Source organism: Schistosoma haematobium, chromosome 3, assembly GCF_000699445.3.
Source record: "Schistosoma haematobium chromosome 3, whole genome shotgun sequence".
NCBI classification, from domain to species: domain Eukaryota; kingdom Metazoa; phylum Platyhelminthes; class Trematoda; order Strigeidida; family Schistosomatidae; genus Schistosoma; species Schistosoma haematobium.
The window spans coordinates 35,452,449-35,596,627 of record NC_067198.1 but is presented as its reverse complement, the minus strand read 5'-3'; the positions used below and the strand labels follow the sequence as shown (position 1 = coordinate 35,596,627).

The 144,179-nt window shown below is 38.1% G+C and overlaps 3 protein-coding genes across 6 annotated transcripts; 2 read left to right on the top strand and 1 right to left on the bottom strand.

Annotated features, from left to right (window-relative positions):
- The first annotated feature begins 53,841 nt into the window (after positions 1-53,841).
- RMND1_1 (Required for meiotic nuclear division protein 1) lies at positions 53,842-95,095 on the top strand. Of its 3 annotated transcripts, none has more exons than XM_051213734.1 (12): positions 53,842-55,926; positions 63,325-66,976; positions 69,625-69,845; positions 73,164-73,203; positions 76,614-76,708; positions 79,318-79,408; positions 79,459-79,564; positions 81,528-81,592; positions 84,943-85,019; positions 89,601-89,721; positions 90,895-90,987; positions 94,596-95,095. In XM_051213734.1, the coding sequence occupies exons 2-12, from the start codon at positions 66,665-66,667 to the stop codon at positions 94,641-94,643; spliced, it is 1,269 nt and encodes a 422-aa protein (XP_051069738.1). In that variant the 5' UTR covers positions 53,842-55,926; positions 63,325-66,664; the 3' UTR covers positions 94,644-95,095. The 3 variants fall into 3 exon arrangements, with proteins under 3 accessions (XP_051069738.1, XP_051069739.1, XP_051069740.1); XM_051213735.1 differs by lacking the exon at positions 94,596-95,095 and having other exon boundaries at positions 53,842-54,484; positions 55,317-55,926; positions 90,895-91,432; XM_051213736.1 differs by lacking the exons at positions 53,842-55,926; positions 63,325-66,976; positions 89,601-89,721; positions 90,895-90,987; positions 94,596-95,095 and having other exon boundaries at positions 69,366-69,845; positions 79,318-86,252.
- Positions 95,096-111,037: 15,942 nt separating this feature from the next.
- On the top strand, positions 111,038-123,132 carry PCF11_1 (mRNA 3' end processing factor; the record flags this gene model as incomplete). 2 transcript variants are annotated; one of them, XM_012942279.3, is made up of 5 exons in its annotated part: positions 111,038-111,275; positions 111,562-111,687; positions 111,728-113,872; positions 121,626-121,772; positions 122,590-122,922. In XM_012942279.3, exons 1-5 carry the CDS (start codon positions 111,108-111,110, stop codon positions 122,920-122,922), a joined length of 2,919 nt encoding a protein of 972 aa, XP_012797733.1. In that variant the 5' UTR covers positions 111,038-111,107. The 2 variants fall into 2 exon arrangements, with proteins under 2 accessions (XP_012797733.1, XP_051069737.1); XM_051213733.1 differs by lacking the exon at positions 111,562-111,687 and having other exon boundaries at positions 122,590-123,132.
- Positions 122,489-129,514, bottom strand: MS3_00005643 (uncharacterized protein; the record flags this gene model as incomplete). The annotated part of the gene is made up of 4 exons (XM_035730292.1): positions 122,489-122,614; positions 122,691-122,866; positions 125,794-125,830; positions 129,509-129,514. 4 exons carry the CDS (start codon positions 129,512-129,514, stop codon positions 122,489-122,491), a joined length of 345 nt encoding a protein of 114 aa, XP_035586366.1.
- Between the last annotated feature and the right edge of the window lie 14,665 nt (positions 129,515-144,179).

The following is a 144,179-nucleotide window of genomic DNA, read 5'->3' as shown; positions in this document are numbered from 1 at the left end:
CTGATGATGGTGGTGTACAACAACAGCATCATCAGATGACATTGTAGTGGTCTCCAATTAACCCATATTCCAACCTATCTGTTAACACACATTTCATGTTGATGAATGCACACAGATTAAGACCGTTTGTGTTCGGTTGTAATGTGTGTTTCAATGAAGACGTTTGAATGAGAATGAGTGAAACTTCGTGTTAATTGTCGTTGTGTTTTGTCTCTGGTGTTATTGTCGTGTGTGATAGCATGGTTTGTTTGCCAATTCGGTTTGCCATAATCACATGTTAGTTGTCGAATCGGGTCTTCCTGATTACCGACATTCGTGTCTGCCTACAAATCAGTGAGAAACCGAGAATACCGTTTCCTTTCCATGTTACACACTAACATGAGTTGAGATGAGGTGGGGGTTTGGAGAACAGTGTGGAGTGTGATGTGATGATACTCGACATAGTTGATAGTGTGAGTGTGGGTGTGTGGATGTGGACTTGATTTCGGTATGCTTTTCAACTGTCTTTCATCCAACGTGGTCTACCATACAAGCAACATTGACAATGATCTGATGAATACAGCACACATTATACATCGGACAGTGGTCCTGACGCTTACACCAGATATTGTGATGAATTGAAATGAGTTGTGCTTGCAGCACACAGCACAGACGGCCATCTGCAAATGAGCATACAGGGGGTGGCATTCAAGTAGAAGCACACAGTTACTGCCACAACTACAGATAAACACACAGACGAACGGAACGACAGAAGCATATTCTACATTCGGTTGTCGATGAGATATTCATGTGAATGTACATGTTCAGTGTATAAGTGGTCTAGATGTATTGTTGTCAATCTCATCCACCTTGTTTTACAAGGAGGGATAGCTCATAATGAATTGGTTTGGATTGTTTTCCAAATCTATTTATTCAATGTACCTGTGTGTGTGTGTGTACATATATATATGTGTGTGAAGAAATATATATACATTATATACATATATATATATATATATTATTTATTTATGCGTATGTGCGTTTGCTTGTTGAAAATGGGTTGTTTATCAATATACTACTGAATAGAGTTGAACAATTCAGTGTTGGTTGTGATGCTGATTTTGTGTTGATTTGGTGGATTGGGTGTTGTATTTGTGTTGAAATAATGCATAGTGATGTGTGTGCATGTTGACTGGATCTATTGAAGAGAGGTTTGTGTGAGGTGTTCAAATGAGTGAATGAGCGAGATAAACAAGTTGTATGTTATGAGAGTGAGTTAGTGATGGCCAATTATCGTACTCGCTTCGGCGGTACATATACTAAAATTGGAACGATACAGAGAAGATTAGCATGGCCCCTGCGCAAGGATGACACGCAAAATCGTGAAGCGTTCCATATTTTCCACACTCCATCCTCACCTCCTAAATCCACACTACTTGTCATCACAACCACTCGGTGTGGTGGATGATGCCACGGAGTTCACTCACTCTCCATCCTCCCTGATTCACCAACAGTGGGCTACACGGTCGGTCCTCAGAGTGACCGCAGACTGACGAGTGGTGATCAGTCAGTGGGTGGTGACATGTGACTGAGCGTTTGTTTCACTTCATCACTAACTAACTAACTAACTAACTAACTAACTAACTGATTCCCATTCACATCACTCACTCAACAACAATCAACAGAAGATCGTGTTGTGACGACCGAATACATCATGACTGGTGGTCATTGCAAGATAATTCGGTCAAGTCGAACAGGACGTATTGATGTGAGTGGAGACAAGAAGGAAGCAGTGGCGATGTACACAGTCACCAAAATCTGTTGCAACTGATGATGGTGGTGTACAACAACAGCATCATCAGATGACATTGTAGTGGTCTCCAATTAACCCATATTCCAACCTATCTGTTAACACACATTTCATGTTGATGAATGCACACAGATTAAGACCGTTTGTGTTCGGTTGTAATGTGTGTTTCAATGAAGACGTTTGAATGAGAATGAGTGAAACTTCGTGTTAATTGTCGTTGTGTTTTGTCTCTGGTGTTATTGTCGTGTGTGATAGCATGGTTTGTTTGCCAATTCGGTTTGCCATAATCACATGTTAGTTGTCGAATCGGGTCTTCCTGATTACCGACATTCGTGTCTGCCTACAAATCAGTGAGAAACCGAGAATACCGTTTCCTTTCCATGTTACACACTAACATGAGTTGAGATGAGGTGGGGTTTGGAGAACAGTGTGGAGTGTGATGTGATGATACTCGACATAGTTGATAGTGTGTGAGTGTGGGTGTGTGGATGTGGACTTGATTTCGGTATGCTTTTCAACTGTCTTTCATCCAACGTGGTCTACCATACAAGCAACATTGACAATGATCTGATGAATACAGCACACATTATACATCGGACAGTGGTCCTGACGCTTACACCAGATATTGTGATGAATTGAAATGAGTTGTGCTTGCAGCACACAGCACAGACGGCCATCTGCAAATGAGCATACAGGGGGTGGCATTCAAGTAGAAGCACACAGTTACTGCCACAACTACAGATAAACACACAGACGAACGGAACGACAGAAGCATATTCTACATTCGGTTGTCGATGAGATATTCATGTGAATGTACATGTTCAGTGTATAAGTGGTCTAGATGTATTGTTGTCAATCTCAACCACCTTGTTTTACAAGGAGGGATAGCTCATAATGAATTGGTTTGGATTGTTTTCCAAATCTATTTATTCAATGTACCTGTGTGTGTGTGTGTGTACATATATATATGTGTGTGAATAAATATATATACATTATATACATATATATATATATATATATATATTATATTAATTTTTATTTATGCGTATGTGCGTTTGCTTGTTGAAAATGGGTTGTTTATCAATATACTACTGAATAGAGTTGAACAATTCAGTGTTGGTTGTGATGCTGATTTTGTGTTGATTTGGTGGATTGGGTGTTGTATTTGTGTTGAAATAAGGCATAGTGATGTGTGTGCATGTTGACTGGATCTATTGAAGAGAGGTTTGTGTGAGGTGTTCAAATGAGTGAATGAGCGAGATAAACAAGTTGTATGTTATGAGAGTGAGTTAGTGATGGCCAATTATCGTACTCGCTTCGGCGGTACATATACTAAAATTGGAACGATACAGAGAAGATTAGCATGGCCCCTGCGCAAGGATGACACGCAAAATCGTGAAGCGTTCCATATTTTCCACACTCCATCCTCACCTCCTAAATCCACACTACTTGTCATCACAACCACTCGGTGTGGTGGATGATGCCACGGAGTTCACTCACTCTCCATCCTCCCTGATTCACCAACAGTGGGCTACACGGTCGGTCCTCAGAGTGACCGCAGACTGACGAGTGGTGATCAGTCAGTGGGTGGTGACATGTGACTGAGCGTTTGTTTCACTTCATCACTAACTAACTAACTAACTAACTAACTAACTAACTGATTCCCATTCACATCACTCACTCAACAACAATCAACAGAAGATCGTGTTGTGACGACCGAATACATCATGACTGGTGGTCATTGCAAGATAATTCGGTCAAGTCGAACAGGACGTATTGATGTGAGTGGAGACAAGAAGGAAGCAGTGGCGATGTACACAGTCACCAAAATCTGTTGCAACTGATGATGGTGGTGTACAACAACAGCATCATCAGATGACATTGTAGTGGTCTCCAATTAACCCATATTCCAACCTATCTGTTAACACACATTTCATGTTGATGAATGCACACAGATTAAGACCGTTTGTGTTCGGTTGTAATGTGTGTTTCAATGAAGACGTTTGAATGAGAATGAGTGAAACTTCGTGTTAATTGTCGTTGTGTTTTGTCTCTGGTGTTATTGTCGTGTGTGACAGCATGGTTTGTTTGCCAATTCGGTTTGCCATAATCACATGTTAGTTGTCGAATCGGGTCTTCCTGATTACCGACATTCGTGTCTGCCTACAAATCAGTGAGAAACCGAGAATACCGTTTCCTTTCCATGTTACACACTAACATGAGTTGAGATGAGGTGGGGGTTTGGAGAACAGTGTGGAGTGTGATGTGATGATACTCGACATAGTTGATAGTGTGTGAGTGTGGGTGTGTGGATGTGGACTTGATTTCGGTATGCTTTTCAACTGTCTTTCATCCAACGTGGTCTACCATACAAGCAACATTGACAATGATCTGATGAATACAGCACACATTATACATCGGACAGTGGTCCTGACGCTTACACCAGATATTGTGATGAATTGAAATGAGTTGTGCTTGCAGCACACAGCACAGACGGCCATCTGCAAATGAGCATACAGGGGGTGGCATTCAAGTAGAAGCACACAGTTACTGCCACAACTACAGATAAACACACAGACGAACGGAACGACAGAAGCATATTCTACATTCGGTTGTCGATGAGATATTCATGTGAATGTACATGTTCAGTGTATAAGTGGTCTAGATGTATTGTTGTCAATCTCAACCACCTTGTTTTACAAGGAGGGATAGCTCATAATGAATTGGTTTGGATTGTTTTCCAAATCTATTTATTCAATGTACCTGTGTGTGTGTGTGTACATATATATATGTGTGTGAATAAATATATATACATTATATACATATATATATATATATATTTATTAATTTATTTATGCGTATGTGCGTTTGCTTGTTGAAAATGGGTTGTTTATCAATATACTACTGAATAGAGTTGAACAATTCAGTGTTGGTTGTGATGCTGATTTTGTGTTGATTTGGTGGATTGGGTGTTGTATTTGTGTTGAAATAAGGCATAGTGATGTGTGTGCATGTTGACTGGATCTATTGAAGAGAGGTTTGTGTGAGGTGTTCAAATGAGTGAATGAGCGAGATAAACAAGTTGTATGTTATGAGAGTGAGTTAGTGATGGCCAATTATCGTACTCGCTTCGGCGGTACATATACTAAAATTGGAACGATACAGAGAAGATTAGCATGGCCCCTGCGCAAGGATGACACGCAAAATCGTGAAGCGTTCCATATTTTCCACACTCCATCCTCACCTCCTAAATCCACACTACTTGTCATCACAACCACTCGGTGTGGTGGATGATGCCACGGAGTTCACTCACTCTCCATCCTCCCTGATTCACCAACAGTGGGCTACACGGTCGGTCCTCAGAGTGACCGCAGACTGACGAGTGGTGATCAGTCAGTGGGTGGTGACATGTGACTGAGCGTTTGTTTCACTTCATCACTAACTAACTAACTAACTAACTAACTGATTCCCATTCACATCACTCACTCAACAACAATCAACAGAAGATCGTGTTGTGACGACCGAATACATCATGACTGGTGGTCATTGCAAGATAATTCGGTCAAGTCGAACAGGACGTATTGATGTGAGTGGAGACAAGAAGGAAGCAGTGGCGATGTACACAGTCACCAAAATCTGTTGCAACTGATGATGGTGGTGTACAACAACAGCATCATCAGATGACATTGTAGTGGTCTCCAATTAACCCATATTCCAACCTATCTGTTAACACACATTTCATGTTGATGAATGCACACAGATTAAGACCGTTTGTGTTCGGTTGTAATGTGTGTTTCAATGAAGACGTTTGAATGAGAATGAGTGAAACTTCGTGTTAATTGTCGTTGTGTTTTGTCTCTGGTGTTATTGTCGTGTGTGACAGCATGGTTTGTTTGCCAATTCGGTTTGCCATAATCACATGTTAGTTGTCGAATCGGGTCTTCCTGATTACCGACATTCGTGTCTGCCTACAAATCAGTGAGAAACCGAGAATACCGTTTCCTTTCCATGTTACACACTAACATGAGTTGAGATGAGGTGGGGGTTTGGAGAACAGTGTGGAGTGTGATGTGATGATACTCGACATAGTTGATAGTGTGTGAGTGTGGGTGTGTGGATGTGGACTTGATTTCGGTATGCTTTTCAACTGTCTTTCATCCAACGTGGTCTACCATACAAGCAACATTGACAATGATCTGATGAATACAGCACACATTATACATCGGACAGTGGTCCTGACGCTTACACCAGATATTGTGATGAATTGAAATGAGTTGTGCTTGCAGCACACAGCACAGACGGCCATCTGCAAATGAGCATACAGGGGGTGGCATTCAAGTAGAAGCACACAGTTACTGCCACAACTACAGATAAACACACAGACGAACGGAACGACAGAAGCATATTCTACATTCGGTTGTCGATGAGATATTCATGTGAATGTACATGTTCAGTGTATAAGTGGTCTAGATGTATTGTTGTCAATCTCAACCACCTTGTTTTACAAGGAGGGATAGCTCATAATGAATTGGTTTGGATTGTTTTCCAAATCTATTTATTCAATGTACCTGTGTGTGTGTGTGTACATATATATATTTGTGTGAAGAAATATATATACATTATATACATATATATATATATATATATATTTTTATTTATGCGTATGTGCGTTTGCTTGTTGAAAATGGGTTGTTTATCAATATACTACTGAATAGAGTTGAACAATTCAGTGTTGGTTGTGATGCTGATTTTGTGTTGATTTGGTGGATTGGGTGTTGTATTTGTGTTGAAATAATGCATAGTGATGTGTGTGCATGTTGACTGGATCTATTGAAGAGAGGTTTGTGTGAGGTGTTCAAATGAGTGAATGAGCGAGATAAACAAGTTGTATGTTATGAGAGTGAGTTAGTGATGTCCAATTATCGTACTCGCTTCGGCGGTACATATACTAAAATTGGAACGATACAGAGAAGATTAGCATGGCCCCTGCGCAAGGATGACACGCAAAATCGTGAAGCGTTCCATATTTTCCACACTCCATCCTCACCTCCTAAATCCACACTACTTGTCATCACAACCACTCGGTGTGGTGGATGATGCCACGGAGTTCACTCACTCTCCATCCTCCCTGATTCACCAACAGTGGGCTACACGGTCGGTCCTCAGAGTGACCGCAGACTGACGAGTGGTGATCAGTCAGTGGGTGGTGACATGTGACTGAGCGTTTGTTTCACTTCATCACTAACTAACTAACTAACTAACTAACTAACTGATTCCCATTCACATCACTCACTCAACAACAATCAACAGAAGATCGTGTTGTGACGACCGAATACATCATGACTGGTGGTCATTGCAAGATAATTCGGTCAAGTCGAACAGGACGTATTGATGTGAGTGGAGACAAGAAGGAAGCAGTGGCGATGTACACAGTCACCAAAATCTGTTGCAACTGATGATGGTGGTGTACAACAACAGCATCATCAGATGACATTGTAGTGGTCTCCAATTAACCCATATTCCAACCTATCTGTTAACACACATTTCATGTTGATGAATGCACACAGATTAAGACCGTTTGTGTTCGGTTGTAATGTGTGTTTCAATGAAGACGTTTGAATGAGAATGAGTGAAACTTCGTGTTAATTGTCGTTGTGTTTTGTCTCTGGTGTTATTGTCGTGTGTGATAGCATGGTTTGTTTGCCAATTCGGTTTGCCATAATCACATGTTAGTTGTCGAATCGGGTCTTCCTGATTACCGACATTCGTGTCTGCCTACAAATCAGTGAGAAACCGAGAATACCGTTTCCTTTCCATGTTACACACTAACATGAGTTGAGATGAGGTGGGGGTTTGGAGAACAGTGTGGAGTGTGATGTGATGATACTCGACATAGTTGATAGTGTGTGAGTGTGGGTGTGTGGATGTGGACTTGATTTCGGTATGCTTTTCAACTGTCTTTCATCCAACGTGGTCTACCATACAAGCAACATTGACAATGATCTGATGAATACAGCACACATTATACATCGGACAGTGGTCCTGACGCTTACACCAGATATTGTGATGAATTGAAATGAGTTGTGCTTGCAGCACACAGCACAGACGGCCATCTGCAAATGAGCATACAGGGGGTGGCATTCAAGTAGAAGCACACAGTTACTGCCACAACTACAGATAAACACACAGACGAACGGAACGACAGAAGCATATTCTACATTCGGTTGTCGATGAGATATTCATGTGAATGTACATGTTCAGTGTATAAGTGGTCTAGATGTATTGTTGTCAATCTCAACCACCTTGTTTTACAAGGAGGGATAGCTCATAATGAATTGGTTTGGATTGTTTTCCAAATCTATTTATTCAATGTACCTGTGTGTGTGTGTGTGTACATATATATATGTGTGTGAATAAATATATATACATTATATACATATATATATATATATATATATTATTTATTTATTTATGCGTATGTGCGTTTGCTTGTTGAAAATGGGTTGTTTATCAATATACTACTGAATAGAGTTGAACAATTCAGTGTTGGTTGTGATGCTGATTTTGTGTTGATTTGGTGGATTGGGTATTGTATTTGTGTTGAAATAAGGCATAGTGATGTGTGTGCATGTTGACTGGATCTATTGAAGAGAGGTTTGTGTGAGGTGTTCAAATGAGTGAATGAGCGAGATAAACAAGTTGTATGTTATGAGAGTGAGTTAGTGATGGCCAATTATCGTACTCGCTTCGGCGGTACATATACTAAAATTGGAACGATACAGAGAAGATTAGCATGGCCCCTGCGCAAGGATGACACGCAAAATCGTGAAGCGTTCCATATTTTCCACACTCCATCCTCACCTCCTAAATCCACACTACTTGTCATCACAACCACTCGGTGTGGTGGATGATGCCACGGAGTTCACTCACTCTCCATCCTCCCTGATTCACCAACAGTGGGCTACACGGTCGGTCCTCAGAGTGACCGCAGACTGACGAGTGGTGATCAGTCAGTGGGTGGTGACATGTGACTGAGCGTTTGTTTCACTTCATCACTAACTAACTAACTAACTAACTAACTAACTAACTGATTCCCATTCACATCACTCACTCAACAACAATCAACAGAAGATCGTGTTGTGACGACCGAATACATCATGACTGGTGGTCATTGCAAGATAATTCGGTCAAGTCGAACAGGACGTATTGATGTGAGTGGAGACAAGAAGGAAGCAGTGGCGATGTACACAGTCACCAAAATCTGTTGCAACTGATGATGGTGGTGTACAACAACAGCATCATCAGATGACATTGTAGTGGTCTCCAATTAACCCATATTCCAACCTATCTGTTAACACACATTTCATGTTGATGAATGCACACAGATTAAGACCGTTTGTGTTCGGTTGTAATGTGTGTTTCAATGAAGACGTTTGAATGAGAATGAGTGAAACTTCGTGTTAATTGTCGTTGTGTTTTGTCTCTGGTGTTATTGTCGTGTGTGACAGCATGGTTTGTTTGCCAATTCGGTTTGCCATAATCACATGTTAGTTGTCGAATCGGGTCTTCCTGATTACCGACATTCGTGTCTGCCTACAAATCAGTGAGAAACCGAGAATACCGTTTCCTTTCCATGTTACACACTAACATGAGTTGAGATGAGGTGGGGGTTTGGAGAACAGTGTGGAGTGTGATGTGATGATACTCGACATAGTTGATAGTGTGTGAGTGTGGGTGTGTGGATGTGGACTTGATTTCGGTATGCTTTTCAACTGTCTTTCATCCAACGTGGTCTACCATACAAGCAACATTGACAATGATCTGATGAATACAGCACACATTATACATCGGACAGTGGTCCTGACGCTTACACCAGATATTGTGATGAATTGAAATGAGTTGTGCTTGCAGCACACAGCACAGACGGCCATCTGCAAATGAGCATACAGGGGGTGGCATTCAAGTAGAAGCACACAGTTACTGCCACAACTACAGATAAACACACAGACGAACGGAACGACAGAAGCATATTCTACATTCGGTTGTCGATGAGATATTCATGTGAATGTACATGTTCAGTGTATAAGTGGTCTAGATGTATTGTTGTCAATCTCAACCACCTTGTTTTACAAGGAGGGATAGCTCATAATGAATTGGTTTGGATTGTTTTCCAAATCTATTTATTCAATGTACCTGTGTGTGTGTGTACATATATATATATGTGTGTGAAGAAATATATATACATTATATACATATATATATATATATATATTTATTAATTTATTTATGCGTATGTGCGTTTGCTTGTTGAAAATGGGTTGTTTATCAATATACTACTGAATAGAGTTGAACAATTCAGTGTTGGTTGTGATGCTGATTTTGTGTTGATTTGGTGGATTGGGTATTGTATTTGTGTTGAAATAAGGCATAGTGATGTGTGTGCATGTTGACTGGATCTATTGAAGAGAGGTTTGTGTGAGGTGTTCAAATGAGTGAATGAGCGAGATAAACAAGTTGTATGTTATGAGAGTGAGTTAGTGATGGCCAATTATCGTACTCGCTTCGGCGGTACATATACTAAAATTGGAACGATACAGAGAAGATTAGCATGGCCCCTGCGCAAGGATGACACGCAAAATCGTGAAGCGTTCCATATTTTCCACACTCCATCCTCACCTCCTAAATCCACACTACTTGTCATCACAACCACTCGGTGTGGTGGATGATGCCACGGAGTTCACTCACTCTCCATCCTCCCTGATTCACCAACAGTGGGCTACACGGTCGGTCCTCAGAGTGACCGCAGACTGACGAGTGGTGATCAGTCAGTGGGTGGTGACATGTGACTGAGCGTTTGTTTCACTTCATCACTAACTAACTAACTAACTAACTAACTGATTCCCATTCACATCACTCACTCAACAACAATCAACAGAAGATCGTGTTGTGACGACCGAATACATCATGACTGGTGGTCATTGCAAGATAATTCGGTCAAGTCGAACAGGACGTATTGATGTGAGTGGAGACAAGAAGGAAGCAGTGGCGATGTACACAGTCACCAAAATCTGTTGCAACTGATGATGGTGGTGTACAACAACAGCATCATCAGATGACATTGTAGTGGTCTCCAATTAACCCATATTCCAACCTATCTGTTAACACACATTTCATGTTGATGAATGCACACAGATTAAGACCGTTTGTGTTCGGTTGTAATGTGTGTTTCAATGAAGACGTTTGAATGAGAATGAGTGAAACTTCGTGTTAATTGTCGTTGTGTTTTGTCTCTGGTGTTATTGTCGTGTGTGATAGCATGGTTTGTTTGCCAATTCGGTTTGCCATAATCACATGTTAGTTGTCGAATCGGGTCTTCCTGATTACCGACATTCGTGTCTGCCTACAAATCAGTGAGAAACCGAGAATACCGTTTCCTTTCCATGTTACACACTAACATGAGTTGAGATGAGGTGGGGGTTTGGAGAACAGTGTGGAGTGTGATGTGATGATACTCGACATAGTTGATAGTGTGTGAGTGTGGGTGTGTGGATGTGGACTTGATTTCGGTATGCTTTTCAACTGTCTTTCATCCAACGTGGTCTACCATACAAGCAACATTGACAATGATCTGATGAATACAGCACACATTATACATCGGACAGTGGTCCTGACGCTTACACCAGATATTGTGATGAATTGAAATGAGTTGTGCTTGCAGCACACAGCACAGACGGCCATCTGCAAATGAGCATACAGGGGGTGGCATTCAAGTAGAAGCACACAGTTACTGCCACAACTACAGATAAACACACAGACGAACGGAACGACAGAAGCATATTCTACATTCGGTTGTCGATGAGATATTCATGTGAATGTACATGTTCAGTGTATAAGTGGTCTAGATGTATTGTTGTCAATCTCAACCACCTTGTTTTACAAGGAGGGATAGCTCATAATGAATTGGTTTGGATTGTTTTCCAAATCTATTTATTCAATGTACCTGTGTGTGTGTGTACATATATATATATGTGTGTGAAGAAATATATATACATTATATACATATATATATATATATTTATATTTATTATATTTATTTATGCGTATGTGCGTTTGCTTGTTGAAAATGGGTTGTTTATCAATATACTACTGAATAGAGTTGAACAATTCAGTGTTGGTTGTGATGCTGATTTTGTGTTGATTTGGTGGATTGGGTGTTGTATTTGTGTTGAAATAATGCATAGTGATGTGTGTGCATGTTGACTGGATCTATTGAAGAGAGGTTTGTGTGAGGTGTTCAAATGAGTGAATGAGCGAGATAAACAAGTTGTATGTTATGAGAGTGAGTTAGTGATGTCCAATTATCGTACTCGCTTCGGCGGTACATATACTAAAATTGGAACGATACAGAGAAGATTAGCATGGCCCCTGCGCAAGGATGACACGCAAAATCGTGAAGCGTTCCATATTTTCCACACTCCATCCTCACCTCCTAAATCCACACTACTTGTCATCACAACCACTCGGTGTGGTGGATGATGCCACGGAGTTCACTCACTCTCCATCCTCCCTGATTCACCAACAGTGGGCTACACGGTCGGTCCTCAGAGTGACCGCAGACTGACGAGTGGTGATCAGTCAGTGGGTGGTGACATGTGACTGAGCGTTTGTTTCACTTCATCACTAACTAACTAACTAACTAACTAACTAACTAACTGATTCCCATTCACATCACTCACTCAACAACAATCAACAGAAGATCGTGTTGTGACGACCGAATACATCATGACTGGTGGTCATTGCAAGATAATTCGGTCAAGTCGAACAGGACGTATTGATGTGAGTGGAGACAAGAAGGAAGCAGTGGCGATGTACACAGTCACCAAAATCTGTTGCAACTGATGATGGTGGTGTACAACAACAGCATCATCAGATGACATTGTAGTGGTCTCCAATTAACCCATATTCCAACCTATCTGTTAACACACATTTCATGTTGATGAATGCACACAGATTAAGACCGTTTGTGTTCGGTTGTAATGTGTGTTTCAATGAAGACGTTTGAATGAGAATGAGTGAAACTTCGTGTTAATTGTCGTTGTGTTTTGTCTCTGGTGTTATTGTCGTGTGTGACAGCATGGTTTGTTTGCCAATTCGGTTTGCCATAATCACATGTTAGTTGTCGAATCGGGTCTTCCTGATTACCGACATTCGTGTCTGCCTACAAATCAGTGAGAAACCGAGAATACCGTTTCCTTTCCATGTTACACACTAACATGAGTTGAGATGAGGTGGGGGTTTGGAGAACAGTGTGGAGTGTGATGTGATGATACTCGACATAGTTGATAGTGTGTGAGTGTGGGTGTGTGGATGTGGACTTGATTTCGGTATGCTTTTCAACTGTCTTTCATCCAACGTGGTCTACCATACAAGCAACATTGACAATGATCTGATGAATACAGCACACATTATACATCGGACAGTGGTCCTGACGCTTACACCAGATATTGTGATGAATTGAAATGAGTTGTGCTTGCAGCACACAGCACAGACGGCCATCTGCAAATGAGCATACAGGGGGTGGCATTCAAGTAGAAGCACACAGTTACTGCCACAACTACAGATAAACACACAGACGAACGGAACGACAGAAGCATATTCTACATTCGGTTGTCGATGAGATATTCATGTGAATGTACATGTTCAGTGTATAAGTGGTCTAGATGTATTGTTGTCAATCTCAACCACCTTGTTTTACAAGGAGGGATAGCTCATAATGAATTGGTTTGGATTGTTTTCCAAATCTATTTATTCAATGTACCTGTGTGTGTGTGTGTGTGTACATATATATATTTGTGTGAAGAAATATATATACATTATATACATATATATATATATATATATTTATTAATTTATTTATGCGTATGTGCGTTTGCTTGTTGAAAATGGGTTGTTTATCAATATACTACTGAATAGAGTTGAACAATTCAGTGTTGGTTGTGATGCTGATTTTGTGTTGATTTGGTGGATTGGGTGTTGTATTTGTGTTGAAATAATGCATAGTGATGTGTGTGCATGTTGACTGGATCTATTGAAGAGAGGTTTGTGTGAGGTGTTCAAATGAGTGAATGAGCGAGATAAACAAGTTGTATGTTATGAGAGTGAGTTAGTGATGTCCAATTATCGTACTCGCTTCGGCGGTACATATACTAAAATTGGAACGATACAGAGAAGATTAGCATGGCCCCTGCGCAAGGATGACACGCAAAATCGTGAAGCGTTCCATATTTTCCACACTCCATCCTCACCTCCTAAATCCACACTACTTGTCATCACAACCACTCGGTGTGGTGGATGATGCCACGGAGTTCACTCACTCTCCATCCTCCCTGATTCACCAACAGTGGGCTACACGGTCGGTCCTCAGAGTGACCGCAGACTGACGAGTGGTGATCAGTCAGTGGGTGGTGACATGTGACTGAGCGTTTGTTTCACTTCATCACTAACTAACTAACTAACTAACTAACTGATTCCCATTCACATCACTCACTCAACAACAATCAACAGAAGATCGTGTTGTGACGACCGAATACATCATGACTGGTGGTCATTGCAAGATAATTCGGTCAAGTCGAACAGGACGTATTGATGTGAGTGGAGACAAGAAGGAAGCAGTGGCGATGTACACAGTCACCAAAATCTGTTGCAACTGATGATGGTGGTGTACAACAACAGCATCATCAGATGACATTGTAGTGGTCTCCAATTAACCCATATTCCAACCTATCTGTTAACACACATTTCATGTTGATGAATGCACACAGATTAAGACCGTTTGTGTTCGGTTGTAATGTGTGTTTCAATGAAGACGTTTGAATGAGAATGAGTGAAACTTCGTGTTAATTGTCGTTGTGTTTTGTCTCTGGTGTTATTGTCGTGTGTGATAGCATGGTTTGTTTGCCAATTCGGTTTGCCATAATCACATGTTAGTTGTCGAATCGGGTCTTCCTGATTACCGACATTCGTGTCTGCCTACAAATCAGTGAGAAACCGAGAATACCGTTTCCTTTCCATGTTACACACTAACATGAGTTGAGATGAGGTGGGGGTTTGGAGAACAGTGTGGAGTGTGATGTGATGATACTCGACATAGTTGATAGTGTGTGAGTGTGGGTGTGTGGATGTGGACTTGATTTCGGTATGCTTTTCAACTGTCTTTCATCCAACGTGGTCTACCATACAAGCAACATTGACAATGATCTGATGAATACAGCACACATTATACATCGGACAGTGGTCCTGACGCTTACACCAGATATTGTGATGAATTGAAATGAGTTGTGCTTGCAGCACACAGCACAGACGGCCATCTGCAAATGAGCATACAGGGGGTGGCATTCAAGTAGAAGCACACAGTTACTGCCACAACTACAGATAAACACACAGACGAACGGAACGACAGAAGCATATTCTACATTCGGTTGTCGATGAGATATTCATGTGAATGTACATGTTCAGTGTATAAGTGGTCTAGATGTATTGTTGTCAATCTCATCCACCTTGTTTTACAAGGAGGGATAGCTCATAATGAATTGGTTTGGATTGTTTTCCAAATCTATTTATTCAATGTACCTGTGTGTGTGTGTGTGTACATATATATATGTGTGTGAAGAAATATATATACATTATATACATATATATATATATATATATTTATTAATTTATTTATGCGTATGTGCGTTTGCTTGTTGAAAATGGGTTGTTTATCAATATACTACTGAATAGAGTTGAACAATTCAGTGTTGGTTGTGATGCTGATTTTGTGTTGATTTGGTGGATTGGGTGTTGTATTTGTGTTGAAATAATGCATAGTGATGTGTGTGCATGTTGACTGGATCTATTGAAGAGAGGTTTGTGTGAGGTGTTCAAATGAGTGAATGAGCGAGATAAACAAGTTGTATGTTATGAGAGTGAGTTAGTGATGGCCAATTATCGTACTCGCTTCGGCGGTACATATACTAAAATTGGAACGATACAGAGAAGATTAGCATGGCCCCTGCGCAAGGATGACACGCAAAATCGTGAAGCGTTCCATATTTTCCACACTCCATCCTCACCTCCTAAATCCACACTACTTGTCATCACAACCACTCGGTGTGGTGGATGATGCCACGGAGTTCACTCACTCTCCATCCTCCCTGATTCACCAACAGTGGGCTACACGGTCGGTCCTCAGAGTGACCGCAGACTGACGAGTGGTGATCAGTCAGTGGGTGGTGACATGTGACTGAGCGTTTGTTTCACTTCATCACTAACTAACTAACTAACTAACTAACTAACTAACTGATTCCCATTCACATCACTCACTCAACAACAATCAACAGAAGATCGTGTTGTGACGACCGAATACATCATGACTGGTGGTCATTGCAAGATAATTCGGTCAAGTCGAACAGGACGTATTGATGTGAGTGGAGACAAGAAGGAAGCAGTGGCGATGTACACAGTCACCAAAATCTGTTGCAACTGATGATGGTGGTGTACAACAACAGCATCATCAGATGACATTGTAGTGGTCTCCAATTAACCCATATTCCAACCTATCTGTTAACACACATTTCATGTTGATGAATGCACACAGATTAAGACCGTTTGTGTTCGGTTGTAATGTGTGTTTCAATGAAGACGTTTGAATGAGAATGAGTGAAACTTCGTGTTAATTGTCGTTGTGTTTTGTCTCTGGTGTTATTGTCGTGTGTGACAGCATGGTTTGTTTGCCAATTCGGTTTGCCATAATCACATGTTAGTTGTCGAATCGGGTCTTCCTGATTACCGACATTCGTGTCTGCCTACAAATCAGTGAGAAACCGAGAATACCGTTTCCTTTCCATGTTACACACTAACATGAGTTGAGATGAGGTGGGGGTTTGGAGAACAGTGTGGAGTGTGATGTGATGATACTCGACATAGTTGATAGTGTGTGAGTGTGGGTGTGTGGATGTGGACTTGATTTCGGTATGCTTTTCAACTGTCTTTCATCCAACGTGGTCTACCATACAAGCAACATTGACAATGATCTGATGAATACAGCACACATTATACATCGGACAGTGGTCCTGACGCTTACACCAGATATTGTGATGAATTGAAATGAGTTGTGCTTGCAGCACACAGCACAGACGGCCATCTGCAAATGAGCATACAGGGGGTGGCATTCAAGTAGAAGCACACAGTTACTGCCACAACTACAGATAAACACACAGACGAACGGAACGACAGAAGCATATTCTACATTCGGTTGTCGATGAGATATTCATGTGAATGTACATGTTCAGTGTATAAGTGGTCTAGATGTATTGTTGTCAATCTCATCCACCTTGTTTTACAAGGAGGGATAGCTCATAATGAATTGGTTTGGATTGTTTTCCAAATCTATTTATTCAATGTACCTGTGTGTGTGTGTGTACATATATATATGTGTGTGAAGAAATATATATACATTATATACATATATATATATATTTTTATTTATTTATTTAATTATTTATTTATTTATGCGTATGTGCGTTTGCTTGTTGAAAATGGGTTGTTTATCAATATACTACTGAATAGAGTTGAACAATTCAGTGTTGGTTGTGATGCTGATTTTGTGTTGATTTGGTGGATTGGGTGTTGTATTTGTGTTGAAATAATGCATAGTGATGTGTGTGCATGTTGACTGGATCTATTGAAGAGAGGTTTGTGTGAGGTGTTCAAATGAGTGAATGAGCGAGATAAACAAGTTGTATGTTATGAGAGTGAGTTAGTGATGGCCAATTATCGTACTCGCTTCGGCGGTACATATACTAAAATTGGAACGATACAGAGAAGATTAGCATGGCCCCTGCGCAAGGATGACACGCAAAATCGTGAAGCGTTCCATATTTTCCACACTCCATCCTCACCTCCTAAATCCACACTACTTGTCATCACAACCACTCGGTGTGGTGGATGATGCCACGGAGTTCACTCACTCTCCATCCTCCCTGATTCACCAACAGTGGGCTACACGGTCGGTCCTCAGAGTGACCGCAGACTGACGAGTGGTGATCAGTCAGTGGGTGGTGACATGTGACTGAGCGTTTGTTTCACTTCATCACTAACTAACTAACTAACTAACTAACTGATTCCCATTCACATCACTCACTCAACAACAATCAACAGAAGATCGTGTTGTGACGACCGAATACATCATGACTGGTGGTCATTGCAAGATAATTCGGTCAAGTCGAACAGGACGTATTGATGTGAGTGGAGACAAGAAGGAAGCAGTGGCGATGTACACAGTCACCAAAATCTGTTGCAACTGATGATGGTGGTGTACAACAACAGCATCATCAGATGACATTGTAGTGGTCTCCAATTAACCCATATTCCAACCTATCTGTTAACACACATTTCATGTTGATGAATGCACACAGATTAAGACCGTTTGTGTTCGGTTGTAATGTGTGTTTCAATGAAGACGTTTGAATGAGAATGAGTGAAACTTCGTGTTAATTGTCGTTGTGTTTTGTCTCTGGTGTTATTGTCGTGTGTGATAGCATGGTTTGTTTGCCAATTCGGTTTGCCATAATCACATGTTAGTTGTCGAATCGGGTCTTCCTGATTACCGACATTCGTGTCTGCCTACAAATCAGTGAGAAACCGAGAATACCGTTTCCTTTCCATGTTACACACTAACATGAGTTGAGATGAGGTGGGGGTTTGGAGAACAGTGTGGAGTGTGATGTGATGATACTCGACATAGTTGATAGTGTGTGAGTGTGGGTGTGTGGATGTGGACTTGATTTCGGTATGCTTTTCAACTGTCTTTCATCCAACGTGGTCTACCATACAAGCAACATTGACAATGATCTGATGAATACAGCACACATTATACATCGGACAGTGGTCCTGACGCTTACACCAGATATTGTGATGAATTGAAATGAGTTGTGCTTGCAGCACACAGCACAGACGGCCATCTGCAAATGAGCATACAGGGGGTGGCATTCAAGTAGAAGCACACAGTTACTGCCACAACTACAGATAAACACACAGACGAACGGAACGACAGAAGCATATTCTACATTCGGTTGTCGATGAGATATTCATGTGAATGTACATGTTCAGTGTATAAGTGGTCTAGATGTATTGTTGTCAATCTCAACCACCTTGTTTTACAAGGAGGGATAGCTCATAATGAATTGGTTTGGATTGTTTTCCAAATCTATTTATTCAATGTACCTGTGTGTGTGTGTGTGTACATATATATATGTGTGTGAAGAAATATATATACATTATATACATATATATATATTTATTTATTTATTTATTTAATTATTTATTTATTTATGCGTATGTGCGTTTGCTTGTTGAAAATGGGTTGTTTATCAATATACTACTGAATAGAGTTGAACAATTCAGTGTTGGTTGTGATGCTGATTTTGTGTTGATTTGGTGGATTGGGTGTTGTATTTGTGTTGAAATAATGCATAGTGATGTGTGTGCATGTTGACTGGATCTATTGAAGAGAGGTTTGTGTGAGGTGTTCAAATGAGTGAATGAGCGAGATAAACAAGTTGTATGTTATGAGAGTGAGTTAGTGATGGCCAATTATCGTACTCGCTTCGGCGGTACATATACTAAAATTGGAACGATACAGAGAAGATTAGCATGGCCCCTGCGCAAGGATGACACGCAAAATCGTGAAGCGTTCCATATTTTCCACACTCCATCCTCACCTCCTAAATCCACACTACTTGTCATCACAACCACTCGGTGTGGTGGATGATGCCACGGAGTTCACTCACTCTCCATCCTCCCTGATTCACCAACAGTGGGCTACACGGTCGGTCCTCAGAGTGACCGCAGACTGACGAGTGGTGATCAGTCAGTGGGTGGTGACATGTGACTGAGCGTTTGTTTCACTTCATCACTAACTAACTAACTAACTAACTAACTGATTCCCATTCACATCACTCACTCAACAACAATCAACAGAAGATCGTGTTGTGACGACCGAATACATCATGACTGGTGGTCATTGCAAGATAATTCGGTCAAGTCGAACAGGACGTATTGATGTGAGTGGAGACAAGAAGGAAGCAGTGGCGATGTACACAGTCACCAAAATCTGTTGCAACTGATGATGGTGGTGTACAACAACAGCATCATCAGATGACATTGTAGTGGTCTCCAATTAACCCATATTCCAACCTATCTGTTAACACACATTTCATGTTGATGAATGCACACAGATTAAGACCGTTTGTGTTCGGTTGTAATGTGTGTTTCAATGAAGACGTTTGAATGAGAATGAGTGAAACTTCGTGTTAATTGTCGTTGTGTTTTGTCTCTGGTGTTATTGTCGTGTGTGATAGCATGGTTTGTTTGCCAATTCGGTTTGCCATAATCACATGTTAGTTGTCGAATCGGGTCTTCCTGATTACCGACATTCGTGTCTGCCTACAAATCAGTGAGAAACCGAGAATACCGTTTCCTTTCCATGTTACACACTAACATGAGTTGAGATGAGGTGGGGGTTTGGAGAACAGTGTGGAGTGTGATGTGATGATACTCGACATAGTTGATAGTGTGTGAGTGTGGGTGTGTGGATGTGGACTTGATTTCGGTATGCTTTTCAACTGTCTTTCATCCAACGTGGTCTACCATACAAGCAACATTGACAATGATCTGATGAATACAGCACACATTATACATCGGACAGTGGTCCTGACGCTTACACCAGATATTGTGATGAATTGAAATGAGTTGTGCTTGCAGCACACAGCACAGACGGCCATCTGCAAATGAGCATACAGGGGGTGGCATTCAAGTAGAAGCACACAGTTACTGCCACAACTACAGATAAACACACAGACGAACGGAACGACAGAAGCATATTCTACATTCGGTTGTCGATGAGATATTCATGTGAATGTACATGTTCAGTGTATAAGTGGTCTAGATGTATTGTTGTCAATCTCAACCACCTTGTTTTACAAGGAGGGATAGCTCATAATGAATTGGTTTGGATTGTTTTCCAAATCTATTTATTCAATGTACCTGTGTGTGTGTGTACATATATATATATATGTGTGTGAAGAAATATATATACATTATATACATATATATATATTTATTTATTTATTTATTTAATTATTTATTTATTTATGCGTATGTGCGTTTGCTTGTTGAAAATGGGTTGTTTATCAATATACTACTGAATAGAGTTGAACAATTCAGTGTTGGTTGTGATGCTGATTTTGTGTTGATTTGGTGGATTGGGTGTTGTATTTGTGTTGAAATAATGCATAGTGATGTGTGTGCATGTTGACTGGATCTATTGAAGAGAGGTTTGTGTGAGGTGTTCAAATGAGTGAATGAGCGAGATAAACAAGTTGTATGTTATGAGAGTGAGTTAGTGATGGCCAATTATCGTACTCGCTTCGGCGGTACATATACTAAAATTGGAACGATACAGAGAAGATTAGCATGGCCCCTGCGCAAGGATGACACGCAAAATCGTGAAGCGTTCCATATTTTCCACACTCCATCCTCACCTCCTAAATCCACACTACTTGTCATCACAACCACTCGGTGTGGTGGATGATGCCACGGAGTTCACTCACTCTCCATCCTCCCTGATTCACCAACAGTGGGCTACACGGTCGGTCCTCAGAGTGACCGCAGACTGACGAGTGGTGATCAGTCAGTGGGTGGTGACATGTGACTGAGCGTTTGTTTCACTTCATCACTAACTAACTAACTAACTAACTAACTAACTAACTGATTCCCATTCACATCACTCACTCAACAACAATCAACAGAAGATCGTGTTGTGACGACCGAATACATCATGACTGGTGGTCATTGCAAGATAATTCGGTCAAGTCGAACAGGACGTATTGATGTGAGTGGAGACAAGAAGGAAGCAGTGGCGATGTACACAGTCACCAAAATCTGTTGCAACTGATGATGGTGGTGTACAACAACAGCATCATCAGATGACATTGTAGTGGTCTCCAATTAACCCATATTCCAACCTATCTGTTAACACACATTTCATGTTGATGAATGCACACAGATTAAGACCGTTTGTGTTCGGTTGTAATGTGTGTTTCAATGAAGACGTTTGAATGAGAATGAGTGAAACTTCGTGTTAATTGTCGTTGTGTTTTGTCTCTGGTGTTATTGTCGTGTGTGACATTGTAGCGGTAAATAAATCCCCAAAATAAATAGCATTAATTTTTCGACATTGGATGCTGACCATATGTTTTAGTGGACTCATCTAGCTGAAGGCGCTCGGTCAGGCATCCGCACCAGATCACGTGTGGTAACGCCGTGCTCAACATCAACCGCAATCGCTAGCCAGATTAGATCAGAGAATTCCGATATATTGGTCATCGCCAAATATACACTTCCGATCTCCTCGACTCTGTCTTTTGATTTCTCTTGGTGGGAACGAAATATATTAGAAGGTGTTACTGGTAGAAGCGTTGTCAAACACTAAATACCTGTGACATCATCATTGGTGAACCCAACGTGATCTGGTACACCTAATTGTAACTGTGAGTCTGTTCCTTTTTGGGATTTTTTATATATCATTGCCTTATTTTTTATTTTTTTTTGAACATTGTGATTTTTTTTCGTGTTTTTTCTTGGATATATATATTTTTTCCCCTCGTTCATTATCGTACTTCATACTTCATCATGACTGAACAGACACCTAAAGTACTCAAGTTTAAGACTTTGTCCCCACCTTCGTTTCAACTGATGCCTTTCTGGCCCGACAACATCGAAGCCTGGTTTTGCTACGCAGAAGCCGACTTCCACGAGCACGGCGTGATCGACACACGTGCACAATTCCTCGCAGTAGTCAAGGCACTACCGCGCGAATTCAACAGGTACGTAACACCTAGTATGTTTACTAGTGATGTTTCCGATCCTTACGAAATCTTAAAACGCTCGATTCTTAAACGAGGAGATCTAACCGATCGACAAAGGTTAGATCAACTCTTCAATAACATCGACCTGCAACACGGTTCTGCGACAGACATGTTGCAACGGATGAGAGAGGTTATAGGCCTAAGAACTTTCGACGAAGGTCTATTCAAACAACTCTTCTTGTCAAAACTTCCCCAACAGGTGCAAGCAGTTCTGGTCTCGTTCCAGAACAACAGCTTAGACGAGCTAGCTGCATCTGCCGACCGCATTCTAGAAATTACGAAACCTTCTACTACCGAGGTATTTTCAGTCAAAGAAAGGCCTCACACGACTCAGAATGATATAACCGACTTATGTCACACACTCACGCGTTATCTTAGTCTTCGTACCGACCGTAAGAGATCGCGCACACCACGTAGAAGCATTTCTCGTAAGCGATCTGTCTCTAGACCACGAGAGACAGATAACCCCGACTGGTGCTGGTATCATAACCAGTATGGAAAGCTTTCCAGAAATTGCAGAAAACCCTGCAATTTTCCCAACACGAAACCGACTGATTCGAAAAACAATTCGGGAAACTTCCAAGCCGGCACGCGTTAACGGCAACCGTAGCCGGCGAACAAAGCCGTCTGTTATTCGTCACAGATGTGACAACGAGAGTTCGCTACCTCGTCGACACTGGCGCAGAAGTTAGCGTTCTCCCAGCAAATCCTAACGACCGACTACACGAATCGACCCTAAACTTACAGGCGGCAAACGGAAAACCGATCGCTACATATGGCAAAAGGTACGTTTACCTTAACGTGGGTTTACGCAAACCCATACACTGGATTTTCGTTGTTGCAGATGTTTCTATGCCAATCATTGGTATGGACCTTCTACAACACCACAATCTGATCATCGATACGCGCAAACGGAGGCTAGTAGACGGGAACACTAATTTGTCCGTTTGCGTAACTTCTTTTACTGGTTGTAGAGTATCCCCAGTCACAGTTAAACATATGATAGACCCACTCTATCAACCATTACTCGATAAGTACCCTGGGATACAACAAACTCAACCGAGATTACCGTGTGTAACCAGCAATGTTACACATCACATCACGACTACAGGACCACCTGTATTCTCTAAAGCACGACGACTAGCTCCTGAAAAGCTAAGGTTAGCGAAAAACGAATTCGATCACATGATGGACTTAGGAATCATACGACCGTCAAGTAGCCCATATGCATCTCCGTTGCACATGGTCCCTAAAAAGGACAGCAACGATTGGCGTCCAACTGGTGACTATCGGCGATTGAACGCGAAAACCATTCCCGATCGTTACCCGTTGCCTCACATTCACGATTTGACAGCTACCTTGGAAGGTACAACTGTCTTTTCGAAAATCGACTTGGTTAAAGCGTATAACCAAATCCCTATGGCTACTGACGACATACCGAAAACAGCTATCATAACTCCTTTCGGACTCTATGAATTTTTGCGAATGCCTTTCGGTCTAAGGAATGCTGCTCAAACATTCCAAAGATTCATAGACGACGTTTTTCGAGGTCTCAACTTCGTACACGCGTATGTTGATGACTGTCTAATCGCAAGTCCGGACAGAGAAACACATCTCAAGCATCTGGATCTTGTTTTCGAACGACTTCAAAAACATGGCATTACTGTAAACGTTCAGAAATGCCAATTCGGAACCGACTCGTTAGACTTTCTGGGACACACTATCGATGCTCAAGGTATCCGACCCCTTAGAACCAAAGTGGCGGCCATTCTGGATTACCCAGAACCGACCACCGTCAAGCAATTACGCACGTTCAACGGCCTGGTAAGTTTCTATAGACGTTTCATACCCAAATGCGCATTACTTATGAAACCTCTGACCGACCAACTTCGTGGAAATGCGAAATCCATTAATTTGGACGACACCGCACGAAAAGCATTCTCCACAGTTAAGGAACTGATTGCTAAAGCAACAATGCTCGCACATCAGGACACCCGAGCACCCATTAGCATCGCAGTAGACGCATCCGACTCAGCAATCGGAGGAGTCTTACAACAATGGGTTAACAACTCCTGGCAACCCTTGGCATTTTTCTCTAGAAGGTTGCTAGACACCGAATCGAGGTACAGCACATTCGGTAGGGAACTCCTAGCTATGTATTGTGCTGTACGGCATTTCCAACACTACATCGAAGGTCGTGAATTCACTCTTTTCACGGACCATAAACCGCTCACTTTCTCGTTAAGCTCTCCTTCTGACAAGTACTCTCCTCGTGAGTCTCGACAACTGGACTACATTTCGCAGTTTACTTCAGATATTCAACACATCTCTGGAGCAAACAATGTAGTTGCAGACGCTTTATCTCGTATAACTTCCTTGAACAGTTTCCAAGGAATTGACCTTCTTAAACTCGCCGAGCTTCAAAAAGAAGACAGTGATCTTCAGCACGAGTTATCGTCCACAACACTTAAACTACGCATCAAACAGATGGGAACAGGTAAGGAAACTCTACTTTGTGACACATCTACAGGTAGGGATCGCCCAATCGTGCCGAAACATTATCGACGCAATGTCTTCAACACATTGCACAAACTTTCGCATCCAGGTGTTCGTGCAACCATCAAGCTTATAGCAGAAAGGTTTTGCTGGCCTGGAATGAATAAAGACGTGAGGGAGTGGGCACGCTCCTGTGTAAGCTGCCAAAAATCTAAGGTTATCAGACACAATAAATGTCCCTTAGGCTCGTTTAAAACTCCCGATGCCCGTTTCGACCATGTTCATCTGGATTTGGTAGGACCTTTACCAGATTCAAATGGATACTCTTATCTCTTAACCTGCGTTGACCGTTTCACTCGATGGCCAGAAGCAGTACCTATCAAGGACAGCACTGCTGAAACAGTGGCCCGCACCTTCGTCGAACGATGGGTAGCAAACTTCGGTTGCCCTTCAACCATCACTACAGACCGCGGACGTCAGTTTGAATCTGATCTTTTCCGTCGTCTGACCACACTTTTAGGAATCACTCGCTTCCGAACGACCGCCTACCATCCACAAGCAAACGGGTTGGTAGAACGTTTTCACCGACAACTGAAAGCTTCGCTATCAGCAGCAAACGTTTCACAGTGGACCGACGCTCTTCCACTCGTCTTACTAGGTATCCGCAATGCAGTGAAAGCTGACATTGGATACACTGCGTCTCAACTCGTTTATGGAACGACACTTCGACTTCCAGGAGAATTCGTGGATCCTTCATCCTCTTCAATGAACATGGATCTAACCTCCTACACGAACAGGCTTACAAACGCAATGCGTTCAGTTAAACCTGCTTTCACTCGACCTCAATCAACTGATGTTTTCGTTCAACCTGGCTTACGATATAGTACACACGTTTTCATTCGTCGAGACTCGCATCGACGACCATTCGAATCAGCATACGAAGGACCCTTCAAAGTTCTTCAACGTGAATCTAAGTACTATATAGTCGATAAGAACGGAACAAACGATAGCATCAGCATCGATCGCTTAAAAGCAGCGTATTTAGAAGGAAATCCTATCCACGTCGATTTTCCTTCGGTACAATCGAACGACACGACTCCAACACTTACAATACCTCATCCGACAACCAACACACACGATGATACTTCGACAGTATCCGAAAATAAACTTAAAACGACGCGTTCTGGAAGAAGGGTGAGATTTCCAGAACATTTAAACGACTATTGCACGTAAGGCACTTCTCGACATTTTATATTATTTTTAAAAAAAACAATTTTAATATGCTTATATATTTTTATTTCTATTTAAAAAAAACAAAACAAAAAAAAACAATTTTTTTAATGCTATTACGTGTTCATGAGTTTATTTTCCATTTTTTCCGCCGACATTGTGTTTTTACGCACATACGAGTGTATTTCGACATGCACTTACATTTTCTTTTTTCTTTTCCAGGACGGCTGGAAAAGAACGATGACGTTTATGAGGATCCGAAATTTTCATTGTACATTTTCTTTTTTTACTATGTTGTACCTCCGTCCCATATAGTAAGGAAAGACGACCAGACGCTGCTAAATTTAGTAAGCTATCAGAAGAGTGTTTACCAACGACAAACTCGTTGGGTTTAAACTTCTGGCTGGCCACGTCTTAGGGTCGTCACTGCCCCACTAGGGGGGGAGTGATCTGTAGCGGTAAATAAATCCCCAAAATAAATAGCATTAAGTTTTCGACATTGGATGCTGACCATATGTTTTAGTGGACTCATCTAGCTGAAGGCGCTCGGTCAGGCATCCGCACCAGATCACGTGTGGTAACGCCGTGCTCAACATCAACCGCAATCGCTAGCCAGATTAGATCAGAGAATTCCGATATATTGGTCATCGCCAAATATACACTTCCGATCTCCTCGACTCTGTCTTTTGATTTCTCTTGGTGGGAACGAAATATATTAGAAGGTGTTACTGGTAGAAGCGTTGTCAAACACTGAATACCTGTGACATCATCAACAGCATGGTTTGTTTGCCAATTCGGTTTGCCATAATCACATGTTAGTTGTCGAATCGGGTCTTCCTGATTACCGACATTCGTGTCTGCCTACAAATCAGTGAGAAACCGAGAATACCGTTTCCTTTCCATGTTACACACTAACATGAGTTGAGATGAGGTGGGGGTTTGGAGAACAGTGTGGAGTGTGATGTGATGATACTCGACATAGTTGATAGTGTGTGAGTGTGGGTGTGTGGATGTGGACTTGATTTCGGTATGCTTTTCAACTGTCTTTCATCCAACGTGGTCTACCATACAAGCAACATTGACAATGATCTGATGAATACAGCACACATTATACATCGGACAGTGGTCCTGACGCTTACACCAGATATTGTGATGAATTGAAATGAGTTGTGCTTGCAGCACACAGCACAGACGGCCATCTGCAAATGAGCATACAGGGGGTGGCATTCAAGTAGAAGCACACAGTTACTGCCACAACTACAGATAAACACACAGACGAACGGAACGACAGAAGCATATTCTACATTCGGTTGTCGATGAGATATTCATGTGAATGTACATGTTCAGTGTATAAGTGGTCTAGATGTATTGTTGTCAATCTCATCCACCTTGTTTTACAAGGAGGGATAGCTCATAATGAATTGGTTTGGATTGTTTTCCAAATCTATTTATTCAATGTACCTGTGTGTGTGTGTACATATATAAATATGTGTGTGAAGAAATATATATACATTATATACATATATGTATATATATTTATTTATTTATGCGTATGTGAGTTTGCTTGTTGAAAATGGGTTGTTTATCAATATACTACTGAATAGAGTTGAACGATTCAGTGTTGGTTGTGATGCTGATTTTGTGTTGATTTGGTGGATTGGGTGTTGTATTTGTGTTGAAATAATGCATAGTGATGTGTGTGCATGTTGACTGGATCTATTGAAGAGAGGTTTGTGTGAGGTGTTCAAATGAGTGAATGAGCGAGATAAACAAGTTGTATGTTATGAGAGTGAGTTAGTGATGGCCAATTATCGTACTCGCTTCGGCGGTACATATACTAAAATTGGAACGATACAGAGAAGATTAGCATGGCCCCTGCGCAAGGATGACACGCAAAATCGTGAAGCGTTCCATATTTTCCACACTCCATCCTCACCTCCTAAATCCACACTACTTGTCATCACAACCACTCGGTGTGGTGGATGATGCCACGGAGTTCACTCACTCTCCATCCTCCCTGATTCACCAACAGTGGGCTACACGGTCGGTCCTCAGAGTGACCGCAGACTGACGAGTGGTGATCAGTCAGTGGGTGGTGACATGTGACTGAGCGTTTGTTTCACTTCATCACTAACTAACTAACTAACTAACTAACTAACTAACTGATTCCCATTCACATCACTCACTCAACAACAATCAACAGAAGATCGTGTTGTGACGACCGAATACATCATGACTGGTGGTCATTGCAAGATAATTCGGTCAAGTCGAACAGGACGTATTGATGTGAGTGGAGACAAGAAGGAAGCAGTGGCGATGTACACAGTCACCAAAATCTGTTGCAACTGATGATGGTGGTGTACAACAACAGCATCATCAGATGACATTGTAGTGGTCTCCAATTAACCCATATTCCAACCTATCTGTTAACACACATTTCATGTTGATGAATGCACACAGATTAAGACCGTTTGTGTTCGGTTGTAATGTGTGTTTCAATGAAGACGTTTGAATGAGAATGAGTGAAACTTCGTGTTAATTGTCGTTGTGTTTTGTCTCTGGTGTTATTGTCGTGTGTGATAGCATGGTTTGTTTGCCAATTCGGTTTGCCATAATCACATGTTAGTTGTCGAATCGGGTCTTCCTGATTACCGACATTCGTGTCTGCCTACAAATCAGTGAGAAACCGAGAATACCGTTTCCTTTCCATGTTACACACTAACATGAGTTGAGATGAGGTGGGGGTTTGGAGAACAGTGTGGAGTGTGATGTGATGATACTCGACATAGTTGATAGTGTGTGAGTGTGGGTGTGTGGATGTGGACTTGATTTCGGTATGCTTTTCAACTGTCTTTCATCCAACGTGGTCTACCATACAAGCAACATTGACAATGATCTGATGAATACAGCACACATTATACATCGGACAGTGGTCCTGACGCTTACACCAGATATTGTGATGAATTGAAATGAGTTGTGCTTGCAGCACACAGCACAGACGGCCATCTGCAAATGAGCATACAGGGGGTGGCATTCAAGTAGAAGCACACAGTTACTGCCACAACTACAGATAAACACACAGACGAACGGAACGACAGAAGCATATTCTACATTCGGTTGTCGATGAGATATTCATGTGAATGTACATGTTCAGTGTATAAGTGGTCTAGATGTATTGTTGTCAATCTCATCCACCTTGTTTTACAAGGAGGGATAGCTCATAATGAATTGGTTTGGATTGTTTTCCAAATCTATTTATTCAATGTACCTGTGTGTGTGTGTACATATATATATATGTGTGTGAAGAAATATATATACATTATATACATATATGTATATATATTTATTTATTTATGCGTATGTGAGTTTGCTTGTTGAAAATGGGTTGTTTATCAATATACTACTGAATAGAGTTGAACGATTCAGTGTTGGTTGTGATGCTGATTTTGTGTTGATTTGGTGGATTGGGTGTTGTATTTGTGTTGAAATAATGCATAGTGATGTGTGTGCATGTTGACTGGATCTATTGAAGAGAGGTTTGTGTGAGGTGTGCAAATGAGTGAATGAGCGAGATAAACAAGTTGTATGTTATGAGAGTGAGTTAGTGATGGCCAATTATCGTACTCGCTTCGGCGGTACATATACTAAAATTGGAACGATACAGAGAAGATTAGCATGGCCCCTGCGCAAGGATGACACGCAAAATCGTGAAGCGTTCCATATTTTCCACACTCCATCCTCACCTCCTAAATCCACACTACTTGTCATCACAACCACTCGGTGTGGTGGATGATGCCACGGAGTTCACTCACTCTCCATCCTCCCTGATTCACCAACAGTGGGCTACACGGTCGGTCCTCAGAGTGACCGCAGACTGACGAGTGGTGATCAGTCAGTGGGTGGTGACATGTGACTGAGCGTTTGTTTCACTTCATCACTAACTAACTAACTAACTAACTAACTAACTAACTAACTAACTAACTAACTAACTAACTGATTCCCATTCACATCACTCACTCAACAACAATCAACAGAAGATCGTGTTGTGACGACCGAATACATCATGACTGGTGGTCATTGCAAGATAATTCGGTCAAGTCGAACAGGACGTATTGATGTGAGTGGAGACAAGAAGGAAGCAGTGGCGATGTACACAGTCACCAAAATCTGTTGCAACTGATGATGGTGGTGTACAACAACAGCATCATCAGATGACATTGTAGTGGTCTCCAATTAACCCATATTCCAACCTATCTGTTAACACACATTTCATGTTGATGAATGCACACAGATTAAGACCGTTTGTGTTCGGTTGTAATGTGTGTTTCAATGAAGACGTTTGAATGAGAATGAGTGAAACTTCGTGTTAATTGTCGTTGTGTTTTGTCTCTGGTGTTATTGTCGTGTGTGACAGCATGGTTTGTTTGCCAATTCGGTTTGCCATAATCACATGTTAGTTGTCGAATCGGGTCTTCCTGATTACCGACATTCGTGTCTGCCTACAAATCAGTGAGAAACCGAGAATACCGTTTCCTTTCCATGTTACACACTAACATGAGTTGAGATGAGGTGGGGGTTTGGAGAACAGTGTGGAGTGTGATGTGATGATACTCGACATAGTTGATAGTGTGTGAGTGTGGGTGTGTGGATGTGGACTTGATTTCGGTATGCTTTTCAACTGTCTTTCATCCAACGTGGTCTACCATACAAGCAACATTGACAATGATCTGATGAATACAGCACACATTATACATCGGACAGTGGTCCTGACGCTTACACCAGATATTGTGATGAATTGAAATGAGTTGTGCTTGCAACACACAGCACAGACGGCCATCTGCAAATGAGCATACAGGGGGTGGCATTCAAGTAGAAGCACACAGTTACTGCCACAACTACAGATAAACACACAGACGAACGGAACGACAGAAGCATATTCTACATTCGGTTGTCGATGAGATATTCATGTGAATGTACATGTTCAGTGTATAAGTGGTCTAGATGTATTGTTGTCAATCTCATCCACCTTGTTTTACAAGGAGGGATAGCTCATAATGAATTGGTTTGGATTGTTTTCCAAATCTATTTATTCAATGTACCTGTGTGTGTGTGTACATATATAAATATGTGTGTGAAGAAATATATATACATTATATACATATATGTATATATATTTATTTATTTATGCGTATGTGAGTTTGCTTGTTGAAAATGGGTTGTTTATCAATATACTACTGAATAGAGTTGAACGATTCAGTGTTGGTTGTGATGCTGATTTTGTGTTGATTTGGTGGATTGGGTGTTGTATTTGTGTTGAAATAATGCATAGTGATGTGTGTGCATGTTGACTGGATCTATTGAAGAGAGGTTTGTGTGAGGTGTTCAAATGAGTGAATGAGCGAGATAAACAAGTTGTATGTTATGAGAGTGAGTTAGTGATGGCCAATTATCGTACTCGCTTCGGCGGTACATATACTAAAATTGGAACGATACAGAGAAGATTAGCATGGCCCCTGCGCAAGGATGACACGCAAAATCGTGAAGCGTTCCATATTTTCCACACTCCATCCTCACCTCCTAAATCCACACTACTTGTCATCACAACCACTCGGTGTGGTGGATGATGCCACGGAGTTCACTCACTCTCCATCCTCCCTGATTCACCAACAGTGGGCTACACGGTCGGTCCTCAGAGTGACCGCAGACTGACGAGTGGTGATCAGTCAGTGGGTGGTGACATGTGACTGAGCGTTTGTTTCACTTCATCACTAACTAACTAACTAACTAACTAACTAACTAACTAACTAACTAACTAACTAACTAACTAACTAACTAACTAACTAACTAACTAACTAACTAACTAACTAACTAACTAACTGATTCCCATTCACATCACTCACTCAACAACAATCAACAGAAGATCGTGTTGTGACGACCGAATACATCATGACTGGTGGTCATTGCAAGATAATTCGGTCAAGTCGAACAGGACGTATTGATGTGAGTGGAGACAAGAAGGAAGCAGTGGCGATGTACACAGTCACCAAAATCTGTTGCAACTGATGATGGTGGTGTACAACAACAGCATCATCAGATGACATTGTAGTGGTCTCCAATTAACCCATATTCCAACCTATCTGTTAACACACATTTCATGTTGATGAATGCACACAGATTAAGACCGTTTGTGTTCGGTTGTAATGTGTGTTTCAATGAAGACGTTTGAATGAGAATGAGTGAAACTTCGTGTTAATTGTCGTTGTGTTTTGTCTCTGGTGTTATTGTCGTGTGTGACAGCATGGTTTGTTTGCCAATTCGGTTTGCCATAATCACATGTTAGTTGTCGAATCGGGTCTTCCTGATTACCGACATTCGTGTCTGCCTACAAATCAGTGAGAAACCGAGAATACCGTTTCCTTTCCATGTTACACACTAACATGAGTTGAGATGAGGTGGGGGTTTGGAGAACAGTGTGGAGTGTGATGTGATGATACTCGACATAGTTGATAGTGTGTGAGTGTGGGTGTGTGGATGTGGACTTGATTTCGGTATGCTTTTCAACTGTCTTTCATCCAACGTGGTCTACCATACAAGCAACATTGACAATGATCTGATGAATACAGCACACATTATACATCGGACAGTGGTCCTGACGCTTACACCAGATATTGTGATGAATTGAAATGAGTTGTGCTTGCAACACACAGCACAGACGGCCATCTGCAAATGAGCATACAGGGGGTGGCATTCAAGTAGAAGCACACAGTTACTGCCACAACTACAGATAAACACACAGACGAACGGAACGACAGAAGCATATTCTACATTCGGTTGTCGATGAGATATTCATGTGAATGTACATGTTCAGTGTATAAGTGGTCTAGATGTATTGTTGTCAATCTCATCCACCTTGTTTTACAAGGAGGGATAGCTCATAATGAATTGGTTTGGATTGTTTTCCAAATCTATTTATTCAATGTACCTGTGTGTGTGTGTACATATATAAATATGTGTGTGAAGAAATATATATACATTATATACATATATGTATATATATTTATTTATTTATGCGTATGTGAGTTTGCTTGTTGAAAATGGGTTGTTTATCAATATACTACTGAATAGAGTTGAACGATTCAGTGTTGGTTGTGATGCTGATTTTGTGTTGATTTGGTGGATTGGGTGTTGTATTTGTGTTGAAATAATGCATAGTGATGTGTGTGCATGTTGACTGGATCTATTGAAGAGAGGTTTGTGTGAGGTGTTCAAATGAGTGAATGAGCGAGATAAACAAGTTGTATGTTATGAGAGTGAGTTAGTGATGGCCAATTATCGTACTCGCTTCGGCGGTACATATACTAAAATTGGAACGATACAGAGAAGATTAGCATGGCCCCTGCGCAAGGATGACACGCAAAATCGTGAAGCGTTCCATATTTTCCACACTCCATCCTCACCTCCTAAATCCACACTACTTGTCATCACAACCACTCGGTGTGGTGGATGATGCCACGGAGTTCACTCACTCTCCATCCTCCCTGATTCACCAACAGTGGGCTACACGGTCGGTCCTCAGAGTGACCGCAGACTGACGAGTGGTGATCAGTCAGTGGGTGGTGACATGTGACTGAGCGTTTGTTTCACTTCATCACTAACTAACTAACTAACTAACTAACTAACTAACTAACTAACTAACTAACTAACTAACTAACTAACTGATTCCCATTCACATCACTCACTCAACAACAATCAACAGAAGATCGTGTTGTGACGACCGAATACATCATGACTGGTGGTCATTGCAAGATAATTCGGTCAAGTCGAACAGGACGTATTGATGTGAGTGGAGACAAGAAGGAAGCAGTGGCGATGTACACAGTCACCAAAATCTGTTGCAACTGATGATGGTGGTGTACAACAACAGCATCATCAGATGACATTGTAGTGGTCTCCAATTAACCCATATTCCAACCTATCTGTTAACACACATTTCATGTTGATGAATGCACACAGATTAAGACCGTTTGTGTTCGGTTGTAATGTGTGTTTCAATGAAGACGTTTGAATGAGAATGAGTGAAACTTCGTGTTAATTGTCGTTGTGTTTTGTCTCTGGTGTTATTGTCGTGTGTGATAGCATGGTTTGTTTGCCAATTCGGTTTGCCATAATCACATGTTAGTTGTCGAATCGGGTCTTCCTGATTACCGACATTCGTGTCTGCCTACAAATCAGTGAGAAACCGAGAATACCGTTTCCTTTCCATGTTACACACTAACATGAGTTGAGATGAGGTGGGGGTTTGGAGAACAGTGTGGAGTGTGATGTGATGATACTCGACATAGTTGATAGTGTGTGAGTGTGGGTGTGTGGATGTGGACTTGATTTCGGTATGCTTTTCAACTGTCTTTCATCCAACGTGGTCTACCATACAAGCAACATTGACAATGATCTGATGAATACAGCACACATTATACATCGGACAGTGGTCCTGACGCTTACACCAGATATTGTGATGAATTGAATTGAGTTGTGCTTGCAACACACAGCACAGACGGCCATCTGCAAATGAGCATACAGGGGGTGGCATTCAAGTAGAAGCACACAGTTACTGCCACAACTACAGATAAACACACAGACGAACGGAACGACAGAAGCATATTCTACATTCGGTTGTCGATGAGATATTCATGTGAATGTACATGTTCAGTGTATAAGTGGTCTAGATGTATTGTTGTCAATCTCATCCACCTTGTTTTACAAGGAGGGATAGCTCATAATGAATTGGTTTGGATTGTTTTCCAAATCTATTTATTCAATGTACCTGTGTGTGTGTGTACATATATATATGTGTGTGAAGAAATATATATACATTATATACATATATGTATATATATTTATTTATTTATGCGTATGTGCGTTTGCTTGTTGAAAATGGGTTGTTTATCAATATACTACTGAATAGAGTTGAACGATTCAGTGTTGGTTGTGATGCTGATTTTGTGTTGATTTGGTGGATTGGGTGTTGTATTTGTGTTGAAATAATGCATAGTGATGTGTGTGCATGTTGACTGGATCTATTGAAGAGAGGTTTGTGTGAGGTGTTCAAATGAGTGAATGAGCGAGATAAACAAGTTGTATGTTATGAGAGTGAGTTAGTGATGGCCAATTATCGTACTCGCTTCGGCGGTACATATACTAAAATTGGAACGATACAGAGAAGATTAGCATGGCCCCTGCGCAAGGATGACACGCAAAATCGTGAAGCGTTCCATATTTTCCACACTCCATCCTCACCTCCTAAATCCACACTACTTGTCATCACAACCACTCGGTGTGGTGGATGATGCCACGGAGTTCACTCACTCTCCATCCTCCCTGATTCACCAACAGTGGGCTACACGGTCGGTCCTCAGAGTGACCGCAGACTGACGAGTGGTGATCAGTCAGTGGGTGGTGACATGTGACTGAGCGTTTGTTTCACTTCATCACACTAACTAACTAACTAACTAACTAACTAACTAACTAACTAACTGATTCCCATTCACATCACTCACTCAACAACAATCAACAGAAGATCGTGTTGTGACGACCGAATACATCATGACTGGTGGTCATTGCAAGATAATTCGGTCAAGTCGAACAGGACGTATTGATGTGAGTGGAGACAAGAAGGAAGCAGTGGCGATGTACACAGTCACCAAAATCTGTTGCAACTGATGATGGTGGTGTACAACAACAGCATCATCAGATGACATTGTAGTGGTCTCCAATTAACCCATATTCCAACCTATCTGTTAACACACATTTCATGTTGATGAATGCACACAGATTAAGACCGTTTGTGTTCGGTTGTAATGTGTGTTTCAATGAAGACGTTTGAATGAGAATGAGTGAAACTTCGTGTTAATTGTCGTTGTGTTTTGTCTCTGGTGTTATTGTCGTGTGTGACAGCATGGTTTGTTTGCCAATTCGGTTTGCCATAATCACATGTTAGTTGTCGAATCGGGTCTTCCTGATTACCGACATTCGTGTCTGCCTACAAATCAGTGAGAAACCGAGAATACCGTTTCCTTTCCATGTTACACACTAACATGAGTTGAGATGAGGTGGGGGTTTGGAGAACAGTGTGGAGTGTGATGTGATGATACTCGACATAGTTGATAGTGTGTGAGTGTGGGTGTGTGGATGTGGACTTGATTTCGGTATGCTTTTCAACTGTCTTTCATCCAACGTGGTCTACCATACAAGCAACATTGACAATGATCTGATGAATACAGCACACATTATACATCGGACAGTGGTCCTGACGCTTACACCAGATATTGTGATGAATTGAAATGAGTTGTGCTTGCAGCACACAGCACAGACGGCCATCTGCAAATGAGCATACAGGGGGTGGCATTCAAGTAGAAGCACACAGTTACTGCCACAACTACAGATAAACACACAGACGAACGGAACGACAGAAGCATATTCTACATTCGGTTGTCGATGAGATATTCATGTGAATGTACATGTTCAGTGTATAAGTGGTCTAGATGTATTGTTGTCAATCTCATCCACCTTGTTTTACAAGGAGGGATAGCTCATAATGAATTGGTTTGGATTGTTTTCCAAATCTATTTATTCAATGTACCTGTGTGTGTGTGTACATATATAAATATGTGTGTGAAGAAATATATATACATTATATACATATATGTATATATATTTATTTATTTATGCGTATGTGAGTTTGCTTGTTGAAAATGGGTTGTTTATCAATATACTACTGAATAGAGTTGAACGATTCAGTGTTGGTTGTGATGCTGATTTTGTGTTGATTTGGTGGATTGGGTGTTGTATTTGTGTTGAAATAATGCATAGTGATGTGTGTGCATGTTGACTGGATCTATTGAAGAGAGGTTTGTGTGAGGTGTTCAAATGAGTGAATGAGCGAGATAAACAAGTTGTATGTTATGAGAGTGAGTTAGTGATGGCCAATTATCGTACTCGCTTCGGCGGTACATATACTAAAATTGGAACGATACAGAGAAGATTAGCATGGCCCCTGCGCAAGGATGACACGCAAAATCGTGAAGCGTTCCATATTTTCCACACTCCATCCTCACCTCCTAAATCCACACTACTTGTCATCACAACCACTCGGTGTGGTGGATGATGCCACGGAGTTCACTCACTCTCCATCCTCCCTGATTCACCAACAGTGGGCTACACGGTCGGTCCTCAGAGTGACCGCAGACTGACGAGTGGTGATCAGTCAGTGGGTGGTGACATGTGACTGAGCGTTTGTTTCACTTCATCACTAACTAACTAACTAACTAACTAACTAACTGATTCCCATTCACATCACTCACTCAACAACAATCAACAGAAGATCGTGTTGTGACGACCGAATACATCATGACTGGTGGTCATTGCAAGATAATTCGGTCAAGTCGAACAGGACGTATTGATGTGAGTGGAGACAAGAAGGAAGCAGTGGCGATGTACACAGTCACCAAAATCTGTTGCAACTGATGATGGTGGTGTACAACAACAGCATCATCAGATGACATTGTAGTGGTCTCCAATTAACCCATATTCCAACCTATCTGTTAACACACATTTCATGTTGATGAATGCACACAGATTAAGACCGTTTGTGTTCGGTTGTAATGTGTGTTTCAATGAAGACGTTTGAATGAGAATGAGTGAAACTTCGTGTTAATTGTCGTTGTGTTTTGTCTCTGGTGTTATTGTCGTGTGTGACAGCATGGTTTGTTTGCCAATTCGGTTTGCCATAATCACATGTTAGTTGTCGAATCGGGTCTTCCTGATTACCGACATTCGTGTCTGCCTACAAATCAGTGAGAAACCGAGAATACCGTTTCCTTTCCATGTTACACACTAACATGAGTTGAGATGAGGTGGGGGTTTGGAGAACAGTGTGGAGTGTGATGTGATGATACTCGACATAGTTGATAGTGTGTGAGTGTGGGTGTGTGGATGTGGACTTGATTTCGGTATGCTTTTCAACTGTCTTTCATCCAACGTGGTCTACCATACAAGCAACATTGACAATGATCTGATGAATACAGCACACATTATACATCGGACAGTGGTCCTGACGCTTACACCAGATATTGTGATGAATTGAAATGAGTTGTGCTTGCAGCACACAGCACAGACGGCCATCTGCAAATGAGCATACAGGGGGTGGCATTCAAGTAGAAGCACACAGTTACTGCCACAACTACAGATAAACACACAGACGAACGGAACGACAGAAGCATATTCTACATTCGGTTGTCGATGAGATATTCATGTGAATGTACATGTTCAGTGTATAAGTGGTCTAGATGTATTGTTGTCAATCTCATCCACCTTGTTTTACAAGGAGGGATAGCTCATAATGAATTGGTTTGGATTGTTTTCCAAATCTATTTATTCAATGTACCTGTGTGTGTGTGTACATATATATATGTGTGTGTGAAGAAATATATATACATTATATACATATATGTATATATATTTATTTATTTATGCGTATGTGCGTTTGCTTGTTGAAAATGGGTTGTTTATCAATATACTACTGAATAGAGTTGAACGATTCAGTGTTGGTTGTGATGCTGATTTTGTGTTGATTTGGTGGATTGGGTGTTGTATTTGTGTTGAAATAATGCATAGTGATGTGTGTGCATGTTGACTGGATCTATTGAAGAGAGGTTTGTGTGAGGTGTTCAAATGAGTGAATGAGCGAGATAAACAAGTTGTATGTTATGAGAGTGAGTTAGTGATGGCCAATTATCGTACTCGCTTCGGCGGTACATATACTAAAATTGGAACGATACAGAGAAGATTAGCATGGCCCCTGCGCAAGGATGACACGCAAAATCGTGAAGCGTTCCATATTTTCCACACTCCATCCTCACCTCCTAAATCCACACTACTTGTCATCACAACCACTCGGTGTGGTGGATGATGCCACGGAGTTCACTCACTCTCCATCCTCCCTGATTCACCAACAGTGGGCTACACGGTCGGTCCTCAGAGTGACCGCAGACTGACGAGTGGTGATCAGTCAGTGGGTGGTGACATGTGACTGAGCGTTTGTTTCACTTCATCACTAACTAACTAACTAACTAACTAACTAACTAACTAACTAACTAACTAACTAACTAACTGATTCCCATTCACATCACTCACTCAACAACAATCAACAGAAGATCGTGTTGTGACGACCGAATACATCATGACTGGTGGTCATTGCAAGATAATTCGGTCAAGTCGAACAGGACGTATTGATGTGAGTGGAGACAAGAAGGAAGCAGTGGCGATGTACACAGTCACCAAAATCTGTTGCAACTGATGATGGTGGTGTACAACAACAGCATCATCAGATGACATTGTAGTGGTCTCCAATTAACCCATATTCCAACCTATCTGTTAACACACATTTCATGTTGATGAATGCACACAGATTAAGACCGTTTGTGTTCGGTTGTAATGTGTGTTTCAATGAAGACGTTTGAATGAGAATGAGTGAAACTTCGTGTTAATTGTCGTTGTGTTTTGTCTCTGGTGTTATTGTCGTGTGTGACAGCATGGTTTGTTTGCCAATTCGGTTTGCCATAATCACATGTTAGTTGTCGAATCGGGTCTTCCTGATTACCGACATTCGTGTCTGCCTACAAATCAGTGAGAAACCGAGAATACCGTTTCCTTTCCATGTTACACACTAACATGAGTTGAGATGAGGTGGGGGTTTGGAGAACAGTGTGGAGTGTGATGTGATGATACTCGACATAGTTGATAGTGTGTGAGTGTGGGTGTGTGGATGTGGACTTGATTTCGGTATGCTTTTCAACTGTCTTTCATCCAACGTGGTCTACCATACAAGCAACATTGACAATGATCTGATGAATACAGCACACATTATACATCGGACAGTGGTCCTGACGCTTACACCAGATATTGTGATGAATTGAATTGAGTTGTGCTTGCAACACACAGCACAGACGGCCATCTGCAAATGAGCATACAGGGGGTGGCATTCAAGTAGAAGCACACAGTTACTGCCACAACTACAGATAAACACACAGACGAACGGAACGACAGAAGCATATTCTACATTCGGTTGTCGATGAGATATTCATGTGAATGTACATGTTCAGTGTATAAGTGGTCTAGATGTATTGTTGTCAATCTCATCCACCTTGTTTTACAAGGAGGGATAGCTCATAATGAATTGGTTTGGATTGTTTTCCAAATCTATTTATTCAATGTACCTGTGTGTGTGTGTACATATATATATATGTGTGTGAAGAAATATATATACATTATATACATATATGTATATATATTTATATATTTATGCGTATGTGAGTTTGCTTGTTGAAAATGGGTTGTTTATCAATATACTACTGAATAGAGTTGAACGATTCAGTGTTGGTTGTGATGCTGATTTTGTGTTGATTTGGTGGATTGGGTGTTGTATTTGTGTTGAAATAATGCATAGTGATGTGTGTGCATGTTGACTGGATCTATTGAAGAGAGGTTTGTGTGAGGTGTTCAAATGAGTGAATGAGCGAGATAAACAAGTTGTATGTTATGAGAGTGAGTTAGTGATGGCCAATTATCGTACTCGCTTCGGCGGTACATATACTAAAATTGGAACGATACAGAGAAGATTAGCATGGCCCCTGCGCAAGGATGACACGCAAAATCGTGAAGCGTTCCATATTTTCCACACTCCATCCTCACCTCCTAAATCCACACTACTTGTCATCACAACCACTCGGTGTGGTGGATGATGCCACGGAGTTCACTCACTCTCCATCCTCCCTGATTCACCAACAGTGGGCTACACGGTCGGTCCTCAGAGTGACCGCAGACTGACGAGTGGTGATCAGTCAGTGGGTGGTGACATGTGACTGAGCGTTTGTTTCACTTCATCACTAACTAACTAACTAACTAACTAACTAACTAACTAACTAACTAACTAACTAACTAACTAACTAACTAACTAACTAACTAACTAACTAACTAACTAACTAACTAACTAACTAACTGATTCCCATTCACATCACTCACTCAACAACAATCAACAGAAGATCGTGTTGTGACGACCGAATACATCATGACTGGTGGTCATTGCAAGATAATTCGGTCAAGTCGAACAGGACGTATTGATGTGAGTGGAGACAAGAAGGAAGCAGTGGCGATGTACACAGTCACCAAAATCTGTTGCAACTGATGATGGTGGTGTACAACAACAGCATCATCAGATGACATTGTAGTGGTCTCCAATTAACCCATATTCCAACCTATCTGTTAACACACATTTCATGTTGATGAATGCACACAGATTAAGACCGTTTGTGTTCGGTTGTAATGTGTGTTTCAATGAAGACGTTTGAATGAGAATGAGTGAAACTTCGTGTTAATTGTCGTTGTGTTTTGTCTCTGGTGTTATTGTCGTGTGTGACAGCATGGTTTGTTTGCCAATTCGGTTTGCCATAATCACATGTTAGTTGTCGAATCGGGTCTTCCTGATTACCGACATTCGTGTCTGCCTACAAATCAGTGAGAAACCGAGAATACCGTTTCCTTTCCATGTTACACACTAACATGAGTTGAGATGAGGTGGGGGTTTGGAGAACAGTGTGGAGTGTGATGTGATGATACTCGACATAGTTGATAGTGTGTGAGTGTGGGTGTGTGGATGTGGACTTGATTTCGGTATGCTTTTCAACTGTCTTTCATCCAACGTGGTCTACCATACAAGCAACATTGACAATGATCTGATGAATACAGCACACATTATACATCGGACAGTGGTCCTGACGCTTACACCAGATATTGTGATGAATTGAATTGAGTTGTGCTTGCAACACACAGCACAGACGGCCATCTGCAAATGAGCATACAGGGGGTGGCATTCAAGTAGAAGCACACAGTTACTGCCACAACTACAGATAAACACACAGACGAACGGAACGACAGAAGCATATTCTACATTCGGTTGTCGATGAGATATTCATGTGAATGTACATGTTCAGTGTATAAGTGGTCTAGATGTATTGTTGTCAATCTCATCCACCTTGTTTTACAAGGAGGGATAGCTCATAATGAATTGGTTTGGATTGTTTTCCAAATCTATTTATTCAATGTACCTGTGTGTGTGTGTACATATATAAATATGTGTGTGAAGAAATATATATACATTATATACATATATGTATATATATTTATTTATTTATGCGTATGTGAGTTTGCTTGTTGAAAATGGGTTGTTTATCAATATACTACTGAATAGAGTTGAACGATTCAGTGTTGGTTGTGATGCTGATTTTGTGTTGATTTGGTGGATTGGGTGTTGTATTTGTGTTGAAATAATGCATAGTGATGTGTGTGCATGTTGACTGGATCTATTGAAGAGAGGTTTGTGTGAGGTGTTCAAATGAGTGAATGAGCGAGATAAACAAGTTGTATGTTATGAGAGTGAGTTAGTGATGGCCAATTATCGTACTCGCTTCGGCGGTACATATACTAAAATTGGAACGATACAGAGAAGATTAGCATGGCCACTGCGCAAGGATGTCAAGGTTGTAAGGAAGAAAATAAATAGCGATATTAAAGTCAATCCTACCTCCGCGAAATTAATCGTAAAATCGAAAGCTGATCATAGCGACGGATCAGCTATTTTTCATAGAATCAAGGAGAGCGAGAGCTCTGAACCTATAGCTCGTTTTGAGCAGGACATTGTGCTGATTAAGCAGCTGCTTAATCAACTCACGCAGTTACAGTAACCTGGCTGACACAGGCTATAGATATTATGGAACTTGATTTCGAGGGTTTTACGTTAGTAAGGGCCGACGGAATACAAAAGTGTAAAGGAGGGGGAGTAGCTCTATTCATTAAGAATGCTATTCCATTTGCCATTATCGAAAGTGTATCCCATGAGAGTGGGACGTGTGAATTAGTTAGCTGCCGCTTGAAATGCAAGTGACAAGAGCTGCTGATTGGTTTGGTCTATCGCAGTCCAAGCTGTGAGGTAAGTGACGTCCTGCTAAGCAGTCTCAATACTTGGTCACAAAGTGGCCGATGTCTAATCCTAGGGGACTTTAATGCACCTATGGTGGACTGGGAAAATCTGCGAACTGAATCGCCGGAAAGTTCCTTCGAGCAGGAACTAGTTGATGCGGTTATCACATGTGCCCTTGTGCAACGTGTGAAAGAAGCGAGAAGATACGACCCGGACACTGAGTCATCCCTACTAGATCTTATACTGACTCACTATGAGGATGACGTTGCGAACCTTCATTGTATGCCACCCCTAGGTAAAAGTGATCACGCAGTTTTAATTTTCGAATTCCATATAACTGTCAGTCACGGGCACGCGTCAGTGCAATCCAGACCAAACGTCTAGAAAGCAAACATACCAGACATCATGCACTCAGCATCGTTAGTAGATTGGACAATAGACTCAGAGTCCTCAATTGAAACGGCCTGGGACGCATTTCGAAATTCATACTTAAAAGTTACCACACCCTACATCCCTTGGACTATACCAACGGTGCCGAGAAAAACTCCCTACCATGGTTCAGTAGGGAGGTCCGCATCCTTCTCTGTAAGAGAAGGAAAATGTGGGATAGATTTAGGTTACTGGGGACTGATTAGACAAAATCTCAGTATCGAAAAGCTCGGAATACTTGTGCCTCGACTCTCCGTAAGTTTAGAAAGTTGTACGAAGAAAAACTTGTTAAGGAATCCATAGAATGTCCTAGACGCTTGTATTCCTTTATAAACCAAAGGATAAAGAGAAGAGGAAATATTCCTGCTCTATGGGGAGACAGTACTGCCGCATCATTAGTGGAGGACGACTTTGGTAAGGCTCAAGTGTTCTCAAACTACTTTAGCAATGTATACACCATAGAAGCACCCTTCCCATCAGTGCACACAGATCCCCACACATACACTGGATAGCGTGACCATTAAAGAACTCGATGTCTTTGGTCTACTAAATAAGCTTGACATAGGTAAATCCACGGGGCCCGACGAATTTCATCCTAGGCTACTGAAGGAATTATCTAACTTCGTTGCAAGCCTTTTAAGTATATGCTTTAACCTATCCGTAACGCAGGATCGTTTACCCAAAGACTGGAAAAACGCCATAGTAAGTCCTGTCTTCAAAACAGGTACGAAAAACAAACCTGAGAATTACCGCCCCGTTAGTCTAACTAGTGTGGTTGTTAAAATCTTAGAAAAGATTATTCGGAAGGAGCTGTTTAAGTATCTCGATAAAAACCGGATCCTTTCGGAGAAGCAGCACGGTTTTAGAATAGGTTATTCTTGTCTCACTAACTTATTAGTGGCTCGTGAAAGCTGGTGCGCTCTTAAGGACCAAAAGTTACCTGTAGACGTAGCCTACATTGATTTCAGCAAAGCTTTTGACAACGTTCCGCACAACCGGCTGTTATATAAGTTAAGAAATGTCGGGATTAGAGGCAATTTATTGATGTGGATAAAAGACTTCTTAGTTGGGCGTCAACAAAGAGTAAGGGTGAACTCGAAGTTATCTAGCTGGGGAACTGCGCTTAGTGGAGTGCCCCAGGGCACAGTTTTGGAGCCAGTGCTATTCCTCTTGTATGTAAATGGCCTTCCTTGTCTCCTATCATCATCGGTCTTGCTATATGCTGACGATGTCAAGATATGGAGAACGACACGGTGTGAGGGTGATAGCTTAGAACTCCAAAATGACCTGAAGAAATTATCTGAATGGTCTCAAACCTGGCAGTTGCCAATAAATACTTCAAAGTGTGTTGTGATGCATATCGGTCATCAAGGTACAGATACATACACGATGAACAACACTGAGCTACCTGTTGTCCAGACATATAATGACTTAGGAGTTATCGTTAGCCAAGACTTAAAGACTACTGCACACTGCCGTGCAATAGCCGCCAAAGGTTTTAGAACCTTATGGTCAATACATAGGGCTTTTAGTCATGTCGACGCTAAAACGTTTTTGACTTTGTATACAGTGTTCGTACGCCCTAAACTTCAGTACTGCATATAAGCGGCCAGCTCCTGCTTAAAAAAAGACAGTGAGCTTCTGGAAAAGGTTCAGAGAACGGCGACTAAGCTGATTCCCGGAATAGCGAAGCTTCCGTATGAAGCTCGACTGGCCAAGCTGAACCTTTTCCCGTTGTCATATCTCAGAACTAGAGGCAACTTGATTACAGTCTTCAAATAGCTTAGTGCCAAATTTGCACCTGATATGCCCTCATTTTTCTTGTCTTCCAAAACAGAGAATTTACGAGAACACTCCAAAATGTTCACAAGCCCAGAACAAATTACTTGTCAGCTGACTATCGACTTTCCCATCGAATCATCAACGAGTGGAACTCATTACCTCAGCACGTGGTTGAGGCTCCATCCGTCGATTCTTTCAAAAGAAAGTTGGATCAACTGAGAGACCACCATTGCCAGGATTAACACAGGCCATCAGGCCTCCTGTCCTTCCCAAACTGAAACTGAAACAGATTCAACGGCCGTTTGAATCAGTACCAAACATGTTGGGAGCAGTCGCGCGCCGGAGAGTGTCAAACGGATGTTATAAATCCTCCAGTTATTGCTTATCTGTAAAACAAATGGAAAGGAGGCGACAGAAACTGATCGGGAAAACAGCGAGTAATAATATGTTGGTACGACGTTGGTTAAACGTAAAGCGATTAACCATAGAAATAATGAAAAGAACAAAACGTTTTATTGTTCTATCAAGTCGCGCTGAAATATATAGCTTTGATAAGTAATTCAGTTCCTCTGATGAGAAACGTTAAGTTTGCCGCAAGAGTAATGATGCTATAGCGATAGTAGGATAAGTGTGCTATCAATCGATGCCGAAGTCTATACTGCCATTGATTTAAATTTGAATGCCGGACAGTGTCGTTGACAGCTTCTAGTTATATCTATATCTAACAGACTAACCGTAAGTACAGAAGTATAACCGTGAAGAGTGGTCGTGATTTCGTTGTGTGAAGCTATTAATCAACTTGTAGTCAGAGTTAGAAAAGTCGATGACTGCCGTCACAGTCAGTAAGGGTCGAAAGCTGCAAATTGACAGCAAAGGTGGCACGGTGAAGTCTCTAAAAGATGATAAACAGTGAGTGCTGTGTGTTTGTTCGGTTAGTGAACAGAAAAATATCTAAAAGAACATAAGAAACCAAGAGTGTCGCTTTGGACTCATGTCAATGATACCAGTGAAAAACACTGTCAGTGTTGGGATAGAGGCGATAATGTAGTTTCCAGTTTGCAGAAGATTCGCTCGACTGCATAAACTGATGATTCGCGCGAATGATAATGTCGTCAGACCACCAATTGGACTGGACAGGTTGTAAATCGTCGGGTAGTTGAACAGCCGATTGATGTACCGGAATCATCTGTTAAATAACAGCCACGAGGAAACAATACTTCGTAAAATAAAGTACGACGTCGAAGTAGAATAACTACAATAGTTCGGATGTGTTATAAAGTCAAATCTAAATAATATCGTTCTTACGTATACTGACAGTTGCACTGAACGTTCGTTTAGGTATTATTTGCGTCACAGTTTAACGTGTGAATAAAAACATATACGAAAACTATGGTTGGGTTCGTGGAGAATTTTTGAGGACGATTAGATATTTTCCAAACCCGTATTGTATACAAATAAACCGAAAATGGAATTAAAATGACTGTCGTGTAATAAGGAAATCGAGCCATGATTTACCGTGTGAAATAATAGCAAATACAAGGAGTATAATAAACATTAATTAAAATGGTAACCACCAATGTAACTAAAGTTTAGAGGGTTCAGGTAACATCCCCATTTCGTAAAAGGCTGATACAAAGGGCTCATTACCCAGCGTTAAGTGACATATTAAGTACGACAACGTGTGTACTTGGGACATGGACTAAGCGTGCTCGTGTACATGCAATATGTTTTACCACAGTATGTCGACTAACGCAGTGAACCTATAAGCTACCGACTAGTGGCTCTCTCTACCTCCAAAAATTATAGAGTCTCTGATATGCGAAGGTATGCACGATTATTTATTATCCATAAACTTCTGTTCACTCCAACAGTATGGTTTCAGGAAGAGGCATTCTAGTATAACCAACCAGATTGGCAACCACGCTTGATCGCAAGGGAAGGTTGATATCATTTAACTTGACTTCTCAAAAGCTTTTCATAGGGTCAACCATATATGTCTAATGAATGAGTTCAAACGATTAGATATCAAATCACCTCTAATTGATTGCCTCACTTCATATCTAAGAAATCACTTTCTCTCAGGCTGTGGAATATCTTAGTTGATCTCAGATTCTAGTCTCATGAAGAAAGCATACCGTCACTCAACCTTTACTCATTAGAGCATAAGCGTCCTAGAGGTGACCTATTAACTAACAACATCCTTTGCACTTCTAGACATCCCGTTGAAAATCTACTTAAGCTTAGTCCTAACACATACCTTAGGGGTAACACCTAGAAACTCTAGACATAACACAGTAGAACGAACTGTAGGCACACTTCTTACTTTCTAAGAATGGTTAAATACTGGAATTTGCCGCCAGCTGAGCCAGTCCAAGCGACTTATCAGGAGTTCTATAAGAGGAAACGTGACCTATTCTTAAGGACCGCGAACAGTATGTCACTATGATTTACTAACATTTTTTCTTTTCCCTCTTTTATTGATAATATACCTAGGTTCCTGCCTGGAGGCATCGGTGATTCACTGCTACCAGATATACTTAAGATATTCCTCTCTAGAAGTATTCCAAGTTGAAGAAGATTTAGGAGTCATGGTACCCTACGTTTTGAAGTCGTACACTAAATGTGACAAAAATGCCTTACGAGCAAACCTTGCACTGGTAACATTGAAGCGCTTTTTGGCCGGTTCTACGGAAGAACTCTCCACATAATTTTCAACAATTTTATTCGCCCCATTTAGAGTACGAAACATAGTATTACCTCCCCCACTCAAAAAGGATAAGGACACTCTGGAGCGTACCCAATGGCGAGCCACGAAATCAGTTAGGAGACGCAAATTCAAGCCTTATGAAGAGCGTTTCAAATCACTAAACCTTTCCCTATTAAAGTATAGGTGTCTTAGAGGCGACCTTCTAATAAATTTCAGCATCCTTAACACTTCTGGACTAAGGATAACATTTTATTAGGATTTACCAATTTCTTTTTTCCCTCTATTACCGTTAATATACCTAGGTTCCTGCCTGGAGGTATCAGTGATCCAGTGCTACTGGACACGGAAGCCCGTGAGCGAAAGCTTCTTCTATTCTGTCCACAACCATTTGAACCATTTAGAACCATTCGAATCATTTGAAGTGCCGTCTGATCGTACATCTATGGTGTTCAAATGGTTCAAATGGTTGTGGACGGAATAGAAGAAGCTTTCGCTTAACAGGCTTCCGTGTCTAGTAGCAGGGGATCACCAAATCCTCCAGGCAGGAACCTAGGTATGTTAACAATAAAAAAGGAAAAGAAATTGGTAAATCATAATGTGATGCTGTCCTTGGTCCTTAAGAATAGGTCAAGTTGCCTCTTGAAGGACTCCTGAGAAGTCGCTTGGACTAGCTCGGCCGGCAGCGAATTCCAGCTTTTGACAACTCTTAAGGAGTAGAAGTTGTGTCTACATTCCGTCTTGCTATGTTGTGTTTCCAGTTTCTGGGTGTTACCCCTTAGATTATTATTCGAACTAAGCTTAAGTAGGTGTTTAAGAGGATGTCCAGAAGTGTTAAGAATACTATAAGCCATTAGTAAATCACCTCTAAGACGCCTATATTCTAATGGGTAAAGGTCTAGTGAACGGAGGCGTTCTTCGTAAGGCTTAGATTTGAGTTCTCGAACTGATTTCGTGGCTCGCCGTTGGATACGCTCCAAAGTGACCTTGTCCTTTTGGAGTGAGGGGGGGAGTACTATGTTTCCGTACTCTAAATGGGGACGGATGAAGCTATTGAAGATTGTGTGGAAAGTTCATCCGTCAAACTGTCCAAAAATGCGCTTCAACGTTACCAGTGCAAGGTTTGCTCGGAAGGCATTTTTGTCACAGTTAGCGTAAGACTTTAAGTCATGGGGCACCAGGACTCCTAAATCTTTTTCGACTTGGGATACTACTAGAGAGGAGTTTCCTAAGTTGTAACTGTAGTTTGCGACATGTCGCAGATGGACTACTTTACACTTTGAAGTGTTAAAGGTAAGTCCGTTATCGTCTGCCCAACTTTGAAGTCGCGTCAGATCCTCCTGAAGTGCCTGTGTATCGTCTTGGTTGCGTATCTCTCTCCAAAGTTTCACGTCGTCGGCAAAAAGTAGTAAGTCTGACGTTACCTGTTGAGGAAGATCATTTATGTAGATCAAGAAGAGAAGGGGCCCTAGTACTGAGCCCTGGGGGACCCCACTAGGACATTCCATAGCCTGAGATAAAGTGAAATTAACCCTAACCTTAAAGTGTCGATTTTTTAGGTATGAAGTAAGCCAATCGATTAGGGGTGGTTTGATACCTAGTCGTTTGAGGTTGTTGATAAGACACAAGTGGTTAACCTTATCAAAAGCTTTTGAGAAATCAAGGTAAATGACATCAACCTTTCCCTTGCAATCGAGGATGCTTGTCCATCTGTCCACCGCAGTCAGCAGGTTGGTTATACAAGAGTAACCCTTCCTGAAACCATGCTGTTGGGGTGAGAAGAAATTTGAGGACAGTAGATAGTCATTTAAACCGTCGCATATCAGGGACTCCATGAGTTTTGAAGGTAATGACAGAAGAGCCACCGACCGATAACTTGAAGGTTCATTGCGTCGACCTCCTTTGAAAATTGGTGTGATGTGAGCCAACTTCCAGTTTTCCGGTAATTTGCCTCGGCTAAGCGAGTGTGAAAACATCACGCTAAGCGGTGTTGCCAGGATTGAGGCTGCCTCTCTCAGTATGGCAGGATGAACCGTATCCGGGCCAGGAGAAGTATCTAGTATTAAGTGCTGCAATTTCCGGAACACCAAGTCAGCGCTTAGGTCCACTTCAGAAAGTCCTGTGGAACTGCAGATGAAACTGTCGTCAATAAAGTTGATGTCAGCCGGTTGAAATGTTTGAGAGTAATGTGCCGCCAGAAGGTTAGCGGCGTCGCCATCGTTGTTGGTCGGGCCGTTAAGATCTAGCAGTTGAGAAACTCCTGTTTTGGCTTGACGAAGAGAGGCTGCATAACGGAATAGGCTTCTAGGGTTAGAGGCGAATTTGTCCATAAGCTTTGTTTGTTACTGAAGCCTGTCTTCTCTTATAGCCTTCGTGCATGTGTTCCTGATATGTTTGTATTGCCTATACGCTCCATCGTTATTAGTTCGTTTGTATTCCGCCCAACAGTGCCGTTTGCGGCTTAGGAGGCGAAGGGTACGGTTCTTGATTACTGTAGGTGGCTTGCAGCTTTTGGGAACCGTTTGAGGAACTGAATGGTCTGTAGCACATAAGAGCGTGTGCAGTAAGAAGTCCCAATGACCATCCACATCGATTTGAGGGTGAACATCCCAAACCACCTGTTGTAGATAGTCATGTAGAGCTGGCACATTCAGCCGTTTAAAATTCCAACGCAAATTATTGTTGGGATACCTTAGCTTAGTTTTGATGACAAAACTGAAGGCTATGACGGCATGATCGCTTTTTCCCAGAGGAGCCAGGATTGAGAGGTTGTCGACTAGGAATTCTTCGTTAGTGAATACACAGTCTAAGCGCGATGGTGTCTGACTGTTTCTCCAACGAGTTGCCGACCTCACATTTTCATATAAGCCCAAGTCATCGATGAGGTTGAAGAACCGAGCTTCAATTGAGTTGTCGCCTCCAGTGTACGTGTGTTCCGCGAAGTTGACTCTAGGGAGATTAAAGTCCCCTAGAATCAGGATGTGTGTGAAACCGAGACGGATAGAGCGGGATAGTCCTTCCAGCATACGACTATCGTACTCGGTGTCGGCAGTTGGCTTCCTGTAAATGACTCCGACTAGACACCTCGAAGTACTAGACAATCTTACAGAGCACCATATGGATTCCTCAAGATTGTTAAACTCGAGGTTGTGAACCTGGTGCACCTCCAAGCAAGAGCTTATGTATATGGCTACTCCGCCCCCAATTCCTGTTTTTCTGTCGTTGCGGAACAAAGTCATCCCAGGCAATGCTAACTCTTGGTCCGAGAACTGAGAAGATATCCATGTTTCAGATATTCCTATCAGATGGGCCTTATTAGCGTTGCTTAGTTCACGTAGTTCATCCAGTTTGTTTGGTAGACTCGCGGCGTTCATATATAAGCAGTTTATGCTTTCAATTTGGAACGCGTGAGCTTCGTCCTGTTTTTCTGTATGAACCTTATGTGAATGGACAGGTAGCCCACCTATGTGAGGTTTGCCGAGGTGGTAGGCCTTGTCCTTTACACGTTTTTTTTATCGTTTAGACAGTCCACAAGTGGAATGGTCAGCTCCAACTTGTCTTTGTTCTTGGTCCTAACTTCGTATGGCCTATCCGGGTGCATGTGGATTCCAGATGGCAATCGACGTCTATTAGCACGAAATGCTTCCAGAACTGCAGCCGCCATGTGGGAAGATGGGAAGGTTATCTTCATTAGACGGGGTCTAAGATCACCGTCCTTCTTGGCTAGTCTCGTCACATGCTGAGTCAGTATGTGTTTGAGCCTCAAGGACTGTTTGATGAATTTCCATTCCCTGATGTCAGAATTTGATTGAGTAGGGTCTGCATTTTCCGGTATACCTTGGACAATTATGTTTCTTCCGCGGAAAAACTTCTCACGAGATTCTTTAGGGACGTTTCGTATGATACTGCGCTCAGAGTACGGTATGTCGGGCAGTATTCTTACGTTACCATCTGATTTCAGCAAGTGGCTTGCTAGCAAGACGTCCTCTACGTCGGTAGCAGCCTTAAGTGTTACTCGGAGAAGCCTCGGGTGATTTAGATGCTTAGAATCCTTTCCTCGAGTGAGCCGGGTGACCGTCAAAGGCTCTATTCTAGGAAGTTCGAGCTTCCTGTTCAATTCACCCCAGAGCATCCTGTCGTTTTTGTCCTGCAGACTGAGAGGAAGATCAGGCTTGTCAACGAGGTTCATGATAATGAGAGAATCGTCACGAACTGTTGTTAATTTACCAGGTTTCACGATGGGTTCAGGTTTAGTAACTTGTTGTTTGGAGGTCAGTGTGCGTTTATGAATCATGGGCTCTTTATTGACCGGACGAACAGTCTTGGGGGTAGACTGTGCGACTAAATTACCAGTTATTTTCCGTGCAGCAACTCTTGGGTTGCTCGGCTTAGGCGGTGATGCCTGGTTCTTTTGGGCTCTCTTAACGTGGGTCGAATCACATGCAGGGTTTTTGGCAACCACTGTTGTGTTCGGGGACCCTGAGCTGGGAGACCCGAGTTTGCCTAGGGAGTTCAGTACCGTCGACGTAATGATGGTACTGAGCCTCGGCACGTCGTCGTTAGTGTGGATGGATGCTCCATCGATGGAATACCTACCGATATCCCTGTTTTTGAGTCCGTTGCACTCTCTTGTTTGTATATCAGTTTTTTTACTATCGTATTCCAAGTTAACTGACAACTTGTTCCGAAGACTTGTCAGTAGGACAATGATGTTACTCAGCAAGACTACGGAGTCTGTGTTGCACGTGACACACACCCACTTTTGCTCTGACTTGCTGAGTCTGTTGTAAGCAGTTGCTGTCAGATCTGTGCATGCTTCGTGGAACCAACCTTTGCAGTTGTCGCACTGCATGCCAGTTGTGACAGCAAAACGGCATCCCGGACGTTTGCATGAGTTTTTCATGACGGTGTTGAAGCAAATTATGTTATAGATGCTTGCAAGAGCCTAGGACCTTTTAAAAAAAAACACTAAAAAGCACACTGAAAACGGACAAAAATGGACAAAACGAGTGATATAAACTGAAACTAGTCTATACGTGAAAAACAAAAAAAACCGAATAGTAAGCTGAGGCAAAACCACAGGTAACTATTAAATATAGTGAAACTCAAAAAAAAGTAATCTGCCGAACGTATAGCTCAGGATAGATTCTTTAGAACTGAAATGGTACTTTTGTTGCGTAAGAACACAGCAAAAGTTTGATAAATGCAAATCACGTTAGGACTAAACTTCCCGTTCGAAAAGCGCGGTCGGCTGTAAGTTTGAAGACAAAAAGATACTTAAAGCTGTTATAGTGTAAACTCATAAGTTCAGTTTACCCTCTATCAGAAGAAATAAACATTATCAAAATGAACGTTATGCTATTCTTTACCTTGTTCAATTGACAATGAGCTAAAGATAAGCGCACTGTTCCTTAGGTGTGTTACTTAATCGCTTTCACACATGTGCCCGGCGTGTAGTTTCGTTCTAGAGAATTCTTACTGAAAATTTTATAGCCTCAAAGTTTACAAGACTGACCTATGTTTAAACTAATTTATTACGACTCATAACTATCTCACTTTTATCTTTTGTTGTCGTTGGATGCTCCTAGTACCACATCATAACTTACCAAGTTATCCGATCTCGTATACTACTCAGCATAACATCGTTATTAAAGTTGGTATTGGCTCCATTCGAAAGCATTATTCTCGTTTCACATATGACAGTAATCTTCACCTGGGATCTGAATAATTCTGTAGTGAATTTTGTTTTGTCATTAGTGAATTTGTCATTACATCTAAATCTCGACATTTGTACATCACAAGTCCGTGATGTACAAGAGTTGATCAATCTCAATCGGTTTATAATAGTAACATGGTTTGTATCAGACCAAATACAGTTCTCATACATGGATTCATACGATAGAATTTCTGCTCCATAATGATGAATCAGTCCCATTAACAGTTCACTGTGTTTTTAGCATGCAATTCAGTTATATCCCTCAATAATATCTCTTAAGCTGTTGTTTCGCGGCCCAAGGTTTAGAACTCGCATTCTCAAACTCAGTTGTGTTGGGAAGGTAGTATATTTTTGCTCATACATATGTACTATAAACATTATAGTGTATCATTTAGCTGTCTATTTGTTTCTATCCGGTCTTCGTTTGAAGCCCTGAGATCGAATGAAGTTATGTATATTACTGACAGATGTAATAGGTTCGATCGAAATTAAAATCTGGGAAGGATGTGATTGAACATGTAAACATCTTTAAACAGAGATTTTTTAAATATTTACTTACGAAAGTAAACGATAAGACTTAGTAATGGTTAGACGCAAGCTGTGGTCAATTCGGCAATCAAAACAGAAAAATACCCTCACATAGCTTACAGTGACACTAAATCTTTTAGAACACTGTTCTAAGTACCCGATAATGTTTCCATACGATTGGAAGCTAAAAGTTTTCTGCAATTCTTAATATTTGTAAAATAATGGGCATTATTCCGTCATATATAATAAAGTAGCTCATATCGTTAATTTCATCTCTCTTAATAAAAGTCCGAATATAATTAGATGTTAGATGTAATGACATGCAGCAAATATTAGTATTAGTCTGGGATCATGTATATCAAATTTGATCTGCTTTAAACCTCGTAGCTTCTCTATCATATGTAGAATTTAACATGTTATCATGTTTTATTTATTGGCAGTAAAATTTGAGTCATTTGAAATCCTCTTGCCGTCTTGAGGAATGTCTATTACCGTGTTTTAAGGCTCTAAAGGTAGATCGAACATTTTCTCCTATCGTTGAACTGACTCTCAGTTTAGAAGAAAAGTTCTACTAAAACACTAAATATCTATCCAAGTTGTTTCATATGCTGTTCTGGTATCTTCTGCTTTTTTCTTTTGTTTAGTTGATTTTCAAATATGGAATCTGTCGATATTCATTGTTCTGCCTTATGCACAGCTAAAAATCGGCACCTGTCACTTCCTACGTCTACAGATGTCTCAACTCCATTTCGTTTTGTAATTATTGCTGACCCACAGCTTGGTTTACTTGAACAGTATGTGGAGAAACGTCCTCGACCCCACCACTGGGATAGGGAAGTGAAGCTTGTTAGTAGGGCAGTAAGTATCATAAATCGTCTTTGTCCGAAGCCAGCTTTTGTTATCATTTGTGGGGATCTTGTTAACGATCATCCAGGTGGTTCTGATAGATGTAAACAAACATCTGATTTGCTGGAAATACTGTCTCATCTCAACAGTGATATCCCTCTTATTGTGCTTCCAGGAAATCATGATGTTGGGAACCGCCCTGATGTAAATGACGTGCAGGACTATATAAGCATGTGGGGAGATGATTACTTTACTTTCATATTTAACCGAACAAGGTTTATTGTACTTAATACTCAATACCTAGTGAATGACTCGAAGTTCCAATCTTCGTCCAGTGAATTTCGTCAGTGGTTCAATGAACAACTCTCTATAAAAAATGAAAATTTTGATATGTCGGTTGTATTCCAGGTAAATATACATATTACTTCAAAATAAGTGATAATCGATAATGCTTTGCCCGCACTTTTTGGTCCTATATTTCCATATTTTTCAAAACATCACGCTTTACATATCTCCGTCATTTTCCATGGTCTGACCACAATCTGTATTATGAAGTTCTTCCTGGCGTTATAGGTTATTTAAGTCAAATAGTGGTTTTTGACTCTATCCTAAAATAGTGGCAAGATATAGTACTCATTTGTGACCACAAATTGCTATAAAAGTCTACGTTGACTAAGGTAAGAACACTGGAGAAACTTTAGCACGTGTAAATTAACACGTCGCACCTATTCGTGGTGCTGTTTATTTCTCAATTCAGCTTTTTTTATTGCTATTTTTCACAGTTGATTGGAAATACTAGCTATCTATAACAAAAAACTCCTGTCACAATTGGCAGTAGGAAGAAAACGAGAGAAATCATACAGACTAACAAAGGTAAAAGTTCTGAAGAGTATAAACTGATATAAAAAGTGCGACGAAGATAAATTCCATACATCGCAAAACGTACACTTCAGTGTTCGTGAAAAATAGCCGAAAACTACCGAAATATTATCAGTAAATAATTTTGGAGCCATTCATGGTAAAATCTTGGCTATTGAGTTACAGTCTCCATGACCTCATCTAGGAGTAGTAGATTATCACACTGACTAATTGCATGTTCTCGTACTTGCCTTCGTCCCGACGGTTGCTGCTGTGTTGACGTGGTGGTTGGGCTTGCCTGTCGCGATAAACCAATCGAGCTATACTGTCTGGAACCATCATTCCTCAAGGTCCTACAATGCCAGGCAGGTCGGTTGAACAGCGGTAAGACTAAAAGCAGTAAACTCAGAGTCTGAGGACGAAGCCGTACTGCTGACTGTACAGAGGTGTGACGGCAGTAAGATGTTTCCTTCAGACAACTGGCATAACAGTGATGCCGCTTTCCCACGAGGTCAGTCAGTCAGTCAGTAACAACGTAGAACTTCGTACGTACGTACATCAGTTCGAGTTGCCACATCACATTAGCACAGAGATGCAGTGGTCGATTCAAATCCCGTAGTGGAAGAGGTAATAAGAGTATAAGCAGTAATCGGGAAGATTAGTGTTTGGAGATGCTACTTAAAGAGTATAATACAGTGAAATAAATTTGAGAAGAGAAAAAAAGAGACAAGGAGGGATAAGGAGATCAAGATTTGGGAGAACACAAAGAGTGTATGCACCTGCGCCGTTGCAAACGATTTTGAGCCATGTCATTCAGGGTCTCTAACCATCGGTTGCTATCATCTCGCGGTCCCCAACCAGGTAGTCTACACCTACCAACATGACTCAGTCCACTTGTCAGTGACTTCATGGACTTGTGCCATGTTTTGGTCTGGCCGCCCATAGCTTTCTTCCAATCTACTCCTATACCACCGAACATCGCACGCCGAGGCAGTCGGCCGTTGGGCATACGTAACACATGTTCGAGCCATCTCAACTGATGAAGTTTCACTACTTCATCTTTAACTAGTACCCGTTTCCTAACAACTGCATTACTTACTCGATGGTCCCAGGATATACGAGCAATATTTCGAAGACACCCATGATCAAATACTAGTAGCCTACGAATATCCTCTACTCTTACCAGCCATGTTTCACTGCCATAAAGTAGGATGGAACGAACTGCTGCACAGTAAACACGTCTTTTGATTGAGAGACGGATATCTCGCCTACGCCATAAATGACGCAAGTTGGCAAAAGCTAGTCGAGCCTTCTGTATCCGTGCTGAGATTTCGTCACACACCAGACCACAAGGGCTGATGAGACTTCCAAGATAAGTGAAGCGATCGACACGCTCAATTACTTCACTCCCTATCATTAGTTTAGGTGTCGATGCAACCCAATCCTGTAGTAACATTTTGCATTTCGAGGGAGAGAATCGCATCCCGAACATGTTAGTATTGTTGCTTAAAGTGGTCATAAGACTCTGCATTTTGTCAGCGTCTTTACCAAATAAAACTATGCCATCAGCATATTCTAAGTCAACAAGTGAACCTCCCGGTAGAAGTTCAACCCCTGGAAATTTAGATGAGGAGAGTGTTATCTCTAAAAGCACATCAACGACAAATTTGAACAAGAATGGAGAGAGTGGGCAGCCCTGACGAACACCATTTGAGGTAATCAAATTTGATGACAGTTCGCCATAAACTCTCACTCTACCAGTTGTGTTCGAGTAGAGAGTCTTTATAAGGTTAATGTACTTCTTTGGTACTCCTTTCAGTGACAAACACTGCCATAGAACGTTACGATCGACAGAGTCAAATGCTGCTTTAAGGTCGAGAAATACTACCATTGTGGGGCGTCTGAACGTGTGTCTGTGTTCTGAAACCTGACGTAGTGTGAATATCGGATCTATACAACCACGTCGAGGTCGAAAACCAGCCTGATTTTCTCTAGTCTGCTCTTCACGAGCTTTGGTTTGGCGTCGAAGTATTATTGAAGCTAATATTTTAGACACTATATTAGTCAAACTGATTCCTCTGTGATTGTCACAAGAGGACTTTTGTCCTTTCTTATAGACTGGCACAATCAGTGATTGAGACCAGTCAGATGGGATTACGTCCAGTTCCCAAATTCTACCTAAGACCTCAGTTAATCTCACTGCTAATACTGAACCACCATCCTTATAAATCTCAGGAGTAAACCTGTCAGGGCCTGCTGCTCTCCCTCGCTTCAAATTTCCTATGGCTTTTTCAACTTCGTAAATAGACGGAGGACCCACATTAACTTGCCATTCAGGTTGACTGGAGATCGTGGGAAACCGAAGTGTGGCTGAAGGCCAGTTGAACTGATCCCTAAAGTGTTCTGCCCATTGATCCAATCTCCTGGATTGAGAATGTATAATATGTCCATCTTTCTCTGGGAGTGTTTCGCTAGCAGTCGGTTTCCTTAACAAGTCTGAACAATTGTCTGCTATTACCTTTTGCCTCTGCCTTTTCCATCCCTCTTGCTTTCGCTACCCACCACTGTTCACGATCATTGCGTAGACTTCTTGTGAGCTTGCGCTTAAGCTGACTCCGCTTTTCATTATGTTCAGAGCCAGGTGGAATGAGTTTCCGAGCATCTATCAGTGCGATAGATGCTGCTGAGATCCAGTGTTGCTCCCTAACCTTACTGGTTACCGTACTAGCAGATATCATTGCTGTTTCCACAGCTTTTCGGATATCATTCCATGCTGCCTCGGGGTGGGCATCACATACATGGCTGCCTAACTGTTTTCCTAGTTGTTCCTGAAATATACTCTTAACTTGACTATCATTAAGTAGGGCCCTAAAGGTTTACTTGCAGCGTCTTTCCTATGTCCAGTAAGACGCAGACAGATACGCGCTCGTACTATAGAGCATGATCTGAATCTAAGCATGTGCTCCAGAATAAGCGACAGTCTTCTATCGAGCCCCTCCATCGGTGGCTGATAGCGATGTGATCTATTTGGGTCCAACGTTGGGACGAATTAGGGGGTCTCTATGTTAAAGGATGTTTTCCCTTATGCTTAAAGTTAGTATTTGCAAGAAAGAGGCGGTTATCTGAGCATAACTGCAACAGACGGTCGCCATTATCTGTTCTTTGAGCCACGACACTATAATATCCACCCAGGTGTCTTTCCCTATCGCTTAGTTTACCTACTTGAGCATTAAAGTCACCGGCCACTATTACTACATCCGAGCGCCTAGCTTTTAGGAGGAAGTCGGAGAGCTTTCTGTAAAACTTATCTTTTACATCATCTGCGCTGCAGTCAGTGGGGGAATAGGCAGAGACGACGAAGAGGCAACGACGAGTGTCCCTATCTTTTCGGATCCTTACTGTTCCGTTCAGTCGGACAGCGCACAAACGACTGTCTACTGGGATCCACTCTAAGAGAGCTAGTTCTGCCCTAGGACTCAATACTATACTTACGCCGGAGAGGCCACGGGAAGCAGAATCAGGGCTTCCAGATACACGAAGTGTGAATCGAGTCGGCAGCAGTACGACTTCGCCCTCAGACCTTGAGCTGCTGCTTTTAGTCTTACCATTCTCCAATCGACCTTCCTGGCATGGTAGAACCTACAGGAACATATGTTCCAGCCAATATAGCTCGGTTGGGTCATCGCGATAGGCAAGCCCGACCACCGCGTAGCAGCTTCGGTCGGGCTTCCTACGAGGAGGGGTGGAGTTTGAAAAGGTCGACCCTAAAGATACACACCTCGCCTTATCCCACGGATATCCGTCTCCGGCGGTAAGGTCTCAGCAAGTACGGAGCTAACACAAGAATTACTCATAAGAAGGTAGTGTGTGACCGACTTCAAGCAGTTGTCCCATGGGCATTGCGACCACGCTCTCAGGTCACTAGAACCATCTGTAACCCAATTTCTTTTTTCAAGTACCTCCAGAAGAACCGTTCCACGGTGTGGGAAATCTGGAAGTAATAACCGCCCTCATCCCCTAATAGCACTCAAGATCATTGTATTCATAACCAATCTCCCTCTTCAATTCCTATTAGTCCTCCTACCTCGACTTCCAACTCTAAACTTGCTTTTTTGACTTCCTCCTCAAGTGTCACCCTGACCAACGATTCTAGTGCGCGAAACACTGTCCAGGGTCTGCTGAAACCTTGCTCCAAATTACACCTTGGAGCCTTCAACCTACCCATCCTATGTCAAATCAGCTAGCAGGCCTCCTTGGCTAAAGCCCTAGAATCTCTTACCATCGATGTATGCCGTGTCTCTGAAACCCACATACGGGGATCCTAGTGTGGTCACTCACTTGATACCTGACGAAATCTCTGCGCGGGTTCAGGAGGCTCGTTTGGCTTCTACCGACTCACGTCACAAGTGGAGATGGCGAGATATCCGTCTATCAATTAAGGGATGATTATACTGTGCGGCAGTCCATTCTGTCCTACTTTACGGCTACGAAACGTGGCCACTAAGGGCAGAAGATACTCGTAAGCTATTAGTATTTGACCACAGATGCCTTAGAAATATTGCTGGCATCTGCTGGAATCACTGGGTAAGTAATAGTGAGGTTAGACGCCGGGTATTAGGGAAGGATGGTGAATCAGTCGATGAGGTTGTGGATCTTCATCGACTGAGATGGTTGGGTCACGTGTTACGTATGCCTGAACACCGATTACCACATCGTGCAATGCTAACGGGTGTTAGAGACGGTTGGAAGAGAATTAGGGGCGGCCAAACCAAAACGTGACATCAGTGCTTGAAGACGCTAACCTTTAGTCTGAGCCATATTTGTAGATGCAGACTACTTGTTTGGGTTCAGTGTGACTATCGTAACCAATGGTTGGAGACTCTTGGTGACATGACCGAGAACCGATCACAATGGCGTTGGTGTATACACTCTATCTTCCCCTAAACTGTGAGATTAAAATCGCTTCATATCTTTCTTTCTTCCTGTACTATATCCTTATATGCAATCTTTTATATATTACCACCACTTAATTAGTTACTTCTATGAATTCGTTGTTCATCTCGTGCTAATGAGGTGTGGCAACTTTTACCGATACACATACGTGCCTGGTCCTACGTTGTAGTTGACTGACTGAATTGCCTTCGAGCTTCATGTACTGAAACGGAGGTAGATAAAGCACAACTCAATTTCGCAGCCCCATCCGTTGTCACGATGTGTTTTAACAGATAAATGTTTCAATACTCTCGATAAAACACCGAATAAGAATGTGTGAACAGTTTCTTACGTCACTTAGAGTTGCTCTAATTTGTGTTGATATTTGTAGGCTTTCATTTTTAATTTAATTAGGACAAATTAATGATTGAAGAAAAAAGTCAAATCATTCACTAGGCACTTGGGTGTGAGCTACATTAAGTCCAAGGACTAATGATACTATCCGGCTGCCAAAATCGAAGTAAGCAAAGCAAGTTTCGAACCAGGGACTTAGTGGTTGAAAGTCGGTGATCTTAACCAACGTCAAATTTTGTGGTTAAAAACCAGTTTTAGAGACAGTTTCATTCATTTCTTAGTGAATACTAATCCCTTGATTTCTTTTTTACCTATATATTGTATTGCCCCAACGAGTATTAGTTTCTTTTTTGTTTCTTAATTGATATGTTAAATCTACGAATTTGATATTTTACTGATTTGTACCTTTCTCTAGTTATGGTGAACTATCATAAAATCTCGTCTGTCACTGAAAAGGATTTAAATTACATGATACAGAGATCATCTTTATTGTCATAATTGTGGCTTAGAATTAGTGTACGTGATAAAAATTCCTTTTAAAACTAGGTTTAATACTCACGATTTCTAAAATTAGCATTTTATCCCCATTTACCTAACAAACCGAATCTTTGAACTAAATAAAATTAGTTTCTTGTTACTCCTATCACTTCGTTGGCTAAAGTTGTTTTATTTTTATCAGAACAGATAGACATAATCAAAATAGAGCCTGGGACAGATGTGCGTGTTGGCTCAAGTTGTCATACCTGATTAACGAGACGAGGCGAACATGTCTAACATTGTTAGTCGTAACCAGCCAGTTAACTATCTAACACTAAAAATCAAGTAACCACTGAGAAATTGGATTTCCACTAAACTGATTACTAGTAATCACTTTGAATCCAAGTAGTTATAATAGTACCATTGAACGATTTGTTGACTGTTCATATACACATAATGCATATTATTTATTATTCCCAAATTCATTATCCTCACTACCGTTGATATTGTTATTATTGGTCTCATTCTTTTGGTTTCTATCTTGTTAATATTCCTCCCTACTGCAATATTATGAGTTTTAGCAAGTTCATACTGTCTATGGATGAATGAATCAGTGTTTTAAAAGCGTAAAACCTAGAAAATTCAAGTAAACTATTTTTGTGTAAATCTCCCTATTTATCTTTTATGTCTCAATAGTACAACTATTGTTTTCGAGGCATAGTGATTAGTGTCATGATTTACTGACCAAAACAATAGACTCCCAATCAGTAGGTCATGGGTTCGAACTCATCCTTACCTAACACAGTTTAGTGCATTATGTATTTTCACTAGCTTATACATAGAAAATGTGGGCTGCAGCTCATCATACAAACTTGTACTTAGTAAGTAATTTTTTTAAAGCGATTTATATTCACATACGTCATTCTAACCGTTGATGTCGATTGCTTCGTATGCCACTAATCTATCGCTGCTACATCTCTTTCTACATAACGTAAGTCTGGTCATCAAATCTATAAAATATCTTGGTATATGGTAGCTTTTCACTTTTGGATTGATTGAGTGAATCAATCAATTTTTCACATCCAATCATATTAGTATCAATAGTCTAGTCAGTCTAATTTATAATTTTTCTCGTTCAACTTTTATTGTCGTTGTTGTTCTTTTCCCCCTATTTTTTCTCTTTAGCATATTCCATTTTTCTTAGAAGATATAAATGAACCAGATAATTATTTCAATATACCAATAAATTATCGTAAAGAATTTGTCAATAAACTTTATCAACATAAAATTTATTATGCATTCGCTGGTCATTTACATAAAAACATTATAGCAAATTATACCCCATTAATAATTAATGAAAATAATGATCACACCAATAACAACAATACTGATAAATCATTTTCAATGATCAGTTCATCATCTGTTTGTGTCCAATTAGGTAATGATCAACCAGGAATTCGTCTTGTGCAAATTGATACTAATAATAATAATGAAAATGATGACTTTCTAAAGCATGTCTATTGGACGCTGGATGAATTAGAGGAAATTTTAAACTCTGGTAAACAACCAGAAATCTAACGGTTCTTAGACATTAGGTTATTTTACAACCTTGTTTTCTTACAATGTGTAACGTCATAATATTTGTTTTTTTTTTGGATGGGGGCATCATGTGAGAGGACTTACGTTTGTTTTTGAGAAAAAGTAGGAAAAAAAATAAGAGAATGTTTCTTGATAATGATCTGTTTTTTCTTGTCTTCTCTCTATTTCTTAGTCATATATGTCATGTTTGTGATTGAATTTTCTACGGTTTGTTTTAATTGCATCATTGCTCTAATCAATTGAATTGCTTGGGGTATTTTTTCGCTCTTAGTGTACTATTAATTTAATCATAGATCCAAAGTTCCAATAATTTGCGTTTAAAAGTTGATATTATTCAACTGATATATCATTTCTTCTAGACATACATATGTACGTTGTTCAAAAGTAATTTGAATAATAAAGTTATATCTTATGTTTTTAGATTCTTATCTTAAATTACACACATTTCTAATGCTTCATGACCAAATCAGTATTGATGATTATATTGAAGCAAAAATAATAAAAACGCAGGGTTCAAATCTGTCATCCGTCTGTTTCTAGGGTATTAATGAATTTATAACACTAAGAATTATACCCAATGTAATTTATTATCGATATACAAGTTAATGTATTTGATTTTAATCCATCCTTTTCGTCAATGAATATTTATCAATCCCTAGTCAAAGTAGATGGGGTAGGATTCGGATATAAAACCTAAGAATTAAAAGTTGAATATCCTAACATTCAAGTCATCATTCTACAGCATTATACTTTGTTAGTTCCAGTGTTAATTCACAACAATAATGTTAAGTTTATTAATAACTAGTGGAGATGAAGTTGATTTATCAGTAGTTACACCTTGTAGCCTAGTTGATAGAAAGAAGTTAATTGGTTAATCCCTAAGGCTAGACTAATCCTAAAAAAATTAATCAATCTGCTTGATAAAGCTGTGTGAATATGAAAAAGTGTATGGAAATCCGAGTCACGTGTTAATTCCCATTAATAGATTGATCAAACAGAAACATCCTCATTCAGACATTCATTAAAAAGGACTAATGGTTTTACATTCTAACTGTACACTAAATATATATGATAACCGAATATTAGCATTATACTAATAAAAGTAATGATTTCCAAGAAAAACATGTTGATCAGTTGTTGCTAGATTGGATATATGGTAAAAGAGTTAACAAGATATTTTGATCGAAAGTAAATTTTATGGTATTTGCGTTAGAACAAACAGTAGAATTTATGAACTATATAGAAACACAAACTGAAAGAAAATTAGATGGTTTTGAATGAGCGTGATGAATCAGTGTTCTGTTGTAATCCACTTTTTTATGCTATATGTCGTCTGCCTAAGTAAGCATTCTACAAACATCCTTTAAGTACAAAGGTTAGGTTTCTAAATGTGAATTCTTATAGTTGTACAGTGTGTAAAAGACGGGCCGTTAGATCATGCCGTAAAATTTAATGCAGTATGTTGGTTAACTTTGAAAGCTTTATTTCAGTTAACTTGGTGTCCCATATCAAGTAAGTGACTGGGAATAGAGCTCTTAATTGCCCTTAACTATTCTTTGCTTAACCAAGGCAGATGATGTTTAGTGTTACGATAAATCTCCATTTCCAGTTCAACAATGAATAAGACGAACAATCTGATTGTGTAGCCATGAAATCGCCACTGGGTATTTTTCTGGCAGAGATTTATCTTACAAAACTAAAGAATAATCAGTCAACAATTAACTGTCGTATTCAGAGTAATATCTTCATAGTATTGAAAGATAAAGATGAAAAAGTTACTTTATTTAACCTTGTAATTAACATTCATTCATCAATGACATTTAATTTTGATGAAAAACATAAAGTAACATCATACCACTGGGTTCTGTCTGGCTTAATTGAGTAAAAGATTGTTAGGGGCGATTAAAAGTTTTATTCTCTATCATTTAACTGGCGAAAGATGTCAAGCTGACTTAAATAAAACTTCTAAAGTTATCCATCATATTCCATGAAATAACTTGATCTCTTTTTGCTGATATATGGTGTAACAATTTGAACTAATTCACATATGTATCAGTAATTACATTGGTTACAACTGATATCTGATAAGTAAATTAGTCAAAATCTACTTTTTATAATAACCAGTTAAGATAGATCTTTTACTATATTTGTTAGTCACGAAACTCACCTCACTAATCATATATTGATCATCTCGTAAATTCGATCTACAAAAGCTTATTTATTATTTTATTTATTTTAACACATAGATATTGGTACAAGGAGGCACCAAATACATATGCGCCACACAAATCTCATTCGATATGTGTGAGGGCTGTGATACTACCCGGGTGCCCGAACTGAAGCAGGTGGTTTTCTTTGGGAGCCACCCTCCAAGCCTTCAACCTGAAGGTCTGATCCACAAGGCAGTAGAGCATCGTAAGGAGATGCAGTCCCATGAAAGCCGGTGACCATTAATTGGTTCATACGCCATTCGTTCCTTCAGGATACTGGAGCCCATGTGCACCATTTGTTTGGAATCCGGTTAAAGGGCCGGACATTCGCTTTTCGTCCTCTCATTTTCGTAAACAACATCCCCGCCACGAGAAGGCAGTGGGTAGGACTTCCCTGTCAGAGACTGTATACGCGTGGCCATGAGAGAGCATTTGGAGAGGGAGAGCTGACTCTCCCCACTCTCGGCCATACCAGGGCATTCGTGGGCAAAAGCTTACAGTTTTTTGTATGATACTGGATACTTTATGGTTGGGTATAACTTAACATCTTATAGAATAAAAATGAGTTAATGAACACTCATTACAATTTTCTTCTGATTTATTTAAAAATAAGATTTATGTATTTTAAATTATTCTATTACCATAATTATTTACTGAGTTTTTCATCTGTTTTAGCAAACTAATTCATTAAAAATATTCGCTTAATCAACATTCTCATGATTAAATGGAATAAATTGATGTTCACTTATAAAGTTTCCAATTTAATGAAAACTTTCGTTACAAATAATTCATCATTAATAATACCTGTTGGATTTGTTCGGTATTATTCAATTTCTTTTAGTATTAGAATGAATAGTACTACTATTCAAACTTATAATAGTAGTCGCTTAATTTATAGAAATTTATCATTTACTACTAATTTATATCAACCATTATCACAATCATCATCGACATCAGTAAAACCGAAAGATCATCAAACCAATTTAAGTTTGGGAATTTTTCATCCGAAGAAGAAACGTGTAGATAAAGTGAGTGTAATATATATGTACATATATGTATACTTGTTTTAATGGAATTATTATGAACTGACTAAAAAGAAAATTATTTATTTCGGTTATTTGAATGATTCACAGGATGTTTATTGTAACTTCATTAAAATTGACGACTAAATCGGATATAAAATTTTAGCTTTGATCAGTAGTCTAAATGAAAACCAGGTTTTCTTTATCATGCCCTTGAAATCAACTAATTAAAATACATGATGTGCTTGTCTATGTTCTACACATAGGTAGGAGAATTTTCTTTAAAAGATAAACATTAATAATTCCCGACCGTTGTTGCCACATTGACGTGGTGGTCGGGCTTGCCTACCGAGCTACACTGGCTGGAACATATGTTCCTGTAGGTTCTACCATGCCAGGCAGGTCGATTGGAGAACGGTAAGACTAAAAGCGGCAGCTCAAGGTCTGAGGGCGAAGTCATACTGCTGTCTGTAGAGGGGTGTGACAGCAGTAAGGTGTTTCCTTCAGACAACCAGCATGACAGCGATGCTGCCTTCCCACAAGGAGGGGCGGGGTTAGAAAAGGTCGACCCTAAAAATGCACACCTCGCCTTATCCCACGGATATCCGTCTCCGGCGGTAAGGTCTCAACAAGTACGGAGCTAACACAAAAATTACCCATAAAAAGGTCGTGTGTGACCGACTTCAAGCAGTTGTCTCTTGGGCATTGCGGTCACGCTCTCAGTTCAGTAGGACCACCTGTAATCCGATTTCCTTTTCAGGCACTTCCGGAAAAACCGTTCCACGGTGTGGGAAATCTGGAAGTGATAACCGTTCTCATACCACTAACAGCACTCAAGACCACTGTATTCATAATGACTGACTGACTGACATTAATAATTCGTCAATCTACTTAGCAGGTTTTTTTTGAATATGAGATGTAACCACGTTTTCATGGTGGAGTTTTATTTTTTGTTACCATTATGCATCGTAATTCTGTAAAGGGCTTTCAACTCTCAGGTTTTATTTTATAATTATTTGTAACAATTCTTAACCTCGTAACGCGAATCCCATTAAAATTACAGATCATTTAATGTATAGTTTGCAGTGTTCTCAACAAAACCATTTTGTTTCGATAACGATATTAAACAATAGAGAATTTGTTAATTCTTATTATTCTCATCAAGGTCAATGTTGAACCCCATTAAAGAATGTCATAAATTTATATAGTTCAGATCCTATGTCATCACACTATTTGTAGTAACGCCGCATTCTCCTACATTTCATTATCGACATGTATGATTAAAACCTAATTTTTATGGAAAAAAATGGACGAAGATGTATACCAGGTACTGGTGTACACAACCTAGTCTTCAACGATGCAAAACCAGGGTAATAAAAGAATAATTTATTGATTCCAAATCTGGAGTAATAAGACATGACAAAGATTTATAAATCAAACGAAAGCTTATAAATACGATTCTATAAAATCGTTGACTAATTATACAATAGAAATATAAGTAGTATAATAGTCTTGAGAGTTATACTTTCGTACTATTCATCCCACTATGTTAGTGTTCGAATGAGAAAGGGGAAAAAGCCAACTGAATATAGAAATAGCGCAATCAATAATTAAATAGGATGTCGAATTATGTTTGGCAATAAGATGATTTCCGATGACGATGATTAAGTAAAAAACATGCAGCAGGTTTGTGTGCACATCAAACTTATGAACAAAATCTGAATACAGCACAAATTTTACTTAGATCCAGTGATTCAGTGACAAGACACTAGCTACTAAAACTGATGGCTCTCTGACTAAATAACTGAAGGACTCGTCTGTATTAAAATTTTGACCAGTTAGTAACTACGATTGTGAATTAATTTTAAAAATCTCTTTTGTTTGTTTTCAAATTCGCCAATTTCTGTGGTACAGTAGATAAACTCTGTTGCTCAGTTTAAAAATGATCATCATACACTTGTGTACAAGATTTACTAGTGTTTTGGTGTCAGTTTAGTTAATTAAATTACCACTTATGGATGAAATTCTATAGTCGCATCAAAATTTGATTTTTGCATCGTCTAAGTGTATTCATATTATATACTGTTTATCAAATGAATAATCATTACATTGGTCAGAGTTATATTTTTCCAATCTTTAGTACTGATCTAGTTTTACCGATCAAGTTCCATTAATCTAAGTGGTTCAACATTGCGTTCACTATATTGTAATGTTCGTATAGCTTAGTAATAGCGTCCTGAAGAAGAGCACTAAGTGATACAGGTTCAGACCACATGGTTACAAGTTTTTTCCAAGCATCACTGACGAGTGACAGATAGCATAGAAGGGCTGGACAAACATGACACTAGTCATTACTCACTAATTGATTAGTCGTAAACCTCTTAGTCGTACAATGGATCGGTCTCAACCCGAATAGCACAATGGTTACGTCCCAGACTGTGGGACTGTGTAACGCGGTTTTGAATCCACTAAGGAAAATCAGATTCTTATAGATTGCAAATATGCCTTACCGAAGAGTGCTGGCTAACATGAAACCTTGATCCAGAGTTTCCTGCTAGCTCCAATCGTCTAATATACTGCTTATTGACACTATACTCTTATCTAATCGTTTCCTATTATTTTATTTGTTTTAAATTATCATCTTGTATATACAGGAAATAGTTGACTTAAAACAATCCGGATTTTACGATATCTCAGGTTATGGTTTTGCACAGTACACTAATTTAAAAATGCTCCACTCTTATCTTTCCAAATTTGATCATCTGTACAAATTCCCTACATTACCATCGGAATTATCATCAGAAGTATTGCTAGTCTCTCAATTATCTAAAATAGATACGGAAAATATTAATCCATGGGATGCATTTATTTTCAAGTAAGTGTGTTTGTGTACGTGTCTTTGTTTATGTGTAGCATCTACTCATGGGTATACTCACCGACCATTGGATAGCAATCGTTAATCTCACTATTGTCTGATTGATCTCTTTGATGTGTGATGTTGTAAATCATCGGAGGTAGTTGGTAGATCGTCTAATATTTAGGGCTTTTTTTACATTGTAAGGGTCCTTATTGTTGATATCTACAACAAAAGACAAAAAGGACAGGCACTAGATTGAGTCACGGTTATTACTAAAAGATGACAATTCTGCTCAAATCAAAGGTATGATTTATGAGCACAACTCATTTGCTAACAGTTGAGTGCTGATATACCACAAATCTATAGTTATTTAGCCAGGTGTTGCATTTGAGTATGTTATGTCTATGTTGAATACTGTAAAATTGCAACGTGACTGAACTGAACGACTCAATTAGAGAAAATGACTGACAAACCTCATTCACAATACCTCTGATTGTTCCTTGATCCTAGACACTAACAATTAAGAGTATAAAATAACTTCTAAAGTAATTCGTTGCTTTTATTGATGATAACATGGTCAAAAGTGTATGTTCTGTTATTGATGTTCAGAACTGAATTTTGACTCATCTTTGTTGGCATACATTCCTTCTATGCGGTTGGCCTCAATTTAACCATTTTGCCTCAAGTTTTCTTTTGAGATGAATAGTTTGTGGCTAGCAGTGAAATTCAGAACGAACTTTTAGTTTTATTTATAACTTGTCAGCCTGATGTGTATGTATCTCACTGTTGATGTTCACACTAGGACTCGAACCACTACCTTTTGATTTGGACTCTAAACCGTTATACAGTGAGCTACTGAGTCTATTGCAAGTTAGGAATATTAAATGGTCGTTTCTCAATGTTTCAAATTCATTGGGGTAGCGTAGGGCGCTTGTGGAACCTAAACTCTCTGAACTGAGGATGTTCGGCTACTCTGTGTTCTATCACTGTTGTTTTGAAAAGATTACTGGGAACCAATGTTAACACTATGTTAGTAATGTCAAGGTCCGGCAATATGTATTCGGGCTCAGTGATAATAATTCAACTAGTATCACCAGCTTGAAATGTATACTTTGATAACTTAGTCGTAGTTCACGAATTTCATCGTAACGACTTCCTCATCATCAGTCAGTCAGTCAGTAACAACGTAGAACTTCGTACGTACGTACATCAGTTCGAGTTACCACACCACATTAGCACAGAGATGCAGTTGTCGATTCAAATCCCGTAGTGGTAAAGGTAATAAGAGTATAAGCAGTAATCGGGAAGATTAGGGTCTAGAGAAGTTATTTAAAGAGTATAATACAGTGAAATAAATTTGGAAAGAGGAAAAAAGGGACATGAAGAATTCAGAATATTAGAATTTGGGGGAACACAGAGAGTGGATGCACCTGCGTCATTGCAAACGATTTTGAGCCATGTCATCCAGGGTCTTTAACCATCGATTGCTATCATCTCACGGTCCCCAACCAGGTAGTCTACACCTACCAACATGACTCAGTCCACGTGTCAGTGACTTCATGGACTTGTGCCATGTTTTGGTCTGGCCGCCCATAGCTTTCTTCCAACCTACTCCTATACCACTGAACATAGCACGTCGAGGCAGTCGGTGGTTGGACATACGTAACACGTCCCAGCCATCTCAACTGATGAAGTTTCACTACGTCATCAATTGATTTGCCATCCTTACCTAGTACCCGTTTCCTAACAACTGCATTACTTACTCGATGGTCCCAGGATATACGAGCAATATTTCGAAGACACCCATGATCAAATACTAGTAGCCTACGAATATCCTCTACTCTTACCAGCCATGTTTCACTGCCATAAAGTAGGATGGAACGAACTGCTGCACAGTAAACACGTCTTTTGATTGAGAGACGGATATCTCGCCTACGCCATAAATGACGCAAGTTGGCAAAAGCTAGTCGAGCCTTCTGTATCCGTGCTGAGATTTCGTCACACACCAGACCACAAGAGCTGATGAGACTTCCAAGATAAGTGAAGCGATCGACACGCTCAATTACTTCACTCCCTATCATTAGTTTAGGTGTCGATGCAACCCAATCCTGTAGTAACATTTTGCATTTCGAGGGAGAGAATCGCATCCCGAACATGTTGGTATTGTTGCTTAGAGTGGTCAGAAGACTCTGCATTTTGTCAGCGTCTTCACCAAATAGAACTATGTCATCGGCATATTCTAAGTCAACAAGTGAACCTCCCGGTAGAAGTTCAACCCCTGGAAATTTAGATGAGGAGAGTGTTATCTCTAAAAGTACGTCGACCACAAATTTGAACAAGAATGGAGAGAGTGGACAGCCCTCATCATACACTGTTTTTCGATGTTGACATGGTGCAAAGAGTTGAGAGGTGGTCAGCTTATGACATGATACTGTTGTGTGAAAGATAGTTATATACGACTATGATTGATTAGCTCATCACGACCCCACTGTTGGGGTCCATGAGATGGTGAGATTCAGTGACCTGAGACACTATCAAATATAGCTAACAGCAATCCTACCATGGTTCTCTATTGCTCTTCATGATAGTCAAATAAGGTTAATTCACCGATTTTTTTTCCTAGCTATATTTTCAACCGAACTGTAAATTATTTTTTTCATTTCTTCATTGATTGTACCATCATGATATTAGAAGATATTCGAATTAATATACTAGCCTGAAACTCCCAGAAGTTTCTGATTCAAGTCAGATAGAACTCGATGAGCACAACTGAATTTACTGTATTTGCAAGTCGTAATAAGTGCGAAACAATCTACAAAAGAATCATTACTACATACAAACATAATAACTATTATTCTCCTACATTTCTTCACATTATTATTTCATTAGTGAGGTGTACATTTTTTTGCATATCTTATTGAACCAATTTTGTGTGACTAGGAATTTTGGGCTGTTTACATTTAAATAATTCGCAGCTGCATTTGTATTTCATCACAGCTAGTTATAACAGCGTTTAAGATTGTTTCAATTACCATAATTGAAATTTGATGTGATAGTATTTGAACAGTAGTATTGAGGGAAATTTAACCCACAATGAGAGTAGCTTGTTTCTCTCAAAAATACTGATATAACTACTGTGATCGAGTTTTGAACGAAAATTGATTCAACAATAGTTACCACATGTTTTCGTTTATTTCGATTAGAAGATTTTTCCTAGCCTCAATGTCAAGATAATGTAACACAGTTTATCATGCGAATTTTCAACCGCATCTTTCTTTTTTCAGTATAACAAAAAGTATATTCAGCTGTTATATCTTCCTTTTTTTATACTTTCAGTAACGGAGTGGCTGTGTTTTGGAATATGCCTGAGGAAAATGTAAGTTCATCGGCGTTTTTTCTCGTCGTACATTTCCTTTCAAGATTTCTTCTCTTTTTTTATCAAAAGACTCATTCATTCACTGTTTGCTGCACATTTTCTTTCTGTTTATCTAAAATTCATAATCGAAGAAATTAACAATTAAATATTGACACTTAATTGCCGAATATTAATTCAACGTTGAATTAATGGTTAATAGTTTTGTTTATGGAATATTTCTAGTTAGATAATCATTAAAAGAATCATATAGCATTGTTTGATACTATTTCTATCCTAGTATACAACTTTTCAACAGTATTCCCACGTGACCTCAACAAGAATCGAACCCAAAACTTTTAGATTTCATTAAAACCACGCTATCTTTAGACCAGTGAATTCTAATGTTAATATTAGAAAAAATCATTTTAGGCTATTGAATAGAGCATGTCTAAGAGTAAAACAATTGTTAAGAAAGGAATTAAATGGGAGATTGTTGTTTAATTTTTGTACCAGTATTTTTTGATAGAGAGCAGTAATTTAAATATAAGTTAATTGACGTTACTAACATTTCATCCATTTAAATTAATTTCAAATAAGCCCATATTTTATCAGAAGGGGTTTTGTGGGGATTTTAGTAATCTCAATAGTTGAAATTATGAGTCAATTGAAGCTAGACCACCATGGAAATCTTGGAAGCACTGGACGGCCGTTTCGTCCTACTGTGGGACTCCTCAGCAGTGAGCATCCACGATCCCGCCCCCAGCGAGATCCGAACCCAGGACCTATCAGTCTTGCGCGCGAGCGCTCAACCATTAAACCATTGAGCCAGCACCCAACGGTGTTACTGTGTAACTTCAACCAATCCACGAAATCACTCCACCGTACACCATTGTCTTCAGTGATGCACAATGCTGAGGAGTCCCACACTGGGACGAAACGGTCGTCCAGTACTTACAGGTTTTCTATGGTGGTCCAGCTTCAATTGATTCATGATTTCAACTATTAAAAGACCATATTTGTCATAATTTTATAGTGTACACTTCAAGTAATAATTCTGTTGTTAATCCGGTCACTGATTAAATAATTCACATTAGTTACTGAATACTAGTAATATCAAGTAATTATCCAATTAGTTCTTTGTTTTTATTGATTACTCGTATGGTGATATCAATTTGAAATAAAAATTGTATTCACACTTGTTGATGACCTATAGTCAATTAGTTTGAGATATATCCTTATTGAACAGCTTGAAAATACTTATCTGTATTTATTTATAGAAAATCTGAATTTCGTTCCCAATTTGGAGTTTTTTAATACTATAAGTGGTATAATTATAGTTATAGCAATACATTAGTTACAGTTCACACGCTTCAACAATGTCCAAAGTTATATGTTGATTACATTTGGCTAGAATTAAATTTGATGACTTGTATTTCAATCAGTTGTTTGAAGCTGATCAGCCGAACATATCTGAGTGTAGATGATTCTTGCTACAAGAGTTGTATCATAGTTTCTACAATAAGATTAAATCAAGACAAGATCATAGGCGACATTAAGTCATTTTTACAAGGAGTTTTTACGTATTAAGAGTTTCAACAAATATCATTTATGACAAACCCTAAATTTTAATAACAGTTGTTAATTGTTAAACCAATAGTGACGAAAATAATTTAATAACGGTAAATTTAACTCATTGATATTGTAACCAATGAATATTAGGCCGAAGATTCACCTGAAGCAATTATACTCACTAGGATCCATGTACATTCGTCCAATAGATCACTATATATAATATTATATATATTTAAATAGTAGAATCTGATAATTTCCGTAGATATCCCGTTTGGTTTACGCCCGATTACGTTATATGGATTGTATATGCAGAGTTACTCTTAGTGTTTCCGGTAAGAGGGCCGAACAGAAACCCACACGTGAACGCTTAGCCTCTGGACCACTAAGACGGCATCCAACAGTTTTAATGTCTAACTTTAATCGATACATGATCTTGCTCAACCCTTCATCCATTGTCTGAGGTGAATAACTGTCTCATATCATTAATTTTTGAATTGTCATTAAATTGTTTGTTTATAAATAGCATTTCTTCAAACATAGGGTGTTTCGTGGATATAAAATCCATTTTAGAATTCATTTTGTAGAGTTAAATAGTTATGTCTAACGCTTACATGTTTATTGTACTATATTCTCTGGCAATACAAACCTATACCTGTCATTACCATTGATTTGCATTTTTATGACAATAAAATTGTGATACAATATCCAAAGATTAATTCTAACAGCCGAAGAATGAATAACCTACAGATTAATTTCCTTCTATTGCTTATAACATTTTATCATGTTTATTTTGTATATAAGCATGTTCTTTTTATTACATGAAGAACTATTCATCTGACTAGTTATCTTGTTTTTGATTTTTAATCATTCTGGGGGCCTAAATGAATTATACAGTCTCGTGTGTAACCATCACTTGGCCACACATCATATCATTGAGTTCATCTATCGTTTAGCATTCTATTCATTGATTTTAACAGTGGTCATTTCGTCTAATCAAAACAGAAAAAACCTCCTCTAACATATTCGTAACTAAAAAACTCTTCTCTGTCATATGTTAAGTAATTGCAAGCTAATTGACAGCATGTTCCAATAATTACTAAGTATGTACAAACCATACATTGATTAGTTTTCTAACGATTTTCTTCAATTATCATATGTCATGCAAAGTATATTATAACGTTGTATTTTGTAACTAACTGAATGACTGTTAAAAAATAAACTTTATCTATAAGATACCAATGACATGGTGTCGTGGCATGAAAGAAAGCTGCAAAGGACTGACTTCTGTTGGTCCTTCACTACTCCCTGGTTGGGATCCGAGAGATGGTGCTACACAGTGGCTAGAGACGTTATCAGATATGGCTCAGAATAGAAGCCAATGGCGACCCTGCTGTAACCTTCTTTTACTTTCTTCATAAAAAGTGGTTGTGTCTTCCTTACCTGAAAAATTTCTTCCGATTGTACCTTTCCGTTCCCTCATTACTACCACACTACCTTACACCAATCTCTTCGTTATTGTTCTCTTTTTTTACGCTCCTTACCTGTTTTTTTCTTTTTTCTCTTCGAATTCTCATTGTTTTGTGTGGCGCATATATATTGGCGCTCTCTTGTACCAATATTGATGTGTTCAAATAAATAAATAACACTATAAATTAAACAATATTTAATAACCTTAAATTTACCAATCTGACATTCTTTCACTCAATATATACATAAAGTATGATCTCATGTAATAATTGAAGTGACCTTGGTATATTTTTCTGAAATCCATGCTTAATATTGTCATAGATTTTGTTACCATTTAACTGAAGAATATATATCGGTATCTTATATATATTCATACTTTACTAAATATTTAGCACCAATTATTGTTAAAAGAATTTCGTCAGTTCAGTGAAGGAATTTTAGAAGAGAATCTAATTGAACGTGAAGATTTAAGATATTGTTTAACCAAGTGAGTATATTGTTATTTTTTTCTTTTAACTCACTTTCCATTTGAAATGTACTTCAATTAACTGTTCAACCTTGATTGGTAATTTTAACAATTAAATAATGTGACTGACTTCAAGAGGCATATCCTGGAGTTCTAGTGAAAAGCCGTGACCAATGAAGTTCGACCAGGTCTGTTGCGAGATATCAGTTCACTGAAAACAATGGTGGACAGTGGAGCGATTTCGTGGGTTGGTTGAAGTTAGACAGTAATACCGTTGGATGCTGGCTCAGTGGTTTAATAGTTAAGCGCTCGCGCGCAAGACTTGATAGGTCCTGAGTTCGGATCTCGCTGGGGGGATCGTGGATGCTCACTGTTGAGGAGTCCCACAGTAAGACGAAACGGCCGTCCAGTGCTTCCAAGATTTCCATGGTGGTCTGGCTTCAATTGACTCATAATTTCAACTATTGAAATTACTAAAATTTCCCCAAAACCCCTTTGAACATATATTTACACAGTTTGTAAAGGTTTGTAATTTTCTTGTCAATGTTGAAGATTGTAATTGATCAATTTCTGTTGTCATTTGTGCATCATGAACAGATTGGGTTGATATTATTATTTAACCATGATTTCCTATTAAAGTTGGATGGTGACTAGCGGTGGCATCCAAAACTCTCTTGTCATCTTATTTGATGATCGGTTAGAGATGAATATACCTTCATCCCAGTGCTGATTTTCACACTGCGACTCCTGATCCAATCCCTTTCGTTCTGAAAACTTATAACGAAATAGAATTATAGAGTTAATCCTTTACAGATGCACATATATAAAAAAAGACTGATCAATTGGAGACCTTAACATCAACAACGATAAAAACATGTTTAGACAATAGGTATCATTACTAAGGTTTAACTTGATAATTTCAAATAAATTGAGCCTTGGATAAATTGTTATTCATAAAAATAATCTATTTGTAATATCCTAATGAGTAGAAAAACTAAATTAACCCAACTTTAAATAGTACAAAGGAACACTGAAAAAAAATATTGAATATGATCAATGAAAAATAAAACAGGTCAATGTTATGTCACTCCAGTCAATTTGATTTATGTGACATTTGTAATATAAAAGAATAGAGTTGAATTTGTATGTATGATAATATTATGTGATATCTGAATAGAATCAGACATGGTGATCCAATTTTGATGGATGATACAGCTTTTTTTTTCTATTGGAGGCCGTTGGATTTAGCAATATATGAAAAGCTTCCGCTACTTGTCTTTCTTCATATCTGGGAAAGCCTTTTTGTATTATTTTGATATTTTTAATATCGACTTGATAGTTACTGAAAATGGCATGGACTGTTGTTGCCGATTTGATTTGGAGTCTTTCCAGTTCTACAGAATTATTAGGCGGTTTCTTTGTGCACCTTAGATGCTATCTGGATCGAGTCAAGATTTCACGAGATGACTCTTTAATATATAGAAGAGATCACAATCAATACATCGCAGTACTGTGTTGACATAAGGAGGATCTCATCCTTCATGTGAATCAAAGCATTCCTAACGGTGTTGGTTGTTTTGTAGTATGATTTAATTCTGTATTGTTTTAAGATTCTTTGGAGTTCTTCTGTTGTGCTGTGGCGGTATGGTGAAACTACACTACCAATTCATGGTATTTCATTCGAATTATTATTTAGCAGTAAATCATATCGTTTTACTGCATTTTTAATAATCTTAGTGGGAAAATTATTAAATTGTAAGATGTTTAGACAATATTTAAAATATCTCTTTTAACGATGTGCAGTTGTATATCGTATTCATTAAATAACTGATGATTGGCTTAATGGCTTAATTGGCTTATTACTTTGAGCATTATAAATATCTTATTGTATATCATTATTTTTATACTTCACAAACTAACCTTTAGACAGATTTGACTTATTCTTGTTAACGGTGTACATAAATGAATTATCTGTGAATAAATCATAATGGTTGATTCTCTTGGATGAACGAAAGGATTGACCTCGATGAACGACTGACTTTTCTAACTCCAGTGAAGGTAACGTGATATATGAATACTGAGTTGGTTATATATTCCAGCTTGTTCTCGAAATCGTTCCTTCAATAAGCTCTCTCCTGCTTGGGTTTGGGCACCCGGGCAGTATCACAGCCCTCGCACAAATCAAATGAGATTTGTGTCGCGCATATGTATTTGGTGCCTGCTTGTACCAATATCTATGTGTTCAAATAAATAAATAAATAAGCTCTCTACAGAGCCAATAAACAAACTACATGAGGTATAATGGCTGTATGAAATGTAAGATGTATATATAAGTGGTCGACATTGAACTACATGAACTATTTAGCTAAAAAATGTCACTATCTACTTATTTGTTATGTGATCAGTTTGTTTAGTTATAAATACACATTAGCTTTAAGCATATTTATTCGATAGTTGATAACGCGAATTCCCACTCAATCATTAATTCCTCTATCTACTTGAGCTTGTCGAGGGTCGAAAGCTCGTTCTAATAACTCAACTAGATAATACATTGTATTCATTCTATAATCGAATTAGTTTATTTAAATTAAGTATTTTCATTTGACCAATATCATTCCTTTTTTTCATAGTGATCATACCCGTGTTGTCAGTGAAGACATTTACTTACATATTCCATCATTCGAAGATGTGTCACATCACACAGAACAACAATCGCACAAAGTGAGGTATAAAAAATGTTGTTTGTATGGTATTAATTTTTAATTTATTAGGATCTAACATTACAAGACCAATATCCAAAGGTAGCATCAACTCCTTTGACTGACGATAATTCACTGTTGGAAAAATTTGCATTTTCTGATGCTTTAGCCTTGTCAGGTAGGCCTTTTTTCCTTTTTTAGATTTTATTTTTAAAAAATATTTCCTTCATTTGAGATCATGAACTGATCAATGTTAGACCACCGTTGGAAACCTGGAAGCACTGGACGGCCATTTCATTTTATTATGGAAATACTCAGCAGTGTGCACCCACGATCTCACAATCGTGGCTCAAACGTAGGACCTTTTGGTCCCGCGCGTGAAATATGAACCTCCAGACCATTCAGCTGGCATCCACTGGTGTTAATGTCTAATTTCAACCAATCCACGATATTGTGTGGCCATCTTCCATTGTGCTCCATAGATAACTGCCTCACATCTGACATTGATCCGTTCATGATCTCAACAGTTCCTTTTATTATTTATTGTTATTGCATGGATAAAACTAAGTGTTGTTATTTTTAATCAATCTATGGTTTCATAAAAGAAATTATTTTATCCTATAATTTACTGAGGTTGTATGCATTATTGGCTGCACTGTTATCGTTATGTGTTGAAATCTTAGTGCTATAAATTGAATAAGTATCACACTAATGACATTGAATGTTAACTGCATTATATCAGGGATTTATTGAAGTTTAAAATGCTGTAGACTATTAAGTTTTTCATTTAAAATAAGTTGAAATTCACTGTCCGTAAATCTTCAACAACTAAAGTTACCTGAATGAGGTTCATACAGTTATCATAACTAACTAGTCGGAGACATTCATTGATATTGTCTAGAATGAATAATAATGAAACAGATTCATTCACTTTTTGTCCTCCATTAGATCTTGAGTTTTTAAATTATCTTATGCTGCTTTTAATTCCTCAAATTTGTACTTTCTTCGCTAACCATCAAATGAATATGACACGTTTCAACTTGATTCATATTGTCTTTGACTATTATTTTCCACTATCACTGGTACCTTTGTTATTCTTCTACTACACTGATATTTATCTTGACATTATGAGTTTCTAATTTAATATTCTTTTTGTGATTTAAATCAAGAATCAATGATTTGATTACAGATTTCTCTTTTTTCGTCTCAATGTTATTACATACTACTTTTTGTTATTTTATAGCCACCTTATAATTTCACATATATACTACACATTGAAATTTGCTCATTACATAATAATGGCACTATCTACCTTCTCAGATCTCAGTAAATATGATGATACATATTTAAAGCTGCAATCTGTTGATTATAAACCATAGTGTTTAGATTCAATTCACTTACTTATTTACTTAGGCCTGTTACCCCTCGTGGAGGAGAATAGGCTTCCACCAGCATTCTCCATCAAACTCTATCCTGGGCAATTCTTTCCTGTTGTTATTCATCCTTTTGATGTCTGCTTCCAATTCTCGACGAAGTTTATTCTTGGATCTTCCTCTTTTTCATTTCCCTTCAGGACTCCAAGTTAGGGCTTGCCTCGTGATATAGTTTGATGATTTCTTCAATGTATGTCCTATCCACTTCCATCGTTTTTCCCTAATTCCCTCTTCAGCTGGAAGTTGGTTTGTCCTCTCCCACAGTAGGCTGTTGCTAATGATATCCGACCAAAGGACATCCAGTATCTTGTGTAGACTATTGTTTATAAATACCTGTAATTTTTTGATGATGGTTGTAGTAGTTCTCTAAGTTTCACTTCAGTACAAAAGGACTGTCTAGATATTCCTATTGAAGATTCTCACTTTGATATTGGTTGATAATTGTTTTAAGTTCCATGTGTTCTTCAACCAATTGTTTAACTATCCAAGTAGAGATTATAATTTTATATGAGTTATAACTACCGTGTTGATCTTCATTGTTTGTTTATATAGAGAATTAAGTCACTGGTTCATTCATAATAGACAATGATTCATAGTGTATTTTTAAAAATTGTATTTGATTGTAGAATAGTGATTTTCTTCTGTGAACATTTAATTATTTTTTATGGTTTTCACATTTTTTTAAACTGCACATCATAATGTGTTTAGTGAAACTCTCTCTATTAGAGAATGGATTCGATACAGCAGTTGTTGAAATTGAACCATGGATCGAAGTAAGTGACTAGTTGATTGTTAATACTTTCTTTTTTTTCATGCTTCTTATTTTGATTTACTCAGCTATCTTTTTTCCCCGACCGAAGCTGCTACCTTGACTCGGTGGTCGGGCTTGCCTATCGTGATGACCCAACCGAGCTATATTGGCTGGAACATATGTTCCTGTAGGTTCTACCATGCCAGGCAGGTCGATTGGAGAACGGTAAGACTAAAAGCAGCAACTCAAGGTCTGAGGGCGAAGTCGTACTGCTGACTGTAGAGAGGTGTGACAGCAGTAAGGTGTTTCCCTCGGACAACCAGCATCTGCAGCGATGCCGCCTTCCCACAAGGAGGGGTGGGGTTAGAAAAGGTCGACCCTAAAAATGTCACACCTCACCTTACCTCACGGATTTCCGTCTCCGGCGGTAAGGCCCTTTGAAGAACGGAGCTAACACGTCAAAAACCTTCCACAAAAAGGCCGTGCGCGACCCGCCTCAAGCAGTTGTCCCTTGGGGTCTGCGGTCACGCTCCCAGGTCGTAAAGACCAACACTAATCCAATTTCCTTTTCAGGTTCCTCAAGAAATACCCTTCCACGGTGTGGGCATCCGAGAAGTGATATCAGCCCTCATACCCGTAACAGCACCCGTAACGGCTATCTTTTTTCTCGATTCGAACTCTTGATTGTTTTATTAATTTGCATTCAATTTATCAGTGAAAATAACTAGGTATTCAGTTTGTAGCTTGAATACATTATAGATCGACCTTAGTTGATGTATCAGTGATGACCAAGGAGATAAATCCCTGGCTATTTCGTCTTTATTTGGAAAGGCCTACGTGTAGTGTGCACTCAACATCTTCAAGGAGTGAACACAATGTGTTCAAGTTTCGTGATGAACGCCTAACTGTTAAACCATTAGGTTAGCATTCAGTTGTTTATCTTTCTAGCTTCAACCAACTCGGGATTATTTAATGACTTTGGTAACAACTGTTTTTGTTTCCGACTTATCTGGACTCTGTCAGTTACAACTTTACATTCAAATTACAAAAAACTCGTCTCGAAGTAAATCGCCAATCAAAATACTATTGTAGTTTTGTCAAACGGAATTTTTACGGAGACTATCACTTATATATGAAAATAATGTTCAAAAAACTTTTAACAAAATTATAGGTATCAGAAGGAGTTTTTTGTGGATATTATAATAATTTTAATAGTTGAGATCATGAGTCAATTGAAGCTAGACCACCATAGAAAACCTGGAAGCACTGGACGACTATTTCGTCCTGTTATGGGATGACTCCTCAGCAGTATATATTCACGATCCCGCCTCGCGAGATTCGAACCCAGGATCTACCGATCTCACGCACGAACGCTTAACTTCCAGACCACTGAGCCGTCCAGTGCCTCCAGGTTTTCCATGGTGGTCTAGCTTCAATAAACTTGTGATCTCAACTATTAAAAAAACTATACGTATTTAACGCTGGTAAAGTTGTTTAAGTAAATAACTATAATCACATTCATGTGACTAGATTGAACTGCATGAATTTCGTCTTCTATTTCAAATTCTTGTCAATAATAAATTTGGTTTCTTAGGCGAATATAAAAAGAGAAAATCACAACTATTTCTTTTTCGAAAGTGAAAGTAATATTTCAGGAATCATTTTGTTAATGATTATCAAAGTTAAATGCAACTGATGTATCTTATCTTAGAACAATAAAACAATGTACTGAACAAAATGAAGAAAAATAAAGTGATAAATTATAATAAAAGTAGTAACGATCTCATCTGGTCAAAAAAAAATTTTGAATGAAGTAATGGAAACTTATTCATGAAACATTCAACCATAACATTTACAGAATAATATAGAGAATCAATGTATAGTTATGACAATCCAATCGATTTTGTGTCATAATATCATTCAATGAGTATTATGTAGGTAGGTAAGTAGGTACGTATCAATTTGATAGTTTATATTTATCAGTGAATATCGACCAAACCAATGAATTCAATCATTTCACTGAAACTAATGTTATATGTTTGTTTAGTAACCGTTAATACTGAACGTAACTTGATCATTATATTGTTTGTTTTTTCAAATCAAAACATGGTTATATTTTTGAATATTTTTAATTAATGTAAAAGTGAATTTTGTTGTGATGGATGGTGTCCAAAATCTGATACTGATACACGTGTTGCTATGCACTAACCTCCAACTGACTACTTGAGCGGGAACTCAAGAGTAAGCGAAAAAGTGCATTGGAATACCGAATAAAATGCACAAATATCCATTCATAAATATATACAACCACACAATTCTTAAGAAATTGACCCATTTCTCAGCCAATGAAATGCATTTGTCCTTTAGGTCACTTCTGATTACCATCAAATTGACCTTCTCAATGAGTTACTTTTGACTGGCTCTCCATATCAAATTTCTTTTGATGTTTTGTAATCTCATTTAACCATTCAGTCAGTTAACATTTGAAATTCTATCTTCACTATTAACATGAACCTGTAAAAGTTGTTTTATTCTCTGAAAATGCAAATTATATAAAATTAAGAAATGCTAGAAAAAAATTTATCTTTCTATTCAGTTGAAATATTCGAAATAATTTATTATCGAAAATATTTTTGAATTTTTGTAATGATGACCATGTTTTTGAGTTGTCAAGACAAATAAATCAACTGACGACTAATCCAGGATGTATAATAATGATTTAATGTTGTCGATTTATTGTTGCTAATACGATCGATCCAAATAAAATGAGTATCGAAAGATAACGTAATTAATCAATGTTATATGCCTTTAAGAATTCCTTGATAATGTCTTTAGAAGCTGAGAAAAAAGCAAAATGTTTTTGTCTATTCATCATTTAATGGAAGCTCCTAAGAAATTTCTAGAAAACTGATAGATTGTGTGTCATAATCTTGTTGAATAATCACCCATTTCGTTACTAAATGTAATCTATTTTTGTAATCCTCCAGAATCTCAAGGCCACACGTAGGCCTATGAATATCCTTGTTTTCTGCAATTAACTTAACCTTGGAAGAAAAGCTCCGTTTTGTACTTCCCTTCAAAGCACATTCAAGTACCGGACGTTTCAATCAGTAGAATGATGTTTAAACACAAGAATAAACATGATTTCAAGTCATTTTGAAAGATAATTTATTAGAAGCTACGAGTTTCGTAGATCATTCAAAGACTATTACGATTAAGACTTAATTTTCAGTTATTACTCTCTCCATTTCGGGATCATTATTTGCTGTAGAAAATTTGTCCAGGGACTAGTTATGCACAGTAACTTGACAATTATTAGTTTAAGTCATTAAAGCGGTAATTATAACTTTTTGTGTTTATCGTCTTTTGTAGAAGATGAAAACAGGTCGTGGTGCTAGATTCCGTCAATCTGCAGTTTTACGAAAAACTGGTGAATTGTACACAATTAAGTAGGTTGCTTCTTATGGTTTAAGGCATCAATGCGGTAGTTGTATGATATGATATTCTCTAGAGGTTTACTATTCAACTGTGAGAGTTTTTAAAATCATCAACCTAGGATGCTTTATCAACATCACTTTCTATGGAACGAACACATAAATATCCTGCGTATATGTACCACCTGTATCCCATAAATAAATATTGGTTTTCCAACCAAGCTTTAAAAATTATATTCATAATGTCCGGTCAAATACCAAGTTATAGCAGAGATATTTTCTCAATAAGTACCAGTTATTTTAAAAAATTTTGGGTTTCATCATATAATGTGAAATAATTTAACTCATATTACCATATTCATGTTAGATATTTAAAGAATCAGTACTTTGTGACAAGAATGTAGAATATCTTAATTGAACAAATAAGTGTTGGAAACTCTAGGGTCTAAAATAATCAGTCCTGATGGACTAGTTTGTTACAAAATCTTGGCATCTATTCAGAAAGCTCAGTTAGTTTTTATCAACTCCCATCACTTATGAGATAAACGATGTCCGTCTTCCAACTAATGGACTTGTACATTTTCCAGAAGCTCTCGCTGTTCTAATTAATGTCCGTGAAAATTGGTCATTAAGAATAAAGGAAATTCGTAGGTTACTAGTATTCGATCATAAGTATCTTTGAAGCATTGTTCGTGTATTTTGGGATCACCGGGTGACCAATGTTTAGGTTAGGGATAGGATACCAAGCAGAGGTGGTAAATTGGTTGACAGGGTTGTGAATCCTCATGGATCTAAGTCAGTCAGTCAGTAACAACGTAGAACTTCGTACGTACGTACATCAGTTCGAGTTACCACACCACATTAGCACAGAGATGCAGTTGTTGATTCAAATCCCGTAGTGGAAGAGGTAATAGGAGTATAAGCAGTAATCGGGAAGATTAGTGTTTGGAGATGCTACTTAAAGAGTATAATACAGTGAAATAAATTTGGGAAGAGAAAAAAAAAGAGACAAGGACGGATAAGTAGATCAAGATTTGGGAGAACACAAAGAGTGTATGCACCTGCGCCGTTGCAAACGATTTTGAGCCATGTCATCCAAGTTCTCTAACCATCGGTTGCTATCATCTCGCGGTCCCCAACCAGGTAGTCTACACCTACCAACATGACTCAGTCCACTTGTCAATGACTTCATGGACTTGTGCCATGTTTTGGTCTGGCCGCCCATAGCTTTCTTCCAACCTACTCCTATACCACTGAACATAGCACGTCGAGGCAGTCGGTGGTTGGACATACGTAACACGTCCCAGCCATCTCAACTGATGAAGTTTCACTACGTCATCAATTGATTTGCCATCCTTACCTAGTACCCGTTTCCTAACAACTGCATTACTTACTCGATGGTCCCAGGATATACGAGCAATATTTCGAAGACACCCATGATCAAATACTAGTAACCTACGAATATCCTCTACTCTTACCAGCCATGTTTCACTGCCATAAAGTAGGACGGAACGAACTGCTACACAGTAAACACGTCCTTTGATTGATAGACGGATAACTCGCCTACGCCATAAATGACGCAAGTTGGCAAAAGCTAGTCGAGCCTTCTGTATCCGTGCTGAGATTTCGTCACACACCAGACCACAAGAGCTGATGAGACTTTCAAGATAAGTGAAGCGATCGACACGCTCAATTACTTCACTCCCTATCATTAGTTCAGGTGTCGATGCAACCCAATCCTGTAGTAACATTTTGCATTTCGAGGGAGAGAATCGCATCCCGAACATGTTGGTATTGTTGCTTAAAGTGGTCAGAAGACTCTGCATTTTGTCAGCGTCTTTACCAAATAAAACTATGCCATCAGCATATTCTAAGTCAACAAGTGAACCTCCCGGTAGAAGTTCAACCCCTGGAAATTTAGATGAGGAGAGTGTTATCTCTAAAAGTACGTCGACCACAAATTTGAACAAGAATGGAGAGAGTGGGCAGCCCTGACGAACACCATTTGAGGTAATCAAATTTGATGACAGTTCGCCATAAACTCTCACTCTACCAGTTGTGTTCGAGTAGAGAGTCTTTATAAGGTTAATGTACTTCTTTGGTACTCCTTTCAGTGACAAACACTGCCATAGAACGTTACGATCGACCGAGTCGAATACTACTTTAAGGTCGAGAAATACTACCATTGTGGGGCGTCTGAACGTGTGTCTGTGTTCTACAACCTGACGTAGTGTGAATATCTGCTCTATACAACCACGTCGAGGTCGAAAACCGGCCTGGTTTTCTCTAGTCTGCTCTTCACGAGCTTTGATTAGGCGTCGAAGTATTATTGAAGCTAATATTTTAGACACTATATTAGTCAAACTGATTCCTCTGTGATTGTCACAAGAGGACTTTTGTCCTTTCTTATAGACTGGCACAATCAGTGATTGAGACCAGTCAGATGGGATTATGTCCAGTTCCCAAATTCTACCTAAGACCTCAGTTAATCTCACTGCTAATACTGAACCACCATCCTTATAAATCTCAGGAGTAAACCTGTCAGGGCCTGCTGCTCTCCCTCGCTTCAAATTTCCTATGGCTTTTTCAACTTCGTAAATAGACGGAGGACCCACATTAACTTGCCATTCAGGTTGACTGGAGATCGTGGGAAACCGAAGTGTGGCTGAAGGCCAGTTGAACTGATCCCTAAAGTGTTCTGCCCATCGATCCAATCTCCTGGATTGAGAATGTATAATATGTCCATCTTTCTCTGAGATTGTTTCGCTAACAGTCGGTTACCTAATACCCGTTTCCTTAACAAGTCTGAACAATGGTCTGCTATTACCTATTGCCGCTGCCTTTTCCGTCTCTCTTGCTTTCGCTACCCACCAGTGTTGCTCCCTAACCTTACGGGTTACCGTACTAGCAGATATCACTGTTGTGTCCACAGCTTTTCGGATATCATTCCTTGCTGCCTCGAGGTGGGCATCACATACATGGCTGCCTAACTGTTTTCCTAGTTGTTCTTGAAATGGATCTAAGTGAGTACGTTAAATGAAAGTTAGACCCAGCCAAACCAGAACGTGACGTCAGTCTCTGAAGTCGTTGACTGTTGGTCTAAGCCATGTTGATTGATGCACACTGTTCGGTTGGAGTCTTCGTGATTATCTTAACCGATGGTTGAAAAAGCCATGTGACATTGCTCAGAATCGATCGTAATGGCTTATTTGCATCTAATCTTTGTCTTCTCGTACGTTTTGAGTACTATTTAAACTTATGTTAGTTTAATTTCGGTTATTTATTCACTCCGAAGAAGTGGCTTACATTAAGTTACGGAACGTCAGAAATATGATTTTTCTACTCATTGGGATATAACAAGAATATATTTATTATAATCCATAATATTAAAAAAATACACTATACAATTCAAAACACTTATATCGCTTGTAAAACTTATGGTAAACAATTGTATTGTCCAAGCTGAATGGTTTAACTGTGAAGCTTTTATTATCTCCATGAATGTTCTTATGATGTTGTCTAGAGGGACAGTGAAATCTTAACGATTAAATTACCCAGTTAATGTAATGCGACCTCAGCAATATCATCATCTTCCTGAGCTAAAAAGTTACCACTTGTAAAGTTTTTTTAATCTTAATAAAGCTACTGAATTGTACTGTTATATATGATATTTTGTAAGTTCTGTTATTCATTATTATATATAACATCATTCTATATCTTGAGATATGCTGGTGAGCGGCCTATGCTCCTCCACGAGGGGTAACAGGCGTAAGTAAGTAAGAATATCTTGCGATGGTGAAGATTTGTAGCTCAGGAAAACTGGAGACATATCGGAAGCTGACCAGCACAAATCAATTTCAGTAGCAACAATCCAATGACTCACAAAATCAACTGTATACAAACTTTATTCGAGCGGATGAGAATTCACTTCAGCACACTTGCAGCGCGTAAAAGATGAAGCGTTCTAATGACTATCCTTCAAAAGAACGGCTACCCACATAACGTTCTCAATAAATATCAATCCGACTCGTCAGTAACAACGAAATAAGGCATAGAAACCAACAAATGGATTATCTTACTATATATAAAAGACGTATCAGAAATTACAACGAGGTTATTAGGGTCATTTTATTATTTACATTTTATCAGATAGTTGTTGGGGATACACAGAAAATTCCTCGAAAAAAAAACCCAAAGGGTCCTTGAATACACTGGGTAACATCTTATGCAACCAGTATTCAACAGAAGTTTACCAAAACCATCTAGAAAGTGAAAATTCACGTCATATCTCTGATTGGACAAAATGCTTATCCTGTTACTATGTTTACAAGGGTTTCAGAAATTTCCAGAAGCCCAAGGTTATCTGAAATGTTATAAATACCCTCGATTTTCTGTACACAAACTAACCTTGGAGTAAAGTGTTCTGTCTATATTTCGCACCCTTTTCTCCTATGTTCAAGTTGTCGGGTAGATTTAACCTGAGGTTATACTAGAAGCGCTTAAAAAAATCCGATTCAAGCGTTTAATTCGAAGATTTATCATCTTTTAAGTCCAATGATCTGTTAAATATCTTTCTTTTTATTTTCTAAATTATAGACATTTATTGAATGTTAGTACTAGCTTAATTGAAACACCTGATTTCTATTGGGAAAGACCAAATGTTGAGAAATTATTTGAAAAATTAAAATGTGTCCTAAGTGTTTCATCTAGAGTAAAGGTATGTTTAATTAATATATATTTATATGTGTTTTCCAATTAATTTAATTACTTAAATTAAGTGTGAGATTATAATTTATGGACGACCTTTGAGTGATGCTACAATGACTTTGAGAATTTCCATCTATTAACTAAAGCTAAATAAGGATTATAAGCCAGTGTGAGGAATTAAGATTATGATTTTTAGTTGATAGTTATAGTTAGGAACTAGATTTAGGATTTTCATCACAAACTGAGATTACTTAAAATGCCAAAACGCTATTTAACTAAATGGATGAATAGATTTCGCGCCGAAATCCAAGACGTGTTACCCTAAATCTATTTGGTTCGTCTATAAATTATAGTCTCACCAAGTGATTAGAGTAAAATTTAAAGTTATTTTAATGCTTCAGATGTAACAATGTCAAGTGTATTTTTCATAAATATTTGGATTATGCTAAATCTATAATAATTCCAGTTAACATATTGGAAAGTTCAATGTTTGTATATGGGGATAACTTATCATTCATGTAAGAAGTTGATTTGATTATAAAGTTAGCTGATAGTAATTAATAATGGATACGAATTGTATGTCTAACGTTTCTTACAAAAATAACATTTGTTTTTTTTTCGTTGTAATTTATTTATTACTACATGCGGATTGTCTTGATATTGCCATTTAGGCACATGCATTACTAGCGGAGATGAATAGCGACTAGCAGTAGAATTCAGAATAAGCGTTTCATCCTAATCAGCGAATATCTGGATCCAGTAGCTATGTGTATAACGTGATGCTGATCGAAGTAAACATCAATTCTAGAATACAGGTAAATCCAGCTAACGAGTTTTATATAGGATGAAACTCACGTCCTGGATTCCACTGCTAAAATCTATTCGTTAAGAATATATACCCAACTTAATAAACCTTGATAATTGTGTAAAAACAAAAGAGTCTTGATAAATTTCATAATTTTTTATTGCATAATTTATTGATTTACATTTACTTCTTTCTAATCGATTTAAACATGTCATAATCTCAAATTCATTCGACAGTATAGTTTAACTTTACTGTTCATGTTTCAATGAATAATGTTAGTTGTTGTTTGTTTTTGTTAAATTTCAAATATCCTACAACTTTATGTAGTTTCACTTAAAATGCTTCTTATTTTATAATGTGTCTCTTTAAACAATATAGGTTTTAAATTCACGTTTGGATATGTGTAATGAATTAACATCAATTCTAACAAATCATTTATCTTCCATACATTCAGTACGTTTGGAATGGATGGTAATTATTTTAATTTTTGTTGAAGTTATCTTTGAAGCAGTAAATTATTATGATAAAACTGGAAAACATTAATAATTAATTATATTATTGTACATGTATTATTCTTTAAGATTTAATATAATCAAATAGAAATTGATCATTTAATGATTAAGTCATTTTGTTTTTCTATTTTCTTCTGATATCTAATGGAATTTAAAATAAATAATCCCTTTGTATTATTTCGCTTGTATCTTCCCATTAAGGTTTAAGACTGCAATTGATCAATCTGTTATCGGCATATGTTCATACTATGCGTATGCTTCGATATTGCCTTAAATAGTCCCTTTTGATAAATTTCAATAATGCAATAAGAAGATGAAGTTTATCAGAATTATGTGATATAATTCACTTGGTATTGTTTTACTTGAATATTCCCATTGATGTTTTTAGGACTGAAATTGATCAGTCTCTTATTGGCATATGTGCATACTGTGTGTATTGCCTCGATATTGCTTTAATTTACATAAGCATTATAAGCAAAGATGGATAATATACTTCTTAAGACATTTTTATAGAAAAATTAAAAGGTCAACTAGACAGATTAAAAGTAAGCCGTAACAAATAATAATGATAAAGTACACAAAACAATGAGATTACCAATCTGGATAATAAATCAATATTACCAGGGTTGGTTAAGGGTAAGGACAGATTGTTTTTGAACGCATAAAGGGGGTTTCAGTTTCCGTATAGCCAAAGCTTCAATAAACCTTAGTATACGTCCTTGAAGGTTTTTGTATAACACTACAGATACTTACTTAATGTCAATCTTATGACGACCCTCAATCAAATGTTTTACAATGGAGGATGATGTCTGTCTATCCTGTGTGATCAGATTGTTCGAAATGTATTGCGCGAATATATCACATAATTCTGATAAACTTCGTCTTCTCATTGCATTATCAAAATCTGATGGAATGACAATATAATAATCCATAGATTACATCCATGTATTTTGAAGAAGAAAAAAGTGGGTAGTACTGGAATTAAATGAATGATACTAAGTAAAAATAACAAATTGGTTAATAAAATTAAATAGTTATAAATTGAAATTACCTTTCTTTATGTTACACATGTCTGATCACACACACTCTGAAGCCCAAAATTGTGTAGTAGGAAATAGGTTGTGAGAAATTCAGGGGATAGTTGGATCAAGATATTGCATGATTCAATAAGGTCATTAGTTTTTGATCTGAGTTATGTTGATAAGTACAAACATAGTTGTTAGGGTCACACTAGTAGTATTTCTCGACCTTAAAGCAGCATTTGACTCTGTTGATCGTGAGGTTCTATGGCAGTGTTTGTCACTGAAAGGAGTACCAAAGAAGTTAATTAACCTTATAAAGACTCTCTACTCGAATACAACTGCTAGAGTGAGAGCTTATGGCGAACTGTCATCAGAATTGATTACCTCAAATGGTGTTCGTCAGGGCTGCCCACTCTCTCCATTCTTGTTTAACTTTGTCGTTGACGTGCTCTTACAGATAACACTTTCCTCATCTAGATTTCCACGGGTTCAACTTCTACCGGGAGGTTCATTTGTTGACTTAGAATATGCCGATGACATAGTTCTATTTGGTGAAGACGCTGACAAAATGCAGAGTCTTATGACCACTTTAAGCAACAATACTAACATGTTCGGGATGCGATTCTCTCCCTCGAAATGCAAAATGTTACTACAGGATTGGGTTGCATCGACACCTGAACTAATGATAGGGAGTGAAGTAATTGAGCGTGTCGATCGCTTCACTTATCTTGGAAGTCTCATCAGCCCTTGTGGTCTGGTGTGACGAAATCTCAGCACGGATACAGAAGGCTCGACTAGCTTTTGCCAACTTGCGTCATTTATGGCGTAGGCGAGTTATCCGTCTATCAATCAAAGGACGTGTTTACTGTGCAGCAGTTCGTTCCATCCTACTTTATGGCAGTGAAACGTGGCTGGTAAGAGTAGAGGATATTCGTAGGTTACTAGTATTTGATCATGGGTGTCTTCGAAATATTGCTCGTATATCCTGGGACCATCGAGTAAGTAATGCAGTTGTTAGGAAACAGGTACTAGTTAAGGAAGAAGTAGTGAAACTTCATCAGTTGAGTTGGCTGGGACATGTGTTACGTATGCATGACCACCGACATGCGATGTTTTATGGTGTAGGAGTAGGTTGGAAGAAAGCCAGACCAAAACATGGCACAAGTCCATGAAGTCACTGACAAGTGGACTGAGTCATGTTGGTAGGTGTAGGCTACCTGGTTGGGGACCGCGAGACGATAGCAACCGATGGTTAGAGACCTTAAATGACATAGCTCAAAATCGTTTGCAATGGCGCAGGTGCATCCACTATTTGTGTTCTCCTAAACTCTAATCTTCTGAATTCTTCATGTCCCTTTTTTCCTCTTTCCAAATTTATTTCACTGGATTATACTCATTAAATAACATCTTCAAACCCGAATGTTTCCGATGACTGCTTTTACTTTTACTACCTCTACCACTATGGGATTTGAATCAACAACTGCATCTCTGTTCTAATGTGGTACTCAACTCGAGCAAACGTACGCATGTACGGAGTTCTACGTTGTTACTGACTGAGTGGTTAGGGTTCAAACAATTAGTCTTCTTATTGCTTAAAGACATCAGTGCAATAACTTGTTTGATTTCATTTTTTACCTCGCTTTAAAAGATATGTCTTAATACTTCATAATATTTTAGTCCTTTATCTCCAAACATGTTGTTCAAATATATTTTTTGTTTTTACTCTGGACACCTTTACTACTTTTAAGTTTTTGCATCCCATTTGATTGATTTCATCTCTGTACTGAAATAAGGTTCGTCAACTTAAGTCGATACATATTCGAGTCTCTTCTTACGTAGCTTATAAGGGACTGGATTTCTTTCTTTTCGGCAAAATCACTATTTCTTCTGCTAGATAAATATTTGTACTACAGCCTTCACTGTAAACCACCTCAAGATTTAACTGAAGATAATAAAATCAGTCTAAAAAATCCATTCTCTCAGAATCTCAGCAGTTGTTTCTTTCATGTAACACTCAGCTTTTGACTGCTTGGAATATTTGGACACGGTGGAAAATAATTTTATGGTTCAGTTTTTACCTACCTTTTTGATGTGTGGGATAGAAAAATAATTACTGGTTGCTTGCGTAGTCAGACTAGTAGATAGTCTAACAGGTATTTAGATGTTTCATATATTTTCCTACCCTTACTACTATTTTGATTGTTGGTGTGAAATATACTTACGTTCTAGTCAGGCCAGTCATGTATTCTTGATCTGAGTTACGTTGGATTTCTGTAAAATAGACACTGGGAGGATATATAGTGTAGATAATCGTCTAAAGTAAATTAAAGTTCAATTTGTGTAAAGAAGGAAATCGAGCGTTATTTCACTTTTTTAGTAGTACCCCTTTTGTACCTGCTTTTGCGTTGGCCACTTCATTTAGACAAAGTTATTGACCACTATCGTCCTTTTGGACTATTTAAACCGAAATGTAGTAACGGGATTTAAATTTCGGAACGATATTTGTCTGATTTTGTAGTCAGTCTTATCTTATTTGTATTGAGAGACTAGAATCCGCCTTAATACCTGTGAACAATGTTGTCGCTCATGTTAACTGGACATCGAGATAAGCATGATTTCACGTTGGAGGTTTCATGATTCTTGAAAGCTCGTCGGGGTAAATTATAAATGCCAATAAATTCTATGCACACGGCTGGAGTTATAGCACATTCAAAGTTAAACTCCTCGATTCAGAAGAGCTGAGTGCTTATGGAGGAATGTGTCATTCCCGACATCTCTGTAAGTCACTTCGAATCGCGTTTCGTTTTGTGTTTTCTTTCCGTGATTTCATAGTTTTGTTACAGTTTTAGGTGCTTCGGTGTGCAGACCATACGCTAGTTATGGACGTTTGACGACAATCGTATTTGATTTTATCTGGTGAATCATCTTTTTGATGTTGGGGTTAATTTTTAGCGTTTCTAGTAATGAATATATTGACATCGTAGTGGACCCGCACGAAAACTTAATCAAGATATAACAATGCGCAAAGCAAATAAAAATATGCCAAAACGAATAATAATAATAATAATAATAATAATAATACGACAAACCGAAGTAGCAGTATCCAAATAAATAAACGGTAAAAGCATAACATCCAAAACAAAGTGGTATGTTGAGTGAGGAAATGTGGTAAGAACAGTTATGTAATTAATACTACTTGGAAGATCGCTCAATCATTAAATATCCATATGGACAGTTCGTACCAACAACATGAAAAGAAATATAAATTCAGTGGCGTTATTGGGAAGTAATCCAAACCAATAGTCCCTTGTGGTGTAGAGTGGCTTCAAAGGGTATTACAACATTATCATATCCCTTAATAACGAGCCGTAGTCAATAGTGCAGAAAAAAGCTATGTAGGTAGTTTTTTAACACTAATGGTAATTTAGGTGTCAATCAGTTACTTAATATTGCCAGTCCATACGACTAAGCAACAGATATTAATTATGAACATGATTACTAGATTTAAATTTCACTACTAAAGTTATCACAAGTTACCTTCAGGTCTCTCAGATTTGTGTCAAACCTTATCGGTATTGATCGTAATTTGTATCCTTGATTCTATCAGTGACCGGCTTAAATTCTGGTTCAATACACTCGGTTTTTTTCCCAACTGATGTGTGCCTATTCCCAAAACGATTTCTTTATTTTAAAAAATGTTGATATACTGTAATATAAATTGCGATTGACTACACGCCAGTCCTCTGATTGCGGTCTCATATGCTTTTGACATAAGGTATGGGAAATGTATAGAAGTAGGACTACTTGTATTACGTTTGAGAACTTGCGGCTCTTGATTCATTCGATGAATTGACTTTACTCTCGAACGTAATTCCGAAAGTTGATATTATGTGGGAGGTGCTCTATGAGCAAAACCTAATTTTTACTAGGATCAATCATAGTCAGTTAAAGTATAACAACACCGAAGTCACTAGGAAGTAGGAGTTTTGTTCAGGATTTAGAGCGATAATTCTTTGGATATTCTGTAGAAATTGTTTGTAAAATTCCCACTGTCAGTCAACACTTTGGTTCTTCGTATATGAAAATGATGGTATTTTTCTAGTCAGAGGAGATTTCTTGGTAAATATGGTATTCAGCTACTTTTTCTTGTTATTCATTATATGTGTAAATGATTAATAACATTCTTGTTACACTATTCTAACAATATATGTATATATACACATGACGCCACAATCCACTTCAATTTATTGTAACAGTGTTGTTATATGACCATGTTACTCACTCCATTGTTCCTGACTATAATTCCTTACCTACCTTATATTAACAGATAGAAATTCACTCCAATAATCAGTTGGTAACCAGTATTTTTTGTTCCACTTTACGAACGATTTATTCGAACCCCTTTAACTTGTAAAAAAATCTCTCGTACAATTTCTTAGTAGAATTTGATTTTTATAAAATTCACTCATGCCATTGACAACTGACGATATGTCATCACACATTTTTTAACATTGGAACTCGTCGATAATAAATCTGAAGATATATTTGTGGCAGAATTATTCTCCATTTCTCTTCACAAAAGTGGTGTAAGGTTAACATGACTGCGCATCGGAGGTTGTTACGTATGTATCGATTTATCACTGTTGTTAAATTTCAGATATGATCAGCCAAGATTTCTTAAATGGAAAATTTTATGATGGCATATGACACGTTTGCTAAGTTATGCCATCTAGACTATAGAAAGCTAGAAAACTAATCAATACATTTCACTTAATATTGATCATCTTTTATTGTGGGATTAAAATGTAGACAATTATTGAGTATAAACCATCGAATAATGCATAAATTCAAGCTAACATACATGACACAGCTAAGCACTACAATACAATTATTCATCATTTTTCTAATTTTCATCACACTCACGTTTTAGATACGAATCCGTGCAATCAATATTTCCAATAATATACAGTTAGTCTGACAACATTCAATTAAAACGTGACATAACATAATGTTTAACTACAGGCAACTAGTTTTTCAATTACGTACAATTATGCAAAGTTAAAGAACATCTCATTAAAGTTAGACTACCTTTTTACCATGCGTAGAGAAGGTTAACTGCAACGAGATTTCTCTGTGATGTTAAACCTGATACAAAGTACTGAAAACAGAGTAAGAAAACTATTCTTGAGAGCATTCATTTCTTTAGGTAATGGTAATTTGCATCTTTCACATGTTTAGCTTCAGCCAACACATGAAAAACGTCAGTTTATGTAAGGAGTGAAAGAAATTAAAAAAGGGTATAATCAAGTATAGTGTTAAAGAAGTTTATAGCATACAAGAACCAAATGTAACTTAAGACATAATAAGCTGCATGGCTTCAATAATTTGAGTGATAGTGGAACAGAAGCATCCAAAACTCAATCTGTTATAACCTGTGGTCTTGTGCCGTACATGATACCTCCAGTTAGACAACAGTGACTTAGATGATCAAACCAATATCCCATAAACCCGTACAAGCAGTCTAGAGTCCTTATCGGTCCTGCTTCCTGCCTAGCCCTGTCCGTTAAGTCTAGAATACTAATGTATTTCAAACATATTGGGTTTATATACAAAACAAACAGACCACATCACACCATAAAATAGAAAATAACATTTGTACAAGATTCACCCAAAAGAGGCTGTGAATATGGGAGCTAGTAATTGATAGAATGAGCATAACTCAGGAATGGTAAATCGTATAATAATTATTCATAGATCAAAATAAAGCTTATAATAAGAGGAACACGGATATGAATGGTTTAGGTACATAATATTTATACAATAAAAATATATCTATAGCATTAGTCCAGAAATATATTCCAACAGTTACCATTCATTATTCCCATCGGGATATAACACAATCTACTTAAGAAAAACAATATGTCACAACTGATTGATCACTGGGTGGTGATCAATGTCATGCTTTTCTAGTCCTTATTAGTGCAGATCGAATGCTATCGATCATGTTGCAATGTGACCACCAGTCTAGGTGACTCGACACTGCGGGCACTATGTATTGAGATTAGATGGTGGTTGGAGGTAGTCAATAGGAAGCCCTGGGCCCGGGTTTCGTGCTACTTGGCACTCGTCAGCAAGGTGTACCTGTAATCTTGAGGGAACTGGTGCTCCCTGGCGGATTCGATCTTGTGTCACCCAGCTTCACAGTCAGAGACGTTACCACTGAGCTGTCCGAGCTACGACTGACCTCCTGTAGGACTGAGATGTAATCACAATTGATTGACCACTGTTGACTACCTTGAACCACCATCTAATCTCAAAGACAATATGTACATATACATGATTTGATGTAGTGAAACCGATCGGCTGAAAGACAGTGCTCACATTTTTGTATGATCAGTAAAGCATTAACCTAAACGGATGTCACTTTATCAGCCTGAAATTTTCGGAACACACGCGTAGTATAAAGCTTATAAATACAAAACGTGAACTTCATTTTCTTATATCAGAATATTAAGTTTAAGTGTTTATTTAATAGAGCATAGGTATGTACCTTCGGCCATGTAGACCCTCGAATTACTTCACCAAGTGAAAGTTCCAGATACAAAGGTCTAAAGTCAATTCGTGATCTCCGATAAAAAATACCCCTGCTCAGTTCAAGGAGGGATTCAACGACTTTTAAATTCCCAGATTCCTCGGCAGCTCAATGTGCACCAGATCACAAGCGGTTAACCTATGCTATGCGTACGTTAGATTTGATTCAGACGTAATAGAAAGCCCCATAGCTGTACGTTGCGAACGTGATGCTGAAAGGAAAGCAGGGGCAGTAAAGTATATGGACATAAACCCTCGACAATATTTAACTACTTGTAGTAGAACAGACAAAGAAATGGCAACCTTGTAGACGAAACTCAAACAAGCAGCTATTACTAGGATGAGTTGTGCATAAAGAGTATTTATATGGAAGGATACATTAATAAGTAACAATAAGTTATGATGTGTAACAAAGTGGAGTGACCTCGAACGATGGAGGGAAATTCGTAGTGAGAACTGGGAAGAGAGAGTGAAGTTTTAAGAGATGCTACCAGCCATATCTTGAATTAACCATTATTTTTTATTATTCTCATATTTTGGTCTGTTAACAGCCAGTTGGTCATGACGTAAAAGCCTGAAATAACAAGTTATAAGTGATCTTAAAGGAATGTCGAATCCAGAATAAAATTGAAACATGATTCTGAGTACACCAAGTTCACAACCTCGAGTTTAACAATCTTGAGGAATCCATATGGTGCTCTGCAAGATTGTCTAGTACTTCCAGGTGTCTAGTCGGAGTCATTTACAGGAAGCCAACTGCCGACATCGAGTACGATAGTCGTATGCTGGAAGGACTATCCCGCTCTATCCGTCTCGGTTTCACACACATCCTGATTCTAGGGGACTTTAATCTCCCTAGAGTCAACTTCGCGGAACACACGTACACTGGAGGCGACAACTCAATTGAAGCTCGGTTCTTCAACCTCATCGATGACTTGGGCTTATATGAAAATGTGAGGTCGGCAACTCGTTGGAGAAACAGTCAGACACCATCGCGCTTAGACTGTGTATTCACTAACGAAGAATTCCTAGTCGACAACCTCTCAATCCTGGCTCCTCTGGGAAAGAGCGATCATGCCGTCATAGCCTTCAGTTTTGTCATCAAAACTAAGCTAAGGTATCCCAACAATAATTTGCGTTGGAATTTTAAACGGCTGAATGTGCCAGCTCTACATGACTATCTACAACAGGTGGTTTGGGATGTTCACCCTCAAATCGATGTGGATGGTCATTGGGACTTCTTACTGCACACGCTCTTATGTGCTACAGACCATTCAGTTCCTCAAACGGTTCCCAAAAGCTGCAAGCCACCTACAGTAATCAAGAACCGTACCCTTCGCCTCCTAAGCCGCAAACGGCACTGTTGGGCGGAATACAAACGAACTAATAACGATGAGGCGTATAGGCAATATAAACATATCAGGAACATATGCACGAAGGCTATAAGAGAAGACAGGCTTCAGTAACAAACAAAGCTTATGGACAAATTCGCCTCTAACCCTAGAAGCCTATTCCGTTATGCAGCCTCTCTTCGTCAAGCCAAAACAGGAGTTTCTCAACTGCTAGATCTTAACGGCCCGACCAACAACGATGGCGACGCCGCTAACCTTCTGGCGGCACATTACTCTCAAACATTTCAACCGGCTGACATCAACTTTATTGACGACAGTTTCATCTGCAGTTCCACAGGACTTTCTGAAGTGGACCTAAGCGCTGACTTGGTGTTCCGGAAATTGCAGCACTTAATACTAGATACTTCTCCTGGCCCGGATACGGTTCATCCTGCCATACTGAGAGAGGCAGCCTCAATCCTGGCAACACCGCTTAGCGTGATGTTTTCACACTCGCTTAGCCGAGGCAAATTACCGGAAAATTAGAAGTTGGCTCACATCACACCAATTTTCAAAGGAGGTCGACGCAATGAACCTTCAAGTTATCGGTCGGTGGCTCTTCTGTCATTACCTTCAAAACTCATGGAGTCCCTGATATGCGACGGTTTAAATGACTATCTACTGTCCTCAAATTTCTTCTCACCCCAACAGCATGGTTTCAGGAAGGGTTACTCTTGTATAACCAACCTGCTGACTGCGGTGGACAGATGGACAAGCATCCTCGATTGCAAGGGAAAGGTTGATGTCATTTACCTTGATTTCTCAAAAGCTTTTGATAAGGTTAACCACTTGTGTCTTATCAACAACCTCAAACGACTAGGTATCAAACCACCTCTAATCGATTGGCTTACTTCATACCTAAAAAATCGACACTTTAAGGTTAGGGTTAATTTCACTTTATCTCAGGCTATGGAATGTCCTAGTGGGGTCCCCCAGGGCTCAGTACTAGGGCCTCTTCTCTTCTTGATCTACATAAATGATCTTCCTCAACAGGTAACGTCAGATTTATTACTTTTTGCCGACGACGTGAAACTTTGGAGAGAGATACGCAACCAAGACGATACACAGGCACTTCAGGAGGATCTGACTCGACTTCAAAGTTGGGCAGACGATAACGGACTTACCTTTAACACTTCAAAGTGTAAAGTAGTCCATCTGCGACATGTCGCAAACTACAGTTGCAACTTAGGAAACTCCTCTCTAGTAGTATCCCAAGTCGAAAAAGATTTAGGAGTCCTGGTGCCCCATGACTTAAAGTCTTACGCTAACTGTGAAAAAATGCCTTCCGAGCAAACCTTGCACTGGTAACGTTGAGGCGCATTTTTGGCCAGTTTGACGGATGAACTTTCCACACAATCTTCAATAGCTTCATCCGTCCCCATTTAGAGTACGGAAACATAGTACTCCCCCCCTCACTCCATAAGGACAAGGTCACTTTGGAGCGTATCCAACGGCGAGCCACGAAATCAGTTCGAGAACTCAAATCTAAGCCTTACGAAGAACGCCTCCGTTCACTAGACCTTTACCCATTAGAATATAGGCGTCTTAGAGGTGATTTATTAATGGCTTATAGTATTCTTAACACTTCTGGACATCCTCTTAAACACCTGCTTAAGCTTAGTTCGAATAATAACCTAAGGGGTAACACCCAGAAACTGGAAACACAACATAGCAAGACGGAATGTAGACACAACTTCTACTCCTTAAGAGTTGTCAAAAGCTGGAATTCGCTGCCGGCCGAGCTAGTCCAAGCGACTTCTCAGGAGTCCTTCAAGAGGCAACTTGACCTATTCTTAAGGACCAAGGACAGCATCACACTATGATTTACCAATTTCTTTTCCTCTTTTATTGTTAACATACCTAGGTTCCTGCCTGGAGGATTTGGTGATCCCCTGCTACTAGACACGGAAGCCTGTTAAGCGAAAGCTTCTTCTATTCCATCCACAGCCATTTGAACCATTTGAGTAGCGAGCGTACGAGAACAACCTTAATGCACTGATTGATTGCCTCGTTCCCTGCTTGTTTACATGTTTGGATAGAGAACCTCACTTGCTGAATCTGAATTCTTACTCGGCAAAGCAAATTGGTGATCATGCTGGATTACCCAGAACAGACCATAATCACGCAATTACGTACGTTCAGCGTCCTGGTAAGTTTCTATCAATGGTATATACCGAATTGCACGTTCCTCATGAAACCCTTAACAAACCAACTTTGTAGAGATGCGAAACTCATCAATTTGGGTGACAATGGGAAAATGTATTGTCCATTGTCAAGAAATTATTGCAAATACAACTATGCTCGCCCACCTGGACATCGAATCACCCATTAGTATTGCTGTAGATGCATCCAACTCGGCAATCAGAGTGCTACAAAAGTGGATAAACTTTACATGGCGACCAATGGCATTCTTCTCAAAATGATTGCAAGACATTGGATCGAGGTGAAGAACTTTTAGTAGCAAACTCCTAGCCATGTATTGTGCTGTACGGCACTGTCAATACTTTGTGGAGGACCAGGAATTTACTCTGTTCACCGGGTCGTCTTCAAACAAGTACTCCCCTCGAGAGTATCGACTGCTAGACTACATTTCGTTGTTTACCTGAGATATACAAAACCTTTCTAGAGAAAATAATGTAGTTGTAGGCGCCTTGTTCCGTGTACCTTCCCCGAAACTACGATTTAAACAGCTGGTAACAGACAAGGAGACGTTAATATGTGACACATACAGGTATTATTATTCCAATATTGCGGAAACATACCAAACACTTCTCAATACATCCGCAACTTTCCAAATATATCTTCATCTCTGACTTGTCTGATTAGTTTGGTGTTCTTCGATCAAACAAAAGCATTCTCAGATCCTAAATATTTGCGACATCTTCAGTGATGAGTTGACGTGACCTGGTGCACCAAACGTTAACTGTAAGACCGTTCCTTGTTGCAACATTATGTGGCTTTTTTTAACCTTTATTTTTATATTTCGTGATCTTCTTTTCATACCGTCAGATTGTCTTTGTCCATTTGTACATTATATGCTCGTAATGACAGGATGGATATCAAGACATGTAAAGATTAAGATTTTTACTCCTTCACTGTTAAACTTATGCCATTTCGGTCTGATTGTATCAAAGACTGGTTCTGCTACGCAGAAGTTGATTTCCACGAGCACAGTATAGCAACTCACGCGCAATTGAGTTTGTTCACATTTAATTCGGTTAAGTCATTTTGTAAACTTATTAACGAACTGAGTCATTCTTACAACAACAACTTATCTATACCATTTTGTCTTTATTATTGTTGCGAATGTATGAACATGTATGCTTGAGCATTGCTTACTGCCAACGCAAATATTCGCTCTGCTAGCCTTACTATTAGTCGCTTAATTGATTCGATGATTTATTTATTTCACTATGTATATATACATATATATCCATTTTATTCATGTTCATTGCTCTCTCGTTTATTAGCTCTCCCACTTATCTGCACTTGCTTACTCGTACTCGTATTCGCTAACTCGCTCGCTCGTTTGCCTGCTTGCTTTTCGGTACAACTCTTTCATGCTTGCTTAACGCACCTGTAATTTTGTATATCTGTGTGTGGGCCCATAATAAATGTGATCAACACTTCGTATTCGCCTTCTGATTAATATACCATCGGGGTGTTGTCTAGTGACGGTTATCAAGACGAACTGTTTACGAAGTTTAAGGATTATATTGAGTACCGTCTATCACAACAATGTGGTAGAATTCTCGCAGTAGGGAAGGCGTGAGTTATGCAGTTACGTAACACCTAGTATTTTTACTATTGCTAAGCCCGAAGTTGTACTAGGAGGTGATCCTGTGTCTGATATCGCCCTAGCTTCTGTGAACAAAAGAAAATGAAACAGGTTGACGTGAAAGTAATTTGTGTGTTATTGAATTTTGGAGGAGGCTGTGACAATGATAGTTGCATTGGGACATCTACATGTGGTCGGTAAGTTCGCTTGTGTGCCAGAAGAGTGATTCGCGTGTGTGCAGTGTTTGTCTTTAATGACCGATATAATATTATATAATAAAATATTACTTACTTACGCCTGTTACTCCCGGTGGAGCATAGTCCGCCTACCAACATTCTCCAACCCACGTGAGGGGCTGCCTTGTGACGCAGTTGGGTGCTTTCCTCAATGTGTGTCCTATCCACTTCCACCACTTCTTCCTAATTTCTTTCTCCGCTGGAATCTGGTTTGTTCTCTCCCACAGTATGTTGTTGCTAATAGTGTCCGACCAACGGATCTGAAGTATTTTGCGTAGACAACTGTTAATAAACAACTGTATTTTCTGGATGATGTCTTTCGTAGTTCTCCAGGTTTCTGCCCCATACAGTAGAACTGTCTTGACATTTGTATTGAAAATTGTGACCTTGGTGTTGGTTGACAGTTGTTTTGAGTTCTAGATGTTCTTCAGTTGTAAATATTCTGCTCTTGCCTTGCCGATCCGCGCCTTCACATCTGCATCAGATCCACCATGTTCATCAGTGATGCTGCCCAAACATGTAAAGGTTTTTACATCTTCCAAATCTTCTCCGTCAATTTCGATTGGATTGGTGCATGCTGTGTTGTATCGGAGAATCTTGCTTTTCCCTTTGTGTATATTGAGACCTACTGCTGCTGAGGCTGCTGCTACACTGGTCGTCTTCTCCTGCATTCGTTGTTGCGTTTGGGATAGAAGGGCCAGATCATCTGCGAAGTCTAGATCATCCAACTGCATCCTAGATATCCATTGTATCCCGTGTTTTCCTTCAGATGTTGAATTCTTCATGATCCAGTTGATCACCAGGAGAAAGAGAAAGGATGAAAGTAAGCAACCTTGCCTGAAACCGGTCTTTATTTCGAACGACTTTGTCAACTGTCCTCCATGCACGATTTCGCAGTTTGATCCATCATAGGAATTCCGTATGGTGTTGACTATCTTCTGAGGCACGCCGTAGTATCGAAGAAGTTTCCATAGTGATGTTCTGTCCACGCTGTCAAGTGCTTTTTCGTAGTCAATGAAGTTGATGTAGTGATGAATTCGATTCAATTGATTGTTCCAGAATGATCCGTAGAGTTGCGATTTGGTCTGTACACGATCTATCCTAACGGAATCCTGCCTGTTGGTCACGAAGTTGGGCGTCTACGCAGTCCTTCATCCTGTTTAACAATACCCTGTTGAAGATTTTTCCCGGTATTGAGAGAAGAGTGATACACCAGTAGTTATCACACTTGCTGAGATCGCCTTTCTTCGGTATTTTGATCAGAAGTCCTTCTTTCCAGTCTGTTGGTACTTGTTCATCATCCTAAATCTTATTGAAGAGAATGTGGAGTATCCTTGCAGTTACTGCTACGTCTGCTTTCAGTGCCTCTGCTGGAATGTTGTCTGGTTCTGCTGCTTAGCCACTCTTGATTTGTCTGATGGCCATGCTGATTTCTTCAATTGTTGGTGAGCCAACATTGATTGGGAGGTTCGTGGGTGCTGCTTCGATATTGGGTGGGTTCAGTGGAGCTGGTCGATTCAAGAGTTCTTTGAAGTGTCCTATCCACCTGTTTTGTTGTTCTTCAATGTTGGTGATTACCTCGCCTTCCTTGCTTTTCACTAGTCGTTCTGCTTTGCGGCGATTTCCAGAGAGTTTCTTTGTTGTTTCATACGGTTGTCTCATGTTTCCTTCTCTTGCAGCCTTTTCCGCCGCCGTTGCTAAATCTTCCACATATTTACGTTTGTCAGTTCTTACGCTCCTCTTCACTTGCTTGTTTACTTCTGTGTATTCAGCTTGTGCCTTGGCTTTTTCTGCTCTTGTTCTGCTGGTATCGATTGCTGCCTTCTTGTTCCTCCTTTCTTGAATCTTATCCAGTGTATCAACAGTGATCCATTCCTTGTGATGGTGCTTCTTGTGGCCCAGAACCTCATGGCATGTTGAAGCGATTGCTTCTCTGATCCCCTTCCAGTTGCTCTCCACAGTAGTTCCTTCTTCATTGAGTAGATCATGAAAGGACTGGAACTTGTTGCTGAGGACTATCTTGAATTTGTTGAGTTTGTTAGTATCGTGAAGAAAGGCCGTATTGAACTTTTGTGATATTGTCCGCCCCGTTGTCCAGTGCTTCTTGAGTTTCAATTTCATCTTGGCGACCAGCAAGTGATGATCTGATGCTATATCAGCTCCTCTTTTGGTTCTCACGTCCTCTATAATCCTCCTGAACGTTTTGTTGATGCAAATATGGTCGATTTGGTTTTGCGTGGTGTGATCCGGTGAAGTCCATGTGGTTTTGTGTATGCGTTTATGTGGGAATATGGTGCCGCCTATGACCAGTTTATTGAAGGCACATAGGTTTGCAAATCTCTCACCATTTTCGTTCCTTTCTCCCAGTCCGTGTCGTCTCATGATGTCTTCATATCTAGTGTTGTCCGTTACAACCTTGGCATTGAAATCTCCCATCAGAATGGTCAGGTCCTTTGTTGGGCACTTCTCGATGATTGACTGCAGCCTATTGTAGAATTGATCTTTAGTGTCTTCATTGTAGTCGTTGGTAGGCTCATAGCATTTGATGACGTTGATTGAAATGCCCTCTTTCTTTGTTTTGAAGGAGGCTTTGATGATCCTTGGTCCATGAGATTCCCATCCTATAAGCGCATTTTGCGCTTGTTTGGACAGCATCAATGTAACTCCTTGTGTATGTGGTGCATTTTCTTCTCCATGGCCGGAGTATAACAGGAGCTCTCCTGTAGTTAGTCGTTGTTGTCCAACTTGCGTCCAATGTGTTTCACTGATCCCAAGTACCTCTAGGTTGCATCTCCTCATTTCTGCAGCAATTTAGAAGACTCTCCCGGTCTCCCACATTGACTTCTAAAAGAACTCGGCCTTCATCATGAGGCGTCATAGTTCTTCTGACTCCCAGGGCAGAGTTTAAAAGGTTGGAATAATTTTTTCTGGTCAGCGTTTTTTCAGCGAGTTATTTTTCTACGGGATGGGGACGCTAACCCCATGCCCAACCCTCCTCCTTTATCCGGGCTTGGGACCGGCAGTAGCCCCCGGAGGGACTTCAGGCGGAGTTATAATCAAATATAATATTATACAAATTCACTTGGTGTTGTTTTACTTGTATATTCACCCCATTGCACAAGCTTGTGGCTATCAGCACTCTGCAGCTAGATGGATAACGCGATGGCGTTTGTAGAGAATGGTATTTGGCTCTGGTCTTAGAGTGAACATCTAACCTGGGATGCATAAACATCCAGCTGACGAGTCACAAAGAGGACGAAACGCGCGTCTTTGTCCTCACTGCTAGCCACTGTCCACCTTTGCCTATAGTATGACATGCATTGTGAATTTAACATTTTTAGAACTCGTGCCACTTTACAGGCATTAAGTATTTAATATACATGGTAATATCGTATGTATAAACCAAGTATTTTAGTTGACTTTTCAATGCTTTTTTAGTTTGATAATATTTTTCTCTAGTACATTCATCACATATGTTAGCAGTGAAAGGAATCAGCCAGGATGTTTCATTTTTCCAAGTTCAGATACTGTTGATATATGAATGGTGCGTTTAAGGTCATTTCCTGCGCCATAACGAAACGATTATAACCATCTGCAGGCAAAGAATATAAGACAGAGGTAGAGAGTATGGAACATAGAAGGCATTATTTACTATGATAGATTAGTCAGGTCTACCTTGATAAGTATTTCAGGTTATTTCATGACCTAAATTTCGTGTTTGATAGTATTCAGGTAGGTTAAGATTGTTAGGGACGAAGTGCAAACCAACAACAGGTCGATAAGTTTACTTAGTGAGTTCAGCATTATAAATGTCTGTAATCTCACTTGTGGAATAAGAAACACTTGTGGTGGCATTGGACACTAACCACACGTCCTTTGAAGCTGGGCATATAATTGCTGAAAATATTTATATTCAACAGTTGGCACGAGGAGAAGGTTAACAATGGAGAACTCGGGAACATCCATGACTTCAGTCGAGTGGCATGGCTCAGCCTCACAGATGTGGTCATTCTGTACAACTTGTATTTATCCACATTAGATATATTATCTTATCTCCAGTTTAAATGTGTTCTTCAAAAGTACTCAGTATCATATTGTTAATTGTTACGACACGATGAGTAGACAATGATGTGATTCCCACGTAAGACATTATAGATTAGGCAGTCACGTTATGACACATCTACAACTCTAGGATTAGGTCTATTATTGAAACAGTATTAATAACGAAGAAGACCGTAATTCTACATCCTCATAGGTGTAAGTACATCTAAAGCATTTTCAGAGGATAGATGAGAACCGATGCAGCAAACAGAGATAGGAGTGATTTCATCTCCCGGAAAGATTTCTGTAAATTATTCTAGGGTCTGGAAAATTTAGAATACGTTTGTTCCACCAATAACAAATAGTTACAGATGTTATGATTAGAAATTTACGCATACTGAATTCCTTGACCGGGTGTAAAGGATAGTTTATTAAGCATTTTGAAGAATACTAGGTTTAGTTTGAGTCTCATCTTCCACAAAGGGTTGAGTGCAATCCTGTTACATCTGAACTTACAATTTAGGGTACAATCAGTCCAAAGAATGATAAGTGTAAATCGTTTCTGAATGGGTTCTAGCCTTAATATATCCTTAATAAGAACACTATTAAAAATAAACGTTCAGTATTACAGGAGTGACCAAACACATACTCTATACATCAAAATAAGTGACTCGTTGTTGTCAAGGTTATGAGTTAAGCAACCAACAAGACGTTGGGACCAGGAGTTCTGTTTCGTGGCCTGTTCTGTGAAAGATAGATTGTAGGAGTACCTACGTCTTAAGTCTACTACTGTTTGTAACCTAGATGACTCTTCGCCGTTTATGGTAAGACCTTAGTTGAGCGATATATTGCTGAAGTGCATCCACCCATATTTAGCCGCGTTAGACCCCAACTGCTATGGCACACACCACTTGGTTACCTTGTCGAGATCCATACTGATTCAATTTCGTGTAATGTCCAGTTAATCATGAAGATATGAATGAACTATTTTACGATCATCTACATATAGATTTGGCTCAATCATAAGAAAGCAACCGCAAATATAATTGATATAAGCTAGAAGGAGCAAACGACTAAAAACACTACCTTGTACTACATATTTGACCATTTGGTGTCGGTGGCCGAAGAAAGAATTAAACCAAACAAGCAGATTGTTTTCAATCCCGTAAGATGGGAATTCGCCTATAAGAAGCTTATCGTTAGCTATGTCTAAAGATTTAGAATTGTCAACATATAGCACTTGGACTAGATAACCTTGGTTAAAATGAGTAAAAACTAAATTAAAGAATTGAAAGAGGAAGGTCGAACAAGATCGATCTTTAAGAAATCCGCGTTTGGAATCATCAATAAATTTTTCAGTGAATAAGTAGCTGGACAGTACGCCGCTAACAGTTTTTTCCATAATCTTCCAGATAACTGAAGTGGAATGCATGAGCCCATAATTGTTAATGTCATTCCAATCTGCAGATTTGTAAGATGGTACGATATGTGAGGTTTTTCAACATTAAGGGCAAGTGCCTGTTTTCAGAGAAAGTGAGTAAACATCTTTAGAAGAAGCAGTGATATGTATAGCCCACCATATTTGTAGAAGACGGATGAAATCTTGCCTTCCACGCGGATCTTTGTAAACTTAAAGGATTTTATAAATGTATCAGTTTTAGGCATGTAAAGGAGGTATATTTTCTTGATCCATATAAGTGGTTTTATCTACGACTACACAAGCACTCCTAAGCTTCGTAAGTGTGCAAATTAACCGTTCGGATTCATTCCGTTTTTCAGCTAATAAATCTGAATCGAATCTAAAACAGTTAGGGTACAAGAAATTCTGGTGCTCTGTACCAAGGTGAATACATAGGCATGGACTGTCTTTCACGAATTTGAGCGTCATTTTGTCAGGTAACTATAGATAATCGTGTTATTATTACGGACTATTCGCTTTGCAAATTCGCCAACGATAAAATCGGCCAAAGTTGCTGCTTTGATAATGACTTCAAGGTCCACAGGAACCACGTTCTTCAACAGCGGCAGCATAAAGGATGACCAGGCCCTCATTTCTTGCTTGAGGTCATCATGTCTTGATGAGGAGCCCGCAAATGACTTCACTTCAGATTGCGTATTGTCTAATTTCCTGTACACGCTGTTTAATTCACTTCGTACACTATCGATGCAAATGGATCTCAGTGTAGGACTAACAAGTAATTTAAATACTGAGTCATCCAGCAGCTTCTGTGCCTGGTTCTAAGAATAAGGGTTCCAATAACTAAGTGTATTCTTACCTTCATATATAGAAGAAATACATCTTAATAACTGATGCCGCTCTTTTGATAGCAAAGGTGGACCCCAAGAAACGAACGGTTTGTTACTTCTGCCCAGGAAAGTTTGTTTGGTGAACTCGTGGTGTGTGGGTTTTTCTTTGAGATATCGCCCGTATTCTCATGTTTGAACTTTATTGTGAGCTGATCTTGAATGTTACAAGACGATGGTGTAGAGCTCAAGATAGCATGTTGTTGATTAAAATGGATTTTTCTACATCCACTCATTAGTCTTTACTATTTTTCTTTGTGCTTCTTGTAGACCATTAGGCTAACCGATAACGACCCAAGCTCCCAATTTTGGGGAAAATTTGACCCATTTTCGGGGATGTAAAACGAACATGTGACGAACGAATTTTAAAATTTGAAATTCTGCAGAATCTCAGGCCTAATTTCAACACATGATCTGTAACGTCACCTGCTAATCTTTTTCAATGATTTCTCATAATATTTTTACCTGAAAAACTTGATCTTCAGTAAACTTTCAAAGATTCATTTTTCCATAACAATGTTTTTGTCTATCCAAGTTCGATCCCAAAGACAATCGTTGACTACTCACGGCGGTTCACAAAATAGAACTACTTTGTCTTTCATATCGATTTTACATCTAGCATTTTGTTTAAATTTCTTAATCTGACCTTGACATCAATACGCGCTCCCCCAGGTTGTTTCGTTTTCTTCGCTACTGGCTCGACGTGTGGCTCCCTAATGGCGTCGGCTAGCGATCTTTTATCAACCTTCAAGAAGGATTTGGAGAATCTCAAAGACAATGATAAATACAAAATAAATGCTTTGACTATCGTTGCGCGCGATCATAAAGATACCATTGGGGTTGCTCAGAGCATTGTGGATCTTACCCTTAAGCATGTTCAAATGGTGAGTTATTTAGTATCTTCTACTTGTTATGTCCTGTGCACAACTGTACAGATGAAAAAAAGAACAATAAATGTTTTTGTCAGTTTTGAATTTTTTGTATCATATGGGTGCTGGGTTTGGGCGAAGCGATAACTAATTGCTTAAGCGCTTAATCTAGCCTTCGTATGCGATTTGTCTATTAATAGTCGTGTAGAACCTCGTGAGACGCATATTGATTAGGTAGCGTTGTAGGTTTCACGAAAAACGAGTTGTTTTTGGAATACAGTTATCAAACCTTTTATTACAGATACCGGCAGGATTGAAGCTACTTGGCTTGTACGTAATCGACTCAATAGTTAAAAACGTAGGTACACCCTACAGAAAGTTGTATACCGTGGATATTGTTGATGCCTTTGTGCATTCTTTCCAATCGGTAAGTTACTACGCGGAAATTGTCTTAATACTCTATTTAGATACGAGATGAGAAGGGGCGGTTGAAACTGTACAATTTGAGGACAACATGGAAAGATATATTTCCAAATTCTAGGATGTATGAATTGGATATTCGAGTGCGTGAGCATGATCCAGCTTGGCCTCTTTTAGCCAGCGCTCCTGAAGCGAAAGCTGCGTTTAGATCTTTACCAAATGTCCCAAAAATACAAACTAAAACGGAACCTGTGGTAGTTAGTGTAAAGCAGGAAGCGAGGGAAACTTCTTTGACAACGAAAACCGTCATCTCAGCTTCACGTGATCCGCGGCTTAATCGGAAACGAAAGTCACCCCAAGAATCTCATTCATCTGAAGAGTACCTTATCGATCGTTCAGGAGATCAAAATATGGAGTCAGTTGCTCGAAAACAAGGTAAACAGGCGGATGCTAGTGAGTTATCTAAAAAGGTTATGTTGTTCGGTGGTGAGGACTGTGATATGCGTTCACAAAACACAGTACCACCTTCTCCCGCTAGATCATCAGGTTGGTCAGATTACATTGGAAAGCATAGTGAAGTCTGTTCTCGACGAGAAACGAAAGACATAGATATGCGTTTTGCTCCGTCAGACCCTCCACTTACCTGTTCTCCAAGTTTCAGTATTTCTGAGAAGATATCGAAAGGACCATTAGATGTGTTAGCTATTAATAAACCTGACGCCGTAACATCAATACCTCCTGTGTCCAGGTACGACACAGAAGAACGCCTTCCACCGAGTGAAGTACAGTCTGGAAAAAGTTTTGGTAATTGTAATCCAGACGTAAAATTACGTCCTGAGATTTTAAAATCTGAAAATATTCCACCTCGATACTCCAAAGTAGATAATTTCGTCCCAGTGAAGGAACATCATCCACCACCTCGCATTGCAGATTTCCCCAGAGATAGACCACAGTTAAATTCATCCTTCCAGCCACCTGCAATCCCACCTATCCGTGGGCCACCGATTCGTGGTCCTGTATGGAGTGTTGAGATCAATGGATTTCCAGACATGGTTAATATTGGCGTCGATCCACGAATGCTTAGTCTTGTAACTCATCCCAAGCCACCAAGACGGATAACTATTGATGGTCAACAGTTCACACTGTTATTAGATAGAGTTCAACCATTAATAGCAATTGGGGATCGCATACATGCTGTACGATTCCGGTGTGAGTTTGCTACTATTGTTATTGATGGTCATTGCTTCAACATTCCTGGCACAGGTTTTACTCGTGTTTCCATTGGACCTAGATTCTATGTGGCATACCTAGGTGGTCCGGGTCATGAACTTGTTATCGATGGTCGTCCACACACTGTCCCTACAACATCCCACCTAACTTTTATAAATGTCGGTCTTCATTCAGTCGGTGTAAAATTTGTTGGAAACGTGCCAAGGAATGTTAATGTCTTACCACCTATTCCTCCTCGTCTACTCAAGTGGGCAGGTCAAGGTTTGTTTGGTTCACCTAAAAATCTGTTTATGGCACCACTCAACCCTATCAAGGAACTTGCACGCCTCGCCGAACATGGATATAGTTCAAGAAACCATGCTTCTTTTGTAAACAGACCTGTAGGCAATGGAAAGCGACCGTCACCTATGCATCCTACAGATGCTCCAAATAGCAGTAACCAAAGTAATGGACAAAAATTACCAGAGTTTGCGAACCCTGATATCAGTAGTAAGAGCGAAAAACCTATACCAAACAAAGATGAGAGCTCATCGAATACAAGTACTCCGCTTAACATAGATGTGCATGAGTTATTCAAAAAGTTGGTTAAAGCTGGTATAGTGCCCAGTACAGAACATGAAAAGAAACCAGAACCTCCTGAGCTAGGGAGCTACAGCTGGGAGCGTTTTAAGAATCCATTCGCTGTTGAGATTGACGAATTATATAATGGTCACCAATGTGGTCAGTGTGGTCTGCGTTTCCAAAGTGACCTTTCACCGGAGTTTGCAAAGCACCTTGATTACCATTATATGAAGAATTCAAGTTATGGACAAGAACGACGCAGTCGTAACTTCTATCAACCATTACAGTATTGGTTAATTAGTGAAATGACACGAGAGGGCGCCCCTCAATTCGAGCCTGGTAGTCCGATCCACGATTTACAAGAGTACAAATGCACAGCATTCGCGGATCCATCGAAAAATGTAAGTCACTTTCAGTTATCACTTTCGTTTTCACTTTTTAACTTCTCACAGGTCACACTCTGGATAACATTTCTGCCTTTATGGAATCCCACTAGACAATAGAGACTCTATAGAACTTGACAAAGTAGTAACTACTTGGATAAGTGCCAGAATGCGTTGTAGAGCCGTAAAGAAATATATGCAAGTATGAACCAGAAAAAGGATTCGAGTATTATCAGCTTCTCGTTGAATACAGATAAGTAAAATAATCGTGAAGAATACCATCCTAGGATCTCACTACTTTTTTCGCTCGTGCACTGAAATCTTATTGCTTTTAATAGTACCAGAAACGTACTATTGATGAAATGAATTTCAGACTGCCACGAAGTGCGCATTTAGACCTTATCGTAATTCTGATATCTCGTAAATGTCACTAGGTTATCTGTGAGGTTTTCTCACACTTAACAGTTTTATAAATAGTACTCCCTAAATTACCCAAAACCTAATAGAATACATTTGACCCTGGTAATCCTATCGAAACCTCTGGATAACTATAGATTTTACAAAAAGATTACTTTCTGCTCAGCATTCCTATGTTCTAAGAGTATCGCGTTGTATACAACTGAACTGTTATTTATTTAACAATTCTTAAGACTGTCGTAATAGTTCTAAATAAATTATATTCCCGGGTAACGGTGTTGGAAAATTTTTAGTACCAAGACTTCTATCGCTTTCTAATAAGGCAGATTATATATTATAAAATACTAACAGTTACACTCAGTCGAAATCTAGGGTTCAGCTCTAAGTATTCTCTAGAATGATTCAATGGTATCTCTTGAAATACGGTTAATCAATGGGTAATCAGTAGTTCTATGTTTATCGTACCCAACGGTATCTAGAACCAACACATTTTAAATTGCTGGCCACGAAACGCGATTCTTACCTTCAAGTAACTTGATACTCTGGTGGTTTACATTTTACCGTTTACAAATTTATTGGTTGTTTTAAGCTTCTCATGCGTTTTGTAAATTGCGATACCCAGCGTTCTAATTTATTGTCGTTTGTAGATGCTTGGTTGGAATGTAATTGTATTTCTCAGTTTTTAAATTGATCTTAAAAGTCGTAACTACACTATTTTAATTAGCTTCGCTTAGTTTTGGAGTTGATAAATTGTTCATTTCCGTAGCTAGTTGTATAAATAGCGGATAATATGGTAACTGCGTTTATCTATGTGTCAATCGGTATGTATTAACTCCTTGGTTCATATATGTGTATGGAACGGTAGGTTGTCACTGCTGTGAAGTCCGCGATAAGCGTAAACAATTTCTGTTAATGTTAGTTTTCTCTCAAGAAGGCTGCCATTAGAAGACGTTCTTTCATCCTAATTGTTATCTTCCCTAAAAAAGAAAACTTGGACAAGCAGTGAGGTTTGGTTTATAAATGCGAGTGGAAATGACTTCGATCTTTCCTGTGTGTGCAGCTGACAAATTTCGTTTCAGAAACTTTTTGTGGTGATTTATAATTTTATTCTTAGCAGACCAGGCGATAGCCTGGTCCAATATGGCACCAAGAAATCATTACGCTTGCGGTATGTACTTTGGAAGTTTATCCAGATATAAATTATGGGGAGGGGTGTGGCTTTATGACTCCATTTCCTTTAACCCTTTCTTCAGTATTTCGCAAATTTTATTTAGGAACTGAAGAAATGCTCAAGAGTACTTTGTATACCAGCCATTTTGGTTGATAACACTCGTCTTTGCAAACAAGGTCAATAGACTTAGTTGACAAACCAAATCACATTACATAGAATCCAGTAGTTATATATTTCTGCTTCCTATGATTAACATGTTAGTAATGCGCTTTTAGTGACTAGGATTATTTATCTCACATGCTAGTTTTAAATGTATTACTCAAAATTTTCTGATGTTTTAAGTTATTTTTTGGAAATGTATTAGTGCCCAGTTTACATTGCGATCGCTGTAACTAATACAGAGATTCATTTTAAATTTGGATAACCAAAAGCTAGCGATCGTTTTGTTAGCTCTTTTTAGAGCCAAAATAATGCTCATAGGCGGTACCATATAGGTTTGATGTACTAACCTGTAATCATAATGTGTTGTAGGGGATAATTACATAACTTGATGTTGGAAATAGATGGATACAATTGAGTTAAAGCCAATAACTCCTTGAACTCTTTAAATACTGGCCCATATCTTTGACTAAACTGCTAGCAAAAAGTGTACAACTTTGCTTATCCGTCGACGTCGCTTGGATTCACCTCGTTTGTGATTTGGAATGAACATAGTTTACCTTGGTAAATCTTCTAAGGCTGTTTTTGTAAACTCAGAAGGATATTATTTAGGTTTTGGTGTTCGTATCGAATTGATACGATTTGGTGCTCTAATTCAAATAGTCTCATCTTTCTAACAAACAAGATAAAGAATTCCAGGAATTCATATTACAGACAGATACACTACGTGAGATCTTGAATAAATATTTATTAGTTAAGATTGCTATACTTGCTGCTACATGAACAAGTTCACAGGAGTAGAAATATAATATACGGCTGATAGTGAAATCTTGAAATAAATAATTGGTAGAGAAAAGAATAAAATTGGTTACTAAATCACGAGAACTAAGGAAACTATCACAACAATCCACTTAGTCAATACGGTCTACTGATTTACTGTCTTTTTTAGTACCAGTCGGATTGTAACATGTCTCACTTAAGAGGGGATAGAGAATTGCATCTGACATGTTTTAGTGTTATTATTCAAGGAGCTTGTAACACTGTATTTATTCGACATCGCGAGACGGATTTATGTGATTTAAGCACTTCAGGTCTACTAGGGAGTTTTAATTCAAGAAAACGATTTCCAAAAACCTTAATGCAGAATACGGTAACTAAGAGTATGTTGATTAAAAGTAAAAGATTTGAACAGCTCTAGTGGATACCAGTGGATATGGTTAGCGCAATTTATTGTAACCTCTGACTTCGTTTACGAAATGCAAGTTATCAGAGTTAAATAAGTGACTATAATGTATTGCCAGTGACTTCAAAAGAGATAATTACGTGTAGTGATGATCAATTATGAGTTGAAGAATATTAATATACATATCTCAGAGCGTGTGATTCGACGTAAGCCAAAAAAGAATAAAGTCGTCACGCATTTGCAATTGCTTTAGGAGGATTTAGGGGACTGAGTAATCGTTTCCTGTACAGATACTATCATTGAATCGTTGAGATCAGTAGTAATAAACGACAGAATAAGCTCTATCCCTAGTCTACACTTCCTAATTATTTCCTGTCAAGAAATGTATTCGGCTCATCAATAATTACCTTAACTAATGGGATATCACCGATAACCTCAATGGTATTTCTCGCCACCTGAGTATTTTCTAACCGGATTTTAATCTTGAACGATATATGTAAGTGTAGACGATAGTCAGGTACCCATAACATGTAACGACCATCAGTGAAGGTTAACTGTCCTCTTCATTTAGTGTTTTACTTATATGATCAGTTTTACTGTCATATGAATCCCAAAATACGTGACCACTTCTTTGAAAGCATACAGGACCGAATATTAGCGACACGCCCCCTGTCTTTCACGATGTTTTATTCATTTATTTATTTTAACACAGATATTGGTACAAGGAGGCACCAGATACATATGCGCCACACAAGTCTCATTTGATATGTGTGAGGGCTGTGATACTGCCCGGGTGCCCACACCGAAATGGGTGGTTTTCTTAGGAGACCACACCCGGAGGCTTCGACCTGAAGGTCTGATCCACAAGGCAATGGAGCATCGTAAGGAAATGCAGTCCCATGGTAGCCGGTGACCAACGATTGGTTCGTACACCATTTGTTCCTTCAAGATACTGGAGCCCATGTGCATTATTGGTTTGGAATCAGGGTTTTCCAACCCCCCTAGGTGGACTCCGTGTCCACTAACCCGGTTAAAGCGTCGGACATTCGCTTTTCGTCCTCTCAATTTCGTAAACAACACCCTCGCCACGAGAAGGCAGTGATTAGAGCTTCCCTGACAGAGGTTATTATACGCGTGGCCATGCGAGAGCATTTTGAGAGGGAGTACGGACTCTCCCCACTCTCGGCCGTACCAGGGCATTTGGGGTCCCCCTTTCACCATGATTTACGTCGTAAAGCAATTCTGCGGACTACTCAGCATTTTAATTGGTTTTTAAATAGATAGACGTCTCTTTAGGTCCAGATAGTGAAGATAAGTGGAACACAAACACATGTTTCCATCCAAACTTTTTCAAATACCACTACACCTGGGCTGGTAAGACGACCAGAATAAGCGTGGTGGTGGATGCTCACAACTTCTCTATTATCAAACGAGGTATGTAGAATATTTAACCCAACCTCACCTGAATCTCGTCTCCTTCCCCCTTCCTCTCTGTCTCTACCATATATATATATATATATATATATATATATATATATATATATATATATATATATATATATATATATATATATAAATGCGCGTCTTGACAGTTTTATGTTATTCGTAACTGTGTTTGTGAACACCCGGAACAATTTAGGCAATTCGTGCCTGGTATAGCTATTTGCTTACGATAACCCTGTTCTAATTAGAATCAGCTTCGCTCACATACAGTAACAATCAGACCATCATTTAGTATATAGTCTGTTGACATTAACTGCACTTAAAACAATCGGTTTTGAGAAATTGTGTTTAAACTGCACATCATTCAATCCCTCAATAAATATAAGAAGTATATCTAAATGGTTCATTCTAACTAAGCGCAGTTTTATAGAATACTAGTTCTCCACATAGATTCCTGTGATAACATTTTCCTGAAAACTATGAAACGGAAAGAGGTTAAAATAAGTGCATGGGTATCAGTGTCTTCACTTTGGTTATGGCGTGTTGGTTTTAGACTTATTTTCGACAAGCTCCAAGAATTATAATGGACTAATTTAGTTGACCCACCCTAATGGAGGGTGTACGTGGTTCTGTAAGAAGTGTTGGTTCATGAAAGTAAAATGGATGTCCTCATATAGAGTCTAGAATTAATCGAATCAAATGAAATGATGCTTGGTAATACTACTAGATAAAGATAATTGATAACTTCATATGGATCAAAGTACTGGAATCCTGACTGTCTTATGTGTTGTACATTTTTTCGTCATACTATAGAAAATAGACATTGCTTGATGAATCAAGCGTTTTAAAGAGGTAACTGCCCTTTCCAAAGCAAATAGATCCGGTGTAATTAACGTACTTCATTATCAAATAGCTTGGTCGTATCTAAGGTTTCTCAATTTCTATCCAATTGAAGGAAATTGAAATGCCACTGTTAACGTGATATCACTCACTGGTTAGCAATTAGTCAGGAATTCGGAAGTAGAATCAAAGCCAGTTTAGATTTCGTGAACCTCATACACATAATGTTAGGATTTCTAATAAAAGTGTTGGTCCTGATTTTTTTTAGTACATAAATGTTGAAAAACCAACTTGTAATATAACGGTGTCAGTCATCTTAGATGATAGCAATATGGGTCCATGTGTATTTGTTCCATGTTGTAAAGTGATGAAGAATGTATGAGATCGTTCGTTCATAATTAATTCACAATTTTCAGGTCGGAACTACTTCTTATGTAAGCCATTATGCAAATGTCGTGTAAATATTTTACTTTTAGAACCGTTAGCTCAAAGTATGGAGCATTTTGATTACGCATTCTTTGAGTATGTTTTCTTTAAACTTTAAAAGACTTCTGGATTACACGTTGCAATACATCAGATGAACTTAAGTGTTAACAACCAAATTCCGACTAGCAGATCGTGACTTAATACTTTACTGTATCAGTAGTCTTGTATTGTCGTGAACACCATCTGAGGGTTATATATATACATATATATTCTTTGAAAAATTCAATAGTACTGTTTTGTTGGTAATGTCAAGGTTATCGGTTGTTTATGTCAAATTTATTACTGGGAACTGTTAATTCCACTTCATCGGGTGCTTCAAAGCAGTTGTAAGGTCTAATAATGTTTTTCGTTTATTTTTGCTTGGTTGATACGTAATCCAGATTTTTTTAATTCATTACTGTTCCACAATTTGTTTTTTACTATAAGTGTACACTGCTTTTTTGAAAAATACTCATCGTTCTTATTGATAGATATTTGTGTATACGTATAGTAAATATCTGTTACATTTGTTCTGGTCGAGCGCAGCAGCGATGTATATGCACTGATTAGATTTGACCAATTTTAGAAACGGAAGTAAAGGGAATGAATAAATAAATGTTAACTGTGACCATATTAACATTAATTAAGTATCTAAACAACCGTTTAAAACCTTAATGATAATTTCGATAATGCAATGAGAAGACGTAGTTTATCAGAATTATGTGATATATTTGCGCAATACATTTCGAACAATCTGATCACACATATACTTGTTAAGAACATTCATATATAAATGTTCTTAACAAGTATATGTGTGATCAGATTGTTCGAAATGTATTGCGCAAATATATCACATAATTCTGATAAACTACGTCTTCTCATTGTATTATCGAAATTTATCAAAGGGACTAATTGTTTTAAATTTAATGATAATTACCTAACATTTAAACATAACTTCAGACGATTGGGAATGATTCGTAGTTGAGCGGTCGACAGTATGTTATCTAGAAGACAATTAATGGCCTACCATATACAATAAGATAGCTCTATTGTCGTCAGTTCAGTAATCATTCATCCTAGATTTAAATGTAAGAAACATAGCGCGAAATAAACATAGCAATTTTTAAGTCTAGTTTCGAGTTTATGTTTAATGGAAACTTTTGACACTGATATATATTTCATTCTCAGAGAGCAGATTTACTGTTATGCTTTAATGGTATTGCAACCGGTAAAAATGCTATCACTACCTAAATCAACTTTAAAGTACTTTCACATACTTTTATTTTATAATTGATTATGCTAACAATAGTTTTCATGTCGCCCTTACTAAACTCAATGAGATACAAACAGTAATGTAATGCTGAATTGGGCTTGATAGTGTCATAGTGGCTTCCTAGCAATCTATCTGAATATTGACTTGATTTTTGTCGTTGAACTAAACTTTAGCGTAGTTAGTCTACGATACGGTACATGTTCGCGTTTAGAGCTCATTTCAAAGCTTTATTAGTCTTCTATATTACAAATTATTCCATTTTTTGTTTACTTATCCGTTTTTGTACATTATTTCTGCTTATCCTCTCTATTTATCAAACTTTGACATATTTAACCACTGAACTATTGCACAAAATTATGTTCTATCTACCTAAAGGTTACGCGACATGTAATTATTCTCAGTTGAAACTGAAATTCTTCTTTTCATCCATTTGAGGAAGAAAAGGTAGTTTACTGAAAAAAATCCTCGACAACTTCATGCGCTAAAGCTGTGTAATCGTACAGTCATATATTTATATTTGTGGATTTGGTGCTGCAAAAATTGCGCTCCCCTATTGTAGGTGTTTTTTCCAAAGAATCATCTCGAGAGACCAAACGTTCTTCAGTCGGTTTGTGTTTTAGATTTCTCCCTAAGTTGTTCACTTTACATCTTTGAGGTGCTTCATTCACAATTTATTATCAATATATTTTGATTATTACCCTGAAAAAGTCCAGACAAGTTAGCTAGACGAAATGTTGGAATTACTTAAATTTTAATCGCTGAGATTATTTCAAATATAATTTCCACATATAATTATTATCAATGTGTTTTGTTATTCAAGGTATGTGCTGTGTGCTACGAAAGTTTTGAAGTAGTTTGGGATCATGAAGAAGAAGAATGGATGCTAAAAGATGCTATTCGAGTTGATGACAAGGTATATCATCCTATTTGTCAAGAAGATGCAGGAAAAGAATTCTCAATTAAGGATGTAAGTTGAATTTATCGCAAGTCGATTTCTTTTCTTGTATTAACTTGTATAAAGGCATCTGGAAAAAGTAATTGTACACTCAATCTTAAATGAATGGTAAATTTAAATTAAATTACTATGAATTCTGGAACGCCTGATTTCTAATGTCTGATAAACCCTAGTTAATAATATTTCATTTTCATACATTAACCACTGAATTCCCTAACTGATGCTTCGATTTTTAAAATCCTGTAGTGAACAAACAGTGTAGCAAGTTCGGAGTATACATTCACTTAGTAACAGATTCCCGGCCGCATCTGATACCGTGACTTGGTAGTCGGATTGGAATATCTTAAAGATCTAATCAAGCTATATTGGCTGAAACTTGTTATTTAGGTGCTAATACGTAGAACATGGTTAGAGAGCAGTAAGACTAAAAGTGCCAAACTCAAAGTCCGAGAACAAAGTTGTGCTGGAAACTGTACTTAGGTGTTGTGGTAGTAAAGTATTCCCCCAAAAAACTAACGTCTCCAGCGATACTACATCCTCGTAACGAAAGGAAGGGATCAGAGAAGGTTGCGTCTAAAAATACCGTATGCCGCCTTGCCCCGCGGGTCCCAGTCGCCGACGGTAAGTTTTAAAAGGTACAAAGCCGACACATCTGGGTCAATTCACGTAAAACATATGGGATGACTAACTTGATATCTTCCCCCAAAATGTTGTACACTAAGGCGTTCTTAAGCTCTTGGATCAATGTTAATTTTGCTATTTGGTTGTACATTAGATATTTTGTTCATTACTATTTGCTTTACACAATTCATATTCGAATTTATTCTAGGAAAAGAAATTTCCTTCACCTGACCCTACTGAAAATAATAAAGAATCAACTTCCTCACCTGAAGGTGTTAAGGAAGAGGCCGTGGATGAAAATGCATTTACTTGTGATGATTTTTCAACGAATACGGTTATTCCTGGTCTTTCACCTTCTACCTCTCCACAACAATGTGAATCAGAGATGTTATCGTCGAATACGGAACCTGAATGTGAATTTAATATGTCGTTGAAAACTGAATCAATTTTGTCCAACTCAACAATTAGTGCAGATCCTTTGGCTGCTTTAAAAGCTGTCTTAAAAGGTGATATATCTTCACTTAGCGCTCAATCTCATTAACATCTGAACTAATTCACTTATTATTATTAATATACCTTTGTACATATACTACTATACAGATTTCTATTCATATAAAATTGTGTATGAATTCATTTTTTTGTAGAGCTTGTAAATATTTCATACAAATAAATGGTACCATTTTACGATGTCATATGTTATTAAAAATGCTCATTGGTTAATTAAATATAATACGGTTATCATATATGTAAACTGTTCTGTTTTGTTGTTTGTTTTTCCTACTAAATAGACAGAAATACTAATATCTAAGATTTACTGTAGTCAAATTATTTCACGTTACACTTCAAACAGAAATATCGTGTGAGTCAAAACAAAATGTGATTAAATACTACTACTACTACTACGTTAATAGTAAGACAGGAATATCTCTTTCATTCCGTCTCATTATAATGATATTATGTAGTAACATAGATTGACTCATATTCGTTACAGGTATTATGCTTATTGTGACTGGTCAACGTGGATTGAATTTTAGGTGTATTGTAATTTAGTTTGATCTTATAAAGAAGACTGTTTTAGCCTATATATCTAATGAACAAATCGGTAACCGTCTGCTATAACTATGCTCAAAGATTTTTTGGAAAGAACCAACTTTCAGCATAGTCATTGACATGGTCATCACTAATGTCAACCCAAACTACTATGGATACAAATGAACAATATCTTCATCAGCTGTCATTGCAGAGACTCGACCGAAATCCGTTTCCTATTCTGAAGATCATGTTTAGACTCGAATCATTTCTCAGTGCGATCGCACGTTTACCTGGATCTTACTGGACCCAGAACAGCTACAGCAAGAAGACACTATAGGTCATGTCAATGGCAAGATGTCAAGAGTGTTTCAGATACAACTACAAAGGTGGTTCGTCAATCATGAAAGTGGTGTCTACACCTAGGTGGCTTAGCATGATGTCCCAACAATAATGAGATCTACCAGCAACTTAAAACAAGTGGTCAAGAAACACCAGTCTACTTTCGTGACACTTCGTGAATGGACAGACGCTCGGAAACTAATCTCGTCAGGTCCCGAAACTGATCAGTAGCGAAGACAGTTTAGACGTGGATTGACAAAAAGTCTACGTAATGATTGTGAGCAATGGACAAAGTAGTGGTGGTAGATAACTATTCAGACTCATCAAAGAAACAGGTATTAGAAATCCGACTTAGTGAAAGTTTCAGAACAAGACGGGATCATTGTCCACTTTCGGTCCAGATTAGAACTATTTAATCGAAAATTCGAATTGACCTGCGGCTACCCACTATTCATAAACAATCCGAACGGGAGATTAGAATACCCTCAGTGACTAATCTAAATTGCGTTAGAGCTATTGTTCATGATAGGTTAGCCCCAGAGATCTTTAAGGATGGTGCAGTTTCAGTTTGTAGTTTGACTGAGATATTAGCTGGTATTGGATCTAGTCGTAACTGCATCTGATATCAAGATTGCTGGTCGTCCAAGTTCATAAGAAAGTATAGAAGTCCGTGTAACAGCCACAGAGCAATCGGTCTGATCAGTGTAATATCTAAAGTATTAACTTCAATCACCATCCAACGGTCATCTACGGCTCGTGAAGAACAAACCTGGAAATGTCAGGTTGGTTTCAGGTTACTAGTATTTGATCATAAATACCTTTAAGTTATGGCTCATGTATATTGGGATTATAGATAAAACAATTCTGATTTTAGACGCAAGGAACTAAGTAAGGATGGTAACTCGATTGATGAGTAAGTGAATCTTCAGTAACTAAGGTAGTGGAGACATGTGCTATCTATCCCCGACCAACAGGTACCTTCATACACTATAATGAATAGTGTAGAATTACGTTAGAAGAAAGGTAGCGATCTCCAGACCAAGACGTGGTATCAATTCATGAGGTTATTGACTGTTAGACTAGGTGTTGTAGGTAGGCGTAAACTACGTGGTCGAAGTTAGCGCGATTATTGTGAGCAATGGTTAAAGTACTTGAAATATGTGGTTCAGATGCATCCAATCTTTTTCTTCCCTTAAATATCAATTTTTTTGATTAGCCTGAAATATGATTCTTATTTCATGAATCCATATTTTTTTTCGAATTCTATCTTTTGTATCTAGTGTTTTCTACTACTACCAATATTGTTACTACTTCTACTACTGTGGAATCTCTCTGTGCGTAAGTGGTGTAGCAATTTGAACCAATGTAGAAATGTGCTAGGTTCTACTTTCCGTATAACTGACTAACTAGAATACAAATAAATGAGAATTAAGTTTTTTCACAAATGCCATGATTATTTCCAACGTATGAGTGTTTCCAACTCGCGTATGACTGACTGTTTGATTCCTTGTAAATCGGTCTTCAATCTAACTATCGGTCTAAACTCGGTGTGTTTACGAATAATTTGAAAGTCTGATTCATTTGAATTTATTATTACCATGTAGGAAGTTGAGTTAAGATATATGAATATTTGACTAATCATTCTACAACTGTTAAAAATGAAGTTAGTTCTTTTCACTGAGTGATTTTTAATTGGGATTTAAAATAGCACTGGGAACCTGTATCAGACACTTCAAAAGATGTGTGCTCATTACTTCAACCCGGAACAAACCAAAGATATCTAAATAGCACGATGAGCGAAGTATTTAGAACATTCATCATAACTTAAAAATAATATGCGATTAATCAAGTAGTGTATAGGAAAGGCATTTTTGTATGTTTCTGTAACTATGTATTAATAGATTTTAGGTCTTTGCCGACTTATCCCTGTTCTCGGGATCAAATTAATATTTACAATATTATTAGTGTAAAGTTTCATGAGGAAAGATCATAAACATAAGATTGACATTCAAAATGTTGATATACATTCCAAACAAATTACCATGTTTTTGTTGTTGTTGTTGTAGTTGTTGTGAGATCTACATTGAGAAACAAGATTTTTCACTATAAGATTAGTGTTCAACATAAAATACAATATAGTAAATAGGAATTTTTTTTTTAAACAATATCCTAAGTCATTCATGATTACATTTTATTCTTAATGAATCCCTATTTCTGTTTGGATGAAATTCATTCTAGCAAATATGCTAACTGATAATTTTACTGCTCTAATATTTAATTCATTAATAATTATCATTGTCATAAAATCATTGTAATCGGTTATATAAGCTTACTATAGTTATGTTCACTTATAATATAAATAAATCACACTGCTTAAGAAATTGTCACGATACACTATTCTACATAAATGTTTGTAGAAGTTAATTAATATTATCTTAATGATTTTACTACATTATCAGCTCTTTCTACTAATATTATGTATGATTTAATATTCAAGTAAACAATGCTTGTAATACACCGAATCTCATTAACAGTGGTGAAATGAATAGTACAGTCAACTTACTTACTTACGCCTGTTACTCCTAATGGAACATAGGCCTCCTACCAGCATTCTCCAAACAGTACAGTCAAACTGTTTATTAATTTTTTTTAAAAGTCTATCATTTTAGAACTAAGTTAACGATACTTAGAAAAATTCATAACTTGGATTGTCTTAAATGTTATTGTTATGAATCTTATTTATGACTAGTGATGTCGACTATACGATTCAGATGAATGATCCGTAACAGAAGTATGCTCTAATTTCCTATTTTTTTTAAAAATAGTTAAAACCAGTCTCTAATAATTGATAAAATGAAGAAAAATTAAGCTCCGACTGACGATGATACAGCGTTAAGTAAAAGGGGTTTTACAGAAAATTTTGAGTTATTCTTTGTAATCCCTTATTAAACATACAGGTTTCAGGGGACCAGATTAAATTGTGTGTATTTGGAATAGAGATTCAAATAAATACTTTTTTGGGAAATTGTTATTTAATCTCCGAAAAATATCAGATTTTCCAATACATCTGTTATGTCCTTTGACTCGTCAACTATCACGTGACAAAATTGCTAATCAGAATACCGACTTCTATGACGTTATCCCTGTGTTAAACTAATGACGTGCCAACCAACACTAGGAGCCTTGAGTCAACTCTGAATCTTTATTGGTCCTCTGCAAAGCAGCTTCTCGCCTAGTCCAAGTCGTTCAGTCCAGAACACAAGTACTAGGCTTAGGCTATATAAATAGTAAATTTCAGACACGTGGCTTATATACAATCAGACCAGACCGCATCACACCATAAAATGAGAAATAATAATTATTCAAGGTCAAGCCAAAAGTGGCCGTGAGTGTGGGATACTGTAACTGACAAATTGGGAATAATTAATGATGATAAAGCGTATAGCAGCGGCCAATAGGTCAAATAAAAGCCTACGATAAAAGGAATGGGAATACATATGTAATCTAGTTACTTAATAATTATCCAATAATAGTTCATGAATAGTTCTTCGTTCGGATATAAGAACATTACCTTCTTGAGTTATTTCTAACTCCATTTTTACAAGTTTAGCGGTAACTGCTCCATTGAATGGTGTCTCTAGTCGATCTATTTTCTTAGTAAAAACGACCTGTAGCCTGGCGTCAGTTCGTGTTTGACCCCTTAACCAGTAGAATGTTCAAGATTTTCTTTTTTTAATAACCCTCTCTTTGTGTGTCGAAATTATAAGTGGTTTTTATACCTGATATAAGTACCTTTTCTAGCATATACCTCTTACCCATCACCGCTTATGAAATAGCTATACATAGTGGCCATGGAGAATATTGTATGTATTGCATCCACGATCCCACACGTCAGATTGTAAAACAGGAACTTCAGTTTCACGCTCTAGACCAATGAGTCAGCATCCAAAGATTTTAATGTCTAACTTCAATTGACCTATGATCTTGCACAACCCATCGTCTATGACTATCCGTGACCAGTGGAGTCCAATCCGTGTCGGGTGGAGACAGTTATCCATCTCAGGCAATCGTCTAGGGGTTAAGAATTCGGGCGCGAGACCGGAGGTCTTGGGTTTGAGTCCTGTATGCTGGATCGTAGATACGCACTAATGATAACTCCCATACTGGGACGAAACGGCCGTTCAGTGTTTCCAGGGTTTTAGTAGTGGTCTAGCTTAGATCGACTCGTGAATTCAAATATTAAAATTACTATGATCTCCACAAATTCCTATTCTGATAATATCTGAAGTACTCTGACTTTTCACTGTTTTATTTGCGCTGATCAAAAGTCAGATTTGTATTAATCAATAATTTGATGGATATATAAATTGTTAATATCATGAATTTAAATATTCATAACCAATATAAATGACTCATGAGTAATCATTCTTGAAATATAATAGACGATCGAAAAGGACAAAACAATTATGTAGGCTACCGAGACTCTAATTAAACAACTTGAAGTGATAAACCTTAGGCGAACTAAAAGAAAGACAGTGTTGTTCTACTATCCTGTCTACAGTTTTGTGTTTAGTATAGAAGTTATATAGTGCATTGAAACCACTAGTTAGTCAAAACAACCATTTAATTATTCCTAGCTTTCATTGGTTCGTCATTCATCAATCGTCGTGATCGAATTCTATACAATACTTGTTTAAAATATAGTAAAAAGACATTCTATTTATGTGTATTGATGAATGGGAGGTAATATACCTGTCTTTTAAATATATTTGAGTTTCGGTTAAAAAAACAACTTAATTACATATATAGTGAAATGGAAATGATATCCGAGATCTATATTTTAAGTTAATAAGTAAAGATAATTAGAGCTATCACGATGCTGAATAATGTCTAGAACAATTTGTTACACAGAGTATACAGTATATGGGACTAAATTTTGTGAGAAATGATTTATTAAAAGAGAATTTTGACCATTATAAAAAAACCCGGTGGCATTTTCAACTTTATATCTTACAGCAATTATCTGAACAGTATGTCGTTGATTATTACTCAGCAATCGGTCAGTGTTACTCAATTTTTGTGAATTTTACTTTAGAAACTCAGCGAAATCTGTTTCAGAGATAACTATTAGTGAGCACATGATTATAGTCTAATTTACAGGATTATGGAGATTAGTTTAACTGTAAAGCTGAGCTATAATCTCCAGGTAGTGGTGGACGTGAGAATTCTTCAGGGTCACGACGCATATTATCAATCAAACGTGTTATTCAACCGGCAATTACGAATGTGAATTTTGATGGTTGTTCACATTAGGACCAATTCATATGAGTAAACGTAATAAAGGAACTACAAAACGTTAGAATGTTGACCAAAGGAGACCAAATATATGTCTAGAAATATAAGATTCATTGATATTCTGTTGTTAAGACATCAGGGTTGAGATTTCAGGGCTAAGGTTTAAACGTTAAGGGTAGGATATCTAGGTTAGAGAGTTCACAACCAACGTTATAAAATGCAACAATTTTGTAAAATAGAAATCCTTTCATCTTCTATTTGATATAAGTCTTTTATTTTTGATGAACTAAAACTGGTTTTATTCTCAAGGTTATTCACTGATAAAGTTCAGCTTTGCTACGTAAGTTTATAAATGGAGTTTAATACAAGTTAGCATATCTTTGTTCTTGTGTATTTTAACTTACTAGATTACATAGTAATTACTAAATGTAATCAGATTTGATAATACACCAGAAACATACTATCATTTTTGAATATTCAACATTACTAGTTAAATAATCAGCTAACTTTAAGTAAATTATTATTGGTTAAACACGAACATTATGTTCATCGTATTTATATTACCGAAATGATCAAGTCGAAGTAGTTTGCATCACTAACTAATATCAACTACTTTCTGTGCAGTTAATCAAACAGTTAATGAACCAGCATTTCATACCTACAACAGGATTAAAAAGGTAAAATAATCCGAATTAACTAAGGTCAAAAATGAAAAACACTGGTAACTAAATAATTAAATAATATCGTGCTCTTTGTGTGAAAAGATAGATTTGTGTACATATGTACCCGTCTATTCTATATAAAAAGCATATTAATTATAGTTTATAACAAATTCCCAGCAGATAAATAAATCGTTCCTTACAGGATAACCATTGGAATGCATTACAGAATAAATTAATAGAATGAAAAAGCTTTGATCGGATACAGGCGTATAGAAGGCAAGATCGTATTCTGTATGTCATTGAAATAAAATATCAGCTAGTACTTGCAAATTCCTGTTATCTGTAGATAAAAATTTTGATATTTTAGAATTAGCGAAATTGATCGATAAATCTACGCTCAAAAATTGTTTATGGTATCAAACAAGGAACTTATCCTTCATAAAGAAATAACTGAGTTGGAATCAAATTGAGGAAAGTAACCTCAACAGCACACATAAGATGAACAATTTGAAGTATTAAAAATAAATGTAGACCCATGTGTTAAATGTTTATGTACAGCCAGATATTACCGATTTACCATCATAAGAGAATCAATCTGTAAACTAGCGGTTTACCATCATATATATTGACAATCATATACTTACTAATTATATTGTGAATGTAACTTGAGTAAAGACTAGCCAGTCATCTTTCACCAGTATAAGACTATATAGCTTAAAAAAATAAGAATCTCCTTCGAACTTTCACTTGTTAATATTAATGATCCGATTTAACCTTGTCTTTGCAAGGCTCCAATAAATGAACACTATGTGTTGTTATGGTTACGGTAACAACAAACAAAATAATCAATGTATATATGTAATAGATAGATTGATTAATTAAATGTCGCTAACAGTGAGCAACAACTCCAGCTGATGAGTCCTAACCAGTAAGAAATACACCTCAAGGGTTTATAGATAAAATCCAAACCATTACAAATCAAGTTAACATTTTCAGAATAGTTGGAGCATTTTATTTTCAAGAATAAAAAACTTTACATTGATAAATATATATCAAATCGAATATTCTAAATGGTGACAACTAAGAAACAGTTATTCAATGTACTTTGGTTTTCTGTGATTTAACCACCATTCTTAGTATATATATATCAGAATTTAATGCTAGCTAATGATTAGCAAACGATAATAATATATGAATAAAATTTGGCTCCAATTATTGATATCTTGCTAATCTCCTCTATTTTTTTCACTCAAACGTTTTGATGAACAAGTGTTTTAAATATCGGTTTGAGTCTAATATTCAGTATTCTCTTCTAACATTATTATTGAGAACTTTGATTTTCACAAAAACGGGAAAATACTAGACAACTACAACTTCTTGTAACACTGGGGACAGAATTAACTCAAACATTCTCAGGAGTTATACTACTTTTGATATTTAGATATTTTTTTATCTCATTATTCTAAAAAGTAAAAGCTAACTTTAGGAAAAGCATCTCACCACATAATAAATTTATACCACACATATACATCATGTTATAGCCTGTTCTGTCAACGCTTTATTTGTTACGTTTTTTGCTTGTATCGTGATATACTTTTAATATTTTTCATAAAAACAGTTTTTTTTAACTTACTTACTTACTTACGCCTGTTGCTCCTAATGGAGCATAGTCCACCGACCAGCATTCTCCAACCCACTCTGTCCTCCGCCTTCTTTTCTAGTTCCATCCAATTCTTGTTCATTTTTCTCATGTCTATCTCCATTTCCCGGCGTAATGTATTCTTTGGTCTTCCTCTTTTCCTTTGGCCTTCAGGATTCCATGTGAGGGCCTGCCTTGTGACGAAGTTGGGTGCTTTCCTCAATGTGTGTCCTATCCACTTCCACCACTTCTTCCTAATTTCTTCCTCCGCTGGGATCTGGTTTGTTCTTTCCCACAGATGGTTGTTGCTAATAGTGTCCGACCAACGGATCTGAAGTATTTTGCATAGACAACTGTTAATAAACACCTGTATTTTCTGGATGATGGCTTTCGTAGTTTTCCAGATTTCCGTCCCATGCAGTAGAACTGTTTGTTTTTTTAAACCCCATGCTAATTGTCGTTTTTGTCTCTCTTGCACATTGTAGTCGTAAGTATATTAACTGTATCATGTATTCAAATATGTCTAAAGTAATCATTAGTTCTAAATTGAATTACCAGTCTATCACTATCACAGAACTCATCTACCCTGAAGTTGATCAAAAGTTTAAAATATAGTTATACATTGAGGCTTTAATATAAACTCACTGAAATTGATAATCTGAACTATCAAGCTGAATGAAAATGATATTTTCGTTTTCGTAAGAACCAAAAGTTTTAAGTTCGATCCCTTGTATCTTGGTGGGTACTCAATATTAGTGTTTCTTTAAACTGAGACCAAACATTTTATAAACGGAATTCCCTGTTTGTTTTATCTACTGTCAATTATTCAGAAAAACAGTTAACCCTAATGGAGAAAATTCAATTCAACCAAGTAAATATTTCTTTTTATTTAACTCCTCATCGTGACTCAGTAGTTATATATATATATATATATATATATATATATATATATATATATATGTTTTCACTGACATTTGAGCATAAAAATGAGTACGAATTAAGTAGTAATAATAATCATAATAATTACGAACTGCGAATCACCTGATTATAAGTTGTGCTATGCTTATCTGTGGAGTTCGTAATCAGTTGGTGGGTATAGGTGAGAGTGGGTGATTAGCCCGATCTCCACCACCCGGGGACATATTACATATAACTGTAGATGTAATAACTTTAGGTGTGAGTTTGAGTCTTTCACAATTAGCCAATTATTTCTAATGATTACAAAACAAGAATAACATACAAGAAATATAAAGTAAACAAAGGTAATCCATTCTATTTATTTAAGAAGAATTAAAGATAATTCATTCAACAAATTTTTTGTTCGAAAATATCATTTACTTAATCTGTACAATCATGTTTATTGTGATTATGGTGGTATATTGAAAAAATAAGAGAAGAATTACATCATAAATTGTTGTCCGAACAATCCAGGTGTCAAAAATGGGTTGAGTAATGAACAAGAAGTCAGTGAGAAATAATTAAACAAAACCTAATTGCATGAAAGATAATTGTGCATTTAATGTGCATGCGAAAGGTGATTAGTAAATTATACAAAAATATCCGTAAAACTGATAGCAACGAATGATTGAAAACTTAAAAATTCGGTATAAGATGGTATCAACGACTGATTTACCAAGGATAAAAAACCATGTATCAGCATCATGTGGTAGAATATTAGCATATACGCGTCAATTTGAACACAGAATTCTACTTTGGGAAGATGAATCCCCATTTGTGAGAGTAATAATCCTTATTTCCATTAAAAGCTTTCCACAGTTTTAACTTCCACATGTTCACTGTTCCTTTCTACTAGATTCTTTGACATTCTTCAGATACTGATTGCAGACTGATATTAGGATCTTGTTCAACTCGATAAAATCGGTGTTCTGATATCTGCATCTACTGCAGATTGTAACCGACATACAAAAATAAGGCCTTTAAATTTATCAGAGGACATTTCCTGTAAACTAAACCGCTCACATTCCCGGTTCACGATGCTTGCATACGTCGTATAATCAACCTATTGGTTTTTTCAGGAGTTGGAGACACTGGTATCTAGTGTGAAAAACTGGTTATTCTTCACCGGATATACGTGTCAAGTACTCGACGGTTTCTCTGAAGGTAATGTCGGTTGGCTTCTTTGGGAGTATAAAGTTACAGAACTTTTCATATTCAGACACTCCGAGCTTCCGTAATAATAATCTCAGTTTTTAACCTTCGTCCCACTCTTTACAATCATTAATAAATAAATCCTCATGGCGTTTAAACCATGCCTCAAAAGTAATCCCACATTCTGGACCAAATCTAAATTCATCTATTGAGTTTGCAATAAAATCCAGAGTAATAGTGGAATTAGATACATTAGTGCTTGGGGATATTGACATACTTTTCACCAATAATTCGATAAGAGAATTTTGCAGTTGCAATTACGTTTTCAGATCATCCATTTTATTGTTATAAAATCCACTTTAACTGAATATATAGGCCTAGATTCATTTTAGTCACAGTCGACAACTGTTATAACTTGTGGTTTTGTACTCTTGGTTCATTGTTTTTCACCCCGTCACCAATTGTTATAACGCTTGGTTTGTCTAAAGTTATAACGATTAGGTTTCCATGTTTACATGTATGGGACGTCGATTTACCTTAAAAAATTATCTAAACTAGATCCCTCCCAATGTCTATTCTACAGGACATCAACACAACTCAGAACAAGAACACGTAATTAGCCTGATCTTATAAAGGGGTCATTTTTTTCTCTTGTCTCCTAGTCTCTCACACTCGATTCTCTTTATACCATCTTAGCAAGCAACTTACCATTCAGTTAGACTCACTATTGAATGTTATACAACGTTTATGAATATGCAACAAGCGGTATTTGATATTAGTGAATCCAATACGTCCATAAAGTTACGATTGTTGTCTTACTAAAATTGACTTTAATTATAACCCATCTGTTTGTTAAGTATTATCTTACGTAAATACTATCATAACAGTTGGTATATTCACTCTATAAAGTAATATTAATTTGAATATGAACAGTTAAAAATAAGTGATATTTTTTAAATGCCAAAACTGATTACTGAAAAATACATAAATTAATGAATGCTTGCCTACCTACTTTGTTTACATCTAGGAAACTTTGAAAATCTGTACTCGTAATGAAGATTTTTCTAAAAGATATATTTTAATGTACGTTTTGAGGACATCCACTCAACTGCTTTACGGTAAGGATTCTAATTTCCAGGTGCCTGAAAATCGTAAATCAGTCTTGATTATTACTCTTTAAGTACTTATATATATAAACTGCTATGTTTGAAGAGATTATGACATCACCTAAGAATCGGCGAACGGAACAAACGATCGGTGAACGGAACAAACGATCAGCGACGCAACAACTAGACATCTAAAGTTACCCCTTTGTGTCCCAGCCCTGCTAACTAGAAAGAGAATTTCAGGTTCGGATGAGAGAAGTATATTCCTCAAGCGGCTAAAAGCACAGTAATAAGCACAGAACCCAAGCGTATATATACAGTATAAAAATATCTTTGGGAAACATCACAAAACAGCATAATAAAAGAGCAAACCAACCAATGACATTTTGGATCCTTCCAAGAAGGAAATACAATCTGAAAGTAAAAATATGAACCTTTGACGCGAAAGCGGCAGAATAAAATTTTCAAAAGAAAATTACAAAAATAAGACGCTTATCAAGTGAGTTCTAGGGATCTAACATCCCCAACATAAACTGACAAATACGATATGATATGAAATACTGTTTTTATGTTTTATCTAACTTGGAGTTTATATAACTATTTATTTTATTACTAAAGTGTTAAGAAAATGTCGACATTTATCTATGGTATTGATAATAGAATAATTTCTGATATTAGACAGCCTTTATATCAGGACATAAATTTGGCCACTTATTCATTCTGTACAAGTTTTTAGATTAATTATTTTTGAATTCATTCCCTAGTTTTAATCTTATTAACTGACCTTATCAATTACTTTTATGATATTTAATAAATGTGACGTATTTTACATTTATTTAGTAGGTGTGATCTTCATATGTGATTGAAATTCTTGTTGGATATTACTATAGAAACAAACGAATTAGTATCGAAAACTCGACTTTCAGACATTGCACAAAATTTAAGTACCGCGTATAGTGATCATAAGAAATTCCTCTTTATAATGTTCAGAACATTTGAAATGATAATGAAAACTCACTTCATGCCACCATAGAGTAAAAATGATAGTGTAGTGGATGCTACTCACAAGATCGCTTGTAAGTAGTATGTTGTGTTAATGGTAAATTAAAATGACTGTTGCTTATTGAACTGAACATAGTCGGTTAATTAGTTATAAATAATGTAGAACTTTTTATTTATACCGGTTTAACTTGTCACTACGCCATATCAGCACAGTGGGATGAAATTTTCATGACAAGTACCTGAGTAGTAGAAGTAATAACAATATCAAGTGATCATAGAAAATATTAGGGATATACAGTATAGTTCAAGAAAAAATTAATCTGTGGAATAGGAAAAATAAGTGTTTTAAAACAAAAGACGAATACTTTGTGTCTTTCCAACAGATTTTGAGTTCTATCCTCTACAAATAAATAATATCCTATGCAAGTACGTTTTTTTTATTAAAGAGAACTTCGGATTAATTCGATCAAGCCAGCTAGGTTATTCATTTTCATTTCACATACCATTAATAATGTCAGTTTGTTGATTCTACTTATTCTTGAGCAGATAATTTATATACATGTATTTCTTACAGATTAAAACATTTCCGATTAGAAATTTGACTTAGTATTTTAACACAGAATATATTGTGCAGTATCTAACTGGGTATTCTAAACCAGTGTTCATTGTACTATCATACATTCATTGAAAGTACACTTTTACAAATCGGAATTCAGTTTGTTTAATGTTGTATTTTTAAATTTCTTTTCTCGTTACTGACATTGTTTTTTGTGATAGTTATTGTTTTACCATTACATAAGAAATCTGAATAAAAATTAACCCTGTAAATTGTCTATTCTTGCGCTCATAAGTGTATAAATCCTAGCGAAGATCAAATGATGGGTAACTTCTGTGAACTATTTACGGACCAATATTACAATATATATATATATATATATATATATTTATATAAGGTTTATTTTTACCTATAGACTATTATTATGCGATTTGGTGTTCTTAAGTTATGTCTACTTTATTAATTACCGTCTCCCACAATCACAGCCACTTTTTGACTTGACCTTGTTCAGATGTTATATTCTATTTTATGTTGTGATGTGGTCTGTTTGGCTTGTATATAAAGGAGGTATGTTTGAAATAAATAATTTGTATAGTGAGAGCTGGTATAAGTGTTCTGGACTCAGCTGACAGGACTAGGAAGAAAAAGAACCAATAAGGAAACTAAGCTGCTCATACCGGTCGAACGTCATTACTTTGGCACAGTGCTAATTTTGTATAAATCGTATTTCGATTAGCAAATAAGTCACGTGACACCTAACCGGTTAAATATCACAACAATTTGGCGACGGGGATTTCGTGAGGAAAAAAAACAAAACAATAACTATTTCGAAGAATTTCTTATTGAAATGAAATGTTTTTTTAATAACTAGTCATTAAATAATAATCATAACTATGTTATTAAGTTTTTGGCACTATGTTTTTGTTGATCATGCTATCGTGTAGCTGGTAGCCGAAGTGACTCAACTCAAAGGTAATGATTTATATTATACTCAATAATGAGATGCCATTTTATAAGAAACCTTATCTGACATAACTTAATACTCCACATCATGAGCCTATATATATGGACTGTTGAAACAGCTAATACTCTCTGTTTCTATAAGTTTAAACTATCTACTACAACAGTGTCAGAGTTAAAGGTTCTGTTATTATTGTTTTACTTCCACCTTATCTCCTTGTAGAACTTAGATACTTAGTTTGTCTTGGAACATTCTAACTTATTAATATTTAGACACAAATAACTATCAATTAATAAATAAACTCCAAACCATTAAATCGGATCTAATTTAAACGGCATAGAAACAAAAAAAACAAATAGTGTGAATTATCGATCGTTTAAAAAAATTTTTATCATAAAGAAGAATAAATTACGTAATTCTTTTAGTGACTAATTCTGGTCGATTAATTTGTATAGTTAAGATACTTTATATATATACGTAACATTTAGGAAAGTAGAATAGCAGTTTCTAAATTTATACTTATTTTTTTAAAAATTTTACTTGAATGGGTTTTGTGGAGATTTATAGAAATTTCACAGGTTGAAATCATAAGTCAATTGAAGCTAGACCACCATGGAAAACCTGTGAAACTTCTAAAAAATCTCCACAAAACCCCTTCTGATAATAATCATCTGCTCACTAGTGACTGACTTCAAGAGATACTCCTGGAGTTCTAGTGAGAAGCCGTTACCAGTGGAGTTTAACCAGGTCTGTTGTGAGATATCAGCCCAGTGAAGACAATGGTGTACGGTGGCGAAACTTCGTGGATTGGTTGAAGTTAGACAATAACTTCATTGGATGCCGACTCAGTGGTCTAGTTGGTTAAGCGCCCGGCGCGAGACTGATAGGTCATGGATTCGGATCTCGCAGGGTGCGGGATCGTGTATGCACACTACTGAGGAGTCCCATACTAGGGTGAAACGGCCATCCAGTGCTTCCAGGTTTTCCATGGTGGTCTAGCTTCAATTGACTCATGAATTCAACCTGTGAAATTTTATTTGAATTTAAATTGACTAATTTATTTAATTTCAATGGTTAAGATCATGAGCCTATTGAAGCTAGACCACCATGGCAAATTTGGAAGCACTGGACGGTCGTTTCGTCCTATTGTGGGACTCCTCAGCAGTGCGCATCCAAGACCTCGCCCTCTACGAGATTCGAACCCAGGACCTACTGGTTTCGCATGCGGTCACTTAACCACTAGACCACTGAGCCGGCATCCAATGGTGTTAATGACTCATGATCTTAACCATTGAAATTACTAGAATATCCATAAAACCCATCTGATAATAATTTAATTAATTTTGAAATTATCTTTTGAATCTACAAGTTTAAATTTAAAGTGTTCGGTTAGTTTGTTTTATATTTTTTGTTTGTTTGTTTTATAATTGAGAACATTTTAATATCAGAAGGGGTTTGTGGAGATTTTTAGAAATTTTCACAGATTGAAATCATGAGTCAGTTGAAGCTAGACCACCATGGAAAACCTGGAAGCACTGGATGGCCGTTTCACCCTAGTATGGGACTCCTCAGTAGTGTGCATACACGATCCCGCACCCTGCGAGATCCGAATCCATGACCTATCAGTCTCGCGCCGGGCGCTTAACCAACTAGACCACTGAGTCGGCATCCAATGAAGTTATTGTCTAACTTCAACCAATCCACGAAGTTTCGCCACCGTACACCATTGTCTTCACTGGGCTGATATCTCACAACAGACCTGGTTAAACTCCACTGGTAACGGCTTCTCACTAGAACTCCAGGAGTATCTCTTGAAGTCAGTCACTAGTGAGCAGATGATTATTATCAGAAGGGGTTTGTGGAGATTTTAGAACTTTTCACAGATTGAAATCATGAGTCAGTTGAAGCTAAAAGAATATATCATTACGACTGGTTAAGTTCAAGTTCTTTTTGTTCTAAAATAATGATAAATGAGATAGATGTAAAAGATTAAGTGGTGTGAAATAATATAACTATAGTATTCACTTTTTGGGTGGTTAGATATCATCTGACTCAATTTATATCATATGATAATTGTTATTGACATATACATTCCACTAACTGTCGTATATAATCTGATGTGAACAGAGAAACAAGAAGACTTGACAAACTACGGAAGCTATTTTTCGGGACGTTATTTCATTTAATTCACAGCTTGTAAAATAGTAATATTTATTTTTGACGCCAGTCTATTCTACAGATTATAAGCTTTCGTTTGATGTATGATTCACTACTATAGCCCTTTTTGTTCCAAAGCTATTGTAATTTAAACGTATTATTATGTAGTCCATTTTCTACTCTAATCCCCAGTTTTGTATTTTCCTAATTATTGTACTTTGTGGTCGGGTTAGTCATCTATTTATTCATGTATCTTTTTACACTGATCTGAAATCGGGAAATCGGGAACCAGATCGGAATTGAGAATAAAATCGAGTAGTGTTCCAGTTGAATTGTCTTCTCTCACTTGTGTGCTTGTCAGCCAATCAGGTGATAGAATAGTTTTCTTCTCTGTCTCCCACTTCGTACTTACGCATACTAGCCTCAAGGTCAGGCCGGTCAGCCTATCGCGTCAAGGTCTTAATCTAGATTAGACAAGTTATCCTCAGCACCAAAAGTGGATGGACAGACCCAAGGACGTAACATTACCATTGACTTATAACACGTTAGTAAATAGCGGAATTAAATAAATATCAGAATGGATTTCTAATACGTATTTTTCATACAATCGTTGATCCAGACAGATGATCAGAGAAACGAAGCAAAGGAAGTGAAGGGGAGAAAGCAAAGTGAAACGGATTAGAGAAGGCATTTGAGCAAACACGATTTAACCGAGCATGAATCGATATTAATAATCAAACGAAAACAAGTTACAAACATAAGATAAGAAATGCATACATGTACGATCATATAAAAACAGTCAGGATTAATGAGGTCAAAATGTAGCTTGAGACGAATGAATAAATTGGTCTATCAAGAAGCTAGAATAATCTCTGTAGACTTGACAAAGCCAGCCATTTTACTCTCTATCTCTATTTTATATTTGCCCGTGTTAATCATTCATGTTATAATTCAGTTTTTAGGGGATTGGTATCAAAGAAAGAACAAAAGATAATGTAGAAAAAAATTGTCATTTCTTTACGATAGAATGCAATTCATGCATTGTGTCTATCCTGACGCATTATGATGATTGTTGTAGGGGAAAGTTGAAAGAAAGCTAGAGACAATTGAAACATGAAGTAGTATCAGTCTATGCAGTTATTGATTGTTAGACTGAACAGTGTAAGTAGATACAAACAGCTTCGTTGGGATCTACGTGATTATCGCGACCGTGGGTTAGAAACTTTGGATGACATGATTCAGAGTAGTCCAAAACAAGGCAAGTTCATTCACTATTTCTCTTCTCTTAGATCTCACATTTCTTAATTATCTTGTTTAGTTCATTCTATCAATCCACATTTCCTTCTCAAATTCTATCTTCTATGCTTAGTCAATTCTATTATCATTAATATTGTTACTCCGTCTACTACTATGGCATCACCCTACGCTTATACGATTTGGCAGCTTCAACCAATGAACGAATGTCCTAGGTTCTAACTTGGGTATGATTAACTAACTGAAACAGAATACAGAAAATTGAGATTTTTTTCACAAGTGTTAGGATTATTTCCAAAGAATAAGTATTTCTTTTCAGATGATTAACAACAATTCAGTTAACAAATACTGTGTTATAGCCCAAAGCTGCCAATCAGAAGCAGCAAATTATCGATCGGACCAAGAACGCGTAAAACACGTGCGAGAAGCCTAGAGTCCTACTTTCTGCCTAGTCCAGCCAGTCAAGTCCAGAACACCAGTCTCAGCCTCTGCAATATGAATCATTATATTTCAAACATACTGAGTTTATATACCAATCAAACAGATCACAACGTACCAATAAAATATGAAACAACATTTGTACAAGAATTAGTCAGATGTGGCTGTGAATGAGGGAGGTAGTAATTAATATACTGGGTATAACTCAAGAATAGTTAAACGTATAATAATAGTTTATGGGTCGAAATAAAGCTTATAATAAGAAGAATATGAATATGCATAATTTAGTTACTTATAAATTATACAATAGAAATATACGTTTAGTATTGGTCCATCAAAAAGATCCCCAAAGTTACCATTCATCATTCTTGTCGTGACATAACATACTGTCTTATACAGAAATTTTATCATTCAAACTAAAAATCTTATATACATATTAATCGAATTCAGGTGAGTAATTTGTTACTCAGCTAATAGTTCTTTGCTTTTCTTTTCCATGCAGTTAAATGACTGCATTTATTATTTTAGTCTTTATTATAAAGAAGAATAATTGAAAACTTCTTTTAATATTTAGTAATAGAATGATCAGAACATACACTGATAGATTAATTCAGTTAGTTACATGTGTTGGTTATAATAATAATTTAATTTAATGATATCGATAATTGCGTTTTATATATCAATTTATTGATTTATTCAATATGAAGTGCTCTTAATATCAATTTAGTCAAATCTGACTATTAATCAAATATTGATAAATTAGTGAATAATCAAATATAGTTTTTGATGTATTTTTCAATGTATAGCCAATCAATATCTGTAATGTTGTTCCTCTTTCTTTCAACTAATCATAATCGTTTGCTTTGTTTTAAAGAGAGCAAGAACAAAGGTTAGTGCAGAATAATATGAATTCATTTTATTTCTTTCGGTTCTCATCAGCTGCTTACAACCTAAATTATTTGAAATTCAAAGTTATTATAGATATTGACATACTTATACATCAGAGGGTGATGAAAGATGAATATATATATAACATGATGTAGCAAAGATTTCGTTAGGGTTAATGAGGTCATAACATGTTCTTTGACACAATCAAAGGTCGACAAGTATCCCTTTCACGTTACCACCAATTGTGCATACAAATTTACATGTATCTGCCAAAGCAGTTACATTGGTAGAACAGAAAGGAGAGCCTACGTCCGATTCAAAGAACATATTCCGAAGGGTTTGAGATCAAACGGACTAAAAGCATTCAGCAGCGGTATGGCAAGACATCTCCTTGACACAGGACACGAAGTCGATATATTGAAGTCCTTCAAGGTGATCAACAAACCTTTTGAAAATTGCCGAAGCGATAGCAATCAAACGTTTAAAACCAGATCTTTGTATACAAAAAGAAACAGTAATAAATCTTTCTTTACCCTGGTAACATTAAACCCCCTTTTTTATTTATTACGTCATTCCAACTCTTTCTGAATTTTATAATTACATCATTCATAACTGACCAATTTCAATTCATATCTCTCTTTATTAACATGAATCTATTTCCAGCTACTTCATTACATAATCGTCTAATGTGTTTTAATTCCATGATTTCTAATCACTATTTCAATGTTCTGGAACCTTCCCTCCCAAACTATATACATTCGAAACAAAAATTTTATGACCTCATTAACTCTAACGAAATCTTCGCTACATCATGTTACATATATTCATCCTTTATCGCCCTCTGATGTATAAGTATCTCAATATCTATAATAAAGTTGAATTTCAAATAATTTAGGTTGTAATCAGCTGATGAGAACCGAACGAAATAAAATGAATTCATATTATTCTGCATCAACCTTTGTTCTTGCTCTCTTTAAAATAATAAAGGGAACTATGTGTATGAAGTTTGCTTTGTTTTTTTTTAGGTCAACAATGATGTAAACAGAGAAATAAGAAAAAAACCATGACAAACAACAGAAACCATTTTTTCGAAGATTGTTTCAATTAATTCAAAGTTTATAAAATACTAATATTTAGTTTTCACCATGGTGATTGTATAAGTCATAAGCTCTCGTTTGATGCATGATTCGCTGTCATATACTTTCGATTCTAAAGTTATTATAATTCAAACCCAACCTTTTGTACTCCAATTTTTCTACTCTGATGATTAGTTCGAACTCAGTTGTATTATTGATTGTGAGTTGTGGTCATTTTAGTTATCTATTAATTTATACTATCTTTATACATTAATCCAAATCGGGAATAAATCAAATAGTGTTCGGGTTGGCTCGTCTTCTCTCTCGCGCGCGCGTCTGTTAACCAATCAAGTGATAGGATAGTTTTCGCCACTCTGCGCAGGGACGCTAGTTTCAATTTAAGCCACTTCTTCAGAGTAAATAGTTATGGTATATTTGAAACGTTTACATAAGTTAATGACTTGGGTGATTTTCATCTTAATCTCAAGCCTTAATTGTTGTTTTGGCTTTATTTAAACTTATAAAGGGGAACTAACTGTGTACTGTGATGCGACTTAGTCATCATCATATTTCTAACAGTTGACCGACAAATAAGACTATGGTTGTGTAGACAGTTGTACTGTCAAATACCGAATAATAATAATGTTTACAGTTCATAGAAATTTTATAGGCTTTCAAACTGACAAGAATGTGTGAACTCTAACAGTGGTTAAATTAACAACTAGCATCATAATACTTTTCTAATTCTTCCAATGAATTACATGATTAAATGTAATATTGCAAAAGAATAGATAGTTCTTATGCACAACTAAACATTTAATGTGTTTAACAATTTGTACACCATTTACTTACTAACGCCTGTTACTCCTCGTGGAGGAGCATAGGCCGCCCACCAGCATTCTCAATTCAACCCTGTCCTAAGCAATCCTCTCTAGCTCTTTCCAGTTGTTATTCATCCTTTTCATATCTGATTCTATTTCTCGATGCAATGTGTTCTTTGACCTTCCTCTTTTCCTCTTACCCCTCAGGATTCCAAGTTAGGGGTTGCCTCGTAATGCAGTCTGATGATTTCCGTAATGTGTGTCTTATCCATTTCCATCGCGTTTACGTAATTTCCTGTTCAGTTGGATGCTGATTTGTTCTCTCCCGCGGAAGGCTGTTGCTGATGGTATCTGGCTAATGGATGTTGAGTATCTTGCGTAGAGAGCTATTTATAAATACTTGTACCTTCTTGATGATAGTTGTAGTAGTTGTACACTAAGCCATCACCATAAAAATTAGATA

Bases quoted from the DNA above. Each gene is read 5' to 3' on its own strand.
- RMND1_1 (XM_051213735.1), top strand. From the start codon at position 66,665: ATGATTAAATGGAATAAATTGATGTTCACTTATAAAGTTTCCAATTTA. The intron at 79,565-81,527 runs GTAGGCCTTTTT...TAATGTGTTTAG, and splicing joins TGATGCTTTAGCCTTGTCAG to TGAAACTCTCTCTATTAGAG. The intron at 85,020-89,600 runs GTAGGTTGCTTC...TCTAAATTATAG, and splicing joins GGTGAATTGTACACAATTAA to ACATTTATTGAATGTTAGTA.